This window comes from Mchenga conophoros, linkage group LG11 (assembly GCF_057382185.1).
Source record: "Mchenga conophoros isolate Kocher_MC1m ecotype Shallow Benthic linkage group LG11, M_conophoros_male_GT1.1, whole genome shotgun sequence".
NCBI classification, from domain to species: domain Eukaryota; kingdom Metazoa; phylum Chordata; class Actinopteri; order Cichliformes; family Cichlidae; genus Mchenga; species Mchenga conophoros.
In genome coordinates this window covers 18,905,606-19,048,486 of record NC_140536.1, presented here as the reverse complement: position 1 = coordinate 19,048,486, position 142,881 = coordinate 18,905,606, and the positions used below count along the sequence as shown (strand labels likewise).

The 142,881-nt window shown below is 38.6% G+C and overlaps 9 protein-coding genes and 1 non-coding gene across 14 annotated transcripts in view; 3 read left to right on the top strand and 7 right to left on the bottom strand.

The window, feature by feature from the left end:
- The window catches only part of cfap418 (cilia and flagella associated protein 418), an 18,720-nt gene extending 681 nt beyond the window's left edge, over positions 1 to 18,039 (bottom strand). Inside the window, exons 1-6 of the mRNA XM_085291317.1 lie at positions 17,808 to 18,039; positions 17,429 to 17,531; positions 14,882 to 14,946; positions 14,455 to 14,520; positions 14,145 to 14,240; positions 1 to 1,865 (exon numbers count right to left, since the gene is read on the bottom strand). The exon at positions 1 to 1,865 is cut by the window's left edge and continues 681 nt beyond it. Of these exons, the coding sequence (XP_085147443.1) occupies positions 1,706 to 1,865; positions 14,145 to 14,240; positions 14,455 to 14,520; positions 14,882 to 14,946; positions 17,429 to 17,531; positions 17,808 to 17,953 (636 nt within the window). The 5' untranslated portion in view covers positions 17,954 to 18,039 and the 3' untranslated portion in view covers positions 1 to 1,705. The remainder of the gene's footprint in view (positions 1,866 to 14,144; positions 14,241 to 14,454; positions 14,521 to 14,881; positions 14,947 to 17,428; positions 17,532 to 17,807) is intronic.
- An 896-nt stretch (positions 18,040 to 18,935) lies between these two features.
- Positions 18,936 to 19,017, bottom strand: trnas-aga (transfer RNA serine (anticodon AGA)). Its single transcript has one exon. It is a non-coding gene; the product is annotated as a tRNA-Ser (tRNA).
- Positions 19,018 to 22,781: 3,764 nt separating this feature from the next.
- On the bottom strand, positions 22,782 to 26,149 carry cd83 (CD83 molecule). The gene is made up of 5 exons (XM_085291313.1): positions 26,041 to 26,149; positions 25,741 to 25,877; positions 24,724 to 24,952; positions 23,995 to 24,098; positions 22,782 to 23,776 (listed from the first exon to the last, which is right to left on the bottom strand). Exons 1-5 carry the CDS (start codon positions 26,084 to 26,086, stop codon positions 23,615 to 23,617), a joined length of 678 nt encoding a protein of 225 aa, XP_085147439.1. The 5' UTR covers positions 26,087 to 26,149; the 3' UTR covers positions 22,782 to 23,614.
- A 77-nt stretch (positions 26,150 to 26,226) lies between these two features.
- LOC146563926 (uncharacterized) lies at positions 26,227 to 34,058 on the top strand. Its single transcript, XM_085291312.1, has 5 exons — positions 26,227 to 26,273; positions 27,392 to 27,519; positions 27,875 to 27,994; positions 29,316 to 29,412; positions 30,190 to 34,058. The coding sequence occupies exons 1-5, from the start codon at positions 26,246 to 26,248 to the stop codon at positions 30,246 to 30,248; spliced, it is 432 nt and encodes a 143-aa protein (XP_085147438.1). The 5' UTR covers positions 26,227 to 26,245; the 3' UTR covers positions 30,249 to 34,058.
- Positions 34,059 to 37,218: 3,160 nt separating this feature from the next.
- Positions 37,219 to 67,712, bottom strand: LOC146563925 (uncharacterized). The gene is made up of 25 exons (XM_085291311.1): positions 67,605 to 67,712; positions 66,849 to 66,917; positions 66,530 to 66,702; positions 65,253 to 65,381; positions 65,038 to 65,091; positions 64,856 to 64,909; positions 64,152 to 64,205; positions 63,870 to 63,923; positions 63,070 to 63,123; positions 60,580 to 60,633; positions 60,032 to 60,085; positions 59,721 to 59,774; positions 58,757 to 58,801; positions 53,193 to 53,246; positions 53,057 to 53,110; positions 50,125 to 50,178; positions 44,437 to 44,508; positions 43,842 to 43,877; positions 41,201 to 41,245; positions 41,038 to 41,070; positions 39,814 to 39,960; positions 38,745 to 38,921; positions 38,503 to 38,593; positions 38,116 to 38,193; positions 37,219 to 37,839 (listed from the first exon to the last, which is right to left on the bottom strand). Exons 1-25 carry the CDS (start codon positions 67,702 to 67,704, stop codon positions 37,643 to 37,645), a joined length of 1,986 nt encoding a protein of 661 aa, XP_085147437.1. The 5' UTR covers positions 67,705 to 67,712; the 3' UTR covers positions 37,219 to 37,642.
- A 4,601-nt stretch (positions 67,713 to 72,313) lies between these two features.
- On the bottom strand, positions 72,314 to 79,721 carry LOC146563924 (U11/U12 small nuclear ribonucleoprotein 48 kDa protein-like). The gene is made up of 9 exons (XM_085291309.1): positions 79,485 to 79,721; positions 78,215 to 78,328; positions 77,938 to 77,998; positions 77,329 to 77,409; positions 75,439 to 75,618; positions 75,200 to 75,321; positions 73,896 to 73,999; positions 73,662 to 73,784; positions 72,314 to 72,537 (listed from the first exon to the last, which is right to left on the bottom strand). The coding sequence occupies exons 1-9, from the start codon at positions 79,629 to 79,631 to the stop codon at positions 72,441 to 72,443; spliced, it is 1,029 nt and encodes a 342-aa protein (XP_085147435.1). The 5' UTR covers positions 79,632 to 79,721; the 3' UTR covers positions 72,314 to 72,440.
- A 169-nt stretch (positions 79,722 to 79,890) lies between these two features.
- Positions 79,891 to 112,601, bottom strand: LOC146563922 (uncharacterized). 5 transcript variants are annotated; one of them, XM_085291307.1, is made up of 6 exons: positions 112,546 to 112,601; positions 83,065 to 83,097; positions 82,264 to 82,363; positions 81,062 to 81,349; positions 80,782 to 80,854; positions 79,891 to 80,586 (listed from the first exon to the last, which is right to left on the bottom strand). In XM_085291307.1, exons 3-6 carry the CDS (start codon positions 82,337 to 82,339, stop codon positions 80,514 to 80,516), a joined length of 510 nt encoding a protein of 169 aa, XP_085147433.1. In that variant the 5' UTR covers positions 82,340 to 82,363; positions 83,065 to 83,097; positions 112,546 to 112,601; the 3' UTR covers positions 79,891 to 80,513. The 5 variants fall into 5 exon arrangements, with proteins under 5 accessions (XP_085147433.1, XP_085147432.1, XP_085147429.1 ...); XM_085291306.1 differs by lacking the exon at positions 112,546 to 112,601 and adding an exon at positions 84,105 to 84,145 and having other exon boundaries at positions 79,891 to 80,581; positions 82,264 to 82,541; XM_085291303.1 differs by lacking the exon at positions 112,546 to 112,601 and adding an exon at positions 84,105 to 84,140 and having other exon boundaries at positions 82,264 to 82,541.
- On the top strand, positions 83,906 to 90,292 carry LOC146563923 (sorcin-like). The gene is made up of 9 exons (XM_085291308.1): positions 83,906 to 84,047; positions 84,208 to 84,262; positions 86,311 to 86,355; positions 86,520 to 86,589; positions 87,255 to 87,298; positions 87,456 to 87,603; positions 88,074 to 88,187; positions 88,483 to 88,541; positions 89,933 to 90,292. Exons 2-9 carry the CDS (start codon positions 84,215 to 84,217, stop codon positions 89,957 to 89,959), a joined length of 555 nt encoding a protein of 184 aa, XP_085147434.1. The 5' UTR covers positions 83,906 to 84,047; positions 84,208 to 84,214; the 3' UTR covers positions 89,960 to 90,292.
- LOC146563921 (NLR family CARD domain-containing protein 3-like) lies at positions 111,865 to 130,398 on the top strand. The gene is made up of 12 exons (XM_085291301.1): positions 111,865 to 112,015; positions 113,449 to 113,539; positions 114,932 to 115,039; positions 116,663 to 116,770; positions 117,383 to 117,446; positions 118,408 to 118,636; positions 119,119 to 120,916; positions 121,006 to 121,179; positions 121,529 to 121,702; positions 123,426 to 123,599; positions 123,791 to 123,837; positions 128,354 to 130,398. The coding sequence occupies exons 2-12, from the start codon at positions 113,463 to 113,465 to the stop codon at positions 128,878 to 128,880; spliced, it is 3,480 nt and encodes a 1,159-aa protein (XP_085147427.1). The 5' UTR covers positions 111,865 to 112,015; positions 113,449 to 113,462; the 3' UTR covers positions 128,881 to 130,398.
- On the bottom strand, positions 129,756 to 137,203 carry LOC146563920 (uncharacterized). Its single transcript, XM_085291302.1, has 11 exons — positions 136,667 to 137,203; positions 135,643 to 136,002; positions 134,462 to 134,818; positions 133,253 to 133,606; positions 133,107 to 133,124; positions 132,074 to 132,137; positions 131,940 to 131,983; positions 131,454 to 131,604; positions 131,005 to 131,118; positions 130,636 to 130,703; positions 129,756 to 129,953 (listed from the first exon to the last, which is right to left on the bottom strand). The coding sequence occupies exons 1-11, from the start codon at positions 137,054 to 137,056 to the stop codon at positions 129,930 to 129,932; spliced, it is 1,944 nt and encodes a 647-aa protein (XP_085147428.1). The 5' UTR covers positions 137,057 to 137,203; the 3' UTR covers positions 129,756 to 129,929.
- Between the last annotated feature and the right edge of the window lie 5,678 nt (positions 137,204 to 142,881).

Below are 142,881 nucleotides of genomic sequence, written 5' to 3'. Positions count from 1 at the left end.
GATTGCAAGCAGAAGCTCTCTGCAAGAAAAAAAAAGCCTGTGAGCCCAGCCTGTGGAGGATTTAGCAGCTAAAGAGGAGTCGACAGGAAGTAAATACTTACCTTGACTCGGCGCTTCATTTGGTAGTCCCTAGTCACCATAATTTTCAGATGCCTAATATTCTTTGTAATTGTTTTTGCTTCATATCCCAATTTCCTCTGGATTTTATATCCACACACTCAAATGAGTTGTGATAACTCTGAAAAGAGGTTAATGCTAAACATGTTTACATTCAGATGAGCACAACTCAGAAATTGGGAGAAATAAAGGAAGAAGATGTTTTCTGAAAATGTTCCAATAAGTAATCCCCCCCAAAAAACGCAGCAGCTGAGCAACAGAGCTATAGAGTTTATCTCAGATTTTCTAATTCACTGGGACAGCAAACAACCAAGCAGGTCAAAAAATAAATACAGCCGTTACATCACAAGTGCCATTTGCTCTGTTGTGCTGCAGATGTTTTTCCTCCTTTTACTGCAGAACTTTCATTTTGAACTCCTCTGCCTTCTGGCAGTCAAAGCCTTTTAAGGCCATCTGACATTTTTTAAAAAAAGAAACATTATTATGTTGACATTACTGTTTTTAAAAACAGCGAAACTCTGCGCTTGGGTGTAAATTTTGATGCCAGCTGTCAAACTAGAAGTTAACAAACTCTTTAAATACAAAGATACATTTCATAGATCAATTATCAATCAAAATTTTCATTTTATTGATAATTTCAATCATTTTACAGCTACACATTTGGAGAAAAGAAGGACCTGGATTCTAATCTAGTCTGGGCCCCTCTGTGTAAAGCAGGAGTCTCAAACTCACGGCCTGGGGGGCCACTTGCAGCCCATGTCACCCCTACTTGTGGCTCATATATTGATGTGAAGAGATATGATGCAATTTGGCCCTTGAAGTTACTTTTTTGTTAGGGAGGATTTGTTTGTTGTTGAGTGCAATGTTAAAAGAATTTCTTTAAAAAGCCCAAAAATGATTTAATATGACGGTAATATGAGCAGAGAGCACAAACATGCTGAGGGATTGGCTGTGTTAGCTCAGCAAAAGTTATTTGTAAAGAAAACAGTTTTCACTGGCAGTCAAAAACTAATGTGTACACTTATGTCTGCATTTTTATTTTGTTAAATACAAACAAAATTATAGCAGATGTGCTGCCACGTGTCTGGCCAGAGAGAATACCAATTTGTTTATTAGGTAGTTCAATGAAAGACTTCAGTTAAGAGTGAGAAAGAAATGTGTTCACGTTTGCAGTTTTGTCCTGTTGTCCTGGGTGGCTGTAGGAGGCAGAGCAGGTCACCTACTGATCAGAAGGTTGGTGGTTCGATCCCTGGCTCCTCCAGTCTGCATGTCAAGTATCCTTGGGCAAGATACTAACCCTAACTTGCTCTCCGATGCATCCATCGGAGTATGAATGTGTGAATGTACTTAGAAAGCACTATGTATAGATAAAGTGCTTGTGAGAATGGGTGAATGAGGCATGTTGTATAGAGCACTTTGAGTACTCCGGGAGAGTAGAAAAGCGCTATATAAGAATCAGTCCATTTACCATTTATACAATATTTAAATTTTTTTTAAAAAAAACTCCTACATTTTCAGAAATTTTGGAGGGTTTTTTTGTACTACTTGAACAGTCTTTCTAGCACTGAGGGTTAGGGGTTAGGGAAAATCAGTCTTGGTGTTTGCCACAGACCCATCTGAGCTGAGGTTGGTCCCTGAGGTCTGTCGGCTCTAACGTGGAGATCCAGCTGCACTGGCAGGCGTACGCCCGCAAGCCTCTCCTCTTCTTCAGCTTGGTTCCAAGCTTCTGACGTTCTGGCATGTTGTTCCTGCCGGCAGAGAAAGACAGACAGTGAACTTTAATCGTTACAGGGATAAGACCTTACCCTTCCAGCTGCAGCCCTGCAGACAGTCTGCTGGAAGGACAAAATATCTGACATGCACAGATGAAAGTGAGAGAAAAAAAGGATTCTTGCCCTTAAGGAACTTTTAAGCTATGATGCCAAAGTATAGCGACAATAAAGGAATCTTTATCATATGAAACACACTGGCCGACTGGTTCCATTTCTGTGTTTCCAGCAGCTCAGGCAGTGTTTTCATCACACAGCCTCTGACAGACTTCACCAAGGGGAAAATCTAGCAGCTTTAGAGACAGTTTGTAATTTAAAAAAAAAGTTCTTTGGACACAAACACCACTTTAAACTGATGTCAGTGTTGCTCTGTAACTGGTAGATGGGTACACTCAGTACCTCAGTTTGCTCACAAAGCAACCTCAATTTGTGCAGTCATGGAATCCACAGGATGTTGGAAACAATCCTTTGAGTTTGACACAATGCCATCACATAATTTCTTCAGAGTTGATACAACCGTCCGTTTTAATGCATCACCAGAGCTCTTTGTTATGTTTCAAGAAACCAGTCTGACATGACTTTTGCTCATGCTGGAAGCAGCCACTAAACATGGAAAATTATTTCCTTATAAGAATGAACATGATGGATGACAATAGGGCGACCGTGGCTCAGGGGGTTGGGAATCGCATCTGTAACCGGAAGGTCGCCGGTTCGATCCCTGGGCTCTCTGTCCTGGTCGTTGTGTCCCTGGGCAAGACACTTTACCCTACTGGTGTTGGCCAGAAGGGCCGATGGCGCGATATGGCAGCCTCGCTTCTGTCAGTCTGCCCCAGGGCAGCTGTGGCTACAACTGTAGCTGCCTCCACCAGTGTGTGAATGTGAGAGTGAATGAATAGTGGTATTGTAAAGCGCTTTGAGGGTCTCGAAAAGCGCTATATAAATCCAATCCATTATTATTAATAAACAGAAAGGCTGCAGCATTCCAGTAATTAATTAAAAGTAGATAGAAGTTAAAGTACACTTCTACTTCTTTGTTTTCAATCATGTATACACTGTTACAATGATGTATCCTCCATGACAAATATCATCCATATAGTAACCTTTCCAAAAACACAAACAATAATACCAACCTATACTGTGTCAGTTTGGGTTAAAGTAGGGGCCCGTTCTTCGTACCTCGCTAAGTGAGTTAGCTGGATGAGATTGTTGACGATTTCGCGTGATCTTGGATCGTTCGGTTCCCTGAAGCTCATCCGGGATTTGCTGTCATAGCAACAGTGAGCGTAAACCTGCTGGGGAGCAGGTTTACTTTATGTAAACAGGATTAGCTCGCGGCCACGCAGGTATGTCCGCTTCATTCATACGAAAGCAACAGCGATATTCCACCACTGTTTCACCATAAATAAATAACATCAGTGTAACTAAAGATAATGCAGCACTTGATCCTTTTATTGATTTCACACAGATACATACAGGTCATTTCCTAAAAAAGGGAAATGTACTATTAACATTCTATTACATGTATGTGATTATTACAGATGTAATTCATATTTCAGAGTAGTAATTGTAAATTACTTCGTGTAATCAAGATGAGAGACCACGGCTATAAAAGCGAAGGTGGATTTGGGAAGTCTGTCGCAGCCATGTCCTGTCCGTTTACGCGAGCAACCCATTGCGGAAGGTGCAAGATTGATAAGGAGAGTCCTCAGAATTCAGCGTATATTGCGGGACAGACAGGATCCTTTAGCTCAGCGCGACAGTGTGCTCATAGAGAGATATCGATTTTCCTGTGAGGGTATTATTCACTTAACCAACTTGTTGACGAGGGGGTGCAGGACCACCACCTGTCTTTTTTTGCTCTGCCCTTTTCTTGGTTGCTGTTATGAACAAACAAACAGATTATTCCAGGGTCTCTTTCCAAGAGACTAAAAGCAATATAAGTGATAAATATTACCATTCTGTAGAATATTCTTATATTTCACTTTTACTTGTTCCCATGTTCTAGTGGGTCCTGTTGTGGCTCTAATGTGAAAGGGGATATAATATAACATATTATAATATAATATAATGTAATATAATATTGGATAATATGGTGTGATATGATAAATCTACCCTACCGCCTACTGGTGTTGGCCAGAGGGGCCGATGGCGCAATATGGCAGCCTGGCTTCTGTCAGTCTGCCCCAGGGCAGCTGTGCCTACAACCGTAGCTGCCTCCACCAGTGTGTGAATGTGAGAGTGAATGAATAGTGGCATTGTAAAGCGCTTTGGGTGCCTTGAAAAGCGCTATATCAATCCACTCCATTATTATTGTTATTATTAAATTACTTACGAGTTTAATTTGTCAGCAACTTTCTGCCAGCCCTCTCTCCTTGCTTTTGCAGCCTTTGCAGTGTTCCCTTGCGTTTTAATTAAACTCTGAAACTCCTGAAATCCCTCACTCAAGAGTTCTTGCTCTGCTGCCGAAAAATACCGAGCGCGCTCCTTCGACATTTTCGCCGACCAATCAGAGGGTTGCCAATCAATGTTTCTACTATCGATGCGTAGCCCCTTTTACGACATCTCACATTACTGCGTCCAGCTGTACTAATCGTCAACAGCAGGTGTGTTTGGAGAACCGGATTAGCGAGCTCACGGTTAGCGCGATGATTTGGTCTTGGATGTGTCATTTGATCTTGGATGTAGTAACCGACGTAAGAAGAACGGGCCCCAGGTCTTTTCACTTTTACATCAGCGGATCTTACATCCGTCAGTACTGAAACTCTGCAACTTAGGAAACACTGAGTTAAAGTCCTGGCTTTAGCATGAGGAGAGAAAAAATGTGAATTTTAATATCCTTACATAGAATAACATCATGAAATTGAATGGGCTAGATAAAGGAATCAAAGTCATTCATCGGAAATAACTATATAATGACTTATTTTTTATCTTTTAAATATACAGTGATTAACAACCACCAGTGCCCACAAACTCTTTAATCAAACCTTTTCATGTTTCCGAATTTCCAAAAAAAGCTGAAAAGAAAATAGTAAAGCACATTATCATTATTTTTTGAATAGATGGATGCATGGATGATTACTTTTTGATGAAGATGCTAAATTACAGTTCTTTGTTAGTTTTAGTTGTTAAATGTCTGGGTTGATATATTTCTGAGAGGTCCAAAGCAAGGCTGGACTGGGACAAAAAATCGGCCCGGGCATTTTGACTGGAGACCAGCCCACCAGGATAAAGATTGAAAATGTGACGTCATTCAGGGGTAAAACCGCAAAGGGTTCTGGGAACTTGTGGCAAGAGGTACTAGCGCACGCAGGCTTTCAATTGAACTCAGTTACACAGCGATAAAAAGAAACCCAAAAAATGGCAAGAAGCTGTTGTATTATTAACTGCAATAGCCGGTCGCATGACAGCCACGGGAAGCCGACGGGTAAAGAGATGGGTTTTTTTTATCGGATTATGTCGTTGAAGAGAAATTTTTTAAGCCATGTTTCCGAAGTAACAGCCACGGATGGTCTGGATATACCAAATATAACGTCTCAGAACACTCCAGCTCACATGTTAGTCTGCTCCAAGCATTCCCACAAAGGTCAGAGTTTTGTAGTAGTTAATACGTCATTTTTCTTAACATAATTGGTGATATAGGTTACAAGCAAGTCTGGCGCTGAACAGAAATTGTCGCGCTATGCTCCTTTGTTTATTGTGCATAAATAGTGAATTGTCCTGACACAATATTGCGTTTCGCTTCTGTTATTATGGTACAGTGACAAAAACATATACTTTTATTCACAGGATAAAACAGTTGTTTTGTATCACTAATTGTCCAGTGCGATTACAACATACAATATTATTGTCACTGCTACATTTCTGTAATGCTACCAGAAATTATTTCCACTACTAATTAATTACCGTTGAGCTCAAAGGTTATATTAATAAACGGTTAACGAATGTGTATTTATGACAACGATTTGTGAGACTGGTAAACTTACCTTTGTTCGTACGATGGTCTTTCGTTCTACACGGTGCATTTCAAGGTCCTGCACCCATCCGGCGGTAAACTGTACCTGGGCTTGTTGCAGTGACCTGAAGTTACTAAACTTCATGAGTGTATGCACTCACTCCAAGAACCGTATAATTATAAATCTGAGCGTGGTGAAAGTTGGGCAACACGCTAACGTCTTTTGTCCACTGTGTGCTCGTAAGGGTCTGACCCTTTCACTCCTTTGATTTTTTCCTCGTATCTTTTCTTTGTCTTTTTGTCGAGTCTGTCTTTGTACGGACCGACATTGTTCTCCTTTTGTTTTGTACATTCCTTTTTTGTGCGTCAAAGAAAAAACAAGAAGGCATTGGAACCGGAGAATGAACGTTTTGCGGTGCTGCAAATGCTTGCATTTGATGCGGTACTTGGATTGTTTTGCCACGAGTTCCCGGCATGCAATGCGCAAAAATCACGTGATTGCTAAACAAGGGGGAGGGTCCATCCGGCCTCCTCGGCTGTAATTGGTCAAGCCCAGAGTCGATCATGACCAATTGGCCAATCCAACACCTTTCATTATATATACCCTTCCTAAAAAAAAAAAAAAAAAAAAATCCATCGGCCCATAACAACACAAAATCGCCAGCGGCCCACCGGGCAAATGCCCGGTATGCCCGATGGCCAGTCCAGCTATGGTCCAAAGTGCCGGCTCTAATTTGGGTAGAAAAACACGAATTTGGTTTGTTATTTGCTTATAAATGCAAATGTCATTTTTAGGTTTAAACAAGTCTTTGACCGATTTCTGAATTTTTTGTATTTCTTTGTTTTTATGACAGGTGGTCGAATATATGTGTTAAGCACTGCGTTAAACACTGTAATTAAATATGAAACATTTGATTTAGACATGAAAACGTAAAATCAAACATATTTAAAGTTTACACCGGTAATAGTCCAATATGAATAATCCTGACCCACTGACCTAGATTCATCTATAACAGTACCCTGATCTTCGCTAAATAAAAATGCATGCTTCTGCGTGACAAATGAATACAGACAGTCATTAACATTACGCTCAAGTGTACTTAACATGTATTTTCCTCCAGCTTTGTGCTGTTTGAGGTTGATGTTTTTTTAACTTCTGCTTTATGCTTGAAATAAAATCTGCGTCATGCAGGTCACCCCATAATAATTTATGAGTAGAAAATTATGCAAACAATTCTAAATTTGCATACTGTGCCACTCCCTTTTGCTTTTAAAATTATAGGCACAGCAGACATGCACTTCTATCACTGTTAATGTCCTGGTGTAAGCCTCTTAATTAAGAAGAAACAACAACCGTGTGGGTAGTAATGGATGCATAAGCTACACATGACCAGGCAAATGTCAAATTAGTGTGAAAGGAAAATCACCTACTCAGACCACTGAGGACAGAAAACACGATATTCCTCATTAACAAATTATGGGTAAACTACTTAATGTACTATTCAGACAAAAACAATGAATTTAATTCGTTCAACACAGATCAAGTGTGAAATTAAATTACAGCTCGGTAGCTTAACCCTCCAGTAAAATGTGTTTGAATAGATTATAGCATAACTTTTATTTTAATCTGTCACCAGGTCTGTAAAAAAAAAAAGTAAATTTGCATGTGAATATGTTTTCCCTACATTTACATTTAGAGGCTATGAAGTGCATATGTACATGCCTCCGATGTGATGTTTCTATTAATTTTTTTTTTAAACTTCACCTTTTGTAGCTGAAAGAAGCTTTATTGAGGATAACACTGACGTGATGACATGAAGGGCAAACTCATCATCCTGAGTGCTCCTGAGTGCTTCAAAGTGCTCTGAACCTAAAATCACACTAAAAGTAAATTGCACACTTGTGGAGTAAAAACATTGCTAAGTGCTGACATGCCATTGGTGTGGACGTATATCTTTGGGTATATCCTGGTGTGAAAACTTGACACATTTACAGCCTTCTTAACATCTCATAATGTCTTTCCAAGCACTAAAAGCCTTCTGGACACATACATTTAGGTTTCCTGCACTTTCCAGTGAAAAACACTTTAAGACCGTCTTAAGCTTCACAGAGCCAGCTTCACCGTTTCTATATACTCTGGAAACCTTTCATAATCAGAGGATTTCTGGTGTTTTACCCGCACACTAACAACAACTCATTTAGATGTATTAGATCTTTTGTGTATGTACTTATATATTAATTCCGATATTACTCATAAATCACCACCTACCCACCTACCTATCGATCGATCTATCCTACATGCATATCTGTGTTGTCTTTCAGAAGGAAACTATATAGACCCAAGCACCAAACAGCTCCTCTATTACAACTTTATATTTTATGTCACGAGATTGAGAATATCTCCCTTCTACTTAGCAGAAGTTAGGTGAAAAGATGTAGAAGACAACTTTGATGGGCATCTAAACAAAAGCCTTTTTATCAAAAAAAAAATTGAAGGAAACATTTTCTCTGCAGTCTTCAAGACTACAAGGCAGCAGATCTAACCACAGCCACATCATGCTTACTATTGTGGGAACCACAAGTTTTTAATTCCCAGACTTCCATGCAAATAAGCTCACCATGCAGTATAGGCGTAACCCCATGGGAAACATGCTTTGCTTTGGACAAAGACTGGATTTAAAACTGTAGTTACATATTTGCCTAACAGGTGAAAGACCCCTCATATGAAACACCAATCTCTTGGGCAGCTGTGTCAGGAAGGCCATCTGCTGCAAAAATCTGCCAGATTAAGCGTGTGGAGATAACTGCTGTGGTGACCCATTGTGAATAAGGAGCACCTGAAAGTAGCTTTATGTGTGATCTAGACATCTACTAAACTTTCACCTCTGAACCACAATGAACATGATTTTAATCTCGACTAGAGATGGACCGATCCGATATTACGTATCGTATCGGTCCGATACTGACCTAAATTACTGGATCGGATATCGGAGAAAAATAAAAAATGTAATCCGATCCATTAAATATCACGAAAGCACCTCACAAAACTTGCAACACGCCGTAACTCACCTCAGAACGTTAGCACGTCGGAGCAGTATGCATCACGTGATAGAGCGGCTGTGGCATGCGGGACCTGTCGGTGGTCTGGATAGCATGTGGAGCTTCGCTAGCAACCCGGCATTTCATCTCTGACAAAGTTACCCCGAGAGAAGTAAAGCAAGTGTGTAAGTCCATCTCTGAATGTTTGTAAAGCATTCCTGTGTTAAGCTTAACAAACGATATATGGAGCGACTGCCTCTCGCTCTCAGGCTGCTACTTCAATCATGAAACTGCTTAATGATCAGCTGATCGGCTTTTCTGTCGCAAGTCCGTGTCTCTTGTTTGTTTTTGGCCCACTTTGCACCAGAAAGAGGAAACCAGCGGCTGAACAACAGCAGCACGTTTAAGCTTGATCAGCTGTTGTTAGAATTTATTTAATATTACTTTCTACTCGAGGATCTTTTTCTACGTAGCTGACGCTGGTAACTGTGCAGGGGCGGATCTAGCAAAGTTTAGCCAGGGGGGCCGATAGGGCATTAACAGGGAAAAGGGGGCACAAAGACATAATTTTCTTTCTTATTCTCATTTAAAATGTCGAGCTTTTAATTATTTAATATTTATCTGAATCTTACACCCAAAGTTTTAATCTGATGTAAAATGTATAGAAGTCCATTATTGTATATAGTAACTGTTAAGTCTAATATACCCTAGTAAGCTATAGTACTTTTTCCTTTGGGAAGGTACCATCTGTGCAGTCTGCAATTTTGTTGAAGAAAGATGTTGAATCTATTTAATATTTCTTGAAAAATAATTGATTTCTGTGCATTTTTTTTTCACACTGCATCAAATTAAGGTTGATTACGTCGATTAAGCATCATGAGGTGGAGCGTGAGGGGTGGTTCCCTATTTTTTATTTATTTATTTTTGTTGTTGCTGGGAGTTGGAACCCTATTAGTTAGGTTGCTTAATATTTATGCTAAGTACTCTTTAAAATACCAGAATAGGGAGGATGGTGTAGGTTTAAGTTTATTAGATTGATCAGTATTGCTGAACTATGAAATTTTTTTTTTGCATACAGGTATAACAGAATAGCTTTAGTGTAGTTGTTGTTTTAAACTTGAGTATGAACTTATACAAAATGCAGCAAGATATTTAAAAAACAGTTTTGTTGATTAAAAAACATTATATCGGATTCATATCGGTATCGGCAGATATCCAAATTTATGATATCGGTATCGGTATCGGACATAAAAAAGTGGTATCGTGCCATCTCTAATCTCGACAGCTCTGTACCATTTACACACCCTTTCAGACCCATAATCAACAGAAAATTGCTCAGTGGGATATGGATGACTGGCTGAAATTAGGTTGAATTCGTGTTAGTGTAAAGGCCTGAAATGCCAACCTTTCTCTTTTCAACTCAATTCAGATTTATTTTTAAAAGAGACTTAATCCACAAAATAATGTCCATAGACATCTGGTACATGGGGGAGCAATTTTTCTTCATTAATGAGGTTATTTTGTTTCCATTGTCAAAGTGAGAATATGTCTAGATTGAGTTTCCCTTATTCGGAAAGGATCAGATGGAATGCTTTAAGATCACATTGCCAACTGATGCAAATCAATTCCGTTTTTGAGGAATTAAGGCAATTTTATAAGGATGGTACTGGACCAGAATTTCACCATCAGCTAATCTACTAACAAATTTGACTTCAATCAAATCTCCAATAATATTAAAAGAAATGTAGAAACAATCATGAATCAGTGTCTTAGCACCATCAGCCCTAACCCAATTTCCCTCGGGATGAATAAAGTATTATCAATCAATCAGTTTACACCTACGTATTTCCAGCTATTGAAATGGAAGAGAATCGATCAACTTGAAAAGAGAAAGTCACCTGCAAACAGTAGAACAATGCAGTCACACCATGTGCAGATACAAATGCTGGCAACGACATCATCCACACTGTAGGCTCTCCATACATTCGACACAGACGTTAATCAGCCTCAGTGTTCAGTTAAACCCTCAGTTCCTTTATTTATTTATTTATTTGCCTTTACAGTAGCTCTCAAACTTTTACTCAAATACTTACTTTACTTAAATAATGGTCAGACACCTTAGTCTCACTTCATACTTTTCACCTGATTATCCGTGGCCCATTAGTGTGACCCGCCATAGTCTAAGAACCGCCGCTATAACGAGTGACAGCGTCACCAGAAGTCAACCTTTGCCCCTCCTGTAGCTGCACGTGCGGACAAAATGACACCATTACCTGTTGTAACATTAATGGACGTCACCTGTGTGCTGTTATCCGAATGGTATTCTACTGCTTTAGTATTAAAATTATGGAAAGCTCATTTCTCACATCATCATCCATCCATCCATTTGCTTCCGCTTATCCTTTTCAGGGTCGCGGGGGGCGCTGGAGCCTATCCCAGCTGTCATAGGGCGAGAGGCGGGGTACACCCTGGACAGGTCGCCAGTCTGTCGCAGGGCTAACACACAGGGACAGACAACCATTCGCGCTCACATTCACTCGCACATTCACACCTAGTGACAATTTGGATTATCCAATTAACCTATCCCTACAAGCTGCATGTCTTTGGACGGTGGGAGGAAGCCGGAGTACCCGGAGAGAACCCACGCAAACACGGGGAGAACATGCAAACTCCACACAGAAAGACCCCGGCCTGATGGTGGAATTGAACTCAGGACCTTCTTGCTGTGCGGCAACAGTGCTAACCACCGTGCTGCCATCACATCATCATAAGTAGATAAAAGCATGAGGATGAACCTGTTTGTGTAGTTCAAACTGCATTCACAATATCACATATTACTAATTATTTATGTCCTCATGAACTTTGTTTTCATATATTTTCTGAGCAACAGAAAGAAATCTATGAACTGGGATGTAAACACAAGCAACAAGAGTAAAAACAGACTGGTGCTTGTCTGACAAGTAGCACGACTCACAGATAACTAAGACATTATGTGAATTCTGTCAAGAGAAAGTTTACAGAAAGAAAACCTAATATGCTCACATTTATATAACTGTGATACTCAGTCTGTAAGCTTGTACCAGCAGTCTGCTTAGTTTATAGTTTTCTGGAGAGGCTTAACAAGGGTGTGGGAGTAGGATAGTGTGGTTGTTTATATTCTAGTCACAAAGATCTGCAGATGCTGAGTTGTTTCCATTGGGGAAAGATAACTGCTCTTATCAGTCATTAGGACTGTGGGTGGATTAATGAGGGCTGACCATGTTTTACAATGTGCCCTGTTCTACTTTACTCAGAGTTCAGCTCGTCTAGAAGGAAAAAAAACAAAAACATATACATTTAAAAGTAGCTCCACAGAACATTACTGCCCCCGTCTGGTCAAGCACAAAAACCCAATAAATCTTGAGAAAAAATAATAATATAATTTTCTTAAAACGCATAAACATTTAAATTCAATTTTTATGCCATGTGATTCGTTTTTATATTGCGCCAATTCAAAAACGGTCACCTTAAGGTGCTTTATGTGGTAAAGGTAATGACACCAACAAGTTCACTGTCCCAAATATGGGAACAAGTGAAAAACACTGTTTTGGTCGATGTAGCCATTCCATGCACTAAGACTGAAATACTGAGATACTGAAAGGGTTCTGTAATAGAGCAATGAAAGACTTTTATAATTCACTTACATACTTACAATGTGAGTAGACTATAATAATTAGAACATTCATTCAATATCCCCAAAAAATCCAGCCTTCCTGACATTATATGTGAGTAAGAGTTGTGGATAATTTGGAGTCTCACACTTAACAAGGTTGGTATTAAGATAAACATCCAGGAAATTCCTTATAAAATAATAAAAGGCAGCACAGAGGCTTTTAATACTGTAAAATAGGATTTCATGACTCATTCTTTTTTTTTATGTTATTTGGGTACAAATGTGTTTGCTCATACTTGATTGGCCAGTAAAGCCTCATTCCAGATGATGATGTCATGTTCAGAGTTTGTTTTTTTTGTCCCTCTGCTGCATTAATAAAGTGGCCTCATTCAGTTTCACACTGTTACCTGTCAGAACAAGGCGCACAACTCAGTACGCGCACATCAAACAGCTAAAGTCCACAACAACTGATCTGCACTTATGTGTAACAGACTACTTTATCACTGCTCCCTGGCTTTGCGGGGAAGGTGGGGTGAATACAGTTGAAACTCACACAGGGGATCTCAGTGTGTGTGTGTTATGGATCATCAAATTGATGCCACATAAGTCGAAAAAGTGGTGAGAACAATGAAATGCTGTGCAAATTCACTTCTGTACAGCCCCACTGGTACTGGTTTGTAACCTAGGATCCCCAATAAGGACGACAATAAGTGTGTGTGTGTGTGTGTGTGTGTGTGTGTGTGTGTGTGTGTGTGTGTGTGTGTGTGTGTGTGTGTGTTGGGGGAGGGGGGTCACAAGATAAAACCGGTAGCAGGTTTAAAAATATGTATGGCAAATTTATAGACAAATATATCCTTTTCCTTGCAAGTTTTTGTATTTTGTTTTTATGTGTTCAAGAGGAAAAATGAAGCAGAAAAAAATCTGTTTTATCTGAAAAGTGATAAAACAGAATAGCTTGAGTCTCAAGAGACCAAGCTATTCTAGAGACTAAAATGCCAGAGTGGGGTCATTTTATTATACTTTTTCTGATGGCTTTACTCGTGTTTATCTCACCTCTAGTGTTTCATTTATATGTGACAGATATTCTAAAATGTTCTAATAGACTTAAACGTGAATGAAAACTAGAATTATGTAAAAAGTAATCAAAACATTTTCATCATCAACTTTAGCAACAAGCCTTATGCAGCTGCACATCCTACTATTCTAAGTCATCATAATTCCTGTAAAAAACTACGAAAGTTTCAATGAAAAGTTGCAGATAGAGTTCAAATATTTAAAAATAATCACTGCTGGGCTCGTAAATTATCCCGATCAATCACTTGAAGGTTATAGGCTGACCAAAAACCAAAGTTTTTAACAAGTACTAGCAGAGCACACTAAACTGCATATACAGTCTGTAGAGGCTAAGCTTGCGCTTGAAGCCAGTGAGGTGTTCGTGTGTCTACCTTAAATACATTCCCATAGACACACCATATGTAAAACACAAAAGGTGACCACTAGCGCCATACATAAGGAGCAATTTAAATCTGCTACTCGTGTTCCTCTTTAAAACTTCTTTAATCACGCATTTTCTTGTCAAGATGAGAAAAACATGGCATCGAGCCTGCAGACTCACCTGAGGAACAGGTAATCACAGGTTGAATCCCACTCACAGTCATCAAACATCAGCACCCGAAAGTCGCAGGATATACACCTCAGCTGGTCACATGATCTATTGGTATACAGTCAGTTATTATTTGCAATAGGCAATGAATACACACTATAGGTAATCACTCATTGGTCTATAATCATTTGAAAATGCACCGTGGTATAATTTATTTAAACTAATAAAAAGTATGTTGTGGATCCTAGAGTTCTACATCTTTATAAACCAGGACCAGACGAGACCTGACAGACGCTCTCAGTATGAAATTACTTTTTCACACCTCTTGGATGCGGCTGTTCCGACACCATTTGCGACAGAGCTCCCGCCAATAAAAACAGGACAGCACCTGGATGCAGAACACGCAGTGCAGATTGTGTCCAGGCAAACAGAAAGAGCAAGAAAATCAAAATCCTGCATAAACAGGATACACAGCCTGAACAAACACACAACCTGGTTGTTACTTTTATATTTAATATAAAGACTTTTATCTGGCCACTGATACGCTTCCACATAATATGTTACTGACTTTTATCTTGGTTAACTATCCTTCATACACTGATTTAGTAAATATCCAAACTTATGGCACATGTAGAAATGCTAACTCGGAGACAAATGCAGTTTAACTTCCTTGCATCCTGTGATTATTGCATGCCTGCATGTTTTTGTTGTTTGTTTGTTTTTAATTTTGAATAAACTAAAAGACTTACTTTCTTCCTCCTGACTGAGATGGAAGCCTCTTTTCCACATGTGGCCCTTTAGGAAACTGCTCAGCCTAAAATGAAAGGTTAAAAAAAGAAAAGAAAAAAAGAGTTATTTCTTTCTTAAACTGTGAATAGAATTCAACCAAATAAAACCTACATTTATCGCCACCTGCTCCTCCCCATCCCTCTTGTGTATGTGTAGTTATAATCAAGTAGAGCTGTCACAAAGAGGACAGGTGTATGTTTATGGCTCTTACTGTTTATTCATAATGCAGGTAAAGACTTGGAGATGAGACAGGTGCATCATAATAATGTCTGACTGTGAAGGCAGAAGCTGAACCTAGATATCGGCACTTTACTTTAAGTGTTTCACATAATCGTATTCTTCCACCTGCCTCTTCTTAGAACCCGCTCCTGGTGCCTGAGCTGCATCCTCTTTGTACCAAACGTAGCTGGTCACAGCCAGTTTTAGTGTTGTGGGTCAGAGTGACCGAGTTTCCCTCTGTCAGAGGACCAGAGCGGCTGAGTCATGTGTTATTTAGAGGATCTGAAAAATAATTTGGACATAAGAATTTGAGCCGTACCTAAATTAATAGATTTTGCCCCCACTTGAAAAAAAAAAATCCTTTGAGTATCTGGTTCTCCAGCTTGAAATGCTCCGATGTGTTTACCTGCTGGTCACTAACTTTCTTTTTATTGGTCAAATTGGTTGATCATAGCTTTTCTGTTAAATTGATGCTGAACTGAACAATTTCTAAGGCACAAAAGCAAAACAGAGGAAAAAATTCAACAAATTGCATTCGCAGGGAACTACAGTGTATTAGGAACAGATATTTCCTGTGTGTGTGTGTGTGTGTGTGTGTGTGTGTGTGTGTGTGTGTGTGTGGGGGGGGTTCTTTGTGGCAGCAATTTATTTAATTAGTGTAATTGTTTCATATAGCACATTTTTTGGCTTGGTCTTGCCTAATAAGTCAACTTGTCACATCATCCATTTAGTTAATAGCTGACACACATTAAATATTTGGAATTTTGTTACTGGAAACTGTGTATCCTCTACTTTTATTATATATTTTCCCTCACTTTCTGCAAAATTAACACGATTAGCTAATGCAACTCCTTTGAGAATAGTTTCAAACAATAATTTTCTGTTTTTTCCCCTCAGTATACCTGTCTATCAGCTCAATTATCCAAGTTAAGGCTACTACCTGCTTCATTCATTGGGCACTGTAAGACTGTGGTTCTCAAACTGTGGCTCATGAACAATCAGAGTACCGTACTTTCAAGCAACATTAGATATTTATCAAAGTAACTTAAAGTTTTACCCTAAAAAGCGGTTCACTTCTTATAAGAATACACTGCGATGGTAACTTGTGCTGCAAATCAACACGTATAAAAATCACTTTTTGCTGACCAATCAGTTTCCTAAAAAGCAGTGACCACAGAAAAGTGGCACCTGGTGTGCTCTTCTGCAGCAGTAGCTCATCTGCTTCAAACTTTGATGTTTTGTGCATTTAGAGATGTTCATCTGCATTCCTGGTCTCACACAAGTGGTTTTTTGAGTAACTGTTGCCTTCCATTCAGCCCACAGCCTTAATCCTCTTACCTCTCTGGGTCAAGGCATTTTGACCCCGAAAACTGCTGCTCTCTGGATATTTTCTCTTTTCCAGAAAATTCTCTGCAAAGATGGTTGTGTAAGAAAATCCTAGCAGATCAGCGTTTTATGATATACGTAGACCAGCTAGACCCAGACCATGTCACCAATGACTATGCCACATTCAAAAATCACTAAAATCATCTTTCTTCTGATTCTCTGCTTGAACTTAAGGAGCTTGTCTAGACCATCAGCATGCTTAAATGCATTGACTGTATGCCGTGTGATTGGCTATTTAGATTGGATTTGCATTAACAACCACTTGACTGGTGTATACCTAATGAAATGGCTGGTGAATGTATATAGGGCCTTCCAAGGCTTACTGACTAAAGCACTAAACCACACATATTCCTATCAGGCACTGCTGACAAATGCCGGGTTGACTTATGAGGGTAATAACTACCTTTGTGTAAGTGCTTAACCTGAATGCAGATATTGAGATAAATAAATCTTGACATTTTGAACTTACTCTGTGGTCCTACACGAAAACAAACATGTGAAGTGAAACTAGTTGAATAAATATACTTATTGCTAAGGCTTGATAAAATCTCTGGGGCATGCCAGCCTGAGGGCCAACACCAGCTCTTGGTAAGATTTTATGAGGATCCTGAGCCTGACAAAGAAGAAAGAACAACTCTGCATTTCATTCATCCACTTCATCACTTCAGACATGATACAGCAGTGCAAAATAAGATTATGGGACCACAACGCAAGATTAAGTCTTCCTAACAATTTCAGATACAAGCAGTGCCAGCTCAGCATCAGTTAAAAACTTAAAGTATATGACAGCAGTGTGCCCCTCAATCATATGCAAGACTTAAAAAATGTTTTAAGGTGTAATTCACTTCTTGTAATTCACAGTTCTCTTTCCAGAATTCAGAACGGGTTCAAGTCAATCTTACCTTTGGCTGAGGGAAAGGACTGCAGTGTTCCTCCTGTAATTCCTCCAGCAGGGCGTCAATATCCTCAGTGACACTGTTCACTGACCGTTTAGGCTTTGTGGCACTAAATCAGAAACAAATACATGGATTAGTGTCTTGGGGTTGTAGCAGGTGCTGGTGACAGATATTAATGACTGTTTTTAAGAGCAAACCTCTGTATCTACAATAACCCATATTCTGCATATTTCGGCAGTTTCTAGTATAATTTGAAAACGCTGAAGTCATTGAATATAAACTGAACTGATCATTAAGTTTATTAAATTGTGGCAATGCATGGAAGCTGAAGTAATGCTCAGCTAACTTATACCTGACATGTGCTAGCCAAGTTAGCTTTGTTTACCCGTGCTTTTTCTGTCCGTCTTTGTCTTTCTCGTCTTTTCCAGCCACATTTGAGTTGGTGCGAGCCGCTGAGGACGCGATTGAAACGTTGCGACAAAACTTTTTCTCGACTTCATCCAGCAACTCGTCCAAATCTTCATCATCCATCGTAAAGAGTTCCTCCCACAGAATGCTGTACCCCCACCCCAGCTAATCAGCACAAGCTAGCGGCCGAAACCATGAGAGCGTTTATCGTTGCTAAGCAACAGCGGAACATAGCGGAAGCCGAACTGCGGAGTCTTCAAAATAAAAGTCTAAATCGACTCATGCTCAAAGAAAGTTTTAATTTATACTTGACATTAGGTATTACATTAGGGATTTGCCCCAGAGCCTCTGCTTGTTTGCAGATGTTTGTGTCTACCTGACATATGTAGGTCAGGCATGAATCTCCTGGACTATGATGTTTGTAGACAACAGTGTTATCGATAGTGAGAGTAGGGACCTGATAAAATAGGGTCTGGAGAAGTGGGGTCATTGTTCTCTAGAGAGATTGCGAATGAAAATCAGTAGAAGAAAGAAATACTCAAGATAGCAGTGAGACCCCCAAAAAACCCCATACAGGAACACACACTTTGTCTAACCTTTTTTCAGGTTAAAGTATACTGATATCTTACAGGTAACTATCAAATAATTACATTTGACAACATGGGCGCGCAACTTCTATTATATATTGGGATGTTTATTTATAATGGGATATTTATAAATAGAGCTATTTGTATTTATTAGAGCTATTTGTATTTTTCTTGCTGTGTTTTATTTCATTTAGTTGTACAGCACTTTGGTCATCTGTGTTGTTTTTAAATGTTTATAAATCTCAGTCATGATTTTGTTCTGTTTTGTAACTCTTTAATATATTGTGATGTTTCATTAAGTTTAATTAGAACGCTTATTTTATTAATAAATTTATTTTGAAAATGTGACAGGATGTACTGTTAGTTGTTCTTTCGTTGCTTATAACATTAGAACAACCGTTTTTAAACTAATGTAGGCTAATTTGTCAACAATAAAATAGTCCGTCCTTTGAAAACCCGAGAATGTAGAATTGCAAATTGCATTTTAAAAATAAATAAATAAATAAGCCAAAATGATTCGTTGTCGGCAGGATTCGAACCTGCGCGGGGAGACCCCAATGGATTTCTAGTCCATCGCCTTAACCACTCGGCCACGACAACCGGATGGAGCTGTACCTTCAAATTGCACGTTTTTAACAGGCCAAGTTAGTCTTATACGAACGACAGAATGAGTTCCTTTGGTTCATAGCGTAGTTCTACTGAACTGTACTGTACAAAGTACAAGTACAGTTCCGCAGAACTACGCTATAGGAACAGGTGTATTTGTAGATATCAGTGGTGTACTCTGTATTTACAACAGTATTTGCAACCGATTTCCCTACTTCCCTTAGTTGAACAGCTCTACACACCCACATGCTGTAGTCTCACATTACAGTAGTTACTGCAGTTTAATTTGAAACCGGTGTTCCTTAGAATGTGAAAATATCCAACATATATTGTGCATCGAGCTGTAAAAAGGCGCGAGGTCTGAGTTTTACAAGAAGTGCTGCTTTGAAAAAGTCCCAACCACTCAAACACGGTGAAGTGTGAAGACGGCGGAAGAAACTTGGTTAACCTCGTAGTTGAGTTATTTAGGGTCAAGGAACAAGTCTGACTTCCTGCTCATTCAACATTAAAGAAAACCCAAGTCGTATTCCCGTATTATGAGTTCAGGTGCCTTCCCATCAGGTGCAACACTTTTCCGCGAAATTTCCTGAAATCAATTAAGACTTTAGGGAGTTCCACAGTTTTATGAAAACAAATATTATACTAAAATAGAATACTACTCTCCCTGAACACTCACAGAGCTTGATACAATACTCTTCAGGTTGAGGGATTGCCCTGCTTCCATTATGACACATAAAATATATTTAGAAGCTTAGCATTCATCCAGCGGCAACTTAATTCCATAATATACAGTGAATTGTATGTATTCATCTATATAAAGCTTCCTTAACCATTGTGTCAGCCCTCCCTTCACTTCAGATGCAGCCATTTATCTATCTATCCACTTTTTAAATGCTTATCCGGTTCACATGAGCCTGTTCCAGCTAACACTTGGCATTTTCCCAGGACAAGCTGACAGAGGTGGTTCACCTCCAATTCAATTCAATTTTATTTATATAGCGCCAAATCACAACAAAAGTCGCCTCAAGGCGCTTCATAGATACAGAGAAAAACCCAACAATCATATGACCCCCTATGAGCAAGCACTTTGGCGACAGTGGGAAGGAAAAACTCCCTTTTAACAGGAAGAAACCTCCGACAGAACCAGGCTCAGGGAGGGGCAGCCATCTGCTGCGACCGGTTGGTGTGAGAGAAGGAAGACACGATAAAAGACATGCTGAAGAGAGACAGAGGTTAATAACAGATATGATTCAATGCAGAGAGGTCTATTAATACATAGTGAGTGAGAAAGGTGACTGGAAAGGACTGGACTCCAGCATCGTCCTGTTGAGAGGAAGCAGTGCCATGCTGCCCAGCTCTTCACTTCATTTATTAGCGTCTTCTGCTCCTCTGTCATGCAGCGTCCCACAGGGCTCAATTTTAGGGCCACTGCTCTTTTCACTGTATCTACTGCCTCTGGGTTCTATCCGTAGAAGGCATGGGATATCATTTCATTGTTATGCCGATGACTGCCAAATTTATTTGCCACTAAAACACAAGGATGGCATCACCATAAAACCTCTCTTGACATGTCTAGATGACATTAAAGCTTGGTTGGCTCTAAACTTTTTAAATTTTAATGAAAAGAAAACAGAAGTGTTGGTGTTTGGACCCAGTGGTCCCTGTGAGTCCTCCTCTGTTGTTTTAGGATCCCTGGAAGTCTATTTTAAATCTGTTGTTACTGACCTTGGTTTTAAGTTGGACAGTGATTTTAAATTGGACAACCAAATCGGAGCAGTGGTGAAGTCCAGTTTTTATCATTTAAGGCGACTGGCAAGACTAAAATCTTTTCTTTCGAGGCAGCACCTTGAAACAGTGATCCATGCTTTTATTTCTTCCCGCCTGGACTACTGTAACTCACTTTATGTGGGGGTCAGTCAGTCATTGCTCTCACGTCTGCAGCTGGTTCAAAATGCGGCTGCACGACTCCTAACAGGAACTCGAAAAAGAGAGCATATAACCCCCGTGCTAGCCTCTCTGCACTGGCTGCCTGTGTCTTTTAGAGGTAATTTTAAAATTCTTATGTTTGTTTTTAAATGCCTTGCCCCGCCTTACCTCTCTGAGCTTCTTCATCCCCACATACCCTGTCGGTCTCTCAGGTCAGCTGACCAGCTGCTCCTGGAGGTACCGAGATCCAGGAGGAAGCTCAGAGGGGACAGGGCCTTCTCTATTGTGGCTCCAAAATTATGGAATAATTTGCCCATGCATGTTAGAGAGGCCCCTTCACTGTCCACTTTTAAATCACGTCTTAAAACCCACTTTTATTCCTTGGCTTTTAACCTCAGTGAGACTTAGTTTCTTTTTTAATGCAGTAGTTATTTAATTAATGATTTCACTCTTCTTTTATTTGTTTTTTATTTATATCTCATGTAATTTTATTTTACAGTTCCAATGTACAGCACTTTGTGTCAGCTGTGGTTGTTTTAAAGTGCTTTATAAATAAAGTTGATGATGATGATGATGATGTAACTTGTCTAACTACACTTTCAAGTTAGGAAGGTTTGTCAGGTGCCCAAGATGCAGTTTAACAGCTGTCATCTTAGAAGTGTTAGTGTAATAACTCATAGATTAGCTTTTCTAACTACTCCTATTATCACCTAGTTCAGTTTGTAGTAAATTTACTGGCACTGACTGGTAGAGTGGTTTTCTACTCTGAGAACACTTTTACACTACAAACTCCATACACCAATCCCAAACCAAGCATGTTGCCCAACAACACTTTAGCACGGAGACTCAAGGAACTGGAGATCGAACAACTGATCCCACAAGTTATTAATGACCTCTTATATTTTATGTCAGAGTTTGGAAAGCAACAAGGAATGCCCAGAGTCTGTCCAGGAGAGGTAGAAGCTTCTGAGTAATTTCTGACTTCCAAAGTCGGTTTCTGCACCATCAGACATAAATTGTTAGACACTAATGTGCTGCACTTTAGTTGATGAACAGACCCCAAAAAGCTGCAGAGACACAGATCCAAACTCAAAAATGTATTTATTTAATATACAGGCAGTATTTGGGAGATCACTGGTACTGCAGATGTGTCCATATAGTGTTTTTTTATGCATTTTTAAACTATCAACAACACACATTAGGAGACGCACATACACATAAGAAATACCAATGTATTTCTTATGTGTATCATTGAATCAAAAAAGTATCCATGAATCATTAATTGAGATACAGAAAATAAAGCAATAATTTTCTCATGTTACGCTGACTGAATGCAGAATATCAGTGTTCCCATTTCTGTCTCCTTTTGTTTTCAGTTTAAGAAAGTATATATATATATATATATATATATATATATATATATATATATATATTCTTTTTCTGTTGAAGATTTAGGCAATATACATGTTGCTGTGGAGCAGCAACAAAATAACTTTTATGTCTGTTACCAAACACGTTGGAATGAACAGGCGAAGACCTAAATGCGGACATAAAAAATGAGAAGTGGACCGATAAAAATAAATCCAGACTACACTGACCCGCTCTTAGGACTTTCCCCAAAACAAATGTCACGCTAAATGCAAATAGATCACGGGTGTTCCTATATGTCATCATGTTTCACTTCTTCTTTAGAAGGTCACTTTGTTTTTTAACATTTCAAGTGACAAAAGTCTCCTTTTTTTGGTGTTGTTGTTCTTGAAGGTCATTTACAGATGTGGTACTTCCTGAGAATAATTCTCTGAACATAATTTTTTTTCAAGTTACAACATTAATAAGTCAATAATATAGATTTAATCCAGAAAATCACTTATATAACAATAGCTTATTAAAAGGTCTGCTTTAAAGAAAGAAAAGCAGACCTTTATGAGAACATAAAACAATTAACAGAATCCAGAATGGTAGTTTCTGTCATGGCTCAATTAAAGCAGGTAGTTTAAAGTAATTTTCAGTGTGGACACTTTAAACTTGTAGGAATGCATCCATCCTCTGTGTAAACATTAGAATTCTTGACAAACACATAAAAGTACAGATCCTCTTACTACGGTGGGACATTTCAGTCTCATGAATAACATCAGTGCCTTTTACTCCTGATACTCACACATCTTCCACTACATGACTACATGTGCACAAACAACGCAACTGTGAACCTTCTTGGCTCCATCCTGCACAGTCACTGTTTGCCTGACTTGACAGTACAGTTTTTATATGTTTGTGTTTGTCTGCCTGCAGAAAAACGTCATTTTCTTAATAAAACTTTTAGCTATGGGGCGCAATTAAAGTAATATCACCTGAAAAATTCAGGTTTTTACAAAATAAATGTGAATCTTTGACTGACTGCTCATGCAAACTCACTGTCTTTCTGTCTTAACCAGTGGCTCTTTTATATTTAACCCACAGACTGACCAACCGACGTCTGATTACTGGACCTGCTCCTTGAACCAGGTCACCAGTTTCTCCAGCATCTTGGCATCTGTGGAGATCCAGCTCTATATCTGACTTTTCTGATGATTTTTGAAAGGTTGTCGCATAATCTTCCGATTTCCATCAGTTTCCACATGTCAGGGCAGAGTGTACTTATTCTATTGGCCAACATTAGGCCTCATCTTTACACACAGAGTATAGTTTTTGTGGATGGTTTTGGACCCAAAGTGTAGATCAACTTCAAGTCTTTTGGTTCCACTGGTTTGTTCAGGAAAAAATCTTCTTTTGTTATTTGTTCTTGCTGTTGTTGTTTGTTTCTTTCTCTCAATCCATTCGTCAAACAAACCTGTGGTGGAGATATGGGAAATACATTTAGATTAAGAATGACCAGCATATGCATATTGTTTGAGTATGTTTAAAGATGATCATTACAATCTTTTGGTAGTACAACAAAATGATTATTAGGTAAGTTGGGTTCTAAGTGGATGCACATAATAGAAATCTCTTGTGGAAAATCTGTTTAAATATTAGTGTGTTTATATATAATTATCCTCCATTACTTACGTAGCTTATGAAAGACAGCAGAAGTGCTATCATTATCACTACGGAGGCGAAAAGAATCAAGTAATCATCTCTCTCCAGACTTTCTGTGGGAGCAGCTGGACAATCTGAAAATGAAAACACAAATTAAAGTTACTCAAGTTTGAACTCACTTGAACTGTACCACACTGTGCTAGCTCAGGTTGTGAACCTAGTCAGGCTATTCTGCATACAGGAAACTCCTGTGTGGCTGGATTTTGTACATTTTTCAAACTTTCATATCAGAAAACTCGAGGTGCACTTTGCTGTAGATATCTAAGGAAACATTCCCTCTTGTTTGGTATCCCAATAAATCTGCTCAGACTTTACCAATGAGTTTTTCTTTGTCTTTCTTTGCTAAAATATAGAACATGGTAAAAGCTGAACATCAGCATTAGCCACCGTAAAAGCCTTTAAAAGCTTTTCCAAAATAAGCTTCTTCTAAACCAGCTTTTGATGGAAATCTAATGCTCTTGATGTTTTCCAAATCATGTGCTTGACAGATGATTCCCACACTCTATGCCTTGGGCCAAAGAGTGATAGTTTTGTAAAGCTGATGCTCAAAATATAACAGTTGATTCAAGTTTGGAAGTTCTCCCTGAGTCAAATTTCAGTCATGGATGCCTCAGGGAACTTGGGAAAGTTTGGGAAACCTGTATGTTGAATTTGCATGAGCACCTAAAGAACCCAGAGACAACTGGGACAAACGTTTACCTGCCAGCACCAGGTGAACGTAGCCGTCCTGGTTTTGCTCTCCCACAGGTGCTGCCAGGTGACACACGTACACGCCGGCGTCACTGCACGTTGTGTCGGCCAGGAGGATGTCGTGGGTCTCGTTGACCAGCGCCACATCTCTCTCCACGCCATCGTACCATTTCGTCGTACCATCTGGGAGGTCTCTGGTCAAAAGGCCATTACGAGCAGACGATGGGCTCTCTGAAACCTGAAAAAGCATCAGTCCAGTGTTAGAGTCATGTGCCTGATGAATGACCAAACAGGATCTGAGACTAGACAGCCAAACCAAACACGCCTGATGTCAGTGTCATTATCACTTCTGTTAATGGAAAAAATGCCACTACTATAAATAGCACTTCTTCTTTTTAACTTTTAACCCATTAACCACAGTTACTGCACACCCCATATTTGAGTTGAACCTTGTAGTTTTAAGCAAAAGCCTAAATATTTAACCAGTTCATAAAAACAAGGATTAAAATAATCACCAGACATGTTTATACTGCCATTCTGACCTTTATACACCACGGCTGAGCAGTGTCTTGTGACCAGCAATAATCTTTATGACAGTATAAGAAATAAATGAATAAACCTTTACTGTTACTTTCACTGCTGCTTTTTACTTTACCCCTACTACTTTTAACATTACTGAAATAGAAGAAAAAGTACATTTTGAGTCGCAGGTAATTCTACTTTAACATTCCTAATTAGACTTTATAGACTAAAGAATTAAGTTGTAAGTACGGCTGCTCTTGTTATTACTGCAGCATACTCATAATGTTACCCAGTTGTAGTGCTGTACTTTGTGTTTTCATTGTTATAACCTTTTCATTATGTGATTGACTACAAATATTTTGACTTTCGAAAGAAACGAAAGTGATATTACTTTGCAGTAATCTGCCAAGGAGAGCCTGACATGTTTTTTTCTTCTTAAATGTGCAGCATGACAATAAAAATAAATTGTATTTGTATTTATTTGGTTATTTAATTTATTTTTACCTTGTACCATCTCACTGCAAGGTACTGGACTCCGGGCTTGAATTTCGCTTTGCACGGAAGGATAGAGTCTTCACCCGAAAGGACCACGACTTCTGGTGTGTCCTCCTTGACAGCTGCACCCACAGCGAGGCACACGCCTGAGGAATACAAGAATAAGATGTTTCTCAGTACACGTATTTATTTTTCTTTCAATACATATAAACATGCAGCTCTTGGTTACAAACTATACCATACAGCTATTCGAATGTACAAACTCTAATAATATAACGTTCGACTAAAGTAAACTGAAAAGACACTCACCCTGCGAGAAGAGCAGAAGACAGCCAAGGAAATCTGCAGATATCATCTTGTTGACTGAATGTTTAGAAATCGAGAGTGAGGAGAACTGTGCCCTCAGCCTTAAATGGGGTTGTAGTGAGAAGGAAGTGGGGAAGGGAAGGGGCGGGGCGGATGAGCACGAGGTCTCATTCAACTGCTACTCTCACTTAGTGTAAAGCTAAAAACAATGAACGCTGTTCTTATCGTCCTGCTTTGTAAGTATATTAGAAATGGTCTTGTAATGCATTTTACTGTACGTTTAAGCCAACCCAAGCTCTCAGTACGTTGCGGTGAGGTACCGGTATGTAATATCATTTTTTTAATAAAGCGACTTTTTATTCAGATGATTTTGCAACATCGGCATAACAACAACTTCGATTTCGATTAGCATAACCAAGTAAACAACATCCTATGTCTCCAAATCTTATGTTTCGCTTCACCGGAGAAAAAGTAGAGAAAGTTTGTGAAAGTCATTTTAGCATCAGCAGACTTAAAGACCTTAAAGACCCCATAGATCGAACACACGTTTGTCTTTCGTGTAAAATGGCAGCGATAAATCAATCGATGGGAGTTTGAATCGAGTTTTGTATTATTTTCTGAGAGTTGGCAAAATTGAAGTGTTTTTTGTTCATAACTTATGGTTTGAAATGTTTTGTAGTGTAAATACTGCATGAAGAAATAGCACAACACTTGCCCTGAAAGCTTATTCAACGTTATGCATTACCGTTTATATGCCTTGTTTGCGAGAATAGCCCGTTAGGCTATAGCTGACACGTATTTTTGTAATTGTATTCTGCAAGAAAGTTCTTACCATTTTGAATACGTAATGTTGTTTTTTTAATCATCTGATTAATTTTTCGGTCACTGTAACGAAAGCGCAAGCATCCAGGGATTCCCCTTCCTTTCCCCTGAGGTGCTTTCCAGTGCGTATGGCGAAATAAAGAGTATGTCATTGAAGTAGGAAATTCCCATCTTTGAGTCACGTAATTTCTTTTTACTACCACTATTACACGTGGAAGTATCAGAAACAAAACAAGAGACACGTCCCATATAACAGGTTGTTCTTTGATGTGCGCTGGATTTTATGTCGTGTACATGCGAAGCTAATGTTTTTATTTGTGCTTTGGGGTTCATTACTATTGTCAGAATGTTTAAATAAAAATAAAGATACAAACATATTGTATATCCTAGAGATTAATAATGGGTGAAATGGAGAGAGATTAACAATCACTGTCCAGGTCTTTGATTAATGATAAGAAGATGAAACCAAAACCGGTGAATCACAGAAGTGTTCATAGTCTAATGCATTTCTTTTCTTCTTTTTTTTATTAAGTTGCTGCTGTGGGGTCGGCCATAAGCAGCTCAGAGGTGATGCAGAAAAACATTCCTTACTCCTGCTGCCAAAGTAAAGCACTGGAGTTTGACCAAAACTGTGAGAACACCTGGAGTGTTAATGGCAAGGTATAAATATTCCTGCAAGTTCACACAAAAATCTGTGTTACAAAAATCTAATAAAGTGTCAACTCCTGGTTCTGTTCTTTCACACATCAGCTGAAGTCGGCTAGTAATTAAAAAGGCATGGTTAGAGATACTTCAATTGTTGAAAGCAGTTTTTCAACTATGACAAGAATGTACAGTCAACAAGCTTATTTCAGAGGATCAATGAGTCCAATATAAAAGAAATAAGAACTCTTTTGAACATTAAGCCATGTAAAGCCACTTTAGAGCCCAAGAATACAATTCTAAAGCGAGCAACTGGTATAAAACCCCCAAAACAACCTACTAACTCTGCTTTTGGGTTTGTTCCTTTCTGCAGACCTTTGCCCACTCCAAACGTGTGAAAAAAAGCTGTGTACATCCATGCCAGAAAATTGAAGGTGGAACAATTGTCATGGATGAATGCGTGGATCTAAATGTTACCACAGTTTGTCATATGGTACGTTATCCACTCGCCTCTGTCAGTGCGCCCCAGGGTGGCTGTGGCTACACTGTAGCTTGCCATCACCAGTGTGTGAATGTGTGTGTGAATGGGTGGATGACTGGATATGTAAAGCGCTTTGGGGTCCTTAGGGACTAGTAAAAAGCGCTATATAAATACAGGCCATTTACCATTTACCATATTTGTTTTAACTTAGGCCCTTTCTAGAGGGAAAAACATTATGTAAAGTCATGTATGATGCAGTTAAAACCCCTAAAAAGGGGTTTGTTTGAAAGCATGGTTTCTTGGAGTCATTTCTAACTAAGTACAGACTCCATAAGTCAATTCAGACAACTGTACATAATTACAAGTTATTGGGATGTATCATGACTTTGCCAAGGTCTGGAAGAATACCCAAACAGTCATGCTCAAATAGGAGGAAATTGATTAAGATGTTCAAGGTTCTTTCTTGGTGCCAACCAAGAGAAGTGTGTGCTCCAAAATTAGCACCTTCAGGCTCAACTAAAACTTGTATCTGTCTACATGGACAACCAAAATGACTTCTGCCTTCACTTTGTGGGTGTACAAGAACCACTGGCAGCAAAGCAGTACCATGAAAACATGATGCTACCACCATCATGCTTTACAGTTGTTACAGAGCTCTTAGGTTTGGAAGCCTCACCTTTACCTCTACAAGCATACCTTTTGTCACTGTGGCCATCATCTGACCATAAATCTTTAAGGAAATGAACTGAGGAGGGAGCCTAATAGTACATCTTTCACCATTTTGCATTATTGTGATTGCAGCCATTCCTTAGCTCTCTATGACTGGTGCTTATGGCCACTGAGAAGTAGTCATGGCAGTTTACATATTAACAATCATGAAACTCTGGTTTGGCCATTATGCAAATGTACTGTTAGGGAAAACTGCAGTTAGATGAGACTTAGATGAGAAACATCTCTCAGGTCTCTTCTGAAAACACTATGTCCAGATAAACAGATTGCTGATGGCTACCAACAGCATCTGCTTGAGGTGCCATTTGAGAGATGTTTAGAGATGTTTAAACAAATTTTAGTGGGGCTGTATGTATAACTTTGACCCTGTAATGATTAGAGGAAAGCAACGCTGAGAGGAGATACATATCCAGTGCTGGTCCCATGCACAGGTACATGGGAGCATAGGAGGTGAATCTGGTGTCAAATCTGTGCCAGATATAAATATATAGATCTCTGTGCTGTGGTGACCCAAAGGCATGGCAGTCAAAAGTATCCATTTAAAGTCATGTCAACACAATAAAGAAAGAACTCTTCAGGTTTATTTTCACTTTATCTGTTACAGCGCTCTGGTATTGTTAAAGAGGAGTGCATCCACTACCAGAGCCAGCCCTGCTCCCAGACTGTTCCTAAGGATTTTAATGGGTCGTGTAGGCATCAGAGTAAGTCTTGTTTTATACAATGACAGACAAATTTTTGACTGTGTTTTTAAACTCCATTTTTGAGATACATAAACATAGACCTAGATTCCACTCTCCAAACAATGTTTAAGCTTATTTTTATTTCTCTCTTCAAGAAGATGATACAATTTTGAATTGGTGTAGTCAAAGTAGGCCATGATTTTTTTCAGTGAACAAAAAAAGGATTAAAAAAACCCACTCCCGTGCATGACATGAATCACAGTCTCACAGTCTTCTGAGTGACAGTAAAATTATTTGTTTTCTGCAATGTTTTGATGTTATTGATGTTAAAACACAAGCAATATCAAAACATCAGCAGCTGTTGAAGATGTTGAACAGCACATGTTCAATACAGGACTAAAGTAGATGGTCTAGTAGAATGAGGCAGTCTTAAAATACTCTTTAAACTCTCCATCATGTGTCTAACATGACACATATTTACATAGGAGTGCAATGCTACTAACCAGACACGAATGTCCCAGGTAACAATCTTGTTATAAGGGTGGAAATGTTCCCGTTTGCTTGCAAACAGTGCTCAGCTTATTAGCACACAGTACAAGTCATTTAATCAAATCAATGGAGAATCCAAAACTTTGTGTTATGGCATCTATTCAGTAAGCTGAAAAATATTTAATTCCACAATAGAGACAAAGGATGCACACATTAAAACTAGTGAATGCTATATTAGCACCTATCTGAATAGTGGTTTATTATAAGCATGAAAATCTAACCTGCTAACCAATTTTCTTTCTGCTGCAGGCACCGTTGGATTGGCACTACTGACAGCCGGATGGATTGTGAAGCAGATGATCTCCTGAGTCGTCTGCTTTTGCCAGAAAGAAAAGATGCTTTTAATATCAGGGGTGGAAGGTATTTCTGCTAAGGGAACAGCTATGCTTTTGCTTCCTGTCAGCTTGAATCAGTTTGCACTGTCTCGCCATGCAGTGCCGTGCAGACAGTGTTTACCATGAAGGCAATTTTATACTTTCATACTTTATACAGCTATAAGCTCAAAAATATTATATTTACACTTCTTCTTACAGCACTGAAACACTTTATCATTCTTCAGGCACATCGGTTTCCATCCTTTACTGTTAAATGACAAAATGAAAGTGATTTAGAGAGCATTGGAATATATCCTACAACCTAAAAACCTCACTTTTTTTTTTTTTTTTTTTTTTGAGTCGTGTTTCTCTCAGGGGTGTATTTACCAAGAAAGACCCTTTTAAAAATTTCATGGATTTCTTCCACAAGCCAAAATAATAATGATCACCAGTCAATTTTTTCGCTTTTGTCTCCTTGCCCCTTTTGGTAAGATTTTTAAGTTTAGTGTTAAATGATGACAAAATATTTAAAAAGTGTAACATTTTCCTTATTAATGAGACAATTTGCTGCTACCATTTATTTATTGACACTGAATGTGTATGGACATGACCTGCTGCTATTTAAATGACAAATTTATTGATGAAGATAAACATTCAATTTATTTGAAACACACTAAACTACAGTACAGAGGTGTACTTAGCTGCTACACTTGGTAAATACAACTCCCAGAGTTCACTGAACAAAGCTGCTCACAGAAACCTTTCAGAAATTGTGACTAGTGTATTATGAAGGGAAGAAGGTTTCTGTTGTGTCATAGGACTGGAAGAGGTTTAAAAAATGTGTACATGCCAATTTGATGTTTACAAACCAGTGATGGTAAAAATCCAGGTACTAATTTTAACAAACTGAAAGTATAAACAGGTCCCACTTGTCACTTTACTGTTATAATCTCAGGAAACAAAAATACAGTGAAGTGCTGACAAATTTATTATTTATTTATTTAAAAGAATACCCTGAATGCACTTGAAAGAAGGTCAGAGATTGTCGAAGCAGAAAAGAGCATCTTATGTTTGTTTGGTTTACTTGAATTGCACCAGCGACCTCAAAGCTGTATTTTACTACTGTAGGACTAAACCAAGCACAGAACACAGCTTGTTTTAGTGTTTCATACATTTTCAAGCATCTCTAAACAAACTGCTCAAAACTAACTAAACTAATCTAAACTGGTCAAAACAATTACCACTGACACTATCCAAAGTAACAAAGCAAATATTCAGGTAATATCTGTTTTGAAACCACTTACTGACATTAACTGAGCTGCTAATAAATAAGCTACTTTCTTTGAACAATTTTATTTTTGAATAAATATGCTCCATATAAACATTTCAAGTTATGACAAAATAAGCTATTTAAACTATGTGATTGGTGCCTTGGGAAACTGAGATTAGGCGTTTTTAAAAACTTTTATTTTTAATTTCATAATGGGAAATTGACATTTCTTTTTTACAAAAAATATCTGCTGCTTTTATTCATTTTAAGTGGCTAACAATAAGGTATTTACAGCTTTTTTGACAGGCTAAAGTAAACTCTTTTTAGCTGAGATTTAATAAAGAATCAGTCAATATTCAAGACAATACTCATAGATTATTGAATTTTATTTATGTTGTGATCCATTCTTATTCTGCAAAATGCCAAAATTATGTGTGGCTCATCTTATTAAAAGATGACATAAATACAGTTATGTGGCACATAGTTAAATAGCTGAAGGACAACACCAGCAGTGGAAGGAGTAACATTCCCTAAACACACAGTTCTCATGTACAGCTCTTCCTCCAGAACTCTTAGTGCAATGGCAGCTATGAATGTTTACAACATGTATTTGAATAGTAACTGTAACGGTTTTACTACATTTAAATGACAGCTACAACTAGTAAAGCAGAACCAACGCCATTCTCTGTATAGATGGAGTGGAAATGAGATAAACTGCCAGTATTTCTTTACCAATGTTTTCCACTCCATTTCTCTCCTCCCTACAATAACTGTTTCGCCCAAATGTGGCCCATATCTGCAGTTTTCTCTACAGGCACTTTGGCCTTGACTAATGGTACTGTACTGGTACTGGTGGAGTAAGTTTAATACCAGGCTACATCTGACCCAACACTAGCTGTGACCAATGTTAGATTAGATTAGATTAGATTAGATAGAACTTTATTAATCCCTCGGGTGGGTTCCTCTGGGAAATTCGATTTCCAAAAAAGCACAGCACCGACAGAAGTTACAGAGTTACAGAATATTATATATATATATATATATATATATATAATACACACACACACACACACACACACACACACACACACACACACACACATATATATATATATATATAAATACAGAGACAATATAAATAAAATATACGAAGGGGATAAATAGAATAAATAGGAATAAAAATAAAAATACAAGTGAATTGCACATTTCAAGTATTGAGTCTATTGCACCGTTGACTATTTACAAAAGTATTGCACAAAAGGTATTGCACAGTGAGGTGAAGAGGCACTACAGCTTAGTTGTTCCCCCCTCCTTTGTCCTCCTGTTTCCCCTCCCTCTCCCCTCCAGGGAGGAGTTAAACAGTCTGATGGCGTGTGGGACAAAGGAGGACCACTCTGTGCCTTTTATCTATGTTTGGCAGATGCACCAGTTGCCATAAAATAGCCAGATTAAACCCAGATGTGTCTTCTTTCTGGAATACATTATTTTCTTTTTTGTTTTTTTTATTGACCTCTCATGTGTTTTACAAATGTTCGACACTTCCACTCCAACTAGGGAAACTATTTTACATTTTATTACCAACTTAAAGTGTAAAGTATTAAAAAATAAAATATTAACAGTGTTTTCATTTGGACCAGATGAATATGTAATAAATTGTCCTACACATCTGCTACATTATATATAAGGCATTAACTTTAAACTCTTTCTGCCCATTAAAAAATGCATTAAAAAATGTGAAAAAACATACAAACTTTAGATTTTCTCTAATTTTTTTTTATCATCAAGACAGTCCATGTACTTTCAATACAACATGTTTTAATTGTGATTTTTTTAAATCAGTTTCTTAATCATATCATTAGCTTTTGATTAAATAAAATAAAATCAATACATTTGTTTTAATTAACAAACAATTATGCTCTTTTTTGCTTCCCAATTATCTCTTATCTTTTGAAAATGATTATTTCATTAAAATTGGGCATTAAGTTAATAATAGAAACATTCCAATAAAAGCACTAAAAAGCTGTCCCACTGAAATACAAAAAGGACATATCAAACGTAACAGCTGAGTATTTAAAAACTATGCAGCCAATTAAGTGGTGCTTTTGTTTGTTTGTTGTGTGTGTTTGTGTGTCTGTGTGTGAGAGAGAGAGATATGGGGTGGGGGACTTTTAGTATTATTGTTTTTATTAGAGACTTCATTAGAGACTGGAAAAAAATGTGAAATAATCAAAAACAAAAACTGAGCCAAATAGAATTAATTAAAAAAAAAATTGCTGTGTTTGAAAATCCTACTGCCGAATAGGTGTTTATTTGTTTGTTTGTTTTGTTTTTTTTAACCACACTGTTGTAATATGTTCTATTGAAGCACCAAACATTAGAATGTAAAATTCCATATTTTTACAGTCATGTGTCATTTCATGCAGTAGGGTGTAGGGTACTTATGTGCTTTCTTTCTTGTGTTGCTGCTATCATATGTTAATCAATGCTGTCCATGCTGGTAGTATATTATTGCAAAGCTATGAAATAAAACAAAACAAAACACAATTATTGTGTGTGCTGAGTGCTTTCTTAATGAAGAGGTAACAGATGTAGTTTTATACAAAAAGTCCATGTCACTGATAATCATAGTTTTTAAGTTGGGTTTTTGGGTTTCTGCTGGAGCGGGGGGGGGGGGCTAGGAGGAGGAGTTGGCCGTCCGGCTGCGGTCTGGAGTGTGGGGCCTCCCTGCTGCTGCGGAGTCGGGGCGGTCTGCCTCTCCCCACCGCAGGGAAAAGGGTAACACCACCTGGGTCTGGGTGCAGTTCCCCCCTCCAGGGGCAAGGGTACCTAGACCCGGTTCGTAGAGTACGCTTGGGGAGTGTGATCGTGTGTACAGCGTCTCTTTATGTCTGTCTTCACGTTGGTTGAGTGTGGAGTGAGTGCATATGAGAGCATGAGGGGGGGAATGGATGTTTGTATCTGTGTGTGCCTGTATGTCTGTGTCTATATGTCAGGTTGGGTATCAGACGCCACCTCTCTGGGGACATCTCAGGCCCTCCAAGGTTTGGAGGCCTATCTCCCCCCACCACCACTTCCCCTGCCAGTGGCGGACTCCCTCAGACATCGGTGCGTTGGTGGTTCTTTGTGTCTGGGGATGGGCGTCCAGGTACACGCCGGCTCACTCCTTGGCGGCCGCTTATCGGGGCCTGGAGCCTCTGGGGCTCGCTCGGGCCACTTCGGAGGTGGGGTGCCCCCGGCCTCTCGGCCTGGGGCTCGGTCACTCAGGCACAGCTGGCTGCCGGCGGAGCTCACGGGCGCGTCACTGCAACTCCCCCTGGCTTCTGCTCCGCGGCTGCTGAGTGAGCCCTCATCTGGGACTCTCCTCAGCTCTTTCTGGGACAGAGGCGCGGCTGCCCCTCTGTTAATCTTCCTTGGTCTCTTGTGTTCTGAGGGCCTCTGGATGTCTGGAGTTTTGATCTCCTCCATACCTGCTTCATGCCCTGGAGGACGGGGCTGTGGCCCCCCCACACCCTCTAGCAGATCATTACATGAAGGAACCTTTTAAAAAAAACAAGCACTGGACCAGCTCTTTATCCTCTCCAGGATACTTGAGGGTGCATGGGAGTTTGCCCAACCAGTCTACATGTGTTTTGTGGACTTGGAGAAGGCATTCGACCGTGTCCCTCGGGGTGTCCTGTGGGAGGTGTTGCGGGAGTATGGGGTGTCTGGCCCATTGCTACGGGCCATTCGATCCCTATACAACCGTTGCAAGAGCTTGGTTCGCATTGCCGGCAATAAGTCGGACTCGTTCCCGGTGGGTGATGGGCTCCGCCAGGGCTGCCCTTTGTCTCCGGTTCTGTTCATAATTTTTATGGACAGGATTTCTAGGCGCAGCCAAGTGGCGGAGGGCTTTCGCTTCGGTGGCCTCAGAATCTCATCTCTGATTTTTGCAGATGATGTGGTTCTGTTGGCTTCATCGGGTGAGGGCCTCCAGCTCGCACTGGAACGGTTCGCAGCCGAGTGTGAAGCAGCGGGAATGAGGATCAGCACCTCCAAATCTGAGGCCATGGTTCTCAGCCGGAAAAGGGTGGAGTGCCCACTCCGGGTCGGGGATGAGTTCCTGCCCCAAGTGGAGGAGTTCAAGTATCTCGGGGTCTTGTTCGCGAGTGATGGGAGAAGGGAGCCGGAGATCGACAGACGGATTTGGGGCTGCGGCTGCAGTAATGCGGACGCTGCACCGGTCCGTCGTGGTGAAGAGGGAGCTGAGTGTAAAAGCGAAGCTCTCAATTTACCGGTCGATCTACGTCCCTACCCTCACCTATGGCCACGAGCTGTGGGTAGTGACCGAAAGAACGAGATCGCGGATACAAGCGGCGGAAATGAGCTTCCTCCGAAGGGTGGCTGGCCTCTCCCTTAGAGATAGGGTGAGAAGTTCGGCCATCCGGGAGGGGCTCAGAGTAGAGCAGCTGCTGCTCCACATCGAAAGGAGCCAGCTGAGGTGGTTCGGGCATCTGACAAGGATGCCCCCTGGGCGCCTCCTGGGTGAGGTGTTCCAGGCATGTCCCACCGGGAGGAGGCCCCGGGGCAGACCCAGGACACGCTGGAGAGATTATATCTCTCGGCTGGCCTGGGAACGCCTTGGTGTTCCCCCGGATGAGCTGGAGGAGGTGGCTGGGGAGAGGGAGGTCTGGGCCTCTTTGCTTAGGCTGCTGCCCCCGCGACCCGGCTCCGGATAAAGCGGATGAAGATGGATGGATGGATGGATGGAAGCGCGTCCATGCTCACAGGTGTACACACGGGTGATCACACCCACAAACTACACCCCTTTTGGCTCCTACCTCAAAGCACACTGTGTTCTGTTGATCTTATGTGCTGCACAATAATGTTTAATATTTAGTATTTACTGTCATATTCCCATATATCATTGTGATGTTGTTTATTCTATTACTCTTGTTCTCTTCTGCTTGTTTTCTTTTTTCTTTCTCAGCAGGTGATCCAGGTGATTGATATATGCATTTTTTTTCTTTTTTTTTTTCCTGCCCATTCTGTTGGTTTTTGTTTTTTGCCCTTCTCCCCCGTCCCTCTTCTCAGCTGTTTCTCTTTCCCTCTTTCTTTCTCTCCTTCTTTCTCCAGTCAAGTCTGTCCCGTATACAGCAAGTGAAAATAAAATAAACAATAAAAGGTGAATCAAATAGACCATTATGGCAAGGCTGGGATGGTCAGTTTGGTAAAGTAAATCCGTTGGGCATCTTTCTTCGCCTTTAGACAATAATTCTGATGGCAAAAGAGCCAAACGGGACAGGCCAAAAAAAAAGAAAAAAAAAAGAAAAAAAGTTGGGTTTTTGTTGTGCACAAAATTGTTCTGTACTACTCATTCTGCCATTTTATTTTGTTGAAATGTTAGTTTGAAACTATAACATTGTTTAGGTCACATAGTAAATGTGTATTTTTAAGCCACACATTACCATAAGTGTACTTTTCATATATTTGAAAGAAATCCAGTGAAAAAAACCTGCTAATAAGAGTGTAATATGCTATTTTTCTTTTTCATTTTTATTTGAATCACTGAAAAAAAGATGTTTATGACGTCGTGGAAGATCCAGGAAATTGAAACCAGGCCATTTCTGGGGTCATTGACTGCAAAAACTTTGCAAAAAGTAAAATAAAATAAAAATGCACCCAGTCAGAAAAACTGAAGACTCAGACTGACTAAAGAACACATCTGTTTATTTGTTTCAGAGCGCAGCACATGTACTTTAGAGCCTTTACAAAATATTTACATAGATTTATCTATTTATTCTTTGGGTACCAGAGAAATTAAAAAACTAAAATGAAGAAATAAGGAATCAGCTTGGGATAATTTATCATTTTCTAAAATCACAACATACACAGCAGTAAAAACTGCTGCAGAGTTTGAACATGTATGAAATATAATCCCTGTGTGGTATCAGATGTTGACTAGAGGCATGAGATTTCTGCACAATCTTGAAGTGCATCATGACACTACACTTTATCCACTGACATTTATATCACAGCTTTTGACAGACTATTGTCACAATATTGTATGTAAAATATTTCATTGTTAACACCAAGTTATTCCTATAAGCACCATAATATCTGATGTTTAGTTTCAGATTTTTTAACTCACTGGCCCTTTCACCAGACCCTGCTCTTTGCGCATCACTGGTGCATAAATGCTGCAGTCTCGTGCCTCGCAAAATCCCGGTACACCTGCAAATCCAACCATGCCGGGTGGACCCACGGGACCAGGGAAGCCACGAGCCCCACGGGGACCCTCCATGCCATCTTTTGGTTCTGCCGGGTTACCTGGTGAACCTGTAAAAAGCAAAATTTGAAAAAAGAAAACATGGTGCAAACATTCATTACGCTATATCAAGACAGTACTGAGTTTTTGGCTAATTACGGACTAAATAAATAAATTGGTATGTTTTTTATTTTTATTTTAAAAAAATTCAGGCTTTACTACTTGTTTATTACAGATACACTGTTATCTTTCACTGTTATCTAATTCAAGATAAAAAACAAAAAAACCCCAGTCCTGAAGTAATGTTTACAGGATGTTTGACAGTGTGGATGCGACCAGTGTCCTACCTCTGAGTCCCTGTGGTCCGTTGAGTCCTGGCAGCCCTATACCCGGATCTCCTACAACGCCTTTGGGTCCCTTTCGACCTTTTAAAAAAGATAAAAGATGCAACTCACAAAGCTGCACAACTATGTTTTCAAACGTTTTTTTCCTTTTGATGAAATACTGACACTGTGAGTAAAAACCATGGCAAGAATACTATTCTAAATGATTTTAAATTGTTTAATTTACACTAGTGCCGTTCTTTAGCTATCCAACTTTTTCCCCACTATGTGCCCTTATATGTCCATCTTAACCTTTCAACAGTTCTTAAACTCTAAAACCTTCAATAAAAAGCATAAATATAAAAAAATAACATAGGTATTTAATTGGTCAAGGGAGTAGGAAACTCTTGCCTCTGTCGCCGGGTGTTCCCTTTTGTCCCTCCAGTCCTCTGTCACCTTGAACACCTCTGGCTCCTTTTGCTCCGGGTTTTCCTACTTTACCCTGGTAGATGAAGGCAGAAATTATATTAATATACTAATAGGTATAAGGGCAGGACATCCAAGAGTTTATATCACATCCCTAGTTTATCTCACAGCAGCTATTAAAATGACAAATAAATAATAAATAATAAAAAGACTGAAGAGGGACTTGCAGCTTTGCCTGGTGGCCCTGGTGGCCCTTGAGCTCCTGGGGGCCCAATGAGTGTCCGGTTGTTGATGGGACAGCCCTGAGAGCACTTGGCTCTGATGGAGGAAGCATACTGAGAGATCTGAGCTGTAACAACACCTCTGCAGAGCTGCAAGACCTGCTCATCAGTAAGCCCAGGACCCTGCAGGACAACAAACAATTCAAATTCTCTGCATCAATGCTGCAAAACTCCAGCGTTACAGTAAGAAGCTATCATCTTACTCTTTAAGTGTGAACGAAATAATAAACTGGTCAGGTTCAGACAAAATCAGACATCTGATGCTGATCACTAGAGGTGTTGGAAGTTTCTCTGACGTCTAAGATACAAAATGAATGATAAGTTAGTCACGAAAATATTGTGCACATTAATTAATAATGGGAATTCATTCTAATTATTAATGATTTTAGTAGACTGAGGCCCAGCTCTTAAGAAGACACGTTATTGTGATTTATCCAACAGTAATTTTTTCTGTGATATTATCAGCCTTCTGTTTGTGAGATGTATAAAAGCTAAAATAATATAAGCCAATAATATTTTCATATAACATTTGGACTTTTCAAAATGACTAACTGAAGTGAAAATAATGGAACCAGGAAGGAAATGACGTCAGGGAAATAAGTTTCAGCGATACTTTTAGTTCCTCTTTTAAATAAGGCAGTAGATATTATTTAGAACACACTGAGTGTGTTTCAAGTTTAACTTAAGTTGAAAACAGGGATTTTTCAGTTTAATCAGAATCAGAATACTTTATTGATCCCTGGGGGAAATTATTTTTTTGTTACAGTGCTCCATTATAAACAACATTAACAAGACAGACCAGCATGTCATGGAGTGGGTGGGAGGTGTTATCCAACATTGTCTTTATTTTGGACAATTTATTTTATTTATTTAGTGGTGAAAAACAGCAAACATGAACCTTCAAGTATTAACACTGATGAACTGGTGTTCACAATGGTTACAAATGAATATTGTTTCAATGTTCAATTTGGTTAATTCAAAAATCCATGCATTCTCCCATGCAGATGTTACTCACAGATGGACCTTGCACTCCTTTAGGTCCAGCTCGACCCTTAAGACCTGGGTCCCCGGCTGGACCACGTTGTCCTCTGACCCCTGGGATGCCAGGAGGTCCAACCGGGCCTGGAGCCCCAATGGGACCAACAGCTCCCTTAGGCCCACGCTGTCAAAAGAAGATGTTTCAAATGAAGAAGAAAGAGGCATGTGAGTACTTTTACACTACAACAGATTACTGTTTATACCCCAAAAAGCGTAATTAGTATGACTAATTTTTAGTTAGTTGTCTGAGTTTTTGCAAATTATATGTTTACACAGATTACAGCATGGGCAACGGGGAAGTGAAGTGAAGGGATTTTGAAAATGTGTGATGATGATAAAAAAATTTGAATGTTTTGTCTTGAAATCCCATCATAATAACATAAGCTTCGGGTCAACTGTCAGCTGTTAACCTGGCAGACAGTGTGGAGAAATCATAAACAGTTCTGCCAGCTACGAAGAACAGATGCTAATGTAGATACCTCTGCTTTGAGACAAGTGATAAAGCTGCAGCATCAGAATGTCTTTTGAAACAATGTTACACTGGATGCCTGTTTGTATGTTTATTCTGAAAGTTGTTGTTTCATAGTTTAGAACAAACTTCATGCTGCACTGAAGCAAAGGACAATACTGGAGCAGGGCTGGACTGTCAGTTTTCCCAAAGGGCCATGTGACTAACTGGGGCTGTTGTGGATGACTGAACCAACAAACTTAACTCAGTTGTACTCAGTATTAACTTTATCTCCTTCTAAGCTTATTGGTGCAGTACTCCACACCAGTCCCTGTATAACTTTGCCTTTTTCAGCTTTAACATGACAATACCCTTGTGTATAAAGCCTGTTCCCTAAAAAGTGGGTTTTCTGATGTTAGTGTGGGAAAGAAATGACTGGCCTGACCTGAGTTCAATGACATGCAACTCCTTTAGGATGACCTTAAAACTCTGAAGGCTATCCAGACCGATTAGCCCTGTTTAATGTTCATGGTTTTAAATTATTTATATATTTCTTTTACATATGGAGTAATGTGTTCTGATTTTTGCCTGATATATGTAGGATATTCTACTAAAACCGATAACAACTTGGAATCAGTATAATAAGGAAAGGCATGAAATGGTTTTTTTATGGATTCAGAAACTCACGCTGCATCATGTGCATGTATTTCTATGACATTAGAGTAAAAACAAGAAATGTAAATCAAGTACCACCTGTCCTCTGTCTCCACGGTCTCCTACGCTTCCCTGAAAGGTAAAACGAAAAAGGAACAAACTCAGTGAGTAAATCCCAGCGGGGGTGGAAAGAGGAAATGAAATGGAGAGTACGGTTTGTAGGAAGATGTTTCTTTATCTAACTGTAAACAGGTAAAATCACCTTCTGTCCTTTCTCGCCTTTCGTGCCCTTCTTCCCTGCTGCACCCTGCAGGGGAAAGTAAATATGATGAAAGAGGAAGTTGTTATGATTGGCAGAGGATATAAAATATAACCAGCAGCAGGTGCTTTATTTCTTGAGTCACCAATAACAGAACTAACAGGACAAGCAGGAATAACAAAACACCACTCAATGGTGGGTAATTCCCTTCTGCGTTTAATCAGGTCAGGAGACATTTTCAGAAACAATGTCTTTACCCACATCCTACTGACAGGGGTCCTCGCAGACTCCTGCAGAATAACTTTTTTCCTGTTGTTCCCATTTTTTTAAGACTTCAGTCAATTTGTTCCAAATGATGTGACACCATTATTTTCTATTTTGAGTAGTACTTTCTAAAAATACTAATGTTTTAGAGACCCAGTTCAGTGGTGTCAGGATATCATCTCTGCTTTCTGCAGGTGGTAACCTTCAGCTTGCACTGGGGTGGTTTGCATCTGACTATAAAACATTGAGAATTATCATCTCCAAGTCTGAGGCCATGGTTCTCCACAAGAAAAGTGTGGAGTGAAATTTGTCTGGGTTTAAGGATAAGTTGCTGCCCAAAGAGTTTATGTATCTGCTTCATGAGTGAGGGAAGAAAAGAGCAAGAGACTGGGAGACTGATTGGTGAGGCATCTGCTGTAACACAGATACTGCACTGTTCTGCTGTGGTGAAGAGAGAGCTGGGGTTGAAAGTGAAGCTTTCAGTTTATGGCTCATTCTACATCTCCACCCTCATCTGAGCCACCACCTCAGTGTAGTAACTGAAAGAATAAGACTGCAGCACAACTTTGTCCAAAGCATGTTTATGCTCATGCTCAGAGTGAGGGTTCTGAGCTTGGCCATTCGGGAGGAACTCAAAGTACAGCTGGTATTCCTTCACATCAAAAGAAGCCAGCTGAAGTGGTTAGGGCAGGAAGCCTACTGGATGTCTCCGAAGGCATGTCCTGGAGGAGGTCTCAGGACAGATCTTGGACATCAAGGTTCAAGGTTACTTTATTTATACCTGTAGGTAAATTTGCTTTACAGAAAAATGATAGCATTAGTTTGCTATTATTTTTGCTTCTTGCAGTAAATTAGTCTTTAGTCTGTATTCTGTTTATGTTTAATATGCTGGTAACATGAAGGATAAAAATGATTAAGATGGACTGATAGGCCCCATGCTGATACGTCTGTGCCCCCCTTCCCCGACCTTCTTTATGCTGCTGCCAACTTAATACCAAATATTAAATAAAGAAATAAAAAGTGCCAACTAAGAAATTTTGATCATGTTTCTACAACCATCACAAGATGGTAAATGGTAAATGGCCTGTATTTATATAGCGCCTTACTAGTCCCTAAGGACCCCAAAGCGCTTTACATATCCAGTCATCCACCCATTCACACACACATTCACACACTGATGATGGTAAGCTACATTGTAGCCACAGCCACCCTGGGGCGCACTGACAGAGGCGAGGCTGCCGGACACTGGCGCCACCGGGCCCTCTGACCACCACCAGTAGGCAACGGGTGAAGTGTCTTGCCCAAGGACACAACAACCGAGACTGTCCAAGCCGGGGCTCGAACCGGCAACCTTCCGATTACAAGGCGAACTCCCAACTCTTGAGCCACGATCGCCCCCTGTCAGCAGTTAAGCAGAGAAGCCCAGACCTCCCTCTCCCCAGCCACCTCCTCTAGCCTTGGTGTTCTGAGGGAACACCAAGGCGTTCCCAGGCCAGCCGAGAGATATAATCTCTCCAGCGTGTCCTTGGTCTGCCTCGGGGCATCCTCCCGGTGGGACATGCCCAGAAGACCTCACCCAGGAGGCATCCTAGTCAGATGCCCGAACCACCTCAACTGGCTCCTTTTAATCTGGAGGAGCAGCAGCTCTACTCTGAGGACATCATGGTGGTGCTATAGTTGCTGCCTCATAGGAAGAGGGTGTTAATCTGGTGGGGGACTGAGTAGTTTGCAGATGTGTTGAAAAGGAAAAGTATTTTTAACTTTCAGCCAAATTTACGAGTGGAGCGACAACCTTCCAACTTTCATTTTGAATTAGATCTCAACAATATTAAGACATGTGGTTTTACTGCTATGGTAGTTTTTTCCTCCGTTTATTCTACTCCAACATAAATGAGAAACTGCTACACCCATGAGATAAAAGAAAGCCTTAAGCCTTAAGCACACACACAAACACTAGCAGCCCCTGAGCCTTGACACTAAATAATACCCAACAAAGTTCATGTCAAACACAACAAAACTCTGACAACACAGACAAGGGAACTCCCCAACTTAGCAATTCAAACCGCACCTCCGTCCACACACAGACACATGAAAGTGATTCTAAATAGGAAAGTATTTAACTAGCTACTTATTCTGACCATACAACTGACAAAAGATTGTTTGTCTGTTTTCACTGACTCAGAGTTTTCATCAAAGCCTGAACTGAATTTGAATTTTGAGTCAGCACTCTCTGGTAGCTAATGTGTTATGTTTTGTTTTGTTTACAAGTGAAAGTGTGTCTGGTCTTTTAGGCATACAAAAGGTCACAAGTTACAGTCGCTATACCTTTATTTTATTTTACTTTTGTAATGCAGTTTGACTGTATAGTTAAAGAACTCACCTTCTCCCCATCAGGTCCCGTCTCACCTTTTGGCCCCTGTTAAAAAAAAATCAATTAAACACACAACTAAATAATATATCTTGATATTAAAGGTCTGTTGGTCAGTTCTGAAAATTATCAAAATGTGTGGAAGACATTTGGAAGAATGACTAAACACTAAACTAACACAAATAGAATGATTAGCACAATACTTAAGTTAATATTTAAACTATAACTGCTTTTATTAGTTTATTACAAGTTGCTAATACAGTAATCCTGACTGCAAAACCGCCTGGTAACCACCCATTGTTTTGGTCACTAGGAGACTGCGTGGAAGACACAGAACTGTCTGCAAAAACTCACTATTTGCTGACTTTTGGTGGCACTTTTTTCAAGTTTCACTACTGCTCTTTTGAGTAGTTGGCAAGTGTTTGCAGACAGGTTGGTGTCTTCAAAACAAACTACTGGCAACTGTGGTAATTTGCTGACAAAATCAAGTGTAAGGAGGTTTTTGGTGCAGCAAAAACAATGCAATGTTTAATATTTCTTAAAAGACTGAAAGATAGAAGAGAGAAATCCTTGAAGATGTTGAACACAGAGTATTGCGTGCACACACTTTTGGGCCTTGGAGGCCCTTTGCTCCTGGTTTTCCTGGTATTCCAGCATCTCCTTGTTCTCCTTGGGCTCCCTGTTGAACAAATAAAAAAAGCAACTGAAAATTAAATAGGCTTGCGCTGAGCAAATATTTTATCTTTCATTTCTGCTGTTTTTACAATTATATTAAAAACAGCTAAAGAAATCTTAAGCTATTGCCTATACGGTAACTTTGAATAGACGATGATGAGATATGAAAATCAAACAATTGGTCACTTAACGATATTATTTACATTACAATAATCAGTCAAAAGACTTTCATCAGAATAATCAACAGTCTTACTGAAACTGACTCAGTCATTTTGAAATCACATTCATGTCAAGACTAAAACAAGTAATGGGGGAAAAAATCTGCATTTCTCTGAATAAATATCTTGTGGAGTGCCACAAGGGTCTATGCTGGGGTTACTTGTTGTTTTCTCTGAATTTGAAGGAAATCCATCAACCACTTACATTTCTATATGCCAAAGTATATATCAGGTATGCTGCGCTTAAAGCAATGTTTGGTTTTGAAAAGTTCTCTGAACACCAACTTTGAAATAATTACTCAGGATTTAACTGATAGAATCCACTGTAATGAAAAAATGTAAAAGCACTGTATGGTCAGTCACCAGTTTACTGAGCTTCTCATCTCTCTGTCAACCTCTTCTCCAGATGTTCCAGATATGTAACTCTGGATTAAAGTATATTAGAGACACATAAAAATACATTAAGTTTGCCTGTTGGATCTATTAGCTATAATCCAAACTAACAGTGTGTTTGTTATTTGTTTTTTTTACTATTAGCGACAGGGGCGGAGCGGGGGGGTGGCTTACGGGGCTTAAGCCCGGGTTGTTTTGTCAGAAGCCCGGGGTATTTTGGAGTGTAATTTTTTCATAGTTAGATGCCTGGCTGACAACTGTATAAAACAAAAAGTACACACAATATTCGAAGCACATAGTGCACACTGTGGGAATTTACGACTGTGCGTGAATCCCCCCCTGATATTGGTATGATCCAAGCTCAGGCACTAAGCGACTGAGCGAGGGGGCGGGGCAGCTGCTGCCCGTGAGTCCGCTGTTGGAGAGACGGAGCCAGCCATACTAAGGAGAGCTTAAGTTTGAGCAGGTACCAAAGCAAATCATTCGTACTGTACAAATAATGTAAATATGACGGTGCATCACGAAAGATTGATATGAAACTGATCACTTGACCAATATTATTTTACTTGCTCTTCAAGTGAATCAACAAATGGCGAAATGAAAAGCCGAACAAATGCTATTTTTTAGAGAGTCTTAGCTTACGTGTGTTTATTTCATATTTTCAGTTCTTACCCTCCCCGACTAATTCGGTTTCAGTTATGTACTGAAATATAAGAATGGACATTAGAGGGTTCTTTCAAAGAAAAAACTCAGGTAAATGTTATTTTATATATTATGCTTTGTTGTTCAGTATATTTCTATGCAAAACAAGAGGGATTTCAGTACACAGCAGGATATTCACATTTGTAACCAGATATTTACATACACTTTAGGGAGAAAACATAAAACATTTTTACTGTACAACATCAATTTAGAGTAAACTTTTGTTTTAGATAAATATTGAAATATATTTTGAATTAGTTAAATGTCAGAATAAAGAGAGACAGAGCTGTCTATTTTTTATCACTTTCATTAAATTTAGGAGTACATGTACACTAAGTTTATTGTTAATTAATAAGAAAACTCCAGACGATTCCATTCTGAGCTGAAGAAGCTTCTGATAGGTTAGTAGAGTCCATGTGAGTAAATTGGTGGCACAGCTGTGGATGCATATAAGGCAAAACACAGAGCCTGTTTCTTTGAAATGGGAAAATTAAGAGATGTCAACCAAAACACCAGGAAAAGAACTGTGGAGCTCCATAAGTGTGGCTCAATTTGAATACAATTTGGTGCCATTTGCAATTAAAAAACACAGACAGTTTCTCTCTTTACTCTTAAAGTTAACAAATATGTTTTTATATTTATCAATCTAAAAAAATAAACATTTAGTCTGATTTGATGTTACAATTAAAAAAGTGTTTGTGTTTTGATCTGAAGAGTTTGTAAATATCTGGTTTCAACTGTATATTTGATGATTGTCAGCACAAAGAGGGAGAGAGAGGAACAGAGAGGGAGATGGAGAATAAGGACAGAACAGAGATGAACAAGAGCAGGTGAGACACACATGTTAGTCAAATGGTTGCTTACTAAAAGTATCACTGTATCATAGGTACTCATGTATCTCGTACCTAGTGTTTCTTTTTAGGTTTGCTATTTTTCAAATTCTATATTTATTAAGTTCTGCAGGCTTGTTTGCACAACAAGGCTAAATAATTATATAAACTTTTCTCAATCTAAATAGTGTACTTTGGTAGAATTAAATAAATAAGTGTAGTGCAGGTCTATGATGATTTTTAGTGCTACTATCATCTAGTTCTGATTCTGGTTCTGTCTTGGTTAAGTCCTCAGTAATCCTGCTTTTGAACTGTTGTAGTCCTGTTTTAATTCTGGATCAGTTCTGGGTCTGGTTGAATTGGGGTTTAGTCCCTGTGTCTTGATACAGCCCCGACTTCGTTCTGTCTTGCTGCTCAATTAAAAAACTAGTTTAAGGTGTCCTGCATGTGTGATATATATATTTCCCTATATGAAGTCATTCTTTTTTGAACAAAACTCAAAACAGAGCCTATTAATCTTTCAGTCATTTCTACACCCCCCCCCCCCCCTCAAAAAAAAAAAAAAATCCCACATGCATACTACCCTTTAGGGCTAAGCCCCGGGTGTTTCAAATGTCTGGCTCCTCCTCTGATTAGCGATATCCTCTTTTCATAGTTTCACTGTTAAGGTCACATGGGTTTCATTGACTGGATTCATGCAAAAATAATCTGCTGATTTGAGCTTTGGGAAAATTCTTTACTTATTCAGTAGAACAGCTGCTAAAAGTTGTACAGTGTTATGTTTTAATGAAAACCACTATCTTCACTTCCACTTCTGGATTTTCCCTGACTTGCAATTCACTGATCTATGGACAGTTTCCATAACTTAGATCAGCTGAACTGAGAAAGAATAAAAAAAAAAAATAAAAAAAAAAGAAAATCAGTCCACTGCTAAGTATCTATTCTGTGCATCCAGTAAATAGCTTGAATGTACTCAGATTCAATATATTTTTGTAAATAATTTGTTAGGTTTGATATTTCCCAGGATTATAAATAATCTCACCGCATTCATCTGTAACTGTTTGACGTTTTCTGCTTTCAATTTCTATTTCTTAAATAAAATGCAGCCCTATTATTCATATTATCTTCATGGATAAAAACAGATATGAATTTGTTTATGTCTAGCAATATGTTTCACTTCCCTTTGGTATCTCCCAGAAAATTAAAAAGAAAAAAAAAACACTGGCATATAAAGGCTAAATGCAACTGCTAAAGTTCCCCTAAGCCTACAGAGACCATAGATTTCACACAACATTAGTTTGACATTTACATGGGACTGGCCAAAGAGTGGTAAGACAATGAATAACAACGAAGCAGCAGATGTCGCGATAACCAAAGGGTCTGTCCCTATTACTCAATTTAAACCCATGTGTAACTTTTTGGCTTCTCAGACCAGATAACCCAGGTGGTCATAGGGTTCTTTCTCAGTAATTTGTTTCTGTTATTGGGAAAACTACTTTTACAAACTAGCTATGAAGATTTGTGTTTTGTTTTTGATGAAAGGTTATATGTATTTAGTTTACTGATTGTCAGTGTAGGCTCTTAGTCATCCAGGACATGGTAGTCTCGAGTGCCTAAAAAGAAACCAAGTGGACTTTTTTAGGTTTGTGAAGATGTTTCTCCTCTCATCCAAGAGGCTGTTTTAAAGTTCCAGGGATTTATGCTGCATTCCAGATTCCAGATATCTTGGAAGTCGGGAGTGGCATCACTCCAGAGTTAGAGCGCTCCAAGAAAAACAGAATTTCTTTTGACTGTCAGCAAGCTAGAGCCATTCAGGTATCACTAGAAATAAAGCATAATATTTATTCTTTATGCTTAAAAAAACACATTTGTGGATAGAACCTGATCACTGCTCTGCATAGGACTTATTTAATGAGTGAAAAATACACAAGAGTTGGAGTACAGAATAAAAGTTTGCAGTTTTACTATTGTTTACATTCAGTGCTGCCATGTTGGTATGCTCCATCTTTTCAATTGGGAACTTTGTTCCACAATTCTAACCCGACTTCCAAGTTATTCAGGAGCGGGTTAGAATTAACACAGTATGCAGTATTAACCTCCAGTGGGAACTGGAAGTGGTCTTCAGGGTTGTTGACACATTAATAATCATCTGAGATGTCACATGAGTCAAGGAGTGAAAAAAGCATTGGGTCATTCGGTCACTGAGTTGTGTGAAAGTGTGAAATCTTTGTAAGATGTTGCCCAACTCCATCATCGAGCTCAAGAGCTCATAGTTTGAGCTCTTGAGGTCACCCAGACAAGGTGCGAGTTGCGGTTGAAACACCTGGGGAGGGATCTCGAGACTGGACTGTAGGTGAATGACAGCTGGTGTCGTAAGTCATCACCTCTGTTAAGTGATTGTCACCCACCTTCCCAAATGAAAACTTTGGCACTGGCAACATGACATTCTAAAAATAATAAGTTGTTCTTAAGACAATGTTGCCAATGTTCTTATAATTCTTACCTGTTGTATTTCACTAACATTACATGGACAAAAGCACTGGGGCAGCTGCATAATAGATGTACAGGAACTGCTTGGCCATCGAAGTCCGTATCATGAAGCTCAGTTTTTGTGCTACTGTTTAAGCCAGAGGGGGTTTGGAACTCTTACTTTAATTAAGAGTAATTAAAGTAATTTAATTACTTTAATTTAATTTATCGCACAATGCACCTCAGTATTCAGAAACCCTGCTCTGTAATTTGAACAGTGATCTTCCACTCCATGTCTGAATTGCTGCCGTTCTTAAGCAATAACAACACTTAAAATTTATCACTGAATATCAAGAAGGTAAGATTTTCGCAAAATGGCTTCTTTTTTAACCATTACTGCATGGCTTGGTGCTACATTTTGTGCACCTTGTGGAAATGGGGCTAAAAATACCTGAATTCAGAGGTGGTCTTTTTTGTCCATATAGCGTACATTTTGGATCCTTTCTTACATTTAATGATTGATAAAAAATTGTGGAGCATTGGGAATAAACTGTATTTCAGCTCCTGCAGCGGGGCATTCCAGAAAAAGTCTGAGAACCACTTGTGACAGGCAGGGACCTGAGATCACTGGACTAGAAAGACTGGACTGGCCTGTAAGTAAAACACATGTGCAAAAGTAACTCTTTTGCTCATGGGAAAATCCTCCAGTTTAAGGGAACAAAAGAAGAACTGGAATGGGCGTGATTTATTGTGGGAATTGTCACAAGAGCTGTTGTATGTTTGTAAATAAGGAAAAGAACCAAACACGGAAATGGACTGTGGGAGAAAAAAGGAAAAACTGAAAGTGAGTTTTTGAGTTAATTGACTGGGATTTCCTAAGTGTGATCAATTGAAAATTTATGTGTTTTTCATGATTGGTGTTTCAAGACATTTAAGTGGTTATGGGTATCTAAATTTTGCAATTTGTCTTTCCCACATTGTATTATAACTGTGACGCCACTCACTCACCCCAGCGCCCACTCTGCCTCGAGGTCCTCTGATGCCACCATCGCCTTTACTCCCCTGCCAAGGAAGAGCAGGTAATAACAGGTTAAAGGAAGAAAACACAAAATAGACACTAGAGCCCAGTTTGTGTCTGGATGACAATAACCTATAAAGTTTTATGACTGTAACTTCCACAGTTCACATTTCAGTATCATGTTAACAACAACCTGTCCTGACATTTAAGCACCATTCAGTGTATAGAAACCACCTTTGGGGCTAATTCCTGGTACAGTAGGTGGCTTTAGGATCTATTTTTCCAATGACTTTTACAAAAGGAGTCATATGGTGAAAGAAACATTGGTGGTCCAGGGTATATGCTACAGCTGTGTGTTGCTGTTAAGGCCACAGTATTGCAGAACTACAGTAAAAAAAAAAAAGAAAAAAAAGAAGGTTTTCACTGGAATTTTACAGTCCTTTGAAAAAAGGTACACATTTACTGCTTCCATAGGAATTAACTACGGAAATCCAAATCAAATCCACTTGATTAGCTGATCATCAGCAAGTGTGAACATTTATAAAAAGCATAAATTTTTTCTGGAGCATTTAGGTGTGCATTAACACAATACCATGCAGTGCTCAAAGAAACTGCAAAAAACCCAAGAGCTACATCTGAGATCCTAAAGTCCTCAGCAAACTGTCAAAGTTGACGACAGTCCAATAAGAAAAAAAAAAAAAAGGGGTGATGATTTGAGCTTGTTTTCGAGCCTGGGCACTTCAAAATTATTGAATTGAACATGATTTCCTGTGTATGCCAAAGTATTCTAGAGTCAGAACCAGAATACATTAGTTATTGTTCTTATAAAATAAACTAAATAAATAATACCATATATGAAAGTCGTAAAATACAACAAAATGACTCTAATAGATATAAATAGCCCTAATTATAAATATTCCAGTATATTACACAAATTAAACATATATGGTTGACATTTAGGTGCCCATCTTATCACACTGTACTTTGTTTTGTTTTTTGTAGAGAATGTACAATGGGTGTACAATTATTGCAGTGTGTACTTGTGCTTTACATGGATGAGTTGTACAGAGATGCACAGGCAGGAATGATTTCCTGCGTCGTTCAGTAGTGCATTGGGGTAATCTCCGTGTCTCTCTTGTTACTGGCCAAGATTTCATGGAGTGTATGGGCGGTACTGTCCAGCATTGTCCTTGTCTTGTACAGCCGCCTCTCTGAAACCACCTCAAGAGAGTCCATCCCCACAACGGTACTTGCCCTGTGGACCAGTTTATCCGGTCTTTAAGTCTGACGTCATTAGCCGTGTCTGTGCCCAAACTCTGCCGCAGGTCCCTAAGTCAAACGATCACTGCGGCATCACTGAGAGTTGAAAAACTGTCTAAATTCTTTCATCTGTAATAATATGATCCGTGTGGCTGCTTTACCAGGTGTAACAATTAAGTTTAACATCCAGGCATCCATGAAAACAGAATTTATTAAATTCAACAGCGTTAGAAGTTAGCTTGCTAGTTTCCGTCTAAATATAATATACCATGTTCTGACTTAGAGATTTCTGAAAAAAAATTAAGACGTACACCTCTGCTATCACGTCCAACATAAATGAAGACAAAATACTAAACAGCAGTGATGTTTGTAGGGTTGCTGAAGTTGGGCTAGCTGGTATATAATGATGTGCTACGACACTAGCGACACAGCTATGTTAGCATAATATAAACACAGTGAAGCTGGAGGATGAACGCTAACTTTTTTCCACTCAATAGTGAGGGATCCTGATTGTTAGGGACAAATGCAATTGCATGGCAGGATGATGTAAACGGACCAAACTTCAGTCAAGAGAAAAACTGAGATAATCCATCCACAATGCGAGGTTAATCATTAATTTATTGCTCTATTAGCTGGGCTGTAGTTACAACGTAAGGTTTTAAAAACTGAGCTTTAAAATAAATAGCGGTAATAAAAACCGAGAGAGGCCAACAGTGATCACTGACAGTTTTTAGGGCTTGTTGATAAGAATAGGATAAGATAGGATAAGATACAAAGCATTAAAACATGTTAAAAACACAACAGCCTTAATAAACGCAGGGTAGTTTGGGCCCGAAAGGAGGGTTCATCACATCATCACTTAAAGACCGGATTGAACCTATTGGCATTCGCGACCCTCAATCCCAACCATGTGAGACCATCTGTCTGGCAGCTAAAGCTTGGTCAAATGTCAATCATGAAACAGGATAATGCTGCCTAGCACAGCAGTAACTCTACAACACAATGAACGAAAAAGAAAAGAATTGAGGTGTTGCAATGGTGCAGTCAAAGTCCGGACTTGAAACTGACTGAAATGATGTGGACCTTAAGAATGCTGTACATGAACACAACGATATGAGAGACTTCTAGTCATACAGAAAACCATTAATTCTGGTTATTTCTGCTAAAGGTAGTTCTAAAATCTGTTGACATGTGTTTAGTTTTTCACGAAATTGCGTAGTACTTCATCAGGAAAATGAGTCATGTCATGAGTCATTTTGAGGAATAATCAGAGACCCTGCAACATGTTTTGTAAGTTAGACAACACTGAATAGTCCAGACTCGTTTTATGACTCACAAAAAATTCTGCTATTTATGCAATTAGTATAAAACAAAGAGACACTGACTCAGAAAATACCAGGAAGTAAAAACTAACTTATAACTATGATGTCTACTCCAAACAGTGGGGCACAGACAAAATGAGAAGTTTGCAATTTGAACCAAATTATTTCTGCTTATTTGGTACTTGAGCAGATAGAGCGCAATGTTTTTATTCATGTAGGAATTACATGTTCTGAAGTCGTAGCTCTGTGTTCTCCAATGAAATGACTACTGAGGTTCATGCAATTTCTTAGAAACATGAACTGGATGTTTACAACAAAGCCTTGTTCTGCCTGTGGTTACCTTGGCACCAAATGGCCCCGGTTCTCCCATAAACCCTGGGACTCCTATAGGACCCTGTGGAAACAAAAGGTAGGAGTCAATGGTTGTAGACATAGAAACAAGTGCACAGTTTTTCTTTTACTTCTAATCTACTCACATCTTCTCCAGGGTCACCACCTCGTCCTGGCAAGCCACTGTAACCTTTAGTCCCCTGAAAGAGACCGAAGGAGAGAAGGATATAATCAGACAAAAAGCAAAGATTGTCTATAAATTTTTTTAATATATTGCAAAACGTCATCCAAAATGAAAAGTTTTAATGACTGCTAAAACTACAAAACTCAAAAGGCATATTGAAAGGATGATAAATGTGAAATGGACTGGTTCTTATATAGCACTTTTTCTACTATACTATACATAAGAAGAAACATAGAAGAAAAACAAAGAAACACTACTGGTGAAGATGCACATACAGGGAGTGCAGAATTATTAGGCAAATGAGTATTTTGTCCACATCATCCTCTTCATGCATGTTGTCTTACTCCAAGCTGTATAGGCTCGAAAGCCTACTACCAATTAAGCATATTAGGTGATGTGCATCTCTGTAATGAGAAGGGGTGTGGTCTAATGACATCAACACCCTCTATCAGGTGTGCATAATTATTAGGCAACTTCCTTTCCTTTGGCAAAATGGGTCAAAAGAAGGACTTGACAGGCTCAGAAAAGTCAAAAATAGTGAGATATCTTGCAGAGGGATGCAGCAGTCACAAAATTGCAAAGCTTCTGAAGCGTGATCATCGAACAATCAAGCGTTTCATTCAAAATAGTCAACAGGGTCGCAAGAAGCGTGTGGAAAAACCAAGGCGCAAAATAACTGCCCATGAACTGAGAAAAGTCAAGCGTGCAGCTGCCAAGATGCCACTTGCCACCAGTTTGGCCATATTTCAGAGCTGCAACATCACTGGAGTGCCCAAAAGCTCAAAGTGTGCAATACTCAGAGACATGGCCAAGGTAAGAAAGGCTGAAAGACGACCACCACTGAACAAGACACACAAGCTGAAACGTCAAGACTGGGCCAAGAAATATCTCAAGACTGGTTTTTCTAAGGTTTTATGGACTGATGAAATGAGAGTGAGTCTTGATGGGCCAGATGGATGGGCCCGTGGCTGGATTGGTAAAGGGCAGAGAGCTCCAGTCCGACTCAGACGCCAGCAAGGTGGAGGTGGAGTACTGGTTTGGGCTGGTATCATCAAAGATGAACTTGTGGGGCCTTTTCGGGTTGAGGATGGAGTCAAGCTCAACTCCCAGTCCTACTGCCAGTTTCTGGAAGACACCTTCTTCAAGCAGTGGTACAGGAAGAAGTCTGCATCCTTCAAGAAAAACATGATTTTCATGCAGGACAATGCTCCATCACACGCGTCCAAGTACTCCACAGCGTGGCTGGCAAGAAAGGGTATAAAAGAAGAAAAACTAATGACATGGCCTCCTTGTTCACCTGATCTGAACCCCATTGAGAACCTGTGGTCCATCATCAAATGTGAGATTTACAAGGAGGGAAAACAGTACACCTCTCTGAACAGTGTCTGGGAGGCTGTGGTTGCTGCTGCACGCAATGTTGATGGTGAACAGATCAAAACACTGACAGAATCCATGGATGGCAGGCTTTTGAGTGTCCTTGCAAAGAAAGGTGGCTATATTGGTCGCTGATTTATTTTTGTTTTGTTTTTGAATGTCAGAAATGTATATTTGTGAATGTGAAGATGTTATATTGGTCTCACTGGTAAAAATAAATGATTGAAATGGGTATATATTTGTTTTTTGTTAAGTTGCCTAATAATTATGCACAGTAATAGTCACCTGCACACACAGATATCCCCCTAAAATAGCTAAAACAAAAAACAAACTAAAAACTACTTCCAAAAACATTCAGCTTTGATATTAATGAGTTTTTTGGGTTCATTGAGAACATGGTTGTTGTTCAATAATAAAATTATTCCTCAAAAATACAACTTGCCTAATAATTCTGCACTACCTGTATCACACAATAAAAAAAAATCACTGAAAGCACAAAGTGTATGAACAGCAATAATATTACATAATGTGCTTTTAAAAACTTTGTGAGCAACAAACTTAATTGAATCTGAACAGTCTGAACACAGTTTTATTCCCATTCTGTTCACACACAGACTTCAAGGAAACTATGTGTGAGTCAAAACGCTACAAAAATGTTCCCAAAGAGTAAAAGATGTATCTTTGATCTACTTCTACACTTTATTTTAGGATAGGATTAGGATTCAAGGATCAAGATGCAATCAGAAAGAAATTAGGTAAAATGACTCAGGAAAAAAGTAAAATAAAAAGGAGTGGTAAGAATAACGGGCTCCAGAAAATGTAACTAGCTAATCTACTTTTTAACGACTCAGTGAATCAACTGATAATCATATAATGATCGGAACCGCTTCAGCTTCAGGAAATCCTAAGAGAAAACCGATTAATGAAGTTTTGAGTTGTTTGTTCCTGTCAGTGAATCACACTGACGTGCTGCTGTGTGTGAAACTAGTTAAACAAAAACTTGGGTTGTTCATTACATTACACATTATAAATAACTTTGGCAGCAGCACACTGTTAAATGGTTGTGAACTGGTTAAACAGGTTAAATAGATTTTCTGGGAACCAAGTCAAATTAAGATAACTCCTGTACTCACTTTTACTCTTTACTTTCACTTTTACTTACTACCCTTCAACTACAGCTCTTCAAAGAACCTTAGCCTCAGTTTTGTTATACTGGCACTCTTATTAGACACCAGTGTTCATGCATTTCTCAGTTTGACTCAGTATTTTAGTGAGAATTTTGTACAGAAACTTTTCAGTAAACATCTCTGTAAGTGTAAAAATATTCAACAAAAAGTCAGATGGCTGAGATCAAAGTAATAGAGAACTCTTTGGGAAAGTTCAGAAACTACTCTGTGTTTTTGATTCTCTGCCAAAACAGCTAATACAGTGATTTAATCCAGTGCTTCCAGTTTCTACTATACTTTGATTACATCACTGAAACTTTTCATTTTTCTACTTTCTTTTTGGCTTCTATAGCTCACTTACATATAGACAGAAAAGGTAAAGGTAAACATATACTTTTTTAAAACCCTATAGCAATAAGTGTAATATATGGTATTTTTTTTCCTCTCTGAACTTAAAGTTTCAGGGAGACCTAAAGTTATAAGAGCTAGAAATGACTCACAAGAAAATTACTTTCTTTCCTACTGAGAGAAAAACAGCTTATGGGGATTTTGCCTGCCACCAATGAGAATCTACGTTGATTTATTGAATCTTCTTATCATCAGTTATATCAGATCAAATATATTTCCCGTTTTTCAGTGTCACATTTAGATTACAAAGGTCATATGAAGCACAGGAAGAAATGATCTTTTTCTGCTTGTGACTGATTGACAAACATGATCGTCTGTCATAAGTTTAGTTTGTTGCAATAAAAAAATATTGTGAAAACTAAGGGTTGCCAAAGAGTTTCTTATTTAGTAAGTAGGTGGTTTTGCTGTCTAAACCACACAAGTTCTTTTCCCTCCATTTCCAGTCTGTATGCTAAGATAAGCTAAGCACACTCCTGATTTCTACTCGTTAAACAGATTTTTAGGTATCTTCATCCTTTCATCTCGTGTGTGTGTGTGTCATCTTTAGTTAATTAGTGTAATTGCTTTATATAGCACATTTTCTGGCTCCGTGTTGCCTAATAACCCAACTTGTCACATGATCCACTTAGTTAATAGCTGACACACATTAAATATTTGGAATTTTGTTACTGGAAACTGTGCATCCTCTTCTTTTATTATGTATTTTCCCAAATTTTCTTATATATTTCCACACTTTTCTCAATATGATAGAATTTTTAATATACATACACATTTTTCAGTCAGTGATTTCCATTGATAGAGATCTCCAAAAGTTGATTCTGTTCATCTGGATATGAAAAGTGGCAGGTTAGCCTTGTTAGACTGTGAGATTTCCATCTGTAATGGGGGACAGCTAAAAGCTGATGTGTACCATAAACCTACGCATACGGATCAGTATTTAAGGTTCGACTCTTATCATCCACTGGAGTATAAACTGGGTGTCATCAGGACACTACAACACAGAGCGAACACCATCCCCACAGACACAGCAGCCAGGGAAGCAGAAGAACATCACATCATCACATCAAGAAGGCCCTGAGTAAATGTGGTTATCCCAGCTGGACTTTTGTCATTTACACCTACAGGCCAGTGGACACTCTTTCAATGATGAGGATGTGCACATCCTGGACAGGGAGGAATGCTGGTTTGAGTCAAGGAGGCCATTTACGTGAAAAGGGAAAGACCATCTCTGAATCGAGGAGGGGGCCTAAGGGTACATCTTTCGCCATCGTACAATGCTGTGATTGCAGCCATTCCCCAACTCTCTGTGAATGGTACTCATGGCCATTGATCAATGGGCTTTGATCAGTGGTTGTTGATCAATGGTCATGAGAATTTGCATAATCATGATGAAGGAACTGACCTCCCAGGCCATTGTTCCTTCAGTGGGCTGGTTTCAGTCATTATGCAAATATGCTGTTTATAAGATTGGGGTAACCTGCATGAATGACGAAACGTTTCTCCCACTGAAAACGTTACGTCCAGATGAACAGAATCAACTTTTTGGAGATTTACTTACCTGGATGATTGAGCATGCATTAAGATAGAAATCTTGGTTTTTTTTTTGATTTTCTGATAAAACTGAGCAAAAAGATTATTAAGATCTCCTACAAATCATCTTGTTTTATTCTTGTTGTGGTTAATTTTATTTTAATTTTATTTTTAATACGATAAAAATGTTTCTGTTTCTTGTTAATCATTTATTTAAAAGGTTTTCCTGAAGGAGGCTTTTGAAAGCCTTCAGTCAACATGAAGTTTTTCTGACTACTACTCTGAAGTCTCAGTAGGACCACTGGTGAGGTGCCAGCAAACAGGTGAAAAATATAAAGTTAAACAAATGAATAAATTACAATACAATATTTGGGGGGGAAGGCAAGGAAACATACATGTGCTTGTGCTGGCACATTTAAGTAAAATTCAACTTCAACCATTTTTATTCTTTTTGTTTTTTTATTGTGTGTTGCTATAACTTATTTTGGCTTCTAGGCTGAAATAGGTTAGAAAAAGTTTGAGAGCCAGTGATGTATACTGTTATACAAAAGTGTTTTTGTCATTTATTCAGCTTAATAAAGTGTGTACTTAGAGTCAACTAACACTGCATATGTTTGTGTGTTACATTAATACTGAATTCTTTAATTGCCCATATTTACATCATTCCCTTTATTTTAGCTTATTTGTAGGGAGTTTTACCAGCTCTTAACAGTGTGCCTTGGCTTTAGACAGTTTTGCTATTTTTATGGCTGATTCATTAGTTTGTGATGTGGGTCTCGCAAAAGGGCAGAAATGAGATATCCAAACTGGAAAAACAAAAGAAGTACCCTCTGGGCAGTAATAATATTTATGTGAGATTCCTGTGAAATGTGGCCAGGAGCCAGAGTGACTCTCAGACTCATAAAATGCAAAAGTTTTCTTCCCAGGCTGAATCATGAAGGCCATAATCTGGAAACTGAAAGGATGACTGGGTGAACTTAAATACAGACACTTGGGCATGAAAAAAAAGATTTGAGCAGAATAAAAGTGCCTCAGTTTATTTGTGTACCTTCGGACCGCTCTTTCCGATTGGGCCTTGCTGTCCAGGATAACCCTGAGGAGGATAAACAAGAAATATTGTTCTCAGATTTTTTTAAATCAAAGGAGAAAAAAGAGAAATGAGTTCAAATATGACGTGAAGAAGAAAATTATATAAAACAGTGAATTCGGGAAATTTTAGAAATGAAAACACTAAATAAGCCGCTTTGTACTAGAGCCTGAAGCTTAGGAGCTTGTGTCACTTTAAAAGGAGGAGTCTGAGTGATATCATCTGTTGCTACGTAGATGGAACACAATTAAATAAAGGAAGATTAAACCACAAGGCAACCCTTGACAGAGTCACATGTGTACCGCTATAGTATGCGTCAGTATTTGTTGTAATGGAAACCCGAAGAAAAGAGAAACGTGAATCTCCTCAACCCAGGAAAGGTTTATGGAATTATATCTGTGACTCTGTTCTGTGTAATGGGACAGTTTGAAAAGCGTGTTTGGAGGACTTAGGAAAAAAAAGTTGTACGCTCTGCCTTTCGTGTAGATTTAATCAAATTCACAGCTCACAGCTAATGAAATTTCCTCCTGCTCATTTGCTAATAGAGGTAAAACTAACTACTGTGCGTCTCAGATTGAGCAAACTTGGGACTGCACAGACAGAGAAGTTATTAATACACTTTTATGCTGATTAAAACAAGCATGCCGAGATATTTGAAGATATTTTGTCTATTGCATAACATAACTAATGCATAATTGAATAGAGTCCCAGATATATATTAATACACCAGAGAAACTGCATCATCAGATGTCTTAAAAACCTTTGATACAATGTTTTGAATCGGTTTTTTGATTTTAAAAAAAATTGCCAAGAAAGGAAAGGTTATGGAAGTCAAATGAGATTAAAATTCAAATCAAATGATGACACATAGAGTAAATGTTAAGATGTTTAGGTAGTTTCCATGACCAGTAATGATGTGTCTTACAGTGTAGCCTCTCTCGCCAACATCACCTGGAAACCCAGGTGCTCCTGTTTGACCCTGTTGACGAAGAACAAACATGTTTAGATCGACACAAAGACAGCTGTGACTTTAACCGGCACTGCTGGTTATCAAAAAACTGTGCAATAAACAGCTAGACATAATGCAGAAGAATAAAAAGAATTTTTTTTTTTTTAAGCAAAGAAACTGTGTCAGTTTTTGATCATAGACATTTTAAACCACCTTCAGTTGTGTGCCAGGGGAAATCACCAAACATTTTCTTTTTTGAAGAATTTAAGTACGTGATACTTATATACCTTTGGTCCGTCTCTTCCCTGAGGACCTTGTCTGCCTTTGTCACCAGGAGTGCCCTAAAAAGAAGAAACACATCCATCCAAAGTGCCAAAAACTAATAAACCACCAGAGCATTCAAAACACATGGTTAAAAACTTTATTATATTATTCAGTGTAAATAAATTCATAAAATACAGAAACTTAAAATAAAAAAAAATCATATACACACTGTATACACTTTAGTAACAAGTACTGATTGTTACTGTTATTACTTGTTAAACCAGTATTTTATTCAATAATTTATTAAGAAAAAAACAAAACAATAAAAATCAGTTTATTTCCATGTCTTTATGGGCCTATTGACTTGGCCAAATAAATAAATAAAGATAAAAATTGAAAAGAACCACTAATATTTGAGTTTATAAATACTGATACTAATAAATGATTAATAAAATAATTTCAGCATTTGCCTCATCAAAATGTTACTGAACATAAAACACAGCTGCGTTGTTGTATTCCAGTCGTGTAATCATCATGAGGACATAGTTATCACTCTTTTTTTTTCTTTTACCTTGATACCTTTAGTCCCTCTTCCTCCAGCAGGCCCAGCATCACCACGACGACCCTGAAATAACCAAAAAACTCAATTACCACCTTTTCCAGTTGTGTGGCTCCATCAGCTCATCAAGTTCTAGGGTCTATAATATATAATCCATGTCTATAATATTAATCTCCCCAATCCAGGGTCTAGCCAAAGGTAAAATGTGGTGATTTATGGTGAATTGTGGCACTGAAACATTAACTGGAAAATGCTGTCTCATCCATTCGTTAAAAATTGCATCATCACTTTATAATTTTAGTTAATTGTGTCATTTATTCATTTATTTTTTGTCCTAATTTGAACATCAAAATTTATGTTCTTTCCTGAGTCAAAGTGAAACTTTGTGCCTAATATGAAGAACGACTCTAGAGGTTTGAAAGAAATTGTTGTGTTCACAAGAGCAGGATTCTTTTGCAGGCAAAAACTCTTCAGTGATTTACCATGTCACTACCCGATCCGTACCGGAAACCCGATCCGTACCACGCATGTGCGAAAGGCATCTACTTCCACTCGAAGCATTTTATTATAGTTACGGGTCAGCGTATCTGTTAAGATGTTAACAATAATAAGTATCTGTTAAAATGTTTGCAATAATGAAACATTTCAATACAATGTAGACCAAAAAAAAAAAGTTACGGATCAGGCCTCCCCAATCCTTACTCACATGTTCAAAAGTCAGACCGTACAGATCCGGTCTACCCGATCTTACCGCCTACGTGCAGATGTTCTCTTCTTCTTCTGTTTCGTTGTGTATGCGTGTTAAATTTGATTTAGTAATAGTCGAGTGTGTTTATGTTTGTCTATGTGGAGAGGATTGATTGGAATTGTGACGATGATGTCCGCTATCACTGACAATTGTCAGTAAACACTTAATTTGGCTAATGAATCTTCACATGACTCATTACAAATGTTTATTTTTAGACACAATAGGCTTGTATATGGAGGTATCCATTGTTTAAATGTCCCGGGCAGTCGAAAAGGAAATATGTCCAGAAATACTAGGAGCTTACTTGGCGCTAACCATGTCATTGAAATACATTAACTGTCACAATGTTGGCAAAGAGAGGAAGTGACGAAAGATTCTCGCGTGCGTGGTACAGATCGGGTAGCGACAAGCATCATAACAGATGAAGTAATCATCTTGGCCATCATGTGAGATGGGCTGTGATAAAGTGATAATAACTCCTTTCATACATGAGCAGGGAACTATATTATTTAACTATGGTAGTAATAATATTTTACAATTCTTCAGCCAGTACGGAGTGGCTCTTTGGATCTCATAATACACATAATGTTTGGAAGTCAAAAGGCACTGCATATCACCCTAAAACACCAGAGCAACATTGAAGTTTGGAGGTGGGAATTTCATGGTTTCAAATATACCAGGATGGAACAAGGGTGGAAAATTTCAGCAAGACAGTGATCCCAAACACACAGGCAAGGAAACTCAGTTGGTGTCAGAGAGAGAAAATAAAGCTGCTAGAATGGCTCAGACCTGACCTATGTAAAAATCTATGTAAAGAACTAAAGCTCAGAGTTCATAGAAGGAACTCACAGAACATCTGAATTTGAAAACTATGTAATGGAGAGGGCCAAAATCACACCTGAGTAATGCTTGCGACTAGTTTCTCCACACAGGAGACATCTTGTCACCGACAAAGGCTTCTTTACGAAGTATTACATACATTTCAGTCAGCGTGTTCAATATTATTTTCCTGTGCCATTTCTCATTATTACAGATAACTTTGAACATCTATGGTTTGTTTTCTTAGCATGTGTGGATTGAATGGGTTGTTTTTGTGCATGAATAAATGTGTGTGTGTGTGTGTGTGTGTGTGTGTGTGTGTGTGTGTGTGTGTGTGTGTGTGTGTGTGTGTGTGTAACTGCAGTTAGGGGTCATAAAGTTTATTATCAGGAACTGCCAGAAAAATCCCCAAAACCCCAATCTGCTATTTAAATGTGTCATTTGTTTGTTGATACTCTGGGTGATTTCCAGGATAATGACACAACCTCTGTTGTCTCAGTCTGCAGTGGGAGGTGGTTTCAGTTTCATTTCCTGAATGTGTCAGTGCATGTCAGTGAAATACCTTAAATTAATCTAATTTAATCTTTTTTTTTTAAATGTGCCTGCATAATTTGCTTGCTATGCTTACATAGCATCTACAACAGTTGAAATCCAATTATTAAAGCTTTTCTGTGTAACTTTTGCACTGTTTTTTTTTTCCAACACGGAAACCCATTGATTCAGTGTAGACTAAATAACATCTGCCAGTTTAAAAATAGTGTGACTCATCGTGGAGTCACGACTTCCTTACTTTCACTTTTATCAGAATTAGTCTGATTTAGTTGAGCTGAAGCAAATGTTTCACTAAAAACCTGTTCTTATTCAGCTTATTGAAGTTTAGCTTAGATGTTAAATTTTCCACCACAGAGAGGCTGAGAGGTAGCTGTGTTCCTTACAGTCTCACCAGGAGGTCCGACTCCTCCACGGGGTCCCTCCAATCCCATGTCACCCTGTCAACAAGAAGAGGCACTGCAATTATTGGCTACTTGAGCTGCTAATAACACATAATAACTGCTGGGCCAAACAAATGCAAAACAGTATAAAAATACAATGGTTCAATGTAAATCTGTAATTTAAAACCATAATGTTTTTTAATTAATTATATATTTATAATAAATCATATAAACAGCAATAGATAGATCTAATAATTATGACGTCTACCACAAACTAATATTATGAAGCCCTGAACTGTAATTCTTTCAGCATAAAATCACATAATTTCAGGTCAAATGAGCTTTCTTTAAATTATTATTATATTACATGTCACTTCAGTGAATTTTAAACTTACTGATGGGGTTGATGCAATTGATAATTACACTTCATATAGTTCTCTAAATGTAGCTGTTGCAGGTATTGCAGTCTGCTTAGGTATTGTCTGTCTATCATTATGCAAATATTTTGCTTATTTATTGACAGGAGTATAGAAGACATTTAAACAAACAAAAATATTGTAAATAATGCACAGAAAAAAATAATGCTCCAAAGGGAAGAGATGCTGTAACTTGTAGATAAATACCTGACACTGTGAAAACATTATGTCAGGTATGACATTGTGGAAATACTAAATGTATACTGTAATCAGTGCATTAACTCAACAGTGATGCATCTATCAACATCCCTCCAACCACATGACTGAGGCGAGAGGGGTGGGAGGGATAGAGTGTGCGTGTGTGTGTGTGTGTTTGTGTGTGTTTACCTTTAGACCCACATCTCCAGGCTCACCTGGCTCTCCTGGAAGTCCAGTTTCTCCCTGACAGATTCAATGAATAAGCTTAGGAAAGTTTTAAAAATCCTCACAGATGGAGCTGCAGCTTTACGGAGCTTAACTCTTTGGTGAAAAAAAAATTTCAGTTATTACTTTAAAAGGTTTTAAATGAAACTTAACAGCTCACACTCTGCACTTATATCTTTTAATAGTCACAATAAAATGTAAACGTAGCCAGTTAACTTTCACTTCAGGATGGACTGGTTAACTCACTGTGGCTCCAGAAAAACCAGAAGCTCCTTCATCTCCCTCAGGACCATGGTCACCCTGCAAAATGAGGTCAAAGGTTACAACAGACAAGGGCAAAAACATTTCCAAAGCTTATACACAACACTCACTCTCCTCACACAACAAAGCAGTTTCATAGTCTTAAAAATTGCAACAGCTGAAAGTTATAAACAGTGAATTTTTGATATATGGTGAAATCAATTTAAAAAATAAAAATAATGAAATTATTGGAATGACTGATTATATCTTAATCCTGCTTTAGTTGGGGCACCGCGAGGTGTTGTGTAAAATAACACTAAAACAGCAGAAAACACTTTTTTCCCTTTTCCTGTCATAGACAAGATTTTTTTTCTGCTTTAGTCTTTAATTACTTAAATTACCCAAATTACTTTAAATTTAATTAAGTTTCAAATGAAGAGCTTTCACTTTCAGTTTGGCTTCAGGTTTTTAACAAACTTTCCTTCACTGCTTATACCTCTTTTACTTTCTGTTTAGCTGACTGGCTTTTATGGTCGTTAAAACTCAGTATTTTCAGTTTCATTTTATTTTTTCTTTAGTTTTTACTTTCACTCTATGTTACAACACCAATGCTGTCATTACTTTCACAGTGTTATGGGAGCTACAAATGTAAATACAAGCTATTTTGCATGGTAGTATCCACTGTGACTGCTGTAGCATGATTTACTCACCACTGGTCCAGTATCTCCTCTCCTTCCCTGAACACCTTTGGTCCCTTTATAGCCCTAAAACACAAAACGGATAAATAACCAGTAATTAAACTACTTGAATATGCAGCTGCTGCTTTAGTATCACTTTAATCAGGCATTCTTGTCATAAACAAACATCCATTATTCATGTTTAAGACTTTTACCTCTCTCCCTTGAGACCCTGGTTTACCGGTTTTACCCTGCAGGCCTCTGGATCCCTGAGAGAAAGAGAAAAGGAATCAGACTGTGGAAAACAAAAACTACAACATGAACAAACCTACATTTGACCCTAGTTTTGGATCAGGCCATGCAGTGTAAGAATGAAACAAAGGGGCCATTGACTGCATTTAGCCAGTGATGTGATGCAATGTGGCTGTACCTTCGGTCCTGTGAAGCCAGCAAATCCAGGCTCTCCGGGCTCACAGTCACACTCTGTTGGCCCCACCTGCCCAAGCTCTGCATCGCCCCCTGACTCTTCTGAGGAGCCAGTGTCAGGCTCATATGGCACCTAAAACACAACATTAACAAATATTATCACACCTATGGTGTCCTTCAAATTTAGCTTCACTACACCCAATGCCCTGCACCTGCATAGACATGGTTTTGTAGACATTCCTGATTCCATTTTCCTTGTTTTAAAGAAATTTAAATCAAGCTGCTACAATTTTGCAGTGTGATAAGAGAACAGTTACCAAATCAACCTCATAGTAAGATTTGCTTGACTTAAACTAAAATGGACACATTAAATTAATTTTAAATCTCATTATTGGTGAGGAATATTCAATAATCATAATTTTATATTATTCGTAAAAATCTTTTCTTTTTTTTTAATCGCTTATTGGCCTTGTGCAGTGCTTCAGATTAGCTATGCTTTGGAACAAGTATGTCATTTTCATCATGAAGAACCACAAGTTGCAGAAGAGGCTTGATGATATAGGGTTATGATTCTCGTAGGTTCAAATCCTGGCCCTTACTTTGGAGCAATTACTGACCGATAGTTCTGGCAGGCAGTTTGCTTTCAGCATCACTAAACAAAAATTGTAGAAAATCTAGCCCATTACAGAAGACTGCTGGTAATAATATTTAAGTGCCTCCAGGGGGCAGCCGCCCGCCTGTGACCTGAAGTGGACACTCCACCCTTTTCTAGCTGAGAACCATGACCTCAGACCTGGAAATGCGGACATTCATCTGCCAATCACCTCACTTAAAGCTGGAGGCTCCCACCTGAGGGAGCCAACAGAACCACATCATCTGCAAAAAAAGCATAGATAAGATCCTGAAACCACCAAAGTACAAACCTTCTGCTACTTGCCAAAGTCCAAAACCCATAAGGAATAAATCCGACTTATTGCCAACAATGCAGACCAAGCTTTCACTTGGCTGTACAGGGACTGAATGACCCTTAACAATGGGCTGAATGCCCTTTAATAGGAAGATTTTTATGCAAGAGAGAGGTCAGGTTTTTATGAATGCTATATGAAACTAAAACTCAGTTCCTAGTTATGTTTAGCAGATATGAAATTGTTGAGGGGCTTGGAACAAAGAGAGCAACAAAGAGCATTGTTGTTTTTTAAAGCTCTCTCTACATTTCTTCCTGCTGCAGTTTAATATTGTTGTTGAGCTATCCCTGACACTCCAAGCACACAGCTGTCCCACCTGCACGATCTCAGTGTCCTCTTTGGCATAGTGGGACTCAGTGGTGGTGATGTAGGGAAAGGTGTCCTCAGTGATCATGGTGATTTGGGTGGGGATTGGGCCATAAGTGTCATAATCCTCCTCCTCGAATATCTGGTCCACATCATAGCTATGAGTCGGCTCTGGTGGATATTCTAAGGAAATATTAAGACATTTAGTTTTGTTTGGACTTTGTGGTGCATTGTTACAGTCAGCAGTCCTGGTCTGGAGCCCCGAGGACTTCAAACAGTCAGAGAGTGTCCTCTGGTACAGTTTACACTAAGTGTGTTACTGATCTCACCTGGCTGAGGAGCAGCTAAGTTGTCATAGTGGTCAACTGCAGAAGACTCTTCATAGGTGTGTTCCTCACCTGAATAGACATGCAAAATACATGAGGTAAGAACTCAGTATGAGACACATGGGAAAATGTGACTCGTTTTAGGGGTATGATTCCTGTTTTGAGTGTGCATGATCCCGGGTTCAATTCCCTGATGAGCCCTTAACTTACAGCAAATGTGGGAGAATAAAAATTGCATCATACTGTACATACAGATCAACAACTTCCAAAAACATCTCTCCTCTCTTGCAAAACTGTGATTTAAGTCAGTGCATTAAAGTTAACAAATAAAGTGAAGCTAAGATCGGAAGGGTTTTTTTGTTGAAAAAACAAAGAAACAAACAATAATTTGTGGTAATAATTGAATAAATATGAGTTTGTAATGAATATGTGATAAATTTTGTGCTCGCCTAACAATGCAATTCATTTAAAGTTGTTACTTTTTTTCTCCACATAAGCCTTTACTTGACTACGATATTAAACAAGAAAGTTACTAATGAGTTGTGAAGGTACTTTTTACTACTTAAAAATAATTAAGCAGTGTTTATCATAATTAACTGTCGATTAGTTACCTAGAAGAAACCAGTTTACAATATTCCTCAGCTGGATTCTATAATTGCGTTATCTGTCACCTGTTGTTCTTTAGTAAAACAAGGCTAAACAGCTATTGTTTCACCTGAGGTTAAAGTTAAATCAGTGTCAGCATGAGGAAGCCCTGACCTGAGTGGTATCCAGAAAATTCCTCCTGGCAGTGAGAAGAGACGGCAAACAGCATGAACACGAGCAGCCCCGAGAGGAGCGACGCCTGCAGGGTACACATCAAATACAGCAGATAGACTCATGCAACACAATTCACCATTTCACACAACCTGAATGAATATTAAACTGTAAACTAAGATGTCACTGCTGGATGAGTTTATTTTCTGACCCACTGTTCCTACTACAAGTGCTGTTAGCTGTATTTAAATAAATCCCTTCATTTGACTCTATTAATTAAATTAAATTAAATTAGGTTTAATTAAATAATTAAACCAACTAACTTTTGATTGGCTGCTTCTTGCACACTAAGAATTTGAATGGCAGGTGGGTGGGGCTCCTGTATTCACAAACAGTTAAGTGCATTTAATGACCACCAGAGATGGGCAGTAACGTGTTATTGTAATCTGATTACTACAAAAAGTAATTAGATTACTCTTACTTTCCCGTAAGCACGCTGCATTACTGCGTTACTAAACCGTGATTTTGTGTGTGAGAGTGTCTGCTGACAATGACGTAAGCGCGTGCGACGTCAGTGGCAGCAACAGATGTGTAAATAACATCTGAGCAAGCACCTGGCCTTCTGCCACGGGAATGTGAAATTCACAGAGAAAGCGCCAGATCCCCCCCACTGACAACTGCAAGAATCACTCGTCTGCTTGACTTCTGCATTTCTGTCATTGCAGGTGCTCTTTGGTCTATCCTTTGAGGGATAGGTCCCAGTTTTAAATCGTAGACAAGCCCTAACTACACAAAGACTGTTGCAAACTATTCTACTTTGAAGAGTGCCCATGCTGAACCTCATGTTTTTAGATTTGAGTCCCTTGTTGGTATTTTTTTTTTTAACGTTATGCACAAAAAGGGTATCAATTAGCTGTCAGTGAGGTAGCTCATCCATCTCGTGATCCATCATATTTCACAGGCTAAAAACAAACAAATTATTCTACAGGGACTGCAGCAGTGCTTCTTTCTCTGTGAAGGGAAACTGTAAACAAACAAGGTAAAAAAAAAAAAAAGAAAAGAAAAAAGATTGCAATCATGCTGATGTCGTTTTGCACCACTTTGACTTAGCAAAGACTTGTTTGACCTCATTTTTTTACACTGGGAGTATTTTGACTGCTTTATAGGGGCTTTTTAGTTCCAGGGGACTTGATAAGTCAGATTCTTTCTTCCATTTACTCAGTGCATCATGTAAAGTGTTTTTACATTGTAAACTTTTATATAGGATCCAACCAACTTTATTTTATTTCAGAAAAAGAAAAAGTTTAGAGTAATCATGAGCTGCATAAACAGCCTAAAGGGAGTGTTAAGTATATTGATCAACAGAAATTCAGCATAATTCAGCTCTAATTCCAGTCTTCAGTCTTGTTGCCTCAGCTCAGGTGACTGATTACTGTCAGGTTTTATGGCTCTGCTTAGACCAGTGACAGGTGTTATACTGCCCTCTGGAGCTAGCATAGTAAACTACTGGTAGGATACTGACAGAATACAACCCTATGGCAGTTTTTGTATTAGCCAAACAAATTTTTAATAGAAAAACAAAACTCCTTAATTCTAAAGGCCTTTGTTTATTTCCATGTTATTTTTTCCAGCACTGTAAACGCTATGTGCAAATATTGATTTAACCCACACGGTCAGTCTGATTGAATGAGTAATAGGCAGGTTATCTGTGAAGCCTTTCCTGACTCACAGTGGTTTTTCATTCATTCACCTCTAGGCTGCATTCCTGAAATGCTCTTTTTGAAGGACTTCCTAAAAGGACCATCATTGGCTTCAGCTTATTCAAATTTATGTTGAAAGGTTATTAACTAAAACTAATAACCATGTTAACCAGTTTTAGCAGAGCTACACTGGCATAAGAAAATCTTTGCACAAGTGATTTTAAAATACTCCTTCTTGTATTTAAAGTCTTTTTTTATTTTATTTAAAAGTTTACTTTAAGTTCTAACTCACAGTCATAGATCTTACACTGCCACTTGTTGGACAACCAATGACAAGTATCAAAAACATCAGAAGTGAAGCAACCGCTTTCACTGATGAACCTCCTGACCTCAGAGCAGAACTTGATGCATCAAATATGATCAGAGAAGTGTTTGGGTGGGCTACACCAACAAAGGAGAATCACTGTAAAGGACTCTTTATTTGCAATGAGGTTGCTGAGTTTTGAGTTGCTGCTGTTTGCCTGAGAATTAAACAGACTGAGGTTTCTTTGTCAGGAGGAAGACTGCTGAGCACTTCTCAGACTCATCTGACATTCCTGAAGCCTCACTGTGAGGCTGCAGACCAGCACAGGAAAATCTGCCCTGTACCTGGAAGGCTGTGTATTAGATTTTAACACAAGGTCACTGAACTGGATAAAAGGAAGATAAAAATGACCACAACCACATTGTTGTAATCATTTCTGAAACCTCAGATCAAACCTGTTTGAAAAAGAATTTTGGGAAGATTCAAACCTTGAAAAGGTCAAATGAGCTCAGCTTCTCTGGTGTTAAAGAATCCCTCACTCTTATATTGTTTCTTTATTCAAGTAACAATTTATTCATATAATATTGATCCGAATAAAGTAGCAAAAAGAGCTCATTATCCAATAATTTAACAAGAACATTTGCCACATTTCTGCTAGACAAATGTTGCCTTGTTAACCTTTATTAGAGGCTAGTTTGTGCATGAATTTAAACAACCCAAGAGAACAGCTGTAACAGACCATACAAGCAAATTCAAACCCAATTAACTCTGCCCTGTTGGACCTCTGGGGCTGTGAGGTAGTGAATACTCTCACATTTCATATTTAACTTTTTTGTTCATATTTGTCGATTGCTATAAAGAAACAAAGGCTGCTCCAACATTCCCAATGTGTGCAAAATCTATTTGGTCACATGGCCAAACATTACACCATGTACAAATTTCCCTTTGGCTTTGTTGTGAATTCTAGAGAAAAATCCAAAGTCAGCAAAGAATCTAAACAAAGCCTGCTCTGTGAATTAAAAAGCTTCCCCAGAACCTAAAACTTACCCACAAACATTCATCAGAAATTTCTGCTCAGCAAAATGACTCCCACACAGATGACTTACTGAACAGCTGAATACAGAATTAGTTTATGATGTATTGCACCAAAATGACTTTAAAAATGAAAATAAATTACCACAAGTTATACTTCAGTAAACAACAACAAAAAAGTTTTTTAGATAAATTCTGTCTGCAGATTTAGACGCTAACACAAACAAAAAGAGAAGATCTGCATTTTTAATATGGAAGTTAAATTAATTATATTGAAATTTTTAAGGCCTATATCAACATTTTAAGGTCTTGCTAACAGCCTGAGAGGCACTTTATAGACTGTCCAGTGGACTAAGGACAAACTAAAACCTTCCCCTGATTATTTTACCATAAACAACATTTAACAGTTCCCTCAAAATGTGCAGGGCCAAATCCACATATGATGATAATCTCATTTTACCTTATCACAGGAGGCCCCCATGGTGCTGCACAGTGATTCCCTCTAGACCAGACCTGCTAAAGGATTCTTTGGGGATATGGATGAGAACAAAAACAGCCAGATTTTACGTTCCCTGAGGAGTTTCCCTTACACTATTATCACCCCAACGGTTCCCCCTGTACTCTCGTCTCTCCAGGATCCGTCAGGTTCCCAGGCACGGACGGGATCCTGTTAGACTTTTTTTGTTCTTCTCGTCCTCTATCTGTGCTTCTCAAAAGGGTGAGAAATACCAGATCCAGAATCCAGCATGAGCAGAGAAAAACCAGGACAGAAGGAAGATGAATAGATTTTGGGGTTTTGTGTCTTCTCATTAATGTCTATATCACATTTCCATGTGCTGCTGTCTGGAGTTGCAAAACAGTTTTAACATCTGATTAAAAAAAACTGTTTTGAGGATTGTAATCATCTAGACCACAATTTGCACCCATAATCATGTCTTGTATTTCCTCTCATGAGCTAAATAAAAAATGCATTCAAAATAAACTGTGTCATTTAACGATTTTTCAAGCTTCAGTAAAACTTTTTCAAATTAGTTTAGTGAGGAACACATTTTACCCTCAGAACAAGGTTTCTTAAATCAAAAGACCGAATGTTTTGCTGTGTTGCAATTTCAAACAATGATGTCATTTATGCCAACACAAATAGATTGTGTGACTATAGAGACAATTAATGATAATAATAATAATTTGTTGTATAAATTGGTCATTTTTATATTCTTCAACCTAGGAACAAGAATCACAGGTGCATAGTTTTGCAACTATTCTTCAGTGAGCAGTCAGATTTAGTTTTTATGTTCTTCCTGAAAGTCTGAACTCTTTATCAGACTATTAATTTAAATATCTGTAAAATGATCACCCTACATTTGCTTGCAGTGTTTTTTGTTTTTTTATAAACAGACCGCACAAACCCCCTTTACTCCATTTTCTTAATGACTTTCCAGGTAAACACACCCAAACTTACAGCAAAGACTAAAGGCCAAAAAATAACCTTTGAACTTATGGTGAAAGTAGGACAGTTAAGACACTCCTGTCTGAGATTCCAAGTTATCATTAAAAAAGAAAAAAAAAAAAACCAGCCAATCATGCAGAGGGAGGTAAGATGTGGCTGTGTTGTAAAACGCCAAAGTGCTGATTGAAAATGGTGTCAGTGAAGCAAAATAAAACTCAACCAGTGAATGTTCGGTTTAAAGACTTTATTGCGTTTAAATCTTTACAAAATGCGTCAGTGTGTAAACCTATTTTTAGTCTCGCCTTGTGAACACTGCGACTTCAGAGTCGACTTCAGTCACTGCAGATTCAGCACTCTCACTTCTCCTTCTCCCTGTCTTTCTCATCTTTCTTCTTCTTCTTTTTCTTCTTTTTATCGTGGTGGTGGTGGTGGTCATCTGGGGAATGGGAATCCCTGTGAAGATCCAAAAAGTCCAAGTTAACTCTGCAGTATGCATAATACATTTTGGTGTTACAAAACAAGATATTTTCAATCATTAACCCTTTAAGACCTACCATAGAACCAAGTCCGCCAGAGCTTATAGTATATTTTTACATGCTGTGGAGCCATTTTTTGGAGCATTTCAAGTTGCTATACATCAATACAACCATTATAGCCCAAATTTTAATAATATGCATGCATTAAGTGCATAGTAATTACATAAATTGCAAAAAAGTGCAATAAACTACAAAAAGATTGAAAATTGTTTTTGATTTTTTTAACATATATTTCTAGTTAGAGAAATTTAAGAGGCTTATCCCTCAAAACTGTAAATACAAAAAAGTTGCACAAACTAGTTTCCCACCAAAGGAAATTTATTTTAAGTGTCTTCATAGTTTTATTTTTGAGATACACCAATTTTCATATACTGCAGGAAAAACGAAAAAATATATTATAGTGCAAATTTGCAAAAAAGCAGCATATGCATCAAAATAAAATATTTCCAGCAGTGCAATATGAGTCCTCAGCATCCCAGAAACATCACAGAAAGTCATAAAGTCAAACATAACTTTTAAAAACACAAGTATAGGCTCATAAGGCCACAATGGTAAAAACTACATTTCTGCAAAATGACGTCACTTCCGGTTTCGGGCAGGTCATGCGGTCATGTGACAGTTCACGCTGATGGACATAGGAAGTGTTACAAACAGCTGATCGGATCGGCAAAGCGTGTTTCTGGAATATTATGTTTTTGTTGCTGCAAGTGCTTTTTATGCAGTTTTTGCAAAGCTTTATGTGGAAGGAAACTGTGACCGAGGACAAGCTGATGGCATAAGATGTGAGTACAACTCCTCCGGTTTCATATGCAAAAAAAATTATTGCGCTAGCTTACGTGGTTGCAGTGCTACCGGGATTTAAAAATAGTTACGCAAAATGGAGCGTGTCCGCTCCGACCGGCTTTAAAGGGTTAAGCTGTGAAGATGATGCAAATTATGTTATGTGGTTGTTTCTGTAATTGGTGTGTGGTATACAAGAGCTAGAACAGAAGATAGAACTTCCCATACACATCCACAACCCTTAGATAAGTCCTTTCTCACCTGTCCCTCCTACTCTTCTTCTTCTTGCTCTCCCTTTCGTGGCTTCGCTCCCGGCTGCGGTGACGTTTACTGTGGGAGTGGTGAGACTCTGAGGATGGTGAGCGTCTTTCATCCACCTGCCGCCTGAAAAACAAAACAATTTTAAAAAATTGTCTTTAACCTATAAACTCCTCTGATGCAATATCTTAATCGTCAATGAAGCATAAAAGTGATCATGAGGAGTGCTTCGTGTACCCGTGGGAAGACTGTTCCACTCTCATCGACTCCTCTTCATCTTCCTCCTCTTTCCACTGTCTGGCAAGTTCCTCAGAATGGACGTTGATCACCTCTCTGATCACCTGCAGGGCGATCATAGAGACCACATTACTGTTTCCTAACCTTGGTTCAAACAGGAGGACCGACACGCTGAGCTTAGCATCAGATTTTCAGTTCGGAGATTCCCAGGCAGAGTTTATTTAGTATTCCAGTCAGAGTTATCATAGTTTAGCATTTTCTAATTAGTTTCTTTTTTTATTTCATTTTGACTTAAAAAAAAAAAATAAAAATCTGTAGTTTCCAGTTGACTCTCTTATTTCAGTTTAGTTTTTAATGTTCAAAAATGTTTCGTTTTATTTCTTCCAGTCTTGTTATTGCTACAGTGTGAAGGGAATATATTAGAGCCAAGACTCTGGAAAATCAGTGCAGATATTATATTGAAAAACACACTGAAAGCAGTTAAAATCCCGAGTTTCAATAAACATGTCTATTAATGCCACATTAAGCAAGATCTCATCTGCCGCGACCGGTTATGGTGAGAGAAGGAAGACAAGAAAACTACTTATAAAACAAACTTTGCCTTGCTTCCCATAAATGTTTACCCTGCTCAACAGAATAAGCTAACATGTCTTTCAAAACTATACTGCTCCCACCGAAAATTCTCTGCCTGTGTGAAACAGACACACGTATTGTTGAGATCTGGGCAGTCAGTCAACAGTCAGATGACCAGCATCTTGCTCAGTAGAATCGAAACTGAATTCTTCGCCCTCTTGTCCATCAAGATAAAGCCTGTTTTGTCTCTGGGCCTTTTGAGAAACTGTCCAAATTGGAGTTGGGTAGGGTGATGTAGCAGAAAAACTGATAGTGGAGCAGAGGCTGAGAGTTTTCTGAGGAAAAGAACTACTCAACAATTTATCAGACAGTCCGTTCTTTTGCTGCTTTGTGGAAGTCAAATGATATAAATTTTAAAAAAGCGTGTCCAGCTTCATGAACACTATATGTTGAAACTCAAGAGCACAATAATAGCTCCAGTAACTGGATTTCCAAATCAGGCTCACCAAATCCACTGGTCATTTATACTGTGCTGTCTTTCGTTTTCACCATTTTAAAGTACTGTTACTTTTGACATTTCCAACTAAAGATGGGAAAAGCGGTTCTTGTGATTCACAACACCCTTCATAATTTAAAGAAAAAGTTATTTCACCTTCATCATGGATTATATATAAATGAAGTAAATGATTAGAATCAGGACAACACTTATTGTTCTTTATCAACTCATCTACCTCAGTGTAGGATTTCTTGGTGATGTGAACATTTTTGGCTCTGTAGGACTGACGCCGCCTCTTGTAGTCCCTCATTTCTGCCATCAGCTCCAGTTTAGTCTTTGGTTCATTTTGTTCTTCACCTGAACAAAAACACACACAATTTTTATGTGGACTGCACCAGAGAAAGCCAAAAAAAGTTTTCCTTCACTAAAATTACAGCAACTCTAAGTGTAGAGTTAAACTTAGTTAAATCTCACCTTTTTGGAGTTTGGACACCAAATCTACGTAGAGATCGTCGTTGGAGGACGATGCTTCCTTCTGTTCATTGATGACGCCGACCACATGATTGTACAGAGCCAATCGGTCGGCAACAGTGAGATCACACACGGCTCGCTTGTGGTTCTGAGGCACGTCGACCGGCTCACCGGAGTACTGACCTGATAAAGGATCAGACAAGTTTTACAAGCTAAGTGAGAAAACACAAACTAAACTGACAAGATTTTAGTTAATTTATCTAATTTCAAATCCTGGACTTCAACCTCAAAACAACCACCTGATCACTCAGAGTCAGAGGTTTGGGATAAGTTAAAGTTTTGCTTGTTTGGAATCCTGAAAAACAAAAAATTCAATCTTTCTGGTTTCTCTAAATTTCTAATTTTCTCTGCAGGAAACCCAACTCTAACCCCAGATGAGTCGCCAATAACCTGTTTGCTCTTAAGACATTAATGAGGTTAAAAAAACCCAAAAACACGTCCACATAATGCAAGTCAAATGGTTAATTATTCCTAAGATCACTTCTCAAAGTAGCTCTGTATTCAGCCAAAATTGGATTCTACATAAAAGTAATTTGGTTTTAAGTGTTAAAGTAGAAAATCATAAAAGGCGAATTTACACCATGGACCCTGTTCTCAAAAAGTGACATAGATTTAACACTGACAGGAAATAAGTGCTTAAAGTTTTTTGGGGGTTTTTTTATGTTTAGCGCCATCTTGTGCCAGCACAGAGCATGACATCATTGGGTCGGTTGGCTGCAGTCAATAGACTTACATTAGTTTATGTTAGCTAACTAGTAACAGGACCAATAACTGAGGGGAAAACATGGGGACTTAACTAAAAATCGGTTTAAGGGGGTCACGTTTGTGCTGCCCCCGGCTGTAACAATGAGTTTTATGTTAAAATCAAGGAATAAACAGTAATTGGTTGTTTTGCTAGCTGCACTAATAAGAGGAAATTCACCTGTTAGCGCTAATGTTAGGGTGAGGAACAAAGACAGAAGTTACTTTAAAGTTTAGTCCCTAGTTATTACCTAACATCAATGACTGATAACTTAGCATCAGTAAGGAACTGTGGCCTTCTACTGGAATACTTTTAGATGAAGATTTGACAGAAAGCAGAAACTACATAAGTATTTTAAACATTCAGTCTAAATATGACTGATGAGTCTACATGTATGGACTTTCCCCATCACATAAAGGGAAAAGTATTTGTATGTTCAAGGATGCAGATGTGACTGATAAGCTTCCCGCACCCAAACCCCTGTGGTTTGAAAGGATATGACAGTAAAGGATATGAGGCATGAAACCAGTGGCAGACCTCTCTAGAGCCCATCTCCTCTAATACTCACCCCAATCGCTGCAAACAGAACAAACAACACATGGATGTTAGGAGCAAAACTAGAAAAGACGTGCCGATCCTAAATTGATATTGTAAAAGCTCCTCTTTTACTAATTACTAGTACTAATTACTAGTTACTATTTGGTGAGGGTGAGAGCCAAAAAAGTGAACAATGAATTTACAATGAGTTTAGTGAGGACTTTAAAACTAATGGCATTTTTCTTGGTGTATAAAATTAAACATCTGAATATTCAAGAATAACCCTGTAAAGCATGTTTATCACTGGAGAGGCATGACCCTAATCCTAACCATTCTATCTGACCATGTCAAAGGGGGGAAAAAAACTAACTTTTTTCTTTTTCCAACATCTAACAACAGGTCTGGATTCTGAATGTAGGTCTGGTGGCGGGGTTGAGTCATCGCCAATGATGAGTTGGCGATGACAGAGTTAACTTTGTACCTTTGCTTCTAGTAAATGTACGTTGGTGTGTTGTACTTAGAAAAATAACGCACAGAATAAAATGAGCCGCTACCTTGCCAGAAGACTCCTTCCATCCTCATCATTGGTGCAGCAGATCTCGCCTGTAGGATCACCTGATGCTGGGTGGTTTTGTCTGCATGATGAATGAGAACAGAAAAAACATTACTAAAACATTCCTGACCGAAAAATTCCATCCTTACCTTCCTTTCTACTACAAATGAGTTCCACTACGCGCCAAGACAAAAGCATTATTACTTAACGTTCAAAGAACATTTAGTAAACAATGAAATGAAGGAGACATATGTTCTTTTTCCAAGAAATAAAAAAAACAGTAATATTCAAAATGATTTATATAATTAACTAGATAAAAATGGCTTTCAACAGGGCACATAACAATATACATCTTTTTTACTGCACTACAAACTTTTTAAAGTACATTTAAAAAGAACGAAGAAAACTAAATTGAGTGTTTCTTGTTGAGATTGTTTTATTTCATTTTTTTCAAAAATGAATTATCTCTTCCTTCTTTTAGCAACACAAGTTGCAAAACTTCAAAAGAAAACAGGTGGTCTTCTAAAAAGATCTAATCTCACTAGGGTGAACTTTGGTTATACTAAAGAAAGGTGATAATTTCCAGAGAAAGTCCTCTGTGATGACTTACCCATTGTAAAGCTTCTGACGCTGGTGTTCTCATAGCTCACGGAGGGGTCGTACATCTCCGCCTGCAAAGTAGTGATAAGCTTTACAGCTCTTTCAATTATTAAACACAACTTTACATTAACACTGGAGGTTAGGAGGTTTTCAGTAGTCTGTTGCACAATAACAAGAAGCTTTTGTAGTCTACTTTACTGCTTTTGCCCTGCTGTCTCTGGTCCAATTGCCAGGTTACAGCAGCAGAATCCAGCACCAACACATTAATCTGTAACTAACTGTGTTACCTGCTCCTCGGCAGAGTAGCCCATCTTTTTTAGCTTGCAGGAGGCTTTGTGCTTCTCCATGGTCCTGACCGGGACCCTGTGGTGAGGGTCATAGGGACACTGCTCCATTGGTTCCTGAGAATGCAAGCATATTACATTAGCAAATAATGAATTTAAATTAACATCAGGTATGAATTACACAGAAGCATTATTAATATACCATTGCTGTAACACAATTACCTTCTGAAAGGTTTTATTCTGCAGTGTTTATTAAAACTGTTTTATAAGGACTAAACAACCTCATGGCCAGAATTCAATACAATCTGAATTGTGTAAATATGTATGAAAGCTAATAATAAGCATATTTTCCTATGATGTAACAACTAGCACCACAAATTAACCCCATAGCAAAACTCGTTAAAATAGGTCTAATTCAAGCTGAGAATTAAATGTCTTTGTAAAAATTGGATTTAGATGTCATTAACTTTTGTCTGCTCTCTCCCTTTGCGTTTTGCCGTTGTTTTTGTATGTCCTTCTTTCCTTGCCAAGTTCTATTGAATGCTGTTCCTAATGTAAAGTTTAAAGGGAGTTTTTCCTTTCAGTCATTGACAAATGCTGCTCAGAGCGGGAATTATGACTTGAAATGTCACTATTTTGAATCTTCAGTACCAGAAAATGATCGCCAAGAAGATACAAATGTATATGTGGTAATCAAAAGAAAGAAAACTTGTACTATTTCATGTAAACAAAGACATTTAAACCAAAGTGTAGCTTCAAAAGCATCCTCGTTGAAACTTTTGAGAAGAGCACATTAAAGAAATAAATAACAAAAAACTCAGGAAAAGAAAAGCGGCCTTAAAAAAATCCGGTAAATATTATAAGATGCAAGCATAAAAACACCATTAAAAGACACATGACATATTAATTATAGTTTTTTTTTTTATTACATCAGACGTAGACCACTAAAAAAGCCAAAATAGAACCACATTACAGCAAATAAAAGTGCCAATTGGGCGAGAGCAACCAGCAAATCTACCACCAAGCTTGAGTGACTTCAGAAAAAAAAAAATTAGAAACTCACCGAAAACGCCCCAAACTTAGCTTAGCTTAGGCAGCAGAGAAAAACTCCATTATAGTCACTTAAGCAAATCTCTCTGGACTCAAACTTAGTTAAACGCTTAAATCTGATGCTGCTCTATTGCTGCTACGGAAAACAAAACATTCCGAGAAGGTTTTCTGCTGTTTTGACTGAACAATAAATGCTAACATTAGCCAAACAAACGCTAGCTACCTGGTTGGAGTTCTTGTAGTCTAGCGACCATCCCAGCGTTTCAAATATGTCGTTTATCTGTTTTTTGCACTTTTCAGTAAATTCCGTCAGCTCCTGAAGACGCTCCATGCGGTCCTGGAGAGTTAGCGGCGGTAATGAATCCGACATGATGGGCTTTTATATCAAAATGAACAAAGATTTTCCCTTGAAATCATCACAAGGATCGTTCACTGTACTGGAGAGCGGAACATCCTGCGCGCAGTGATGACGGAAGAACAATAGCGATGCATGCTGGTAGTTGAAGTCCAATAGTTGCTATATTATATTATATTATATTATATTATATTATATTATATTATATTATATTATATTATATTATATTATATTATATTATATTATATTATAAAAAATAATAGCAATTCAGAAATTAGTTGTAACTTTTTTATTTGTATACATAAGTATCAAAGACAAGGACTCATGTAGAATACAAACATATCTGATAAATACATAACTCTAAACCATACAGTCATAACGCAGTGGATTTTAGAACTGTGCAGCATAGTTTGATTCTTCTTGTCCCCTTGAGTATACTCAATTCACACTGATGGAAAATTGTTCTCCAAGTGCTCATTTCGGTATGATATAATATTTCTGTCCCATTGGTGATCGTTGTAACAGGTTAGTGCTTTGTAGGACTTTAATTGGGTGTGAGGTGTCACTCTGTCACTGTACAGTTTAATAAACATAAGAATTACTTCGGTCATATGATGTGAGTGGTGAAAAGTGATGAAATTTTAACCCAAATCAAACACCTATGGGACATCTTCTATTGGATTTTTTACTATCATCGTATAACACCAAATGATGGCATTTCTTAGAAGAGTGGCATTGACTCCCTAAGCTTTGGAGACATGTTAACACCAGGTAAGCTTTTCAGCCCTGCGTCTTCATAATACATACAAATGCATTTCATTTAAATTTGTCGTCTGACTGTGAATTAAATTTTATTTACAGAGCGTACAGTGAAACTGAGAAACACTGAAAGGCACTTCATGTGGGGTACGGCTGGTTTTCTTGTGATGTATCTGGATCCAGCAGATCATCTGCATAAATATCCTCTGTTCTGGGAAGAGATACACAAGCAACAAACTTTTTCAACCATATGTAGTATGTTTGTATGAACTGCGGTGTATTTATGTGTTAGACAAAAAAAGGTTATGAGGTGTACAAGTGTTAGTTGTGCAAAATAATGTTTAAACAGTTACTTTATTTGCTGTAATGATTTTGGTATATGATATAATAATTCTTAAATACTTACATTACTTCCAGAGTGTCTTCAACTGCAACCTCCTCTACAACCTCCACTCCAATGATCACGTTCCTCCTCACTGCTTAAATCAAATACAAGAACATTTTGATATGTCTCAAATGGATACCTGCATAAATATATGTGTGTGTTGGCTGAATGACAACAGTAATCTCAGCTTTAAACACTCCGATGGAACATCTTAGTTCAGTACATTTAATATCACAATTGCTAAGGTAAAGGAAAAGGATATCATTAAGGAAAAGACCCTAGAAACTAGGTGTAATCTCACCTCCACAGTAGATAAATGGAGATCCTGATGAGCAGTGACCCAAAACAGCTTGTTCCCTCTGTCTATAAACACATCTCTGGGTTTCCATCCCTGGACCTCCACAGCACTGACAACCCATGAAATGCTGGAATACATCTCCTTGCTCAGCTTCAACCACTGTTATTTGCTGCAAAGGAGCACCCGCGTCATGCTGACACAGCCCTGTGCTGTTGGGAATCCCTGAGTGGACCTGAGGCTCATAGATGGACCACTGACCATCAGCAGACTGACTGATAATGTCACCACATCCTGAAGAAATATATGTGAGATACAAAGTTAACTTGACCAATCAGTGGCTGAGGTCGAGCTATACATTACACTAAACAACAACCAAAATATACATGGTTTATTAATGCAGAGGATGGCTTAGAGTTACACGTCATGGCTGAATCATATGTCTGAACCATCTGTTTCCTCCACCTGCTGATTAGACCTGCTGGGTTTGGACTAAAACCATGGTCAGCAGTCAGCAGTATACTGGTACACATTCCCACGCACACATACACACACAACAAATATACAGAAATAGCAGGGAGTGTGGGGTTTCACAAACAAAAAAGCAACATTAAATAGGATTAGATTTGTTAAGATTTGTAATTTATACCATTTACTCCAGTGGTGAAAGCAGTCATGCTACCAACAGTAAGTCTTTGCAAACTCATTCTTCAGCAATAAGAGATACTTGGATTTAAATGTGACTTTTGTTACATAATGTGGCAGCTAAGGAGAGAAAAAATTGAGCATGTGTACTTGTTTAGCTCTCCTCTTGGGAAATCAACCTACACTTTCATTTTATCCACAATGATGACTTGGATCCTTATTGATATTTCTATTATTTTATTATCAGTTAATATAACTAAATACAACAGCAGATCCTTTTTATTAGTCTAGGCCAGATAGTATGTGTGATATCGTTCAGTTTTTTAAATGACATTGTGATCAACTGAACACACATGCATTTTCTTTTTTTTCTTTAAAAAAATGTTATGTTTGTCATACGTTCCATGTAGATTTGCTCTCAATGAGTAAGGTTCTGTATGATGTCATTTAATAATTAGATATGCTTTTTATGCATTTTTAGTGCCTACTTTTTGTTATGTTTCCCATTTTTTAACCTGTCCTTCTGCATTTACAGCTGCAAAAACCTGACATCTCAGACCTACCTGTATTATAGCAACATACAGCTGGAAGTTCTCCTGTTTCTTCACCCTCCTCCTCTTCTTCTTGGTGGCTCACCATGACAGAAACAAGGCTCCCTGAGTGCTGAGGATGAAGACACAGAGAAGGTCTGGGTGACCAATTCCAGCATTCATGACTAAGTCTGTACATCCCAGCGCCAACTTCAGCACCGTCCACTGACGCGTGTGGTTAAAGCGGTGAAACAGATTGCCTTTCTGCCTCCTAAACAAACGATGGAGCCTCTGATTGGGTTTTCTCTGGACTGGAGGTGGAAGCAGAGGAAATGACTGTATGAGCCACTTGAGAGAAGAAGCTGATTGGGCTGTTTGTTTCTGTCTCTGATGTAATGTCTTACATTAAAGGATCAGTCCTGTATTTTAATCACAAAACATAAATAAATAAATAAATAAATAAATAAATAAATAAATAAATAAATAAATAAATAAATAAAATCAACTTCTTAGTTTTGTACCTAGCTTTCAGCAATAAAATTGTTTCTTTTTGGCAAATCCAGTCATTTTTTAAATAGTAACATCTGAGAATTTATTTTTACTTAAGTGGTTATCTTTAAGGAAGGGTCAACATAAGGAAAGATTATAAGGATTTATCACAGAAAAACTATAAGTAAAAACAAAAAAAACCATTCTGTATGTCTTAAGCAATTTAAAGTGGAATTTAAAATCTCCAGGGCATTATCATGGTAGTTTTATACTTTATAAACCACTGACAACTTTTTCTATCAATACATTTCTCCTGATTCATTTTTTGGTCTTGAGGATACTTACTGATGCAAACACTTCAATCTCATGAACAAAGTACTGCAAAACAAACAGACAAAAACAAATCATGTCAACTAAGCTAAAAGACAAATCCAGAAAACAAAGAAAGCAAGCACACTAGGAGGGCAGGGGGATAAACTAAACTTAATTTCTCTCATTCCCATTTTTTTCGTTTAATATCTCTTCCTGCTCTTCTGTCCTCCAGATGCATTTAAGGAATCGATATTTTGGTAAACAGACCTCAATGATTGATTCTGGGTCATGAGCACGAGACCAGAGGAGACAAAAAAAGAGAAACGAGAAAACCCTTAGGGAGGGTGGGAACAAAACATGGGATTAATAATAACACAAAAAACCACATGACGATTTAAGCTTTAAAATGAAACAATATGTGAACTGAATGAGGGGCCAGAATGAAACTAACACATACAAAGAGTTGCAGACAGAGACGAACATAGGAGTCAGTCACATAGAGAAAACCACTGGCAAAACAGGAAGTGTGAATAACAACGAAAACCCAGCAATCAATATTCAAAAACAGACAAAAGAAGAAAGAGAATAATAACAACATAACCAGAAATAATACAAAGATCACGACACTTTGCATTACAAAATGTGCAATAATATCTTGTTATCACACGTATGTACGTAAAAGCTTTGTACAGCAGCTCATAGATAGTAAAATGTCACTAAAGGCTTTTACCGTAAAAATTATGATTAGAAATAATTCGACTGTGGTGGTTAACCACTTTAAAACTGAAGTATTGACTGATATTTATGGTGTACATTTTTAATCCATTAATTTACTGCAGAAAGGTTTCACTTTTACAGCCAGCCCTCTTGATCATATTGGTCAATTAGAGGTCACATGTCCTCTCCCTTCCAATCAGAACTTAATGTGGTGGCTCGCACTGAGGAAAGTGGACATTTGCCCCTCCGAGGCTTCACAGTTGTCTGTTTCTTCTCTGAGGTCGTACTTTTTATATCAGGTAAGTTCACATTTAGATCTGTGCGTCATTGTACTTCACGGCACTTTATAGCCTCACTTCTCGGTGTTTTCCTGCGTACATCACCAGACACGCCCTCAGTCGCTAGATTTGTTTTGCTCTGAGTCGTTACTATTCTTATGTTTATTTCGTTTTGTAACAGGAATAAGATGGCTTTTCCCGGATACGGCGCTGGCCCCGGTGGATTTCCAGGAATGGTAAGAAACCGTTAAATTGTGATGAAACGGTTTTACAGCCATCAACCGACCTTCGTCCCGGGATGGGCGTCTTTTCCAACCAGTCCGGAAGTTGGACGGTTTGACAGAAATTCCGCGTTTAGATCCGTTACATACAGGTTTCCATTTGAAATAACATGCAAACATTTTGACAATATATTTGGTTTCAAAGTATCTTAAAGAATTTTTCGGCTTTAAAATGAAACTCGAGCAGTATTTGTGTGTTTTAGATTCGTACTAACTAATGACTGTATAAAGGATGCATTCCGCAATCGAGCAAAAGTGTTGTTTTTACTTAAAAGGTACTCAGAGTATAAGATGATGTAGGCATTTGTGTTGCAAACACACAGCCATCTATTCTCTTCCGCTTATCCTTATGAGGGTCGCGGGGGGCTGGGGCCTATCCCAGGTACCAAAGGCGAGAGGCGGGCTACTACCCGGACAGGTCGGCAGCCTGATGCAGGGCATTCGCACTCACATTCACACCTATTAGCAAATTTATATTAACCATTTGACTTAACCCCACTAACTGGATGTCTTTGGGTTGTGGGGAGGAAGTCGGAAAGAAACCATGCAAACACGGAGAGAACATGTAAACCCCACACAGAAAGCCCCTCACCAGGTGGTGGAGTCAAACTCAGGATCTTCTTGTTGTGAGGGAACAATGTTAATCACACAAATACCCATAATTCTTATATTATCACATTTTACTTTAAGTAGCATCAAGTAGGATTTAATAAGCTCATAGTGGATCATAATTCTAACCTGATAATTGTTTCTAAAATCCTAACCATAGCACATCTGAAGCTGCCACACCTCATCAGAGCAGATAGCAGTTTGTTCACAGTGTAGTCTAAAGCAGTTAGATTTATACTAATAATTATACTAATTATATAACAAGTGCCTTGTAATGATTGTATCCAGATGTGTTGTGCAGCTTTTATTTATCTATATATCTGTTATTTTTATTACAGTGTCCATTAATGACAGAAATATTGGTGCTGGAGAAGGATGGCACATCTTCTTCAATGAGGCCTCAGAAAGCAGCCACGCAAATTAGAAAATACACTGAATCATTTCAAGCCTTTTAAGTGGAAAACAGGATTGTGAAATGGTCAGCTAGATGGGTTTTGGTTTATAAATCCTGTGGTTACATTTTAGTTTCTCTCAGGAGACCTGATAGAAAGTTTTTCACCCAGTCATGATTGATTTTGCCTGCTGATTTAAAATGACTGAAATTGGAGGTTGGTAACCTACATAACCTAACTATTGTTAGTGTGTGTCACTTTTACAGCTGAAGTAATTAGATGATTGAACTGTTGGTTGACAGACACACATTCATAATGCGCTTTTATCTAACACAGTCACACTACAATGGATTGAGGGCATTTCGGGGTATTACCCCAAGATTTTTCAACACATGGACTAGAGGAGCCAGGAACAATCCTACAACCTTCCGATCGTTAGACCATCCACTTCACCTGAGCCACACCTGCCTTTATGCTAAAATTCCTTTGCTAAAAACATTTTAGTCCATTGTTAGGCAACATGATGATGTCATACTAATTGATAAAGCCCTTTATATATAACCTAAAGGCTAAAAAGTGTCATATTTGGTTCCGTAACTAATAACTTAAAATAAATAAGTGTTTAGGAGGAGTTGGGTGGTAAAAAAGCCCCCATGAACAGACAGATAATGTCTATTATATGTATATTATTATACACGAGTATAGTATACTATTATTAGTATATTATATTGATATCCTTCAAGATCCTGTTGTTTTTGTGAAATATCTAAATCATCTATTTTCATTTAAAGGTTTTCATTTAAAAGCATTTAAGAAATTCAAAAATAATATGTTTATTTATATTGAGATTTTTTTTATAATAAAGTTTGTATAACGTATAGTTTGTTATTTTCATAGCAGGACATTGAGTTCTATGGAACTCAAGTATATCTACAAATACAGAATAATATGAAGAATCAGCTAAATCTCGCTGATTTTGATTTCTTTCGTTCTAACTTTCAGCAACAAGATCCTCTCTATGGTTATTTTTCAGCTGTTGCTGGTCAGGTAAGAGACAAAAGTCAAAGTCTCAAATCACTTCACTGATTTTGGACCTGATGAACTGTTGATGTAATGACCATTCATGCTTCTTTAAACCTTTGTAAAGTAGCTGATAGTTACTTAACCGTGTTGTGTATCCCACTTTGCCGTGTTTTCATAAACCCCGACAGGATGGACAGATCTCAGCAGATGAGCTGCAGCGCTGCCTCACGCAATCTGGCATCTCTGGCTCATACCAACGTAAGAGCAAAGGCTGTTTAGAATTTAAAAAGCACCTCAAACACAATACTGATTTTGGTCATTTCATTTTATATCTAAATTATATCTGTACCTCTTGTTAAATAGTACTGTGGTGTGACTTTTGGTCATAGTTATAAAAACCTTTGCTCTAAAAATCATTTAGCATTAAGGGGAACTCTCTTGTTGGCAAGCAGCAGTTTAAGTGCTAACCAGTTTCACTGGTATTGTATTCAGTGCCTCGAGACCTCGAGAACTGTTTTGCACTGTTAATGAATTCAATGAGATAGCTTAAAAACACCGAACAGCCCATAATAGTTCTGCTTTTGAAGTCTTTTTGTATGTGACAGTTGATGCAGACAGGAAAAATGGGGGGACAGGTGTTGGGTTAAGAGAACGTGGTTTGTTGTAGTTAGTCAACGTTCGTTCACATTTCTTTCTGCGTGACTTCACAACTGTGGTTACATATGAGAGCAGTTAGTGTTTGTTTTTGTTCAATCTTTAAACCACCTTGTATACAGATTAAAATCAGTGTTTGTATCGGTCTGTCATACCTGTTAATAACGGTGATCTCCTTATTACACAGTTAATGTTATTTGTATATTTGCCCAGATGAATCCAAACATAGTTATCAGTTGTATCTTTATGAGCTTTGTTTCTTTCCACAGCCTTTAGCCTTGAGACATGCAGACTGATGATCAATATGTTGGACGTATCCTTCAGCTAATCATCCAAAAGACATGTTTAGTGGATTAACTGATATGATGACAGTTGCTAATGGAAAAACACTACGTGACACAGTGCGTTATAAAAGGAAACCATAACTTGGGTGATGTATTAAGGGTCCTTGACTGACTCTGCTATCTCAGAGGGATCTGTCCTGCACTATGGGCTTTAATGAGTTCAAGGACCTGTGGCAGGCTCTGAATGGCTGGAGGGGGACCTTCGCATCCTTTGACCGGGACCAGAGTGGGACAATAGAGGGCCATGAGTTGCAGCAGGCCATCAACTCCATGGGTAAGAGAAAATTAAAATTAAGTTATGACTTTGACAACAGTCAGGTGTCCACTGGAGCATTGCAGCATGTTTTGCTTGCTTGAGTTATTCCCACTTTTCTTACCAATCCCAAAGAGGTGCTGTATATGTACAAGTCAGTTTAGCTGTGATGAGGGATAGAATCCAGCATCCTTGTTCGATGTAAAAATACATGTCAAAGTTTTTCTAAACCTTATACATCAAATAGAAAGGATGTTATCTAAAGTTAAAATATTTTAGTGCAAAATTCTCCAAAAGTTCATACTGACCCTTCTCTGGACAGTAGAGACTGCCTAGAAGGTCTCTAAGGGAAAAGGACTTTGAACTTTGTCCCGCATATTTCTGTGTATATGGACTATACATGCACAGACTGCCTTGGGTTTTAGAGTGGCAATAAAGTAGATGTTAGCCAAGTGCTATGACCATTAGATAATGTATGTGTGTTCATTCAGGTTACAGTCTGAGCCCTCAGGCTATGAACTGCATCATGAAGCGCTACAGTCTGAACGGCAGAATCCCCTTTGATGAGTTTGTGAGCTGCGCTGTGAGGCTCCGCGCCCTCACCGGTGAGTCGGTCAAGAAATGCATTAAACTGGACATAGCAGTAAATATTCTTGACAGAGGACCTTTCTTAGGCTCCTTGAATATTGCTTGATCCTTTTCTTTTACGTGTATTTAAGTTGTAAACAGGATTAAGAGGACAACATAAAATTATGTTCTTTCATGAGGTTTTTATAGATAGTCATACAGCTTTGTTAAAACAATAAAAGAAAAGAATACCTACAATGACAGAAAAGCAAAAGAAATAAATTGTGTAATAAAACTCATGTGGCTTTTTTTTAATGTGTCTTTGTTTTTCAGATCAATTTCGAAGGAGGGACACAACCCAAACTGGCAACGCCTCATTTCAGTATGACGATGTAAGTTTTTTACAGCTGACGTGTTTCTTCTTTGTCTGAAGAGTTTGTTTTAATGCCGTGTTTTCTTGTGTCAAAATAAACAGTTTATAATTTTGTCACCAAATGCTGGAGGGTATTTAATTTGAAATTTGTGTAGAGTTTGTATTAACAGATGTGATGCTGTTAGTTTGAAAGGCAGACAAAAAACAAGCCCTCTTACAAAAACAGAGCTCCTGGGTTGGAAACAAGACTCATGAACTGTTGTACCCAATTATACAAAGAGAATTAGAAATGAAGACTCCGAGACTCGAGACTAATTTCAGATAAAGGCTTTGGTCACTGTTTAAGGAATAAGATGTTCATTATATAGTAAATATGTTCATTAAACCTAAATATGCTTTTTTTTTTAAACCATAATACAGCTTTTATTCAGACAGATTACTTAAAAACACTTGAAATAATTACAAAAATCTGATAACTATTTTTTTCAAACAATGTAAAACTGTGTTTTGATGACATCACAGAACTTTAGTTTGCCAGCCGAAACACTCGAGTTGGAAGTTGCATTAAAGTTGAACAAGTGAGACTAAAGTATGTTGGAAATGAACACTGCCACCCTGTGCTTGGAAATAATATTCCATGTGAATTCCCTCTTGCCACAATCCTGACTGTACTGTTGTTGACACTTGTTATACACTCAGCCTTTCCTTCTTGAATGGAAATTATTAATAACTTCTTGCTGTGTTGTTTTAGCAACATATCAGCTATTTCTTCACTACAGATGGGTTTAGCTCCTAGTTTGGTTCGAGGGGCTGGGCTGGACGTGGGACCTCAGTACCGTGTGTCCATCCCACAGAACTGTTCTGCATAATCTGGTTCCAAAACAGGATGTCAGTGCCTGTTTCTGAGATGTCTTGGCATCCTTTCTACAGATTTGTGATGCTGATTGTCTTTATATTTAGTATGTTTTAGAAATATATAGACATCTTGGCACATTTTAAGGTTATAAAGAAAACCTGTAAGCAACAGTGTTTTATTTGCTACAGAAAAAAAAATCTCCTAAAGACTACAAAGACTACGGGGTAGCTGTAGCTCAGGTGGTAGAGCAGGTCATCTACTGATCGGAGGGTTGGTGGTTCGTTTCCTGGCTTCCCCTAGTCTGCATGCCAAATATCCTTGGGCAAGATACTAACACCAAATATGAATTGATTGATTTCTTGTTTCTTACAGTGGCAGCAGGAAGCTGCAAACATGCCTTAACCAAACAGAAACAGTTGCCTGGAAAACTGAAACAATTGGATACATTATTAAAGTTATTACACATCCTAATAAAAATGTGATGTAGTAAAGAAAAGAATTGCTGGAGAACTGTGTAAGAGTTGTAGAGTAACATATTATCTTTGTCTCCGTAGTTTATCCAGGTCACCATGAGCATTTGAAGAGGACAGCACGAAACAGAGGGACACCCACCACCTTTTAAAATCTTATATTAATGGCATTTCTTCATATGTATTTTTACACACATTATTGTACAAAATGTCACTGAAACATTCCATTTTACCAAAAACCTTTTGTAAAGTAATGCATAGTGTTAAACTTAAGAACAAGTAACCTCGGTGTGTGCTAGTGTCATTTGAGTGCCTGTATACTGGAGCTTATTAGTGTCACTCTTACATATGCATGGGCTCTTACCACTAGTAACGATGTAAACCCGCAGGCTGGTCAGTGGCATGTGAACTTTAATGGAATTAATAAAGAAATATATGAATTTACTTATACTTTGCTTCTATTTACTTCTGTTACCTTTGGTTTACGTTTCTGTCCTTTTAAAGCTATCTTTTCTGTCCTTTAAATGCATGCAAGACATGCAATTAAAGGACAAAAAGGTGCTTATAAATTCAGTGAAGCGTCAGGTTAATTACACTGTTTGTTATATTATTAGCTTGTGAGTTATTTTATTGGGATTTATTTCATTTGAACATTTAACATTTATATGTAAACTAGTTTTAGTGACTGTAAATATGTATCTAGAAAAACAAATGATTGCAACATGTCTGCTTAAACTTATGCACAAAACCACAAAGTAGTCCCAGAGTATAGGCTATTTAACCCCCCCTTAAATAACATTTTAGCTTTTAGTCTACAGTAGTGAACTATATGGCATTGGGGGAAAGAGCAAAGGACCACATAGTAAGTAACAGTCTGTGTTGGGTCCACGTTTATGAGACAAATAAGAACTGCATGGAAGCGCTTCAATTTGACACAATCAAAACAGAATCTTGCTCATTGTTTTATTTCCAATGAAGACTTCATGTAATCTTCAGGAGTTTATATTTTCCACAGTTTTCCTCAGCTTTCATGACTTCGATGTGTTTAATTATGTCAGCTTGACGTGATGGTGTCAACTTGTTATCCAGATCATTTTCGTTTTTTATGTTCTTCCTCATTTGTGAGAGAATCGAAAGCACAGTATTTACCGTCAATGGGCTTATCTGTAATGATTAGAAGAAACTGTTAGAAATACGTTATAATAATTTGACAGCAAGCCTGTTACCATGTCTTATTTGTTTCATTAGCTTTTTTGTTTTTCTTCATATTTCCATTTGTACCATAAATGTAACTGCTATTTCTGTATTTCTACACCAGGGGTGTCCAAACTTTTTGCAAAGAGGGCCAGATTGGGAAGGTGAGATGTGTGGGGGCCAACCATTCAGCCTGAAATATTTTGAACCATTAACATTAAATGCAAATGAAAGATTTTACAATATTTTTTTTCCTTTTTTCAAACACAAATTTTTATTATGATCGATTTATTATTAAACGTTTTCACCAAAATCATGTATTTGAAGAACACATAAAATGAAGAAAAAATAAACATCTGAATTCAAAACACGTGAACAGGAAAATAACATTAAGAGTCAACTTATTCAAAAGTACAAAACATTATGGCCCATATAAATCCGTACATCACTCGTTTATTAGTTTTTTAATTGACCATCAAAAGTCCTCAAAAAACTACAATATGTTATTTTATTTTGAGTCAGATATCAAAAACAAAAATGGATGTGTTTTCAATTTTAAACCAACAACCAGGATAAACAACGAGTATTCCGACTGCGATGCTCGGTGTCATCAGGGTCCACGGACAAAGGAGAGGAAAAAAACATGATCTCCTAACAGCTGCAAAATCCTGAAAGCGGTGTTGAAACTCCTCAGCCAGAGAAGAGATGTCTGCTACATACCTCCTCATTTGTGTACTGATATTGGTTTGTGGAAAACTGGTCATTATTTCCTGCAGTGATGGGAAATGTGTGGTATTGGGCTGCGTTTGTGAGAGGTGTCTTTGGAAAAGTAGCAGTTTGATGTGTGAATACAGTTGGCTTACCACAGCATTTAGCCCCTGAAGGCTCGTGTTCAGCGCGTTATGTCAACTAAAAATCCAAAATCAGCCAGCCAAACATGATCAGGTAGTTGGTTGGTTGTAATTCGTATTAGTTAATAATTTAGAATATGATGACATGCATTCACAAAGAATTTTTACAATATCTTAACATTTATGTGTTTCAGTATCAACTGATTACTGTACTTCTCATATAGTTTCAGCTCAAATAATACATATACATATGTGGTGAAATATGTCCTTGTCTTCTCCTTGGCCAAATAAATTCTTTGTACCCACATAAACAGCAAAGTGTTTGTAAGCTTTTTTCACTCTGGAACATCCCTTTGGAAATGAAATTATATCTCCAAATGTGTACTGAAAATAGTCAGATACTGACTGCATAACAAGAAAAATAGCAATATTTTCTCTACAAATAATAAAAGATTTGAATGAATGTTTTAATAATAATACATTTTTTATACATCCAGTAAAATACAATAACAACAGCACTGCAACAATAGTGTGGGTTAGGTTTACATTTATTTGTTGTTATTCCAGTAAAGTAAACTGAAAGATTAGGGGTCAGGATGTACCACAAAGCTTTTGTGGAACATCGCTGATAAAATGGCAGGTGTCCAGATCTGGTACTTTCTTCATACTTACAAAATCAAGTACCAAACTATTCAGTTGGCTAAAGACAAAGGAGGGTTGGGGTTCCCATGTTTGAAAGACTATTATATTTCTGCTCAATTGAGGACATTAGTGTGTTGGTGTAATGTAGATTATCAAGCGAGATGGAAAGAACTAGAAACAGTGACCTTAAAAGATTCTCCAATTCAGGCAATTCTAGGGGATGTGACACTTATTAAAAAACAAATTCATCAAGGAAACCAATGGATTAACCTACCTTTAAAACTCTGGTTACAATTTCTTAATAAGAATGATTGGATTGAAGAGGTTAGGATTTTAAGATGGTGCGCTTTTGACAGTGATTTTTTACCTAATGAATTAGACGTAAGATATAAAAAATGGTCTGGACAAGGTTTAACGGCATATTGTATGTTTTACGATAAGGGAATTCTTAGGGACTTCCAATCAATAAAAGATCAATACCAGTTAAGTAAAACGGACTTTTTTAGGTTCTTACAAATTAGGCATCATCTATATAATTTTATACCTAAGAGAACAGATCTTTTTTCTTTACCTGTTCTGAGTATATTTGTCAAGGCTTATCAGGCTGACACAGGCCTTAAGGTGATTTCAAGATTGTACAAGGGTATACAAGAGGTTAAGAAGTGGAATACTACCTACATCAAAAAAAAATGGGAAAATGAAACAAATATAGCAATATCAGATAACATTTGGTATGAGCAGTGCGCTTTTCAGTGGAGAATTTCTAGTTCTAATACATGGAGATGTTACGGTTGGAAGAGTATCTGTAGGTTTTTTATTACCCCTGCACAAAGTAAACATTATTTTAATCACTCTAATTGCTGGAGAAATTGTGGGGCCCAAGGAGTAAAACATTTTCATCTGTTCTGGTCTTGCCCAAGGATCAACATTTTTTGGGTATTGATCCACTCTGAGTTGCAGATTATTTTTGGTATGCAGCTTCCCTTTAATTGGGACGAACCTTTGTTTGGATATTTATACTCAGTAAATGTAGATAAAATGTCTAAGCAGTTGTATGGTATCCTGAGTTTGGCTGCCCGTAAAATTATTACCAAGAAATGGCTTAGTGCGAAAATTCCATCACTGGGTGATTGGCATGAGACTGTACATGGGATGTTTAAAATGGAAAGAATTACCTTCATTAAAAGACTCCAGTTTGATATATTTAGTGAAATTTGGGGTAAATGGAAACACTACATCCGGTTAAGGAGACCCGATCTTGTTTGAATCTCTGTAACTATATATGCCACATTTCTGAATCGTTATGTGTTTATATGTATATGTTAGTATGTATGAGACTACAAGTGAACACATATGTAAGTAGGTATGTGTATGTATGCTTAAGAATATGGGTGTGTGAGTGAATATGTGTGTGCGAGTACATACACACTAGAGGGTACACCCGTCTGTTTTTCTTATTTTTATTTTTTATTTTTTTATTTACGTCTGTTCTTGATTATATGTTTATTTTGGATTATTTGTGTTTATATAGGTTGTTTAATAAAAAGAGAATAACATACTTACAAAATCATAGTATGAAGACTTCTCAAATGTAAACAGTAACTTCTAAAAGTATTTAGACATTTGCATTGTTATCCAAGGTCAGGTGTCATCATTATCCCTACTGCCAAATGCACCTCAACAGATGATGCTACTCTTAATTTTTAAAATCGTGGATTTACAACATCCTTAAGGGACACTGAATGCACACTGAAGGGAATTGTTTTGAATGAAATCTAAACACAGTGAAGTTTATAAAAGTAAAACTGTGAATACTTTCTACTCATGCAGCTTGCAAAAGTATTACTTTTTTTTGTTCCATCAGAAGTTTTCTGTCAGTCTTTAAAAAAAAGCATTTTACATGTTACACTGGCAGTCTTACACAAATAAATATGGTTTCTATGTGACATATAATTCAGATTATACAAAACAGAAATAAAAAAAGTAAGAAGTAACATCACCGTTAATCTCTACTACTGTGACCACCAGAAGGTGAAATGTCAAAGCAACCAGGATACAATTCCTCATTTTTGTAACATTAAAGAATTAAGAATAAAGAATAAGCAGAGGGGGTCACATACGTTTCCAGAAGCTTCAAAATAATCCCATATAAGGCAAACACTTGACTGGTTATACAGTATCTTTTTCAAGCAGTACGTGACTTCTTCAGCATATTCTGTTCTTGCAGAACATGTCTTTGTGGTGAGATGACAGGAACTGGCAAATGCGGTCGCGATTTCAGTTTCACTTTCTTGCAGAACTCTGTAAGTTTAAAAGGTTACAACATGAAACAATCTGGCAGGTTCAATAGGTCGTGTGTTAACAGTTTATAAGCACTTGTTTTAAATTTTTATTCTTTACACATAAATCGTTCTCATTAATGACAATTACTATCTCCAAAACTGTCAGCTGTATCATAATCTGCCCACACATATGTGTGTGTGTGTGTGTATATATATATATATATATATATATATATATATATATATATATACTTTTACACCCAGCACGCCCCTGCGGGCGGTTTATCCTTCAAGCTCGGGTCCTCTACCAGAGGCCTGGGAGCTTGAGGGTCCTGCGCAGTATCTTAGCTGTTCCCAGGACTGCGCTCTTCTGGACAGAGATCTCCGATGTTGTTCCTGGGATCTGCTGGAGCCACTCGCCTAGCTTGGGAGTCACCGCACCTAGTGCTCCGATTACCACGGGGACCACCGTTACCTTCACCCTCCACATCCTCTCGAGCTCTTCTCTGAGCCCTTGGTATTTCTCCAGCTTCTCGTGTTCCTTCTTCCTGATATTGCTGTCATTCGGAACCGCTACATCGATCACTACGGCCATCTTCTTCTGTTTGTCTACCACCACTATGTCCGGTTGGTTAGCCACCACCATTTTGTCCGTCTGTATCTGGAAGTCCCACAGGATCTTAGCTCGGTCATTCTCCACCACCCTTGGGGGCATCTCCCATTTTGACCTCGGGACTTCCAGGTTATACTCGGCACAGATGTTCCTGTACACTATGCCGGCCACTTGGTTATGGCGTTCCATGTATGCCTTGCCTGCTAGCATCTTGCACCCTGCTGTTATGTGCTGGATTGTCTCTGGGGCATCTTTACACAGCCTACACCTGAGGTCTTGCCTGGTGTGATAGACCCCAGCCTCTATGGATCTTGTGCTCAGAACTTGTTCTTGTGCTGCCATGATTAGTGCCTCTGTGCTGTCTTTCAGTCCAGCTTTGTCCAGCCACTGGTAGGATTTCTGGATATCAGCCACCTCCTCTATCTGCCGGTGGTACATACCGTGCAGGGGCCTGTCCTTCCATGATGGTTCCTCGTCTCCCTCCTCTTTCTTGGGTTTCTGCTGCCTGAGGTATTCACTGAGCACTCGGTCAGTTGGGGCCATCTTCCCAATGTATTCTTGGATGTTCGTTGTCTCATCCTGGACTGTGGTGCTGACACTCACCAGTCCCCGGCCCCCTTCCTTCCGCTTAGCGTACAGCCTCAGGGTGCTGGACTTGGGGTGAAACCCTCCATGCATGGTAAGGAGCTTTCTTGTCTTTATGTCAGTGGCTTCTATCTCCTCCTTTGGCCAGCCTATTACCCCAGCAGGGTACCTGATCACGGGCAGGGCGTACGTGTTGATGGCCCGGATCTTGTTCTTACCATTCAGCTGACTCCTCAGGACTTGCCTGACCATCTGCAGGTACTTGGTGGTTGCAGCTTTTCTAGCGGCCTCTTCATGGTTCCCATTTGCCTGCGGGATCCCCAGGTACTTGTAACTGTCCTCTATGTCTGCAATGTTGCCTTCTGGTAGTTCAATCCCCTCATTTCTGACTACCTTCCCTCTCTTTGTTACCATCCGACTACACTTCTCCAGTCCGAACGACATTCCAATGTCATTGCTGTATAGCCTGGTAGTGTGGATCAGTGAATCGATGTCTCGTTCACTCTTGGCATACAGCTTGATGTCATCCATGTACAGGAGGTGGCTGACAACTGCTCCGTTCCGTAGTCGGTATCCATAGCCAGTCTTGTTAATGATCTCACTGAGGGGGTTCAGGCCTATGCAGAACAGCAGTGGGGACAGAGCATCTCCTTGGTAGATCCCGCACTTGATGGTGACTTGTGCTATGGGCTTGGAGTTGGCCTCTAGTGTTGTACGCCACATCCCCATTGAGTTCCTGATGAAGGCTCTTAGGGTCCCATTGATCTTGTACAATTCTAGGCATTCCAGTATCCAGCTGTGGGGCATTGAGTCATAGGCCTTCTTGTAATCAATCCAGGCAGTGCACAGGTTGGTCAGTCTGGTCTTGCAGTCTCGGCTGATTGTTCTGTCTACCAGTAGCTGGTGTTTTGCGCCTCTGGTATTCTTGCCAATTCCTTTCTGTGTCCCGCTCATGTATTGACCCATGTGCCTGTTCATCTTAGCCGATATGATGCCTGACAGGAGCTTCCATGTAGTACTGAGGCAGGTTATTGGTCGGTAGTTGGAGGGGACCGGTCCCTTCTTGGGGTCCTTGGGGATCAGGACCGTCCGGCCTTCGGTTAGCCATTCCGGGTGTCTCTCGTTAACTAGCAGCTGGTTCATTTGTGCTGCCAGACGCTCATGGAGTGCAGTCAGCTTCTTCAGCCAGTAGGCGTGAACCATGTCGGGCCCTGGTGCTGTCCAACTCTTCATACTGGAGACCCTTTCTTGGATATCTGCCACTGTGATGGTTACTGGATCCTGTTCAGGGAGGTCGCTGTGGTCTGCCCTCAGATCCCCTAGCCACTGAGCATTGCCGTTATGGGTTGCGTCCTTCTCCCATATGCTCTTCCAGTATTGCTCCATCTCCAGCCTTGGTGGTGCTGTTCTCTTATTGTTCCCTTGCCACTGAGAGTACACCTTTGCTGGTTCTGTGGAGAACAGCTGGTTTATTCTCCTGATCACTGCTGCCGTATTGTAGATCAGCTTGTTAGTGTCGGTAATCGTGGTTGTAGGTATTGCCCGTAGTGCTGCATTAACATTATCTAGCAGACCTTCTTCACGTACGTACTTCACGTAATCTTGGTAACCGGCTACGGGGGATCAAGGTTTCAAGCTTGGCCATGATCCTATTTTTCAGGTCAGTTCCTTTCGCACTCAACGATCCTTCTCCTATCGCACTTGGGGCTGTGTACCCAATCTCGGGTGGGGGTGATGATATCTCCCCCCTGACCTGGCGTCCTGACTCCTCCTTGCCGTAGCATTTGTGTTGTACCTCGTCAATCTCTAGCTGTGAGAGCAGTCCCTTCTTTTGAATGTTGGAACATTGAGCTACTAGTTGTTTCGCCGTCATTGTGGATGTTGGGTATCGAAGAATCCATAGGTCCCTCATCCTATTCATGTAGCCCCTTCCGCCGGGGTTACTTGCGTAGTAGCATTCCAACAACGCCCTGTTTTCGTCTCTTACCCACCGATGCCTTCTTGTTCCAGTAGCCCACTTTTCGTCAGGGTGCCCTGGTTCCTCAACACCTGACGCGGACCTTGTTGATCCGGGCGACGTCCGAGCCGGCATGCCTTCATATTTATCTGTCTCGCTCATGTCTGCGGTAGGCTTGCTTAGCATAGGGGGTCTAGCCTTAGGACCCTTACTGGATACAGACGCCCCAGGCAGGAATCGAACTTGCGATCCTCTGTATATATATATATATATATATATATATACACATTAAATATATATTGAATTTATCAGTTCAATTTTGTTTTTTATAAATAAAACAAAATTGAACTGATAAAAGCTAAAGTTAAAATGCAAACAGTCTATGCTGGTGATTACCACCACAAGAGTGACAATGATCAAGCTGCCTTCGCTGCCAATCATAATTAGTACGTATGAACATATAAATACGTATTTTTGTAAAGCTGTAACAGAATTTTTGGGGTAAAGCTTTATCAGAATATCTTTTGATACAAAGCCCAGTCGTTCTCGTTGATGCCGAAATTGATTAGATGACTAAGTTTACACGAATTCAGCTTTTAACAACTATAAAATGTTGAAATAGAGTATGAAATACTGAGCAACAACACAAACTACTCACCCATCAGAACATCATCTTTCAGGTCTTGCACTTGGCAAAGTCAGTAACAACGGCTCAGTCCCAAAGGCCTGGCACTGTACTTATTCTGCTCTCTTTTCACCTCCCTCTTTTGAGCATCACGATTATTTGCAATCATATATATATCTCAGTCATAGTTGTCTATCTTAATCAGATGATGGTGGAATGAAACGTATTAATTCAAACTGTATTCAAACAGTCGCAACAATGACGACTTTGACTGGCAAATAATATTGATTCCAGCAGCTGGCAGTTCAGTAAAGCCAGATTATTAGAAGGAATTAAATAAAGAATTGATCAGACTCCGATGGCTCATCACAGAGTGAAATCTCAGCGGTGATAGGAATCAAGTTTCAAGTTTTATTGTCATGTACAGATAAACAGTGTAGCCACATTTACCCATAATGAAATTCTTTGGCTCGTAAATCGAGGCAGGTCCCTCTGGTACCCTCTGGTGGTGGTGAAAATAAGATGGAGGCTTGGATGAAGTGACTTGCATGAGGTGGGTTGCACATAGGTTTCTGCAAGGGAAAATCAAAGATGAGCGGTGTGATTTTAAAGTATGGTGCGTGGAGGGTAATTGGTTTGAAGAAGGTGGGCAGAAAGATGACTGGACTACAGCATTGAGGTTTACAGTGTGGGAAAGTGGAAGTGATGAAATGAAAAAGAGAATGTCAGATTAATTCCTGTATTCTCCTAAAAAGTCCTAAAGCCAGGTATGATCTCATTGTGGTCCAGGAAACACACACTCACACTAGCTTAGCACATCAAACGCCACTCACTGTATTCCCTGATGATCAGTTTACTGAGTTTATTCATTACTGAAGGCACATAGGCGTAACAAAACAAATACAAGGTGTTCAAGAAGAAAACAATTAATAAAAAGCAGTGCACAAATGTGTGATTATGTAATAGCACTTTCATATTTAAGAGTTAATGTATGTGTTTTGTCATGTGTTCATGCATGTTTATTGAACTGTCTTATAACGGAAAAAAAAATTCATTTGTCAGTTGGTACGAGATGTGTGAATCCTGCATCTCCTGCTGAAGCTGGAAGAACAGGCTGTTGTGTGACTATGTCATTTAAACATTACTTCATTATGAATCTCCTTAAATTATTTAACAACCCTGTTATGAGCAAGTCCTGATAATAATGGAGCATGTTGGGTTTGGTTTTTTTGTAAAGGTATCAACTGTCCTATGAGTCAGTCTGAGGAAAAAGATGAGGGACTGCTCCCTCAAATGAGGAACATGGCAGCCAGGCAGAACGCGAGAGGTAAGGTGGAAATCTCTTTCAACTCCAAATCCTCTGATTTAAAGTTTTGAAAAATGTTTTGTTAGGTTTTCAAGCCAGGAGTGTCCCCCAAGGTATGTGTGTGTGTTTGTGTGTGTGTGACCCACCCCCTTTTTCACATCTTGTGCTCTTAGAACTGAAGAAGCTTCTCGGATGAGAGGTGAAACGTCTTCAAGAAACTTAGAGAAGTCCAGACGCTTTTCTTTCCCAGCTTCTTGGACTTCTTTGACTTAATGTTAATTGCACAGTCCGAGAAACTGCAAGCTTTGGGATCAACTGTAGGGATCAACTGTGTTTGCAAATATTGAGAAAACTATCAAATTATTATTTTTTTGCATGTGAGGAAAAAAAATACAATCCAAGGAAAATATTTAACCTCACATGCACAATTAAATAGCTTGAGAACAAATTCAACAACCTGCAAGCACAGAACTTAGCACCCACATGCATAAAGTAGAGCATTTCCATTCACTTTAATGGAATGTTTTTTTTTGTTTGTTTTTTTTTTACAGCAGTAGCAGATCATGGAGCAGCACAGAAGTTTGAGATTTTGACTCTGATGGACTCAAGTCAGAGTCACCGTTTGCACTGGAAGGTGGTGGCTTCCTCCTCTTCACATTTGTTGCTCCCTTGCAGGACTCCAGGCAAAGATGAAAAGTTTCTGGAAACTGTTCATTGTAACTTTTCGTCTACCATTTGTAAATACAGGAAGGAACTGCTGGATCATGCTGGCAACCCTGTTAACCACAGATCATGTTGTCATTTCATTTGATTTCTAATCACACTGCAATACACTTTCAGATAAAAAGGTTCATTCTGTTCATTTAGACACCGTCTTGAGTAACTGCAATAGAGATTAGATTAGATTAGATTAGATTAGATTAGATTAGATTAGATTAGATCCCTCGGGTGGGAAATTCGGTTTCCAATAGCACAGCACCGACAGAAGTTACAGAATGTGAGCAGAAATATATCATATGTACACATATATAAATACAGAGATATATATAAATACAGAGTATACAAAAGGGATAAATAGAATAAATAGGATAAGAATACAAGGGAATTGCACATTTCAAGTATTGTGAGTCTATTGCACCGTTGGATATTAACAAAAAGTATTGCACAGTGAAAAGGCACTACAGCTTAGTTGTCCCGCCCCCTTTGTCCTGTTTCCCCTCCCTATGCCCTCAAGAGAGGAGTTAAACAGTTTGATGGTGTGTGGGACAAAGGAGTTTTTAAGTCTGCTGGTTCTTGTCTTTGGGAAAAGCAACCTATCACTGAACAGACTCCTCTGGTTGTTTATGGCCATGTGGAGAGGATGCCCAGCATTGTCCATAATGTCCAGCAGTTTCTTTAGTGTCCTTTTCTCTGCCACTGTCCCAACAGTGTCCTGCTTCATGCCAACCACAGAGCCAGCCTTCCTGATCATTTTTGCCAGATATATCAGTTCATTTGCATTTAAGTGTGCTTATACTACATATTTGTGTTTACAACTTTCATGAATTAAACTATGTGTTATTATGTGTTCCTTGAAATGGTAGTGACACCTCAACTTGCCCATGCAACTTTACCTTTTCAATGTTGTATCTAACAACATTGTATGAAGGCTTATACATCAAGGCTTCCAAAGCGCAGCCTCAATTCATGCTCACATCATCTGCCATGAGGATGTGGTCCCAGCTAGTGAAAAAAATAATTGTGAAAGTTTTAATGTGGAACATCACGTAATTATGTGTGAATATCTTTGCATCATAAGTCAAGTACTTAAATGTGCTGTTTGGGGTTGTTATAAGTTACTTTTAAAGTTTTTTTCATTTTTTGTTTCACTTTATCCATACGTCACTGTATGCAGACGAGACAGACAATGCCTTGGATGAACTTATGCATAACATTGTGGCTGGCATGAACAGAGCATGAACTGTTTTGAAAAGAGCTACATAAATAAATAAAGTTATTATTACAGGGCATTTGATCTTTTGACATAATCATATTGAAACAAATAAATAGTCTGGTCACTGATTGTTGTGCTAAAAGATCAGCTGTTATCCAAGATGCTACGCTCTGCAGTTGGTTTGCCTCTAGACCTTTCTGTATATGCATCGATCCTTCCCCTAATTCTGGCAAGTTTCTGCTGCCTAGCAGTGCTCCCTACTTCTCACCCAAACTGTTTTGTCTCTAACATTTCATTTTTGTATCTCCAGACATTAACTTTTCACACAATCACCCCATTGTACTTGTTTGAAACACTTATCCTCAGCTTCTGAATTCTTATAAGCTCTAATATCTTTGGGAGTTTGTTATGTTTTTCACTGCTTTACCTGCTTCAGAGCACGACCTCTCTCCACAAATCAATTCAAATTTCCTCTGAATCGGTTCCAGACTACAAACAACAGCAACAGGAGGAAAATTGTTGACACACCGCGAAGAGCAAAGAGGCCAAGCTGTTACCGAGACAGTGAGCTCAGGAAGAGTGAAAGCAAACATGTTTCCAGCGTCCAAAACAGCAGGACTCTTCCTGTGATCATCATTAAAACATTTACTGGGAAAAAGCTAGCGAGAGTCCTGTATCAAAGCACCTGATCAACAAACGCTGACATTAAAAAAAGAAAACTTTGTGTCATTTGACCCAGCGTTTTGAGTTTTAATATATTTGAATGTTTATGGTTTATGTTTTAGTTCATGTAGTTATTTTTAGCGCATCTATTTTGTCTAGGCTACCCAGTTATAGTTTATTATCTATTAGACTCCCCTTGTGTCTTCTCCCCTTGTGTTTATGTCTCCCGCACCCTTCATGTGTTTCAGTAATGTCATTGTCTCCCATCTTCTCCTCTTGTTTACATTTTGTGTCCCTTGTGTCTCAATTCTTTCATGGTTGATTTTCAGCAGCCATCATATTCTGTTTGTGCTTGGTTATGTCTATGTCGCCTCTCCAGTTCCCTTTTTTTTCTGTGTGTATTTATAGTGCGCGTGTTCCTTGTCACTTCGTCATGTTAAGTCCACTTGTCTCAGTCTGTCACGTGTTTCATGTCTGCGTGTTCCATGTTGTCAAGCTTGTGTCATGTCTGCATCCGGTTATGTTTCCTGTTTTATTTTGAAGAGGTCTGGTGTTCCATGTTCATTGTGTTTATTTTTACTTCCTCTGTAGCATCATTATGTTGATTCATATCAGCTGCTTCCCCGTGTGTTTCCACTTCCCCTGATCACCTCCTTTGTGCATTTAGTCTGTGTGTTTCCATTCATTTCTCGTCCAGTTGTCTGTTATCCTGCCTTGTTTCCACGTCATGCCATGTTTCTAGGGTTTTGATTTTATGCTAGGACTTCATGTCAGGTTTTTATGTTCTTGTTAATGTTTATGTTCCATGGTTTTATATGTTTAGCCTAAATTCAACTAGTTTTGGTTTTAGTTTTCTCCCTTTGCCTTTGTATTATTTTTGCCAGCCTTATTGAATGGCTGTTGTTTTATTACGTCAAGTTTTGTCTCTTTGTGTGTCTGCACTTGGGTCCACCTCCTCACTCCACATAGTCAGCTTCTCAGCCAGACTGCGACACTTACTAAATAAATAAAATTGAACTGAATATCCCCTTGAAAGTCTACAAGAAAATGTGAATGCAGTATGATAACCATCATTAGAAGGAGGAGCAGGAGCAGTACACTCCATGGAGAAGGTAACTAGGACTAAGATCAACCCTATTCCTTAACCTTACACTAAAAAAAAGTCATAATGCGACTGTTGTTGCGATTTGACACTATATAAATAAAACAAAACTGAATTGATAAAAACTAAAGTAAAATGCAGACTTTCTACACTGGTGATTACCACCACGAGAGTGACAATGATCTTGCAGGGAAAGTTTGATAGAAGCGATAATATTCATAATTTATTAATAAATTTATAATTATTTGTTTTTTTTTCTATAATCATATTTCCTAATGACATGTATTATTCTTTAAAATTTAAGTAAAAGACCACTGGTATTTAAGCCAGTTATTGATGTGATCAATTGATGTGAAAGTGTCCTTGTAGATTCATTAGGGAGTTGAACTTAATCTAGTGGACTTATGTGTTGATTTCTTTATTTAGTTATTTTTTTAAAGAATCGTCAGATTGGTTGAAAGTTGTATACAGTTATATATAGGGAGTGCAGAATTATTAGGCAAATGAGTATTTTGTCCACATCATCCTCTTCATGCATGTTGTCTTACTCCAAGCTGTATAGGCTCGAAAGCCTACCACCAATTAAGCATATTAGGTGATGTGCATCTCTGTAATGAGAAGGGGTGTGGTCTAATGACATCAACACCCTATATCAGGTGTGCATAATTATTAGGCAACGTCCTTTCCTTTGGCAAAATGGGTCAAAAGAAGGACTTGACAGGCTCAGAAAAGTCAAAAATAGTGAGATATCTTGCAGAGGGATGCAGCAGTCTCAAAATTGCAAAGCTTCTGAAGCGTGATCATCGAACAATCAAGCGTTTCATTCAAAACAGTCAACAGGGTCGCAAGAAGCGTGTGGAAAAACCAAGGCGCCAAATAATTGCCCATGAACTGAGAAAAGTCAAGCGTGCAGCTGCCAAGATGCCACTTGCCACCAGTTTGGCCATATTTCAGAGCTGCAACATCACTGGAGTGCCCAAAAGCACAAGGTGTGCAATACTCAGAGACATGGCCAAGGTAAGAAAGGCTGAAAGACGACCACCACTGAACAAGACACACAAGCTGAAACGTCAAGACTGGGCCAAGAAATATCTCAAGACTGGTTTTTCTAAGGTTTTATGGACTGATGAAATGAGAGTGAGTCTTGATGGGCCAGATGGATGGGCCCGTGGCTGGATTGGTAAAGGGCAGAGAGCTCCAGTCCGACTCAGACGCCAGCAAGGCGGAGGTGGAGTACTGGTTTGGGCTGGTATCATCAAAGATGAGCTTGTGGGGCCTTTTCAGGTTGAGGATGGAGTCAAGCTCAACTCCCAGTCCTACTGCCAGTTTCTGGAAGACACCTTCTTCAAGCAGTGGTACAGGAAGAAGTCTGCATCCTTCAAGAAAAACATGATTTTCATGCAGGACAATGCTCCATCACACGCGTCCAAGTACTCCACAGCGTGGCTGGCAAGAAAGGGTATAAAAGAAGAAAAACTAATGACATGGCCTCCTTGTTCACCTGATCTGAACCCCATTGAGAACCTGTGGTCCATCATCAAATGTGAGATTTACAAGGAGGGAAAACAGTACACCTCTCTGAACAGTGTCTGGGAGGCTGTGGTTGCTGCTGCACGCAATGTTGATGGTGAACAGATCAAAACACTGACAGAATCCATGGATGGCAGGCTTTTGAGTGTCCTTGCAAAGAAAGGTGGCTATATTGGTCGCTGATTTGTTTTTGTTTTGTTTTTGAATGTCAGAAATGTATATTTGTGAATGTGGAGATGTTATATTGGTTTCACTGGTAAAAATAAATAATTGAAATGGGTATATATTTGTTTTTTGTTAAGTTGCCTAATAATTATGCACAGTAATAGTCACCTGCACACACAGATATCCCCCTAAAATAGCTAAAACTAAAAACTACTTCCAAAAACATTCAGCTTTGATATTAATGAGTTTTTTGGGTTCATTGAGAACGTGTGTGTGTGTGTGTGTGTGTGTGTGTGTGTGTGTGTACACTGCTCAAAAAAATAAATAAATAAAGGGAACACAAAAATAAGACATCCCAGATCTGAATGAATAAAATATTCTTATTAAATACTTTGTTCTTTAGTTTAATGTGCTGACAAAAAAATAACACAAAAATTATTAATGGAAATTAAATTTAGTAACCCATGGAGGTCTGGATTTGGAGTCACACTCAAAATTAAAGTGGAAGAACACACTACAGGCTGATCCAACTTTAATGTAATGGTCTTAAAACAAGTCAAAATGAGGCCCAGTAGTGTGTGTGTGTGTGGCCTCCACATGCCTGTATGACCTCCCTATAATGCCTGGGCATGCTCCTGATGAGGTGGTGGATGGTCTCCTGAGGGATGTCCTTCCAGACCTGGATTAAACATCTGCCAACTCCTGGACAGCCTGTGATATAACGTGGCATTGGTGGATGGAGCGAGACATGATGTCCCACAGTGCTCAGTTGGATTCAGGTCTAGGGAATTGGCCAGTCCATAGCATCAATGCCTTCTTGCAGGAACTGTTGACACACCCCAACCACATGAGGTGTAGCATCTGCTTGCATGAGGAGGAACTCAGGGTCAACCGCACCAGCATATGATCTCACAAGGGATCGGAGGATCTCATTTTGGTACATAATGGCAGTCAGGCTACCTTTGGCGAGCACATGGAGGGCTGTGCGGGCCCCCAAAGAAATGCCACCATACACCATTACTGACCCACTGCCAAACGGTCATGCTGGAGGATGCTGCAAGCAGCAGAACGTTCTCCACCTCATCTCCGGACTCTGTCACATGTGCTCGTTGTGAACCTGCTTTCATCTGTGAAGAACACAGAGCGCCAGTGGCGAGGTTGCCAATCCTTATGTTCTCTGGCAAATGCCCAACATCCTGCATAGTGTTGGACTGTAAGCACAACCCCCACCTGTGGATGTCGAGCCCTCATGGAGTTTGTTTCTGACTGTTTGAGCAGACACACGCACGTTTGTGGCCTGCTGGAGGTCATTTGGGCTCTGGCAGTGCTCCTCCTGTTCCTCCTTGCGCAAAGGTGCAGGTAATGGTCCTGCTGCTGGGTTGTTGCTCTCCTACGGCCTCCTCCACATCTCCTGATGTACTTGCCTGTCTCCTGGTAGCACCTCCATGCTCTGGACACTACGCTGACAGACACAGCAAACCTTCTTGCCACAGCTTGCATTGATCTGCCATCCTGGATGAGCTGCCCTACCTGAGCCACTGGTGTGGGTTGTAAACGCCATCTCAAGTGATTTCCACTAGAGTGAAATCACAGCCAGCATTCAAAAGTGTCCAAAACATCAGCCAGAAAGCATAGGTACTGAGAAGTGGTCTGTGGTCACCTGCAGAACCACTCCTTTATTGGACATGTCTTGCTAATACCTATAATTTCCACCTGTTGTCTATTCCATTTGTACAGCACCATGTGAAATTGATTGTCAATCAGTGTTGCTTCCTATGTAGACAGTTTGATTTCACAAAAGTGCGACTGACTTGGAGTTACATTGTGTTGTTTAAGTGTTCCCTTTATTTTTTGAGCAGTGTATATGCCAAGCACTGATCACTGCTGCCTGTTGTGCCAAAAAGTGATTGCCTGCCAAAAACTGATTTCCAATGTCACTTTTTGGCACAACACCGTACTGTAGATCAGTAGGACGTGGAAACGTGACGTGAAAGTGACGTGGAGGATAAAAGACGATTGGACGAGGAATGAATGGAAACACACAGACTGATCTAAACACAAAACATTATGCCATTAAAACTAGCAAAATCGGGAGTTTTAATGTTTCAAATAAGAAGCGGTGTCGTGGTATTTTTAAATTCTGTTTTTCATTTCTGCTTTAAGAACCCCGGTCATACGCCTGGGCGGTCGCCACTGACAATGTAGGAGGGCCAGGAGAGGAAGATGTCAACTCCACGGAGCATCAAGTGGTTACCTTTCTACGGTCCAAAGGTGTGGAAGTGGATTATAACAACATTGAGGCTTGCCACCCTCTACCCCGAAAAAATGACAGTGACAAACCAGCCATCATTGTGAGATTTGCAAACAGAAAACAGAAAACAGCACTGTTAAAACAAGGAAAGAAACTGAAAGGATCCGATGTCTTCATGAACGAACATCTGATAAAAAGAAATGCGGACATTGCCAGGAAAGCACGTTACTTGAAGAAACAGGGAAAAATTCAAAATACATGGACCACCAACTGCAAAGTATTCATTAAACTCAATGGAACACCGGAACAAGCCAAAGTGTTGGTCATCAGAAATATGGAAGAGCTGGACAAATACTGAGGTCAACTTACTCTGGAGGTATGAATACACATGTGACGTGACACACAACACAACACATGGCACAGTCCAAAAGAACTTCATCTGCATCCGGCAACAATATCAACATAACTCATTGGAATTCTCTTTATGATAATCTGGAACTGAGAACATTTCGATACACAGACCATAATGTTCTAGACTTAGAAAAGGATATAGACCCGGAAAATAATTTCTTCTACAACATCAGCTGTAACTGCTGCTACTTCACTGATGAACAGTTTAAGCACACCATCAACACGGAAAATAAATTATCAATAATCCATTTTAATAGCAGAAGTCTGTATGCCAACTTCAACAATATAAAGGAATATCTAAATGAGTTGACAAATCCATTTGGAATTATTGCCATTTCTGAAACATGGATCAATGCGGAGAAAGGAATGGACTTTGGACTGGAGGGATATGAAGTGAATTTTGTAAATAGAAGGAACAAGAGTGGAGGGGGAGTAGCTGTGTATGTGGATAAAAACCTAAACTACAAGGTGGTAGAAAGTATGACAACTGTAATTGATAATTTACTAGAATGTATAACAATTGAAATTTATAAGGAAAAAGAAAAAAATGTAATAATTAGCTGTATATATAGAACACCTGGCTCTAGTATTCAAGTATTTAATGACTTCATAGAGGAAATATTCTCTAAAACAAATCAAAAAGTTATGTTTATCTGTGGTGATTTTAATATTGACCTGTTGAATCCAAAAAAGCATAAAATGAGCGACGAATTCCTAAACACTATGTACAGTTTGAGTTTACATCCTAAAATAACCAGGCCTAGCAGAATTACACCACATTGTGCCACCTTACTTGACAATATTTTCACTAACAATATGGAAAACAACATTGTGAGCGGATTATTAATTAATGACATCAGTGATCACCTACCAGTTTTTGCAGTTTATGACACTAATTATAAGAAAAATCAGCATGAAGAACAACTGAGATACAGACGTGTAAGGACAGAAGAAACTATGACTGCATTTAAGAACGATCTATTAAATCAGGACTGGGACAAGGTGTACAAAGAAGCTGATATTGATATTGCATATGGCATATTTTTAAGAATATTCATGGAGTTGTACGATAAAAACTGTCCAACAATAAAATACAACAGAAAGCACAAATATTCAGATAGACCATGGCTCACTAAGGGTTTACAAAATGCATGTAAAAAGAAAAATACACTCTATAGGGAATACCTAAAACAAAGAACAAAAGATGCTGAAAATAAATATAAAAAATACAAAAATAAGTTGACCAATATTATACGTGTATGTAGAAAGGAGTATTATAGTAAAATATTGAACAACAATAAACATAATATGAAAGGAATATGGGATGTTTTAAACTGTATCATTAAAAATAATTCTGGACAACAAAGTTATCCACAATACTTTATCGATAATGGCAATATTATGGAAAACACTGCTGATAAGGTCAACAGCTTTAATCATTATTTTGTAAATATTGGACCAAAACTGGCAGAACAAATTCCTGAGTCACTGCCATCAGTAGAATGTAGTGAAAACCTGATTGATAGGAACCCTAACTCAATGTTCCTCACATCAGTGGAGGAAAAAGAAATAATTGACATTGTACACATGTGTAAATATAAAACATCTACTGATTGTAATGATATTGACATGAAAATCGTCAAGAAGGTCATTGAAGGAATTGTAGGACCTCTAACATATATTTGCAACTTATCATTTCAGACGGGAAAAGTGCCAAACAAAATGAAAATAGCTAAAGTTGTGCCGCTGTATAAAACCGGGGATAGACGCCACTTCACAAATTACAGGCCTGTTTCTTTACTACCACAATTCTCCAAAATCCTAGAAAACCTGTTTAATAAACGATTAGACAAATTCTTAGATAAATATAAATTACTCTCTGACAGTCAATATGGATTCAGATCAAAAAGATCAACATCTCTGGCATTAATCGAATCAATTGAGGAGATTACGAATGCTATAGATCAGAAACAGTATGCAGCTGGAGTATTTCTGGATCTCAAGAAAGCATTCGACACAATCAATCATGACATATTAATTAATAAACTGGAACGGTATGGGATTAGGGGGGTTGTACTGCAATGGGTGAAAAATTATTTAAGTGACCGGAAACAATTTGTGAAGCTGGGTGTCCATTCCTCATCATGCTTGGACATTGCTTGTGGTGTTCCACAAGGCTCTGTACTGGGTCCAAAATTATTTATTATTTATATAAATGATATTTGTAAGGCATCTGATATATTAAAATTAGTATTATTTGCAGATGACACAAATATTTTTTGTTCTGGGGGGAATCTAAAGGAGCTGCTGCAATTACTTCAGAAATGTGCAAAATTAAAAAATGGTTTAACAGGAACAAACTATCGCTAAATCTAAGTAAAACTACAATTATCTTATTTGGGAATTCCCTTAGAAATGCACAAGTGCAGATTCATGTAGATGGTGTGGAAATTGAAAGAGTACTTGAACATAAGTTTCTTGGTGTGATTATAGATGATAAATTAAACTGGAAGTCTCATATAAATCATATAAATAACAAAATTTCAAGAAGTGTCTCAATCTTGAGTAAAGTAAAACACATTCTGGACCACAAATCACTCCACATTCTCTATTGTTCCCTGATTGCACCGTATTTGAATTACTGTGCAGAGGTTTGGGGCAATACTTACAAATGTTCGCTATCATTCAATCTTTATATTACAAAAAAGGGCCATAAGGATAATCCATAAAACTGGTTACAGAGATCATACAAATCCACTATTCTTAAAATCAAAAATTCTAAAATTCACAGATCTGGTTCATTTTCTCACAGCACAAATTATATATAAAGCAATAAATAACCTGCTTCCTGACAATATTCTAAAAATGTTTTCTAAAAGGGAACGGGGATACAATTTGAGGGGGGAATTAAATTTAAAACATCCTCGTATCCGTACAACATTAAAAAGTTTTTGCATCTCTGTGTGTGGAGTGAAGCTGTGGAACAGACTAAGTAAAGATATGAAGCAATGTCCAAGCATGGCGCAGTTTAAAAAGCGGTTTAAGGATATGGTTTTTACAGGGTGCAGGGAGGAAGTAGAGATTTGATAGGGTGTTCTTGTCTAATATTTTCATGTGTGTGCGCATGCACGGGTTTGTTGGTATGGATATATATATATAATTGTAGGCTGTGTATCCTTGAGGTGTTAATGGGGTTATTGAAAATGTGTATATGTGCGTATGTGTGTATATACGTATGTATGGATAGATAGAAACATATATGTGTATATATTAAAAAAAAAAAAAATTACACATAACATATAATGTAATTGCAAGGAGGTATTTCTGCAGTCTATTGATACTAGATAGTGGAAAAGGGGTGGGATTAAATAAGCTTATGCTTCTTCCTGCTCCTTTTTGAACATGGACGTTATTTGGAGTTGTGGTTGCTCGTTTTCCTTTTGTTTGCTTTGTTCATTTGTCTCTTTTAATTCTATTTTGTTTTATACTTTTTCAACATGTTCAAAATAAAGATTCAATCAATCAATCAAGATGAAGCTTAAGCTTGTATGCAGCTATATATACATGTACCCGCTTCTATGCTCGTGCTGCCTTCACTGCCAATCGTAATTAGCAGTTATCAACATATAAATACGTATTTTTGTATAGCTGTAACTGAATTTTCAGGGTAAAGCTTTATCAGAATATATTTTGATACCAAGCCTAGTCGTTCTCGTTGATGCCGAAATCGATTAGATGACTAAGTTTACACGAATTCAGCTTTTAACAATAATACAATGTTGAAATAGAGTATGAAATACTGAGCAGCTTCCCCGCCTTAAAATGATTTATTTGTAGCCCATATTATTCTCCTTCTTCTAAAGGGTTATATTAGTCTGCATTTTTCTGTAAAACTCTACGAACGTTTCAATCATTGGATATAGAGGGAATAACTCTTTAAACAGCACGTAGGCTAATCAGCTGACTTCAACTGCACGTAATCAGCTGACTTCAACAGAACTTCACACTTTCGCTTCTCCTTTTTCGCCACAACAGATAACTCGGTAACATATAAAAGGTAGGTCAGCAGAACTGCTGTTCAAGTCTGAGGTTACGTCTCATTTCTACTGTATCGAAGTGTACGGCGTCGTTTAGCGAGTATATACAAAATATGGAAATATCTCTAATAGTCTGTCTTTATTATCCAAGCAAACTGAAAACCATTTCGACTACATAGCCGAAAGGACGTAATTAGAAAGCTTTATCGGGAAAATTTTATTATTTACGTGATGAAACTGGTAATAAAAAGCAGACAAACACCGTGTGAACATCAGTATGAACCTAAGAACTGATCGGGGCCCGCTGTTGTTTTCCTGTCGGACTAACTCTACCCTGGTGATCATAGTACTTAGATAACACGTCATACAATTTAGTGCTATGAGGAAGTGAAACTAGCTGGGTTAAAAAGGACTACTGGAAGCATACAAGGCTGACAGGCACAGGCATCTCCTTTCCGGGGTGTCGGGGGGAGGTACTTAAAATATGAGCACATATTTTCAGCATATAACTATTTCAGTTTGCTTTCAGGAAAGAACACAAACTACTCACCCATCAGAACATCATCTTTTAGGTTTTGCACTTAGCAAAGTCAGTGACAACACTACTCGAATCCAAAGCCCTGGCACTGTACTTATCCTGCTCTCTTTTCACCTCCCTCTTTTGAGCACCAGTGTTATTTACAATCATCCATCTCAGTCATAGCTAGCTATCTTAATCAGATGATGGTGGAATGTATCGATTCAAACTGTATTCAAACAGTAGCAACAATGACGACTTTGACTGGCAAATAATATTGATTACAGCCGCTGGCAGTTCAATAAGGCCAGATTATTAGAAGGAATTAAATAAAGATTTGATTAGACTCCGATGGCTCCTCACAGAGTGAAATCTCAGTGGTGATAGGAATTGAGACAGGGCCCTCTGGTAGATGCTGGTGGTGGTGAAAATAAGATGGAGGCTTGGATGAAATGACATGTGTGAGGTGGGTTGCACATAGGTTTCTGCAAGGGAAAATCAAAGATGAGCAGTGTGATTTAAAATATGGTGCTTGGAGGGTAATTGGTTTTAAGAAGGTGGGCAGGAAGATGAACCTAATAATAATAATAATAATAATGGATTGGATTTATATAGCGCTTTTCAAGGCACCCAAAGCGCTTTACAATACCACTATTCATTCACTCTCACATTCATACACTGGTGGAGGCAAGCTACAGTTGTAGCCACAGCTGCCCTGGGGCAGATTGACAGAAGCGAGGCTGCCATATCGCGCCATCGGCCCCTCTGGCCAACACCAGTAGGCAAGTAGGGTAAAGTGTCTTGCCCAGGGACACAACGACCAGGACAGAGAGCCCAGGGATCGAACCTAATGAACCTCCTTAAATTATTTAACAACCCTGTTATGAGCAAGTCCTGATAATAATGGAACATGTTGGGTTTGTTTTTTTTGTAAAGGTAAAAACTGTCCTATGAGTCAGTCTGAGGAAAAAGATGAGGGACTGCTGCCCTCAAATGAGGAACATGGCAGCCAGGCAGACCTCGAGAGGTAAGATGGAAATCTCTTTCAACTCAAAATCCTCCGATTTAAAGTTTTGGATAATGTTTTGTTAGGTTGGGATTGGGTATTTTTGTTCTGTCCCTTGTTCTAAAAAAGCACATCCTTTACCTCTCAACTGGGCTCTTTTGGACATTTTAGAGACTGAATATAGATAATGTATATACTATTATGAATTTGATCATTCAGGGAACTATAGAAGGGATATTTGTACTTAGAAATGTAGGAAATAGTCAAAGCCAAATACTTGAAGTGTCCTTTTTTTTTTTTTTTTTTTTTTTTAGCAGAGTCCAATCTAGCCTTTCTATTCTTAAGGCTTATAAGTGGCTTGCACCTTGGAGTTGAACCCTCTGTATTCACTTTCACGTAGTCTTCTCTTTATGGTAGACTTTGATATTGATACACCTTCCTCACTTGTTCACTTGGTTGGTTGTTGTGAAAGGATTTCTCTTCACCATGGAAATGTGGTTTTCTGTAGATATCCAGGTCTTTTTGTGTTGCTGAGTTCACCCGTGTTTTATTTCTTTCTCAGCATGTACCAAACTGAAGACTCCTAATATTGTAGCAATTTCTTGGATGTCTCCAAAAGTTGATTCTGTTCATTTGGATATAGCTTTGTCAGCTACATCCAGATGAACAGAATCAGCTTTTGGAGATTTACTTACCTGGATGATTGAGCATGCATCAAGGAATTTCTCAGATGGGTTTTTTCTGTTCTTAACTGGAATATGTTTCAGTAAACAGAAAACAAAACTTGAGTCAGTATCACAATATATATGAACCTAATTATATATAATGAATATTTCTGAAAGCCGGTGAATGGAATAAAATTTATTAAAAAAATGTTTATTTATATCATGAAAGATAAGAATGCAGTAAATCAACAGAGTTATATATTGTTTGATACTCCATGTCCAATATGCTCTAAAAATAATTCATTTTTTTCAGTAAAACTCTTCACATGGATGTTAAAGACATTACATTGGTTAGCAGTTAAACATGTTGGTAGCATTCTTGGACAGATGTATATAACCTCGACTTGCAAACTAGCTTTCTGTTGTCACATCTTGACATTTTCAGAGCACACACAAACCAGAGTACAAAAGTATAACCATAAACTGAATTAAAACATGAAGCATGTTGAAAAATAATATTCAAAGTAATATATAACAAAATATGAGTAGTAAGTAATAAATCACTTGGTGATCATGAAGTAAAACATCAAATCTCCAACATCCTAAACAGTATAAGGTATGAGGTCAGTACCTTTCCTCTAATATGTCTGGCTATGTATGGTAACTAGTACCACTTACCATTTTCCTGTCAGTGACTGAAGTCTATAGAACTCCCGTGCGACTTTTTTGTATGGTACATTTCTTTCAGGACTAAGCAGGAACATTCAAACTCAACTTCACAAAGCTGTGTATCCATGGAGAGCCAGAGATCCAGGGATTACCCGATTAGTTTCAACCAGCAAGAATCAGCTACAGAGTAAGTCAGCAAAGCAGTTTTAGCATAACTATGAAATTATTATTAAAAGATCTATGTTGTTTGCTTCTCTTGCCATCAACTGTGTCAGTCAGTAAGCACAGACTTCCTGAGGCAAGTGCCATGGGCTCCATTTAATGCTTTTTTTTAAAAATGCATATTTGTTTTAATGTGTTCTGTCCCAAACTGAATATGTTGTGTTGTTCTGTTATGTATACAAATATGTCTCCTCTTTGTATGTAGAATAAATTTGTTCTATTATTCCTTTTTCTTTGTTTTAAACACTTTACAAAGCCAAAATCTAAACTTGCCTCTGTCTCAATATGTAATGACTTTTTGTTTTAATTTTCATGACTGTGGCTTACGGCTCATTCAAATCAGAAATCCATTATTTCGGAATATTTACTTGGATCAATCAAAAAATCAAATCAAGAAATAATGTATGGTACTCAATGTCTGAAAAGTATGTTCATTAATATTCCATACTGATTTTGACCTCCTATATCACAAATTACTGCATCAATACAGTGTGACCTGGAGGTGATTAGTGAGTGGCATTACTGATGTGTTATTTGACTCCTTAGCAGTATAAGAGGGACATGATTTAGTAATCATCAATAATGAGTCATGTTGTGCCCACAGGGGTCACCAGACAGTGTCAGAGGGGTCCACCTATCATCAGACAGACTTGGACTCCATATTTTTGTACCAAACTGTAGATTTTGTCACTCCTAATCTTGTAGCAATTTCTCGGATGGCTTTTTTTTTTAATCAGTTTTCACTCCTTAAAGATGGTTTGTTAACCTGAATGGAGAATTCCTTTGACAGCATGTTCTGTTCACAGCAAAATCTTCCAAATGCAAGCGCTACGGCTCAAATCAACTCCAGGCCTTTTATCTCCCTAACTGATCCTACATGACATAACGAAGGAATTGCCCATCCATGCCCATGAAATAGCCTTTGAGTCAATTGTCCAATTATTTTTGTTCCTTTTAAAAAGAATGTGGCACATGGTAAGGAGCTGAAACTCCTAAATCCTTCTTCCAATTTGAATGTGGATACCCTCAAATGAAAGCTGAGAGTCTACACTTTCTGTTCATGTTTATTATATAACTACAACTGGGATATGTTTCAGTAAACAGAAAACAAAACTTGTGCCAGTATCCAAATAAATATTGGCCTAACTGTATATGGTGAATATTTCTGAAAGCCATTGAATGGAATTAAATTGATTAAAAATTTTAAAAACATTGTTTATTTATATTGTGATGGACTGAGCTGAAAAAGCAGGAGGAGTCACAGGAATTATTAGAAAAATAGGGTTTCCGTTTATTTAACCCAAAAAAATCATATTTACAAAAGTAATAAATGTTGAGCTCATAAAAGACAACAGGGTTGCAACACTCACTTGTTGAAGGTTGTATGATTCCAAGAGACAGCATGAGGTCCACCTCCTCCTTTAGCTCCACCAGGAAGTGTTCTGGTATCCTGTAACTCAAACGCTTCACAGCTGCATCAGGTCTTAAAACAATGTCATGCTCCACCAGACTTGTGGAGCATGACATTGCTGGAGCATAACTAGTAACACTTATCCTTTGAATTTTTTGTGTTGTCCATTTCTTTCAGGACTAAGCAGGAACAATTAAACTCAACTTCACAAAGCTGTGTATCCATGGAGAGTCAGAGATCCAAGGATTTCCCGATTAGTTTCAACCAACAAGAATCAGCTACAGAGTAAGTCAGCAGAGCAGTTTTTAGCATAACTGTGAGATCGGTATTAAGATCTATGTTGTTTGCTTCTCTTGCCATCAAGTGTGTCAGTCAGTAAGCACAGACTTCCTGAGGCAAGTACCATGGGCTCCATTTAATGTAGCTTCTATTATTTTTTTTTAAATGCACATTTGTTTTAATGTGTTTTGTCCCAAACCAAAAATGTTGTGTTGTTATGTAACGTATACAAATATGTCTCCTCTTTGTATACAGAATAATTTTGTTCTCTTATTCCTTTTTCTTTGTTTTAAATACTTTATCTAATCTAAACTTACGTAATGACCTTTTTGTTTTAATTTTCATGACTGTGGCTTACGGCTCATTCAAATCAGAAATCTATTATTCCGGAATATTTACTTGGATCAATCAAAAAATTCAAATCAAGACATAACATCTGAAAAGTATGTTCATTAACATTCCATACGGATTTCCATCTTCTTTACCACAAAATACTGCATCAATACAGTGTGACCTGGAGGTGATTAGTGAGTGGCATTACTGATGTGTTATTTGACTCCCTAGCAGTAAACCTGATGCAGTTCCCTAGCAATAATTTTAGTCATGTTTTGCCCACAGAGGTCACCAGACGGTGTCAGAGGGGTCCACCCATCATCAGACAGACCTGGACTCCATATTTCTGGTTAGTAACTGTATAAGCAACCCTCTGTAAATAAATAAAAGAAACAGAGTACTTTAACTGGTCTAGTTCACCAAAACATATTTTGAGTGTATTCTGAGAGTGTGTGGTGGAGGTCCTGATCCAGGAAATCTTCAACTTCCGCATTTTGCAGAACACTGAGAAAAACTGGGGACATTCAGTCCATATGAACTATCTTCCACGCTTCTACTGCTGAGTCAGCAGTAGGAAACTGGCTGTGGCCTATTGTGGTGGCACTTACACAACCAGATGGTTGACACTTCATGTAATGTAATGTGGGCTCCTTCTGGGGGGGGGGGGGGGGGGGGGGGGGGGACTGAATGAGTTTAACCCTGAGTTCCTGAAGTCTTAGGATGTTGTTGGGCCATCTTGATTGACATAGCTGAACCTTTCAGGATCACATCTTTTTTTTTGATGTTGCCCTTTTGGTGTCATCAAGTATTGACCTCTACTTGAAACTCATTATGAAATGGCTGGAATGAGAATTTGCACCAAGTCTAAAGCAGTGTTTCTTATTAAGGGTTTAAGGGGGAAAGTGTCCACTCCAAATTGGGGAGGAGCTGTTTCCCCAAGTGGTGGAATTCAGGTATCTTGGGTTTTGTTTATGGGGGGAAAAGTACAGAGTGGGATTGACAAATGGCTTGGCACAGGGTCTGCAGTGTTTTGCACCAGTCTGTTGTGGTAAAGAAAGAACTGAGGTGAAACTATTTAGCATTTTATACCATCAACTTTACAAACAAACTAAAAGAATAAAAGAATATGTACATGTGGGTGGAATGAGTTTGTATACATGGCTCTTCCCTAGATTTAGAAAGAAGATAGAAAGGAGTCAACTGAAGGTACATAATAATACATTTTGGACAGTGGTCTGTGAAATGAAGAATCAAAGCTTTTGACAGAGATACATTTCTGCTTTTGAAACTGAAATTTTATTGTATTACAGGTTGTTGAGGAGAACATTGTTACTTTTGTGAAAAATGAGCTGAAGACATTCCGTAAATTGCTGAGTCCAGATTACCCAAAATGCTTGGAGAGTCAAGCTAAGGAGGAGGAGATAAATAATAGTGAAGATGAAGACCAGATATGGAGGAGCAGAGAGGCTTTTCTGAAAATCACACTGCAGGTCATGAGACGAATGAAACATGGAGAGCTGGCTGACTCTCTGCAAAACAGTAAGAGGTTTTTAATACAGTAGATGAAGCAAAACAAACATACAAGCCAAAACAATTAAAATCTGAGGTGCTGAAAATCTTCTATACAAAACATTACATCTTTAAAGGTCTTCTTAGCTATGCATACTATCCAAGAGTATATCAAGAGTTTCTGTCTGGGTAGTAGAAATCACATTTTTTTCTATTAGTAAAATTCTTTACTGAATCACCCAGTGAGTGATTCAGTAGTGACAATAAGTTGATTATTTTGCTTATAAAATTTTGGATTATTTCAATATCACATGTGTATAAAATTAACATGTGGACCAAAATCCCCCAAAAGAAAGGATTTTCTACCATCACATTAAGAGATAAATGTGGCTTTGTTTGTGTCATTTTTTTATTATTTTTCTGTCACCTAATTTGTCTTTGGTTTAAAGTAGGGAAATTGAGATACCTGTACCATGATCTAATTTAATACAATTTATCATTTTTCTTGTTAGGAGCTTCTGGGGCCATGTGTCCATATAAACTAAAATCAAGTCTAAAGAAGAAGTTTCAGTGTGTGTTTGAGGGGATTGCCAAAGCAGGAAATCCAACTCTTCTGAATCAGATCTACACAGAGCTCTATATCACAGAGGGGAGATTTACAGAGGTCAACTCTGAGCATGAAGTCAGACAGATTGAAGCAGCATCCAGGAAATCAGATGGAATTGAACCAAAAATCAAACAAGAAGACATATTTAAACTCTCTACTGAAAAAGATGAACCAATTAGAACAGTCATGACAATGGGAGTGGCTGGCATGGGGAAAACAGTTTTAACACAGAAGTTTGCTTTGGACTGGGCTGAAGGCAAAGTCAACCAGCATATCCAATTCATATTTCTATTTTCCTTCAGAGAGCTGAATGTGCTGAGAGAGAAAAGGTTTAGTTTGGTGGAACTTGTTAATCGCTTCTTTCCTGAAATGAAAGAAGAAGGAATCTGCAGGTTCCAGGATTTTAGGGTTTTGTTTATCTTTGATGGTTTGGATGAGTCTCAACTTTCACTGGACTTCCACAAAACTGATATCCTGACTGATGTTACAGAGTCCACCTCATTGGATGTGCTACTGACAAACATCATAAGTGGAAAATTGCTTTCCTCTGCTCGTGTCTGGATAACCACACGACCTGCAGCAGCCAATCAGATCCCACCTGAGTACGTAGACATGGTGACAGAGGTTAGAGGTTTCAACGACATGGAGAAGGAGGAATATTTCCACAAGAGATTTAGTGAAGAAGAGCAGAGAAGCAGAATTATTTCCCATATCAAAAGGTCACGAAGCCTTCACATCATGTGCCACATCCCTGTCTTCTGCTGGATCTCTGCTACAGTTCTGGAGAAGGTATTAAAAACAGAAGAAGGAGGAGAGCTGCCCAAGACCCTAACTGAGATGTATATTCACTTTCTGGTGGTTCAGTGCAAACTGAAGAACATCAAGTATGATGGAGGAGCGGTGACAGATTCACACTGGACTCCAGAGACCAGAAAGATGATCGAGTCATTGGCAGAACTGGCATATAAGCAGCTGCACAAAGGAAACCTGATCTTTTATGAATCAGATCTGACAGAGGGTGGCACTGATATCAGAGCAGCCTCTTGGTACTCAGGAGTATTCACACAAGTTTTTCAAGAGGAAAGTGGATTGTACCAAGACAAGATGTTCTCCTTTGTTCATCTGAGTGTTCAGGAGTTTCTTGCTGCTCTTCATGTTTATCTGACATTTTTCAATTCTGGAGTCAATTTGATGTCAGAAGGAACTTCAGTGTGGTCCAGACTGTTTAAAGCCAAACCTGATTCACTATCTCTCTACCAGAGTGCTGTAGACCAGGCCTTACAGAGTCCAAATGGACACCTGGACCTATTCCTGCGCTTCCTCCTTGGTTTATCTTTGGAGAACAATCAGAGACTGCTACATGGTTTAGTGAAAGAGACAGAAAGCAGCTCACTGACCAATCACAAAACAGTCCAGTACATCAAGAGTAAGATCAGTTCCACTTCCTGTCCAGAGAAGAGCATCAACCTGTTTCATTGTCTGAATGAGCTAAATGATCATTCTCTAACAGAAGAAATACAACAACACTTGAGCTCAGGACGTTTGCCCATAGATAAACTGTCTACTTCTCATTGGTCAGCTTTGGTCTTCATCTTACTGTCATCAGAAGAAGAGCTGAATGTGTTTGACTTAAATAAATACTCCACTTCAGAGGAGGTTCTTCTGAGGCTGCTGCCAGTGGTCAAAGCATTTACTAAAGCTGTGTAGGTTAAAATACCTGTATAAATCAAATGTATAAAGGTGTATAAAAAGATCTGTCAGTTCAAATACTTTTTGTTGCAAATACTTTTAGGGTGAGTTGTCATGACCTGTCAGAGAGAAGTTTGAAGCCTCTGGCCTCAGTTCTTAGCTCCCAGTCTTCCAGTCTGAGAAAACTAGACCTGAATTACAACAACGTACAGGATTCCGGAGTGAAGCTGCTATGTGAAGGATTACAGAGTCCACACTGCAAACTGGAAACACTCAGGTTAGGATTAAAAGAATCAAATAGTTATTTAAAACCTACTTTAGCATTAATACATGTCATCAAATGTGTAATCAGTAATATAATTTCTTTATTATAACGGACTATTATCAGATTAAAACATGTATGTATGTATTTATTTATTTATTTGCAATAACTGGCTCTTTAACAGGGTCCACTGTTGTTAATGGTGCTAATGTAATAATATGTGTGATTCTATAATAACTGTAACTTAACAAAATATCTTTCAAATGCTTATCTTTTTTTTTTGGGCAGTAGTGGAAAACGGCTGCATATTAAGGACAATGAGTTGTTGTCATCACACTATTTTGTTACTTGTTCCTTTTTTTAGTCTTTGTTGCTGCAACCTGTCAGGAAAAAGCTGTGAGGCACTGGCTTCTGTTCTCGGCTCCAAGCCCTCCAGTCTGAGAGAGCTGGACCTGAGTAACAATAACTTGGAGGATTCAGCTGTGATGCTGCTCTGTGAAGGACTAAAAAGCCCAGAATGCAGACTGGAAACTCTCAGGTCAGGATACAGCCATTTGTTCAGCCTCTTTAAAAATGATCTAGGCAGAAAAAAAAAATCATATTTTCATATGTCCCCCCCCCCCCCCCCCCTTTTTTTTTTTTTTCATCAAACCTTTCAGGCCAGTATCAAGGGGTCACCTTTTCAGTTATTGCAGGCAAAATTCAGGAAAAGATAGTGAATGCACAGGTTCATAGACACCTCACTGGTAATAACTTGTATGAACAGTTTCAGTCTGGCTTCCATTCATTTCATAGTACAGAAACAACTCTAGTAAAAATAACAAATGATCTTCTGTTTGCAGCTGACTGGAGTCACAGTGAGACAGCAGCTTTTGATACTGTCTCTCACCACATCCTTCTTCATAGATTAGCATCTATTAGGATCAATGGTACAGCACTCGCCTGGTTTACCTTTATACTTTCAAGCTTTTTTTAAAAAAAAAAAAATTCATTTACCTTATGTTTTTTGTACTATTGTAAGGTGACCTTGAGGGTCTTTAAAGGCGCCTATAAATAAAATGTATTATTATTACTACTACTACTACTACTAATATGATTATTATTATGCCCTGACTAGGGGGCCAGAACACAACACGGGATAGGCGTCCACTTACCAAACCCAAGCAGCCACAACAAACAAGTTATCTGCATAAACCAATGTTGTATTTATTATTCAGCAAATTAACAGGAATCATGTCAGGATTATTAAATCCTCACGGTGAGTTAAGGACAAAACAACAAAACAGAACACAAGCTCAGAAAACCTGTAAGTATCAAATCAACAACATAGTCTTAACTCCAGAAGGTTAAACGTTAACAAAAATAAATGGTGGCTCAACCCTACCCACTCCTTCCCATATGGAAAAGATATATATAAATCTTATAAAGTTTGTATCTGTCTTGTGTGAAACTTGTATGAAAAGCATACAAGAGTGAAAACAGATGTAAGATCCCTTGAAAAATTATATAAATGAAACTTGTATGTTTTGGATACTTACTAAAACAATATATGAAAGTAATGAGAAAGTGGCCACTTTCATGAGTAAATCATATAAGCCTTATATGATTCACTTTATGAAGTAGGCCACATCTTATGCAAGTCTTTTATAAGTTTTTACTATTTCTTTTCCATATGGGTTATCAGTCTTACATAAGAGATTTTCTCACTCACTACGTGCTTATACACCTCTCTGCATTTAGTTATTAGTTATTGTTAATCTCTGGCTTTCTTCATGTCTTTTGTCCTGTCTTCCTCCCCCCTCACACCAGCAGATGGCCCTGCCCCTCCCTGAGCCTGGTTCTGGTGGAGGTTTCTTCCTGTTAAAAGGGAGTTTTTCCTTCCCACTGTCACCAAAGCACTTGCTCATATCACTTAGTCATGATTGTTTGGGTTTTCTCTGTTGTATTATTGTAGGGTCTACCTTACAATATAAACCGTTGTGATTTGGCATTGTATAATTAAAATTCAGTTGAATTGAAATGAAGTCAAATAAAGAGACTGATTAAGTGCAATTGAAAGTCAATATTTGGTGTGACCACCTTTTTTTGTTTAAAATAGCCTGAACTGTCTTTTGCAGGTTTTCTTATAATTTCTTTAAGTAGTTTTAAGGAATAGTTCCTCTGGCTTCTTGAAGAACATTCAAAGCTCTTCCTTGTGTTAGTCTTGACACTTTTTTGCTGTTTAGACTTCAGAAATCTCTGTGTGTTTTTTGTGTGTGTAGGCTGTCAGGATGTCTGATCACAAAGAAAGGCTGTGCTTCGGTGGCTTCTGCTCTAAATTCTAACCCAGCTCACCTGAAATTGTTGGATCTGAGTTACAATCATCCAGGAGAATCTGGAGTTAAGCTGCTCTCTGCTGGAAGAGAGAATTCAAACTGGGCACTGAATGATCTCAGGTATGAATAGACCAAGGTGTAAATTGATTTTCTTTAAAATATTTCAGAAAAAACAAACATAAAAGTGAAACCAGACTAATTTCTAAGCAACTAAAATGAATTTCTCTTAATGTTATGATTACAAAAAACAACAACTTTGTCCACATCAATCCTTGTTAATTGCTGTTAATTGCTTTTTCAATACCCACCAGGGTTGAACCCCGTGGATCACAGTTCATAAAACCTGTTCTGCAGAAGTGTAAGTATGCTCTTTTTTTCTTTTTTTTTTTTTCATTAAATAAAATTACAGCACTGGTTGTTAGTGTTAAGTGTTAACAGTCTTCAGGTCATTTCATTTATGTAATTTTGTGGTATTCAACCTACTATCATGGAACTAATTTAACTCATTTCTAACCAAAGACACAGTGAGTTTATTTCTATAATGTACCACTGCAGTTTACCAGCATCACAAACAACCAGGGCAAAAACTCAGAGCTTTTTGCCCTGATTTGATATGATATACTAACGAACAAGCTTTTCAAGTCAACATCATATATCTTTTTTTTTTAATATATATTTTTATATACAGTGGAACCCCGACTTACGAATACCCTATTTAACGAAAAATTCAAGTTAGGAAGGCACTGAATGGCAGTATTTCTGCCCGTGTTACAGCAAAATGCCCGAGTAATGAAAGCCACTGGCTCTGATTGGCTGAGCCTACAATGCCCACAATGCCTTCTGAATCATGTGACAACCCCTTGGCTTTCGTACTTGTGCTTCGCTGTTCCACTTGAACGACATATTGTTGTTCTAGTTAGCAATTAGCCTATAGCCTGTCATTCAGCATTGCCTCACTCAAAAGACGCGATAGGTGCTTCGACTTATGAAAATTTTAGACTTACGAAAGACCCTCCGGAATGAATTAATTTCGTAAGTCGGGGTTCCACTGTATATTTTTTTATTTTTTTTTTATTTTTTCCATTTTCACAAATAGTACATAATTACATAACATAATAAAGTGTACAGTTCAGAGCCAAAAAAAACAAACAAACACCCCCCCCCCCCAAAAAAAAAAACCCCCAACAACAAATCAATAAACAAACAACCCCAAAACAAAGCAAAAAGAAAAACAAACAGACTGAGAACTAAACACAAAACAAAACACCAGCTCAGATCCATCTAAAAGATAAATAAAGAATACAATACAGTACCTGTGGTCCCAGTAGAATGCGGCCGTTTGAATATTCAAGAGAATCCTTGTAGCATAATATTAGAGACATCAGGTTCCACACCTTGAAGAATTGGCCTGTTTTTGACTGCAGTACACATGTAAGATATTCCAATGGCACTAGGTCCAAAACTACTCTTTGCTAACCTTTAATAGCAGGTGTTTTTTCATTAATCCTTTGGAGTAGAATATTCTTCCTCGTCGCATAGGTGAGAATACAATACAACCTCCTATTATTCTTTGATATTAAATGCCGGCTGGGGAGGCCCAGTATGAGCGACAGAGGGTCCATCTCTAATTCACAGCCCAAAATCTTCTCCATTTCAGATAACACATTAGACCAATATTCTTGCAATTTCAAACATGACCAGAAGCTGTGAGTTTCTGTCTTGCATTTGAGGCACATGGGTGAAAGGGTAGGATTATGTTGATGTCTGCGAAATATGGATATATACATTCTCTGTATGATTTTTAACTGTATTGCTTTGGTACAATTACAAACTGAGATTGATTTGGCATAACTCCAGACATCTTTCCACTCTTCATCATCAATTGTTATACCTAACTCCTTTTTCTATGTGCCTTTAAGCCTCTGTGACATCACTGACGGTACAGAATATAAAGCCTTATAAAATATCTTCACAGGTACCTCTTTATCTGTTAAAAATAATAATTTCTCATCAGGAGAGACTTCATGACTCTCACTGAAGTTAGTACTGTGCAAGATATAATGCCTTATCTGTAAATAACAGAAAAAGCCATGTTTGGGGAGAGAATATTTCTCAACCATTTGGTCAAATGGCATAACCACATTGTCGGAGAATAAGTCCCTCAGTCTGTGAATTCCTTTGTTCTTCCATTCGTTAAAACCTATATCGAACATCCCCGGTTGAAAGTCAAGATTATTCGCAATAGGGGTAAACATAATGTTAATTTCAACCTTCCCTCAATTCAACATACTGACCGCCAGGCCTTAAGTGTATTAAGTGTGATTGGATTATCACAGCTCGATCTAATATCTTTAAAGTTCTTAAAGAACAGTAAGTCCCTTAATGGATACTTTGAAATAGAGGTTTCAATCTCCAACCAGATAGAGTATGAATTATTTGTAACCCAGTCATGAATATAGCACATGTGAGTACTCAATTGATATATTCTAATTTTTGGTCAATCTAGACCCCTTACTGAATCTGGGAGCTGTACTGTAGCCATCTTAAGCTTTGGTCTGCGTTTGCTCCATATAAAAGAGCTTAGCCAGCCATTCAGATGCTTCATCACCCTATTTCAAAATATAACTGGAATCCTTTGAACAGGATAATAACAGTCGAGGCAAAATATTAATCTTAACCAAAGCTATACGTCCTAGCCAGGAAACAGGTAGGTAGTTCCATCTCTCCAAATCCTGCTTTACTTTCTCGAACAGAGGGACAAAATTTGCTTTATACATTTGTTTAAATTTTGGAGTTATAAATATCCCTAAGTATACAAAACCTGTGGTGGACCGCTTGAAGGGGAAAGAAAACAGTCCAGTTGGCACTGAATTAGGGCTCCCAATTGGCATAGCCTTAAGTAAAACCAGTATTGATGTCCCTGGATCAGAAATAAATATTAAAACATCATCTGCATATAAACTGATCTTATGCTCATAATCGATTCGCAGGCCCCATACATTAGGTGCTGTCCTTATCGCCTTGGCTAACGGTTCGATGGCAATGGCAATAGCAAACAAAAGAGGTGACAGTGGGCAGCCTTGCCTCGTTCCTCTAAACAATGGGAAACTATCTGATTTCAGTCCATTAGACAAAATGGGCGTTGGGCATCTTTCTTTGCCTTTAGACAATAATTCTGATGGCAAAAGAGCCAAACGGGACAGGCAAAAAAAAAAAAAAAAAAAAAAGACAAAATGGACACCTGAGGATTATCATACAAAATTTTTACCCACTTAATGAAATTATCACCAAGACTGAATTTATTTAAAGTGTAAAATAACTAAGTCCATTCTATCCGGTCAAAAGCTTTTTCAGCATCCAGAGAAAGCACCAAACCACCCATGTTCCTTTGCTGAGCAGCTTAATTAGATTGAGAAGGCGCCTGACATTATTACAGGAATTACGGCCTTTTATAAAGCCTGTTTGATCTTCTTTAATAATTACAGGCAGGATAATTTTGAGTCGGGTAGCTAATATTTTAGAAAGTATCTTCCGGTCCACATTTAGAAGAGCTATCAGTCTATAAGGTGAACAAGACTTTGCACATTTCCCCTTCTTCAAAATAAGAGATATTAGCTTCCCTTAAAGTCTGAGGTAATCTATTATGCAATAACGAATAATTAAACATATTAAGTAATGGGTATTAACAGCTTACTAAATTAATATAAATAAAATAAAATATAAAATTCCCTACTAAAACATCAGGTCCTGGGGTTTTTCCGTTCTTTAAAGTTTTTACAGCGTTTAGTACTTCCTTTCTAGAAATGGGAGCATTAAGGGTGGTCTGTTGTTTTGTTGCTATGGTAGGCAGATTGAGCCTGAAGAAGAAAAACTTGTGTTTCTCACAGAAAATCATTAATCTAATAAACTTAAGAGATGTATTTCAACAGACATTTATGGTATGTGAGAGAGGCAAAGCTAGAGGGAAGAGAGGAAAAAAATATATAAATATAATAAATGTTTATGAATGTGAATAAAAGCCTGAGACTCTGCAAATCCATTGTAAAAAGTAACTTGTTGGCAATACCCAAAATAAGATGCATCCTTATGTGGGCTGTATTAAGCTTATTCTGATAAAATCTCCACCTTATACAGCAAAAGTATTAACCCTGGAAGCAGAAACATTCTTAACCACATGAGATATACTTCTTTATGTTGTTAAACAGAGAACAATTAACAGTAAACCTTTCCACATCTTAGCAAACCTTTTTTTTTGTGATTTATGCAAGGAACTGTTTTTAAATGTTTCTTCAATCAATTTGGGAATATTGACAGTTATATCTAAAATCGGACCAGCAATATATCCAGATGTGTGTCAATCTGTTCTCTCCATCTGTTTGTGTATGACCAACTTAAAAATTTGGGATCTGAAGTTTGACACTATGTGGTTGGTTCTAATATTTTAGCTAATAGTTGCTTTCTGTTCATAACGTTTCATAACAATCCCAACGAATGCATGCGTTATAGTTTTCATGTCTGCCTGTGTTTGATTGGGTTTATGCAAATGCAGACATTCACATGCTTGATCATTTTTTGTAACTGCATGGACTCATCCTCTGAGTTCAAGGAACAACTCTGTATTCAAACCCATGACAAAGTATAATTACCACTTGAATTGTGAAAATCTTACGCTAGCCCTTAATTGAAAGTAATTTCAGCTTTTTCCTAAAACCAAGTCTTAACCTTCAAACAGGCCTTTGACTCCCTGGAGATGATTTAAAAGTAAATCGGTAAAGTGCACCTAAAAAAGCACGTGTTGCAATCTCCCCAAATTGAAACAGCATCTAAGTTAGAGGAAGACAATAAACTGCTGTTCTGCTTTATCTTTCCTTCAGATGCCTGTAAACTCACACTGGACCCAAACACTGCAAACAAAAACCTTGTAATGTCAAACAACAACAGAAAAGTGGCAATGGGTAGACAGAAGCAGTCATATCCTGATCACCCAGAGAGGTTTGACTACTGGAAACAAGTGCTGTGTACAGAGGGTCTGTCTGGTTGTTGTTATTGGGAGGTTGAATGGGAAGGACATATTTACTTAGGAGTGACGTACAAAGGAATCCAGAGGAAGGGGCAAGGGGATGACAGCTGTCTTGGATGCAATGATCAGTCCTGGACCCTGATGTGCTCTAATGGTGGTTACTCTTGCCAACATGGTAACAAAAGAAGATCCATCCGTACAACTGCTACCAGCAGAACAGGGGTATACCTGGACTGGCATGCCGGCACTCTGTCCTTCTTTAATGTCTCCTCTGGCAAACTGATCCACCTCCAGACCTTCCATAATGAATTCAAGGAGCCAGTCTACCCTGCTTTCAGGGTCAGGACTGATCCATTTAACTCATCGCTGGTTTTGTGTTAGATAAATCTTTAAATCTGTTTGGAACTCATCTTAGATGCAGTAGGGCGACAGATCAGGGCCTTAGTTTAAAGTCACCAATGCTTTTCCAGTAGCTGACCATTCAGCAAGTCTGAGTAATTAATCAAAGAGGCCTGCTCTGGCACAGAAGTCTCAAGCAGTTGAGTCTAGCTAGGGTTAGGTCAGGCTAGTTCAAGTTAGCTGGCCCACCATTCACAATTCACAGCCTGGCTTGTGGGAACATTCATGAAGTGAATGTTTGGCTTGGAGCTGGCTGCGGTGCAGGACCTTCGAGAGGCTGGACAACAGCATCTTCATCACTCAGTACGGTGGCGATGAGGTTAGAGCACTGGGCAGCTTGACTTTGGCTGGCTGTGCAAGTGTGGAACTTGCTGGCTCCAGCAGCGAAAATGTGGAGTTCGACTCTTGAGGTGTGGGTACGAAATTTACAAAGTCAGCCATTTATTCAATGATGTTTCCTTGTATATTTTGCAAAATTATCAGAATTCTGAACTTCAAAAAAGTAATAAATAAATTGAGGAAAAAAAAATCTAAATTGCGAGATTATTCACTCAACCATAGCGAGACTGTAAATTTTGTACAAGTTGCACGAAGTTTCTGTAAATATACTGTAACTGTTACAATGTAAACCTCTCTTAATTTCATTAGTTGTATGGAAAGTAAAAAAGGCAGTAGGCTTTGTTTTATTTAACCTATTATGACTTCCAAATGTCAACAAAGAATGTTCAGAAAAAGTTTCTTGAACATTTTTCACAATATTTTATTGTGAGCATGTAAAGATTTAGCAAAATGGTAATGTGTATGTGATTCAGAAGTACATTTAAAACTAACACTGAAATCAGACTTCAGGCATTGAAAACTGTTTCTTTTCTGTGTTTATTGTCACTTTAATATTGCTGTGATTTAAAAATAAATGTTTGTCATTAAAGAAAATTTCAGTCATATATATATTTGCAGAGTTCTGCATCACTAAATTGATATGCAGCTATTTCCTACGTACAGTCCTCTTGTGGTCAGTTCAGCTCTGCTCCTCACACAATGGCTGTCTTCATAAACTGAAAAGAAAACAAGTCTTTAAAATGCAACTGTAAAAATAAATAGGCACAGTAAAATGTAGATATTTTTTATTATTTAACTCTTATTAGGCTAAGTAGCAAAGAAGACAGAAAACAGTCTATTTTTACTACTTACATCAAACAGATAAATATTTACTTCACCTCTTTAAAAAAAGAAAGAAAGAAAGTAAATGCATGTATTTTCCTCTGAATGAAAGCCCAAATTACCTTATGTAACAAAGTGCATATTTTTCCACCTTAATCACCCAATGACCTCAGAATAAATCTCTCTGTTGCTATTTTTTCTGTTTGTATTTGTCCTCGCTACCTAGCCTGACCTGTCTCCCCAATGTGATGTTTGTGTATTGTATGTACGGTCGGCAAGGTCTGTCATCTCGGTTGTGGGCAAAAGACCTGCAACTGACAAATAAAGGCTCTCATCTCATCTCATTACCTCCCATAATTTCCTTTGCTTGCAAACAACTACAGCCTAATGTATTTTAGTCTATATATTTAGTCTTTTTGCCTTTTTTGGATTTATACACATGCATAATCTATACTAACACACTTTTTAGTCATTATTAATATTGTCTACACTTTTCTGTAATTTTCCATATAGGTGAACATGTAAAAACTTGCTAGATTAAATTACACAGGTTTTATTTAAAACATGAAAACTCACCTGGTTCATGGTGAAGCTGGCCACTTGACAGTCACAGGGCAAGTTCAGCAGATGGGCTTTGAAACGATCTGAGACAGGAGGCATATATTTAAAACTTTGAAATACCATTTCAAGCTTGTAGAAGGATCAAAACTACAAAAATGATTGCAACTAAATTAATAACAATTCAAAGGTTATTGGGGAATAGATACAAATTAATTTAAGGTTTGCACTCAGTGACTTTTAATTCATCACATTCCCCCCCCCCCCCCCATTAATACTTAAAAAAAATAGTTCTAGACATCATATCTGGTGTAGTAGACACATTGTGTAATATTGAACTGGAGTATATCCTTAAAGTCAGTGTCAATGTGTTACAGTTGCAGTTACCTTTGAGGATCTGAAGTTTTGCCAGGGCAGCCACATATTTATCATAGTTGATCCCACCCTCTGAGCGATATTCCTGCCACAGAACTCTGAAGGTTTCGTCATCCAAATGAAATTCTGCAATAATCAGTGAATTTTCCCCGATTATTTATTTTATTTTTACAAATAAATGACTGCTTCTTAAATGTTTTGAATCTTTCTAATGACACATCCAAACCTTTTGTACTGCATCAAGAATATAATATACAGTACAGTTTGGTTTTCTGTGACTTTGCAGCTTATGTCTGTATAATGTGTCCAGTGTGTACTGTAAGCTGAACACAGCTGAGTGCGCAACTATGATATCAGAAATATCTGTATATTTTCTTGATTTATCAGCAAAGTTATGAAGGAGAAATGATGGATGTCAATGGATGTATTTTTACTGTACTTTTAAAGAAATAATGTCATACCACGGGCAACCAAAGCCTTTTTCATTTGGTTCTCAGTAACAGAGGGTTGATTCCTGCTCCCATAGCTCTCCACGTATTCTCTCCTGATAGCGCCCACAAAACGCTCCAGTTTGAAGAACTCCACCACATCCAGGTCTCCAGACTGGTCTGCCTGAAAGTGCTGGTTAAAGAGCATGAAGCATGCAATAGACATAGCTAAACACATAATTGCAATAAATGGAAACATATGCCAAATGGATAATTTTATAACACGGGAGGTTTCCATATTAATGTTTTCTATGCATCATGTTGGCATGGCTTTAACTATTACACTACCCACAAGCCTTTACTTCCTTTGCTATTAAAAAAAAGAAGTCATTAAGTGTAAAATCAGTCACATGAAGGTTCCCCCTCCCCAAATTATTTACTTCTTATTTCTTTAAGTGTTAAACTGTTGGCTAGAATTTGTAGTTCTGGTTCTACTAACTGCCACAAAAAACAGGATACATCCATGAGAGTCAGCAGCAGACGAGCAGTACTGAGAGTAAGAGCTAAATTTCGAAAAATAAATAAAAAAACATGAATTTAAATATTGTTCTTCAATTATTATTGAAAATGTTGGTGTTGGAAATGAAACAAACCTTTTCCATGAACAGAATAGCCACCAGCCTCCAGTTTAGCAGCGACATCTTCAACGTTCAACATCTGCAAACAAGGACAAAAGTGGTCGTGTAATGGAAATTTTGCAGTATTATACCATTACCATTACCATTATACCATTATTGAATAATTACATCCCAAAGATGCGGTATGTGTATGCACACCACAACCTCAGTTATAAAGCAACTTTCAGTTCATTTTAGTGTCAGTTGAATGTACTACATGGATTTGTTTTTAACTTTTTTTTGTCTTTAAACCACTATGATCTACATAATCAGTCATAGTTTGATTGTATTAGTCATACACACTAAACCACAAGTCTCCTTTTGATGGGTGGAAATCATTTAGAGACACCCTGTAAAGCTGTACTGTAAACATCTGTTATTATTCAGAAATACCAAAACATTTAACATGTGGAAAGAATTTCCCTTCATCATAAAACATTCTGTATCAGAGATTACTTAAAAGATTGAATCCTGTGTACTTTTCAATTCAATAAAACTTTATTGATCCTGAAGGTTGACCCCAAAGGAAATTGGGTTTTATGTTTGGTCATTATTATTATTATTTTTTTACTATCAACTGCTGGACAAATCCTGCTAGACTACAAACAGATGTATTCATCGACACCAGAGACCCTTAAAGTTTTTATTTTTTATTTGTTTTATGATTTTTTTTGTTGTAATTTATCAAAGTTTATTTATTATTCATTTATTTCCTATCCACTGTCACATTTATGTCTCTTTTGACTCAAATTAAGGAAGCAAAGAGTATTAATGCCTTTGGTGATGGTGATGAGCTCCCTTCAGCCACTAGGCGTCACTAAAGCAGCACTGATGACATCATTGGATTCCCACCTATCTGTTTTTGCTGAGATGGACAACCAAATTGAAATCAGCACTGGCAGGTTAAAACTTTGTTATCAGCCCCACACCCCCTGAGTTGTCCACTTACAAAAGAAGCAATAAGTAAAAGTTATCAAATTTACTTTAAATTTCTGAAGAACTGAAATACCTTAGACCTTTTTTCTTCCTGTGAAAGAAAAAAAAGGAAGATGTCAAGTAAAGATAAATAACTGAAAAAGAAAAATAACTCATTTTACTTCATTAAATTACATTTTTAATGTTTCTTTGGTCATCAATAAATTGTCGATTACTTACTGATATGCACATTTCCTCTGGGAATGAGCTGCATTGCAGTTCTTCTGGCCAGGAAATGCCAAAATTGGACATCAGTCCCTCACAGTCCCGTCTGGCTTTCTCACAGAATGACCTGCAGGGCCACTGCGCTTGCCCTGCCTCACACTGAGGGGCATAAACCCGACACAGGAAGACGCGTATGTCCACCGAGCACACGGTTTGCACCATGGAGTTGAAGAAGGACATCTTCGTGAATGCTTCTCTTTGGCTTGTGTGTCCCAGAAGATTTGGAATGAGGGTCTGGTTGTAGGACAGACCCTGGCACATTGGTATGGTGATTGGCTCACAGACCCCACCGCTGCTGCTCACGCCATACTGGAGACACAAGTACACAGTGTCATTCCAGCTCTGGTTACCTTCAGCATGTGATAAATTTCTTTAATAATTTTATAGTGAAACATGGTCTTTACGTAAATATGTGCCACAAAAATCCAGCTAAAGCCTGAAAAAATTTTAAATACCAAATTATACATAGACTTGCAAATATGAGGGGAATATCAGTATGGTGACAGAAAAAAATGGACACATCAGCAGAACAAGACACCACGAAAGGTAATCTTGTGCTGTTGTAACTCACTTCTGCTTGTATTGTTAAAAACTGTCTTTGAAGTCCAAATAAATCTGTTTTTGTTGTATGTCACTCTGAATCCTGGACTCATTAGTTTTGACATTTTCTGGTTTGTACAAATCTACAATCAAAACGTTTTTTACACCCTGTGGCCTTAAAGATGTTTTTTTAAGTATGAAAAGTATTTAAAAAAATTTAATCTCAGTAGATTGGTTGAGCCATAAAAATGGACAAATACTACTATGAATACTTTTACATAATAAATGGGGACAAATGAGATAATCTGTTGAATTTGCACTTTTTTTCTTAAGGCATCTAAGGGCTGCACATCATCTGTTATGTAAACTTATTAAACGAGAAATAATTTCACAGGAAATAGTAGATTCTGTTGTCTTGCAAATGATTAACAATGTAAGGTATTGGGTGTCTTATTGCTCTTATGGTTTCAGCTTTTTAAAAAATCTCGGCTGTTCGTCAGATTAATGATCTCAGAATGTATTCCAATACAGTGCATTGGTTTTACTGGTCTAAACTGGGTCATAGGTCGCCCATGACTAAATTGAGTTTGACACAAAAGTGTTAGAGTGTTGTGTCAGACTTACATGCTCACAGGACTCTGTAGTAAATGCTGTACACTTCAGTTCTTCAGGCCATGGTAAGCCAAACTTGTTCATCAGTGGCTCACAGCCGGACTTTGCTTTCTCACAGAGAGTTCTGCAGGGAGGACGAGGTTTCCCTGACACACACTCAGGAACGAAAATAGAGCACAATAGTGGCTTTAAGTGGGAGGAGCACTCCACTTTAACTAGTGGATAAAACTGATTTATCTTCAGGCTTATAACATCTTGGGTTTCTTTCTCAGGCAGCACGGTTTCTGTGTAATGCAGGTCTTTGCAGAGAGGAACAGTGATTGGCTGACATGCTGCAGAGGGTGCTTGACTAACACTGATGACTGGAACCTGGATGAACAGAAACAGAAATTAGTTAAATGTCAACAATGCTGGGAAGCACAGTAGTGCAGTGGCTAACAGTATCACAGTAAGAGGATTTCAGGTTTGAAGTGTGTAGCTGTGTTGCCCACCCACAAACCTAAACTGGTAAATAATAATAATAATAATAATAATAATAATAATAATAATAATAATAATAATAATAGACAGGTAATGAAGTGGATGATTAGAAGAATGAATGAACAATGCCATTGCTAATTAGCTACAAATCTGCATGCTCATTTTAACTCTTATTGCCAAAGAGAGTATATCCAAACTGTCCATCCTGTGATACTTGTCTGTCTTATTCTATCAGGTCTAAGGGTTTGTGAGCTGCCAAAGTTTCCCTTGGCCAAAACTTGGCTAACTAGAGAGCATGCTGGAAGAGTGACTTCACTATGTCTTCATTCTAAGGCAATTGAAAAGCTGACTGTTGTAAAGGGGGAATGTAATGGTTGATCAGTTATTCTAAACTGGCCAAAGGTGTCAATGTGACTGTGACTGGATGTCTGTCTCTTTGTGGAAGCCCTGCGACAACCTGTCCAGGGTCTACTCCCCCCCTGCCACATTGAAGAAGTGGAAGAAAATGGATGAATAAATGTACTATCATTTATTGTCATTAACCAGCACTTACTATTTGATAGAGTTACAAGTACAAAAAAGCATATTCCCAAACATATGCAGAGCTGAAACAGATTTGAGCTACTCAGCCAGAAAGGCAAGTGAAAGAGTCAGAGCTTTCATCACAGTGTATAAGCGTCTTTGTGAATATTGTTTATCTTCATATTACTTACATGTTCACAGGACTCTGTGGTAAATGCTTCACACTTGAGAGCTTCGGGCCACTCCAAACTTAAACTTCTCATCTGTGCTCCACAGTGGGACCTTGCATGCTCACAGAGCGTTCTGCAAGGTGGACGAGGTTTTCCTGACACACACTCGGGAACGTAGACGGAGCATAAGAATGGCTTCAGATGAGGGGAGCATCCTGATGTCACAAGTGGATTAAACCGGTTTATTGTTAAGGCTATATTGTCTTGGGTTTCCTGCCTGGGCAGCACAGTTTCTGTGTAAGTCATGTCTTTGCAGAAAGGAACCGTGATTGGCTGACATGCTGAAGGGGGTGTCTGAATAACACTGATGACTGATGACGCCTGGATGAACACAAACATAAATCTTTTAGTTTATATTTTTAATATTAATGGGAGTATAAAGGCATGCATTCTCTTTTGGTATTGGTGCATTTGGTTTTATACATGAAATCTGATGAAATGAAGAGTCTTAAAGAGGCATTGCATTTTCATTTCTACATACTTGTGGAATGACTGCATGAATTGACAAATTGTGAAAAACACAAACAGATGAGCTGAATATTAGCCAGGAGATGAGGACAATACCATGAAGTGTTACAATAACTGGATGTTCCCATTTAAAGTTTGTTAATGTCAGTGAAAGGGCTATGCCAAAGCTGAACAGACAATGCAACAATAAATTGTGAAGCAATCCATTAATTAATTGGGTGAAAATGAGACCTTTCATATGCTTTAACTTGTGCTCTATTCCACATGTGAGGTGATGCATGAAACATTAAACAAAAAGCACTTTTTTCCAGTTAATAATCAGGAAAAAAAACATCAAAAATCCACAGTAGCAAAGACTGTGCAGTTTTAATATTGAATATCCCGTGATATTGATGCTAAAAGCTGAATAATAAAAAAAACAAACATTCATGATTATGACTGTTGAGTTCAGTCAGCTATATTGCGTTACGTTTGCCAGAAAGCGTAAGAGGTTACATTCTTATTATATTATACTCACCCCTACGCAGTTGCTCTCAGGTAAAGTCTCACATCGGAGCCTTAGAGGCCAGGACAACCACTTTGCTCTGAGGGTGGATTCACAGTCTGCCTTGACTTGTACACAGAGAGCTCGGCATGGTTTCAACCTGCTATCGTCCTCTGAGCTGCATTCAGGCACAACAATGCGACACATAAGTTTGGCAACATGCGGTGAGCAAGCAGTCTCCACAATCTGACCAATTTGCTGCAGGTTGTAGCCTTGAACTCCCGTTGGATGAAGGGTAGTGGTGTACCCCACACCTTGACAAAAGCTGGCTGTAAATGGCTTGCAGTTTGTCCTGTCATTGCTCCTGCTGTGTACCCACTGAAGAGACAGCAAACCCAAAACCGCCAAAAACAAATGCTTCATGGCTCGTAGTAAGCTCGAAAACTGCCCTGGATAGTTTAGCAAAGCTTTAGGAGGTTTGAGATGAGTGTGTCTCCAATGTGGAGGTGGAGTATGAGTCCACAAATGGAGTTTCTACAAACAAGGCACTGATTTAGGACCACTGTGAAGGTCACATTTAAACAGGTTGCCCAACACAAATAAGAACCAAACTGATCTCAGAGCAGGAGACTGATTCTGAGCTTAGTTGCAAGAAAAACATCTGCTTGTACTTATGTGCTTTCACGCCTAGGGGTGAGAGTGTATTGGCAAACGCTGGCACAATAACCCTGACATCTGGTCAGAAAATTACAAAGTGAATGTGAACACTTTACTGTACTCTACTGTCATTGTGACTCCAAGTTTTGATTTTACCAGATAAATAACAGAATACTTCATCACACAGCCTACAATATAAAATCCGATGTCACTGAATAGCCTAAGAATCAAATTCGTATTAGTTCTAGTACTTGAAGGAAAACGGTAAGAAAACAAATGTTAAAACCAGCGTGTCTCTTACTGCAAGCCTTAGAGGTGGAGTACGACTCCACCAATGGAGTTTGTACAAGCAAAACTGATTTAGGAGCAAAGCTAAGACCACATGTGAATACAAACCTCATCACTAAATGAGAGCCAGACTGGTCTCAGAGCAGCAGTCTTACATAATAGAGATTAAGAGCTTTATAGAAGAACAACACGTGGTTATGATTATGTGCTTTATGGGTGTCTTGCGGGGGCTGAGAATGTGCTGTATAAAACTGTAATAAATTTGACTTTGACCTAAACATGTCCTCAGAATGTTTTAGAAAATAATAACTGCTTTACAAAAACAGCTGTGAACACGTGACATTTCTGGAATTTTTATTTCGAGAAGAGCGCACTGCTTTACCGGTAAGACAATTAGTTGATAGTCTCGTGCAATATGACCTAGAAAAAGACATCAGTGCAAAATATGGATGGGTTTCTTGATGAAACAACCTGTCAGGTTATTGTCTGTCTTTAAAGATCATCAATTTCGCTCAATCAACGGAAGTCTGAGAAGTTGTCCAGATGTGTTGTTTGTATTTTGTTTGTGTTTTGTTTGCGTTGGGGGTCACTGCCCCAAGTGTTCAGATTACCACGGGGACCACTGAGGCCTTCACCCTCCACATCTTTTCTCTTCTCCTCTCTCAGCCCTGGTATTTTTCCAGCTTCTCGTGTTCCTTTTCCCTGATGTTACTATCACTTGGTGTAGCTACATTTATCACTACGGCCTTCTTCCTCTGCTTGTCCATGACTGCCATGGGCGGTTTGTTAGCTATCATGAATTTTTCCGTGTGTATTTCGAAATCCCACAGGATCTTTGATTGGTGATTCTCAACAACGCATGTCCCATTTTAACTTCGGGATTTCCGGGTCCCGAAGTTAAAAAGGGACATGCATCCTGTATACTATGTCAGCAAATTCTAACAACATTGTGTGTTTTTTCTTTTCCTTGGTTTTATTTTTAGAACCTCCTTTTTTTCCTTTGAAAAGAGTAATTGCACTATTCCCCCCCCCCCAAGTTTCTGTATTACCCGAGAGCTGACTAATGGTTGCATGCTAATCTTGCAAATGTGACAAAGGTATTAATCATATCTAAGTTCCCTAAAACAGCGGTCCCCAACCTTTTTTGCGCCACGGATCTGTTTATGTCCGACACTATTTTCACAGACCGGCCTTTAAGGTGTCGCGGATAAATACAACTAAACCAAGTACTAGTACCAAAAAAGACAATTTATTAATAACACACGGGAAAAGACCCAGGGAAACAGAGTTAACAATAAAAACGATTTAAAAAAATTACGCTAAAGAACATTAAAAGCCCTGAAAACCATAAATTTCACACCCGATCCTCAACTCTCGCGGCCCGGGGGTCGGGGACCCCTGCCCTAAAATGTCTTTTTGTGTTTAGGTTTACATCACATTTGATAAGCTTCCTTAAACTTTGAGGAATCACAATGAAATACTTCTTACTCCCTCTCACAAACACTAGAATTGTTGCCAGCTGATGAATGGGTGTCCAGTGGAAGGTGAACAGCTGAGCCAGTTCTAAGAAGAATCAGAATCAGAAAGGGTTTTATTGCCAAATGTTGAGCAGGTTTACAACATTAGGAAATTGCTGTGGTACTTAGTGCAAAGATACTGTCAGACAATGCTTAAATAAACACAAAAATTAAAATTAAAAGTGATAAGCAGGTAGATATATACATGAATGCAGGTGGTGATCAGTGCAAAAATAGAATGATTCAGTGAGCACAGTATAGGGTCATGTGTTTGTGGTGCGAACAGAAAGAAATGTATGTATATATATTTAGTTATGTTTATGTCATTTATGGATAGAGGCGAGCATCAAATAATGAACATATTATATTAACACTTATATTAACACTTAGTGCTAGAGTAGCGCTGGACTTCAACCCACCTTTAACTTTCTCTATACTGCAGACTGACAGCGTGGAAGAGTTCAGCCAATCACAGACCTTTTTCTGCTTCTTCTTCTCCATCTCCAAGTCCCACGAGGAGCTGTCCAGAAAACTTAGGCACCATAATAACTACAGTTTGACCAGCTTCAGTAGCAGTCACTGAGTGAAATGAAAAGTCAGAAAGCAGAAAGCGAGTCAGATGACCCTGTTTAGAGTGTTTTCTGTGAGATTATTTACTTCTTCATATCATTCAATGGACAACCAATAATTAACACAGTCATTAGACCACCTGGAATAAAAGGAAGAAAACACAAATAATTTAGAAGTATGCCATAAACCTATATTAGGCAAATAACTGAATTCTGAATTCACATTTTTATACCCATTTTTTTTCTAAACACACTTGACCTCCCTGAGAAGTTAGAAGTAAATCAAGTATAACACTTAACCACTAAAACTGATTTTTCTTTTCAAGAAAGTAAATAACTGTAATTTGGCATATTAATCAAAAATAATGAAATGCATTACCATGCATTAACAATACATTTGAAAATGTATAGTACAACAATAATACAACAATAACTAGATTTTATTATTTAAAATATTGTTTTAATCTTGGGCATACTGATGAATTAACCACTACAGAAATGTAAAAAATTATTGATTATTGATAATGACCAATTATGTTAGTTTAGGGCAGGTTTGACATAAACCTTTTATTAGGTGGTGGACTAATAAACTACTTATTTCTAATTTACATATTCTGGTCTTTTCCTTTCTCTGTTTGTTTGTGACTGTTTGTGATACTAATTGTGGACAGAATTTAAAATTTTGCTTCCTGCCAGTAAAGGCTGCTATTCATGCCCTTTCATGCCCTTTTCGCCGCTTTCTCGCCCATAGAGAGTGAGCAAGTAAAAATGGAACAGTTTGCCTTCATATTTTGATTTAGCAGCAGCTTTTACTGAAAACCAGTGTGTTCTGGTAACCTGAAAGGGCTAACCTGTATGATAGAGAGAAGACAGAGTGTGAAAAACTAGTTAATAACTTTTTCAGTACATTAGCAAGGAAAGCTGATGATAGAGAGAGAGAGAGACTGCTCTGAATGAAATGGCCTTTCTAATAGATAATGCAAGTATATTAAAGTACGGGTTTGGAACAGCCTGAAGACAATCTCAGGACAAAATCCAACCCCCCAGGCTTCAGGAGACTTGGGGTGGGTGAATGACCTAAATAAATATTTTAATAGGTTTGATCAACCACCCACCCCTCCCACAGCATCGTCCCCCCTGCTGCAATCTCCTTCATCTTCAGGGACTGCCTGTCCTTCATCTCAGGACTTCACACCTCTCAGCTTCACACCTCCCAGCTCCCAGTCATTACACCCACCCCCGGCTTCTGTGGACTCCAACATACACACCCCTCCCCCAAAATCCACTCTTTCTATCTCAGCACTTCAAGTGAGGAACGAGCTTCGCAAGATCAAGGTGCGGTAGGCTGCAGGTCCAGATGGCATCAGCTCCAGGCTCCTGGGATGCTGCGCAGATGAACTGTGTGGCATCCTAGGTTATCTGTTCAACCTGAGCCTGTCACTGGGGAAAGTACCACAGCTGTGGAAGACCTCCTGTGTGGTACCGGTACCAAAGACCTCCCATACCAAGGACCTCAGCAGCTACAGGCCGGTAGCCCTGACATCGCATCTGATGAAGACCCTCGAGATGTTGGTTCTAAACCATCTGCGCCCCCTGGTGAAGTCTTCATTGGATCCGCTGCAGTTTGCTTACCAGCCTGGCATTGGGGTGGAGGACGCCATCATCTACCTCCTGCACCGAGCTCTGACTCACCTGGAGAAGCCTGGAAGCACTGTGAGGATCATGTTCTTTGATTTCTCCAGTGCTTTTAACACCATCCAGCCACGACTTCTGAGAGACAAGCTGGAGCTATCGGGAGTGGACCACCACATGTCCCAGTGGATACTGGACTACCTCACAGAACGTCCACAGTATGTGAGGTCACAGGGCTGTGTCTCTGACACGCTGGTCTGCAGTACGGGGGCCCCACAGGGAACTGTGCTGGCACCGTTCCTCTTCACCCTCTACACTGCAGACTTCTCCATCAACTCCCCACGCTGCCACCTACAGAAGTTCTCTGACGACTCTGCCATAGTTGGCCTCATCACAGGTGAGGACGACTCAGAGTACAGACAGTGGACTCTGGACGCTGTTGACTGGTGTCAGCAGAACCACCTGCTGATCAACACCGGGAAAACTAAGGAGTTGGTGGATGACTTCCGGAGACGCAGACCCACCACACTGACACCGGTGAACATCCAGGGAGTGGACATTGAGATAGTGGACTCCTATAGGTACCTGGGTGTTCACCTGAATAATAAACTGGACTGGAGCCACAAGACTGATGCTCTTTACAGGAAGGGTCAGAGCAGACTCTACCTGCTGAGTCCAGGGAGCGCTTTTAAAGACCTTCTATGACTCTGTGGTGGCATCTGTCATTTTTTACAGTGTTGTATGTTGGAGCAGCGGTTTATAGGCAGCTGAGAGGAAGAGGTTGGATAAACTCATCAGGAAGGCCAGCTCTGTTCTGGGATGCACCCTTGACCCAGTGCAGGTGGTGGGAGACAGAAGGACTCTGGCCAAAATAACATCTCTGATGGACAGAGTCTCCCACCCCATGCATGTAAATGTTGCTGAACTGCAGAGCTCCTTCAGTGGCAGACTGCTGCATCCTAGATGCATGAAGGAGCGTTTCCGCAGGTCCTTCTTCCCTGCAACTGTCAGACTGTACAATCACAACTGCTCCCAACAAACATAGATGTTTACATCTGCGCTGTAACTGCAATAAGTTAATTAACCGATTCGCACTACAACCTGCTTTGCCTCTTATCTGTAGTTATTTTTATTTAATTTAATAACTGTACTGTACAGTACTCTGTTTATAGTAACCATTGTCCATACAGTGGGGCAAAAAAGTATTTAGTCAGCCACCGATTGTGCAAGTTCCCCCACTTAAAATGATGACAGAGGTCAGTAATTTGCACCAGAGGTACACTTCAACTGTGAGAGACAGAATGTGAAAATAAAATCCATGAATTCACATGGTAGGATTTGTAAAGAATTTATTCGTAAATTAGGGTGGAAAATAAGTATTTGGTCACCTCAAACAAGGAAAATCTCTGGCTCTCACAGACCTGTAACGTCTTCTGTAAGAAGCTTTTCTGTCCCCCACTCGTTACCTGTATGAATGGCACCTGTTTGAACTCATCATCTGTATAAAAGACACCTGTCCACAGCCTCAAACAGTCAGACTCCAAACTCCGCCATGGCCAAGACCAAAGAGCTTTCGAAGGACACC

Excerpts from the sequence above, each read along its gene's own strand:
- LOC146563921 (XM_085291301.1), top strand. The coding sequence starts at position 113,463 with ATGAGTCAGTCTGAGGAAAAAGATGAGGGACTGCTGCCCTCAAATGAG. Across the intron at positions 120,917-121,005 it reads AAAGCATTTACTAAAGCTGT|GGTGAGTTGTCATGACCTGT; the intron begins GTAGGTTAAAAT and ends AAATACTTTTAG. Across the intron at positions 123,838-128,353 it reads AAAACCTGTTCTGCAGAAGT|ATGCCTGTAAACTCACACTG; the intron begins GTAAGTATGCTC and ends TCTTTCCTTCAG.
- LOC146563923 (XM_085291308.1), top strand. The coding sequence starts at position 84,215 with ATGGCTTTTCCCGGATACGGCGCTGGCCCCGGTGGATTTCCAGGAATG. Across the intron at positions 84,263-86,310 it reads CCGGTGGATTTCCAGGAATG|CAACAAGATCCTCTCTATGG; the intron begins GTAAGAAACCGT and ends TCTAACTTTCAG. Across the intron at positions 86,356-86,519 it reads TTTCAGCTGTTGCTGGTCAG|GATGGACAGATCTCAGCAGA; the intron begins GTAAGAGACAAA and ends AAACCCCGACAG.
- LOC146563922 (XM_085291303.1), bottom strand. The coding sequence starts at position 82,429 with ATGTACAGACTTAGTCATGAATGCTGGAATTGGTCACCCAGACCTTCT. Across the intron at positions 81,350-82,263 it reads TGTATGTTGCTATAATACAG|GATGTGGTGACATTATCAGT; the intron begins GTAGGTCTGAGA and ends ATATTTCTTCAG. Across the intron at positions 80,587-80,781 it reads GAAGACACTCTGGAAGTAAT|AACAGAGGATATTTATGCAG; the intron begins GTAAGTATTTAA and ends ATCTCTTCCCAG.
- LOC146563920 (XM_085291302.1), bottom strand. The coding sequence starts at position 137,056 with ATGAAGCATTTGTTTTTGGCGGTTTTGGGTTTGCTGTCTCTTCAGTGG. Across the intron at positions 133,607-134,461 it reads CTACAGAGTCCTGTGAGCAT|TATGGCGTGAGCAGCAGCGG; the intron begins GTAAGTCTGACA and ends TTGTGTCTCCAG. Across the intron at positions 131,984-132,073 it reads CTATTCTGTTCATGGAAAAG|CTCTTACTCTCAGTACTGCT; the intron begins GTTTGTTTCATT and ends TTCGAAATTTAG.
- LOC146563924 (XM_085291309.1), bottom strand. The coding sequence starts at position 79,631 with ATGTCGGATTCATTACCGCCGCTAACTCTCCAGGACCGCATGGAGCGT. Across the intron at positions 75,619-77,328 it reads GGAAGGAGTCTTCTGGCAAG|GTCAGTACTCCGGTGAGCCG; the intron begins GTAGCGGCTCAT and ends ATCCTTTATCAG. Across the intron at positions 75,322-75,438 it reads GGTGTCCAAACTCCAAAAAG|GTGAAGAACAAAATGAACCA; the intron begins GTGAGATTTAAC and ends GTTTTTGTTCAG.
- LOC146563925 (XM_085291311.1), bottom strand. The coding sequence starts at position 67,704 with ATGTGTACCCTGCAGGCGTCGCTCCTCTCGGGGCTGCTCGTGTTCATG. Across the intron at positions 60,086-60,579 it reads GAGGGACTAAAGGTATCAAG|GGCACTCCTGGTGACAAAGG; the intron begins GTAAAAGAAAAA and ends TCTTCTTTTTAG. Across the intron at positions 43,878-44,436 it reads AGGGCCTCCAAGGCCCAAAA|GGGCCAAAAGGTGAGACGGG; the intron begins GTGTGTGCACGC and ends TTTTTTTAACAG.
- LOC146563926 (XM_085291312.1), top strand. The coding sequence starts at position 26,246 with ATGAACGCTGTTCTTATCGTCCTGCTTT. Across the intron at positions 26,274-27,391 it reads TGTTCTTATCGTCCTGCTTT|TTGCTGCTGTGGGGTCGGCC; the intron begins GTAAGTATATTA and ends TTTTTTATTAAG. Across the intron at positions 27,995-29,315 it reads TTACCACAGTTTGTCATATG|CGCTCTGGTATTGTTAAAGA; the intron begins GTACGTTATCCA and ends TATCTGTTACAG.
- cd83 (XM_085291313.1), bottom strand. The coding sequence starts at position 26,086 with ATGATATCTGCAGATTTCCTTGGCTGTCTTCTGCTCTTCTCGCAGG. Across the intron at positions 25,878-26,040 it reads TCTTCTGCTCTTCTCGCAGG|GCGTGTGCCTCGCTGTGGGT; the intron begins GTGAGTGTCTTT and ends TGTATTCCTCAG. Across the intron at positions 24,099-24,723 it reads CGTTCACCTGGTGCTGGCAG|ATTGTCCAGCTGCTCCCACA; the intron begins GTAAACGTTTGT and ends TTTCATTTTCAG.